Genomic DNA, 143163 nt, shown 5'->3' on the forward strand with positions numbered 1-143163 from the left:
GGCTTATTCCATCCTGAATGCATGTAAAACAAGCAACTCAGAGGCTTGATTTGCAACGATTGGGAAGCGGAAATTAGAAGTCCAGTAAGGCAATTCTGACAATTGATATTAATGGTTTCTACTTGTAATTAATATCGTTATCAACATGCAAACAGGATGTTTAATTGCTTTAACATACAATCACATAACCAATTATATGTTGATTGTAACCATAATAATTATTCTAATATTTCTTAAGGACATGTTCCCCAATAGCAAAATAGAGACAAAATAGGGACACCAGAAGCAGAGACAAAGGAAATACGGGGCTGTGTTGTTCACACAACATGCTTTAATGTGGTTAGGGAAAGGCTGAGTATGTTATTCATGCAACAAACTCAGTTAATTTTAACTTTGCTTAGAGTTTGTTTGTTTTTTTGGTGGGGTTTCACATTACCAATCCAACTTTTGTTAAGTTTATGATTTACTATATTGTGTGAACCTGGAGAATAAATTAATTCAGTAACCTGGTTAAGGGGTTGTTTGGATAAAGTCTCTCTGTTGAATTGAGGACATGTATAGGTAGAGCTTCCCTAACAGTTAAAAAACCAATCAGTCAAGAATCTGCTTGTTTTAATTTATTTCCAAACTCCCACTGATAAAAAGCTACAAATCCAGTTGACATAAAAATGGTCTCTCTTTGCAGAAAATCCCATTTTAAGACTGCTTCTACAGATTGCTTTTTTTAACACCCCAGCATCGTTTGTAGCATTTGCTAAGCTGTTAATGTACATTTGAAATGTTCCCTTTTTTTCTTTTTCTTTTACAGCATGTAAAATATCCTTCCCCGCTATGTGAGGTTGGCTTCATCACTCTTGACTTTCCGAAGGTCCCTCTAAACCTGGCTGTGCCATCAGGCCTGAGAACCCCAGCGGACTGGTGAATTATTAAGGTGGCTACATTATTATTAATGTCTCTTTGCCTAATACTCCTTTTGTAGTTTTATATAGTTTTTAAAATGTTTTTAATAATTATTATAATATTGTTTAGTATTAACTACCTGTTTTAGCTTTGTTGTACTCTGGCCAGAGCCAGCTGTCCTGAGATATGCGGTTATATAAGTTTAATTAATTAATTAAGAAAGAAAGAAAGTCATGCATTTCCTTTTCATAACCCCTACAGTACAGGTCTACATTGTTGATTAAACTAATGCAAGCTCTGTACAGACTATGAAACTGGCTCATCTAAACAACCTTATCAAATGAACCCCCTCCTGCCCCAAACCCCTAGACCAACAAAACTGTGCCAGAGATTATGGAAAGAAATAGCAGAGAAGGCCTCTTGTATTGCATGCGAGGTCAGGAAAGGGCAGAATTAGCAAACATATGCAAAGGATCAAATTCCAGGCTGATTCTTCCTGAGTTAAAAGCCAGCCAGAGAATATAATCTGGCTCTTGAAACTGGATGAAGAGCAGTGATTTGGTTCACACCACATGCTAAGCCAAAACCATGATTTTTCAGAAGGGTGTGATGGCACAAAAGCTGGCAAAAGGTATTGGTCTGCAAAGCAGAAATGGCTGAAGATGGCTCAGATTTGTCCTCCCTCCAATACCCCACTGATTTTTCAATGGAGTGTGGCAAGGGGGGCAGGGGTTTTCACTTCACCACATCCCACTTAGTATTGGCTAGAACAATGTTTTTCAACCTTGACAGTTTTAAGATGTGTGGACTTCAATTCCCAGAATTCCCCAGCCAGCCATGCTGGCTGGGGAATTCTGGGAGTTGAAGTCCATACATCTTAAAACTGCCAAGGTTGAAAAGTACTGGCTAAAGAGTGAAATGGAGCATTGCATTCTTTGCTCCTTCATTTATTTGCTCACCTATATGCAGTTCATTGTCAGCTACGCTAAATTACAAGGCCATAACAGGGCTGTGATATCCAAACCAGAGATCCAACTGATCTCTTTGGAGCAGAGGCAGGAGGTATTAATCCCCACTTGATACAAGGTGATCCATCTCTGAGCCCTAGAGGTCTCATGACTCAGATGGAGCCTCCAAAATAGATATAGACAGAGGCTTGTTACAACACACTTTAAACTTTAAAAAGGACCTAAATATTAGGGCAAAATAAAAACAAGGTTTGACGCAGTAGAGATTCTGCAGAAATGACAAGTTATACATTAAATATGGGTGAGATGGTTTAACTGTAGTCTTACTACACTAGCTTCCCTAATCTGATGCTCCCTGTAAATGTTGAGACTGATCTCCCAGAATCCCCAATCAGCATGCTGAGAATTCTGGGTACTATACTCCCAACCCCATAGAACATACCCATCAGGTTGGGGAAAGCTGAAGGATGCTGTACAATAGGTGAGATTAAACTTTAACCTGAGCTTTAAATGCAAGTTTTGATGTAGACAGCTGGAGTTGCTTTCTAAACACCGTGGGTGTCTGGTTGTGTGGGTCAAAAACGTCAAGATGGTGGTTGTAACTTGCAATCCACACATGTCAAAAAGGGTGGGGCTTCAATTGCACCCACCATCTTGCCTCTTTGGGCCCCTCCCTGCAGATGCTCCTGTTAAAATACGTTTCTCTGAAAATCAAACTTCAGCAATTCTATTCCTTTATACACAAGTATTTCTGAAGATGGAAAATACATGTCTGTATTTCACCAGCAGAGGGAGGTCACCACTGCTGTTCCACTTGAATTGCCTTCTGCAGAAACCAAGGTCCTCATGCAAATTTGCCCCGGCAATCTGTTTTCTGCTGTCTCCCCTCGCTATTAACTTTCCCTCATCTCCACCCTATGAGCGAAAAGGCTTCAGCGACCCTTAGCAGCATTGCTGTTAAATTAGTACTTTCCTTCTTATTCCAACATCATCCAAGGGCAGGCTCAAGGTCTGGAAATAGTGTTATCACCATTATCTTGGAAGGAAGTCAAGTCAGGTGACTGGCAGGAATGGGGAGCAAAGACAGATAGGCAACTGGAATGGCAAATGTCATGATGCTGATATTTGTTTATTCAAAGACTGGGTGGCAGAACACCGACTTGGCAGTGAGGAACAACCTCAAGGTAGACCTTCTCTCTGTGGCCACCTGCTACTGGATTGGGGATGGACAGTTCTGAATTTTCGCTTTATCTGCAATGCAAAATACCTGGCTGTTTGGAGACTCAGGTCATTGCCAGCAGAAGTTACATTACGTTCCTGCTGAGAAGTGAGTTGAATTTAGTTGCTCCTCTTTGACTGAGATGAAGCAATGTCATTGCAGTGAACCTCCAGCATTATCATCACAGAAAGCTCAACCAGATGTTCTAGTCTTGGATTGCACACAACCATTTATTTATTTATTTATTAACTAACCAACCAACCAACCAACCAGTTAATAAATGGTCATTCCATCTACTTGTTCTTCTCAACTAGTCATCTTGATGACAGACTCTGTTTAATCCTTTCTAAAGCCAACTACATTTTGGGGCAGCACATTCCACCTACTAACCCAGACCTTCTGGGGAATCAAGGTTTCACCCTCAACCTTAATTCAAAATTTATTGGGACACACGTGGAAAGGCAGGCCACATAGGCCAGAGGTCCCTTTATTTGATGGGTGTGTGCTTTTCTTACAGAAATGATACAGCTAGAAATACAGATTATACGTATAAGCTACACAGTAAAATTTGTATTCATATAGTTTAGAGCAGTGTTTCTCAACCTTGGCAACTTTAAGACGGGTGGACTTCAACTCCCAGAACTGAATGGCTGGCTGGGGAATTCTGGGAGTTGAAGTCCACCCGTCTTAAAGTTGCCAAGGTTGAGAAACACTGGTTTAGAGGCAGTGTTATGGAAGCTTTGCAAAAGTATTTATCTTGCATTCCTTTCTGTCGTTATCTCTGCAGCTCTGTGCTCTTGACCTCAACCCTTTCCAGCATTAAGTCAGGGTAGGTTTTGCCCAGGCTGCAGATTTGATCGGCAAAAGCCAACTTAACTGTTGGTGCACTCTGTTGAAGCTTCACATAGATCCGTGTGTCAGTGGCTTCCTTTGTGGCTGCAGCTGGGATGTGTGTGGAGCTAAGGACGCCTCCACGTGTGCATCTGCGCCCTCTGGATCAGCTCCAAAGTTACATGCTTCCAATATTGCTTCTCAGCCTTTTGGCTAAGATCAAGTGTGTTTTTATCAGCTGTGCTTCAGCAGGAAACCCAAGCACACCCACGCCAGCTCTGAAGCACCTTTTCTGCTTCGGATCCAAATACCTGCACATCCCTACCTGCAGGAACTCTTGCCTCATCCCGCCTCTCAGGTTCTTCTCCCTCCTTGCAGAAGTTAAACCACATCAGAGTCATGCTAAACTTTCTCTGTTGTTTTAATAAACTGAATGGAGAAATGGCAACTTGGTGGCAGGGCAGCAACCACAGGCCATGGAGGGGGAAGGAGCAGAGCACCAGCTGGGTGCAATTTTTGGACTCATGAAGCTTCTTCTGCATGTTGAGAATGGTGACAGGGACGAGGAGCCTAAACCAGCCTGAAACTGTTTCAAAATCTGGGAATGGAAATGGCAAAGAATGAGACCAGAACAGTAAGTATGGCTGAAGCTGATTCCTGATCACTGTTTTGAACAATTTAGCGTATTTATAAATGATTTATAAGATTACCCCCTACTTCAGTGTTTCTCAATCATGGCAACTTTTAAGATATGTGGACTTCAACTCCCAGAATTCCCCAGCCATGCTGGCTGGGGAATTCTGGGAGTTGAAGACCACGTGTGCTAGCTGGGGAATTTTGGGAGTTGAAGTCCACGTGTGCTAGCTGGGGAATTCTGGGAGTTGAAGTCCACACATCTTAAAGTTGTCAAGGTCGAGAAACATTGCTCTACCTGCTAGATGGTTGGGCCAATGTGTAGAATTCAGATCAAAACAAAACAAATAGTTATAACTATGATTTTCAAACATCCCAGACATTAGACATTTCATCCTAGGAAAAGGGAAAAGCAAAAGCACTGTAAACCATTGCAAGCATGAAAGAACAGGGACTGACTTCAGGGGTGTTTCCAAAGGGGAGGGGTCAATAAAATCAAGATGGTAGACACAACTGTGTGATAAAAGCCCCTGCTTTAATTTTTTTTTTTTTGCACACACCCTCCCCTGTGGATGCAATAAAAGGGTACACAAATTAGAGGCAGACTCACGAGATTCAAACATTTGATTTCAGTGAGGATTTCCAGAGTCCACTGGAGTTGGGTGGCCAATAAATTTAAAATAACAATAACAATAACAACAACAACAACAACAACAACAATAATAATAATAATAATAATAATTATTATTATTATTATTATTATTATTATTTCTATTTGGTGCAAGTGTTCTCAAATGATGAGTTTGCCCTCCGCCCTGCCAGGGTCACAAGCAACCACGGGGGGCAGAGACATTAAAAAAAATAAAATAATAAACCTGGTCACCTTAAGCAGGTAGTGTAGGAATGCTTTCAGAAATTGATCCCAGCTTTGCTCTTTGCCCAGTGGGGAGTTGCAATAAACTTTGACAATCCCTGTAAGATATAGATTAAGAATTATTAAAAATAAGGGGGATAACTACTTCTTGCCCAAACCTAACCCCAATGAGAGCATTGGTTTTGTGGACAAGAGCGATCCGAAAACATGTATTGTTTTATAGGGTCGGGAGGCTGCAAAATTTGCAAACCTGTGGTCAAGTGGATGGTGTGAGTCCAGCCATCATGGGTTGTAAACCGTGGCTTGTGGTATGCAAGGTGAGAATCCAGTCATGCTATGGAAGGAGATGCAAACTGCAAGAATTTGGTGGAGAATTTGAGACCGTGTCACTGTCATGCCCAGAATGTCTCGCTACTGGCCACCATGAACCTCAAAGTTTAGCCCGGTGTTTCTCAATCTCAGCGACTTTAAGATGCGTGGACTTCAACTCCCAGAACTCCCCAGCCAGCATGCTGGCTGGGGAATTCTGGGAGCTGAATTCCAAGCATGCTGGCTGGGGAATTCTGGGAGCTGAATTCCAAGCATGCTGGCTGGGGAATTCTGGGAGCTGAAGTCCAAGCATGCTGGCTGGGGAATTCTGGGAGCTGAATTCCAAGCATGCTGGCTGGGGAATTCTGGGAGCTGAAGTCCAAGCATGCTGGCTGGGGAATTCTGGGAGCTGAAGTCCACCCACCTTAAACTTGCCGAGATTGAGAAACACCGGTTCAGTCACAACCGCAAGTCGCTTCATTCCTGTTAACCTGACTTCGATTTTTGCGAACCCAGCCAACCCAAAGCGACTTGGTTAGTTTCTGGTGCAAAGGCAGAAAAGAGGTTGATTCAGGGCGCGGGCTGGAGCTCGTGGGAACGCACCCCAGCTTAAGGAGAGGCGCCCTCTCCGAGGAGGCTGGCAAGCAGGCTGCGATCCCCACCGCAGCCGATCCGAGACTCGCGCGGCACGTACAACCGGCTCCACCTGGCCTCGCTCGCTCGCTGCGCCCCGGCCCTCGCCTTCGCCCTCCCCGCGCTCCCCCGCGTCTAGACGGACCCCTTCCGCCTTCCCGGCGCTGCCCGCTCTGCCAGCTGCTCCGTGGCATTCCGAGGCGGCGGCACGCGAGTCCTGGGCAGCCCGCGCCGCGCAGGACCCGCGGCAGACGCGAGCGCGCGAGGGCAGGGCAGGGCTGGAGCAGGCGGCGGCGGCGGCGAAGAGGGATCCGGAACATAACATGCGAACGGGGCGGGTTCCTGCTTCCACCCCCCCTTTGGTCCAGCCCTTCCCCGAGAGGCGCTCGCTGCCACAGGAAGCCCCGCCAGCGGCCTCCGAGGGCCCTGCAGGGCGAGCTGGAAGAGCCGGGCGGTCCAGGTGAGCGCTCCCACCCAGGCCGCCCCTTCCCCCCAGCTGGCCGCGCGTCCGCCTGGCAGGCGCAGGCCGTGGGAACGGCCGGGGAGGGAGCTTTGTGTGCCGAGCAGCGGGCGCTTCCTGTTGCGAGGAGGCTCGCCGCCGCCGTCGCGGGTGGGGAGAGGGCGCGAGCCAGGCATTGTCTCTCCCGGGGCTGCACCGGGCTGGCGCCGGGGGAGGGAGGAGGAGAGCGCAGTCCGGGGGCTCCGGGCTGCCCCGTCCCTGCCTCGCCGCCGCCCCGTCCGGCGCGGCCCGGCCCGGCCCGGCCGTGCTCCTGGCCAGGCGGCGTCCGGCCTCGAGCTTGCGCGCGCTTACTCTAGAGCAAGTCTGGCTGGGCTGGCTGGGAGCCGGCGCCCGGGAAAGTGGCTTGGAGTCCCGACTGGATTTGGGTAAGGACGGCGTGGCCGCGCAGCTCTCCCCGCTCCGACTGGGAAGCGCGTTTTGGCGGCGTTCTGCCTCGGCTTGGCTGGAAAGGAGGGAGAGAGGGTATCTGAGCGCGCGCCAAGTGCATTTTCTTGCCTCCTGTCGGCGAAACCCTGATTCCCACTCTCAGAAATCTGGCACTGGGGAAACTGGAGATCCAGATCCCTCCTTCTTTGCGGGTGGGGGGAGGTGGCGCGGGGAGAGAAGGACTGAGAACTGCAACAGCTGCATTCTGTGCATGCTCTGTGTACTCTGTTCCACCAAGGTTGAGCCTTGGCATCAGTTGACCTCAGGATCTAGGGCTAATTTTACAGATTATTTCAAAAAAGTCCGATTCCTTTTGGAGTGGGGGAGCCCATGTGCAGGCCTGGCACTTTAAGCCAAGGGAGGAAAGGACACCACTGAGCTATTTTTTTTTTCATAAACCTCTGGGTAGCAGAGGTTTCCTGGTCTGTTCCTAAGAGACATAATGGCAAGGTGGGTTCTAGGATCTAAAATGACCAAGAACAGGGTGAGAAGATAAAGAACGCCAGGGCAGGGCACAGTCCTGTGCAATATGACATTTGGGGGGGGCAGTAACCAGCTTTATTGTAAAATAATTCCCTGTATTGCTCCAGAGCTTTGAGTAATTATCGAATCTTCAGAGAAATGCAATGCTGATTGCTTTAGAGATGTTTTGCCAGCCTCGGTGGATTGATGAGAGCAGAGCACAAGGCCTTGAGGGCGCCAGTTAGAAGTGTAGAATAAGGTCAGATTGGATTTTCTCTAATCAGGTGGCCTGAACATCATGGATACTCTGCTCTCACTTTTCCAGACTGGAGTTAAGCCATGCCTTGACCAGGATATGCTTGGAAGAGGACATTTCCGATGTCTGGAGCAGACATGCACACGCATGGTTAAACAGCTCTGTAATTTCCCCTGATTCCCCAGGCCTGGGATCAGAGTCAAAACAGTACCTCCCACATGGTTAAAGTTTATCTTTGTGCCTGGTGGTATCCCTTCGCTCAAGCAGTAGCTGTTCATTTATTTATATTTATTGCACCCCGTGTAATCCCCGAGCAAGCCTTCTATCTCAGTCTTTATCCAGCCCATTTCCCAAGACTTGGGCAGGAATTTTTCTGCTTTTAGTTTTCGTGCTGGGAGTTTTATACTGTTTTATATTACAGGATGGGTTGCAAGCCACCCAGTGTTGCTTTAAGATGGGGGACAGCTACACAAACGTTTTAAATGAATAGATGCTAAGGGGGGAAAAATAGATGGCTTGAAGCTGATGCGCCTGGAAGAAGGGCCACTTAAAGCCTCAAAGGCTGTCCTGTTTTGTCCAAAGGTGCATTAGCTGCGCCCCCACCCATCCAGCCCCGCCGCCAGGGCGGGTTCTGCCTCCCGTTTTCTCATCACTCTGGCTGTCCTGGGACAAGCCTTTGTGTGCCAGACATTTTTCCTACCCAGGGAGGCCGAACAAGCCTCTTCAGCCGGTGAGGTCAGTGACAGGGTGCGTGCCAAGAGCCATGTGGTTTGGGGGAAGGGGCTGGGCTGTGCCAAACTTCCAAGAAACCCTCTCCCTATTTTCTGTGTGCCGCTTTCTGCCATGTCCTCTCCTTAATGGAGTGGGGACGGGCCCTATGTTTTGTACAGGCATGCTACAGCCCCCGTTCCCCCCCCCCATTTTATCTCCATCGTTATCCGCAGAGCCCTGTGACTTGTGCTTCTTGGCTACATGACAGGGTGACCAAATTTGCAGAACCAGTTTTCATCTTTTTAACACAGCAGCGTGTTTTGGGTGCTTGGCCCTCTAGAAAGTAGGCAGTTTCCCGGCCCGGGGAGGCTAACTTTTGACAATGGAAGGGAGGTGACAGAAGGAAGAGAGGAAAAGATAGCAAGCTCACCTTATTGTAATAAGTAGGTGGCGTGGCTCCAACAGGAAATTACGCTGGTGTCATTGCTTTGCACCTGATTCTACCTGGATTCAAAACAATAAATGTTTCTTTCTCTTTAAAAAAAAACATTTGCTATAATAGTTCCTGCACCTGAGAGGTGGAAGAAACTGGAAAGCAAGAGGTGATTTTTTTTAAAGTTGCATTTGCATGTTGAGATGATGACAGGAAAAGGTCAATCAAAGTTGCTCTAACATTTTACTGTGTTGTATTGTTTGGGAGCTCTTAAGAAGATTTGAGATGCTTGCCCCCGTAACCTCATCTCTCTGTTATCATAACAGCTGTAATTCCTTCAATTTTTTTTAAATGGAAGGATATGCATATTCTTTATATATTTTATAATAGAGGTTTTAGCTATTGTCTGAAAATGTTCAGTGGTAGACCAACATGCCTGCAATATTTCAGCTAACCAAAGATCTGAAACAGAGTCTCATACATGAAGCCAAGTAGCTGAAGGGAAATATACAAAGAAAAGTGATCCTTCGTTAGCATTATAAGTGGTTGAACTCGCTGCCTTGGGAAAAAGCTCACCATAGCTCTTCCCTCTGCCCTGCTGATTTATCTCTTAAGCCCCACCTCCTCCATTTGATTTAGGGAAAATGAAAGCCAGCTAGAGATGGGAAAATCCTAGAAAAAAATGAGACGGAGGGAAGAAACAAATGGAAAACGTAGGTTAAAAAAAATTAGGGAAAACGAGTTTGTAATTCTGATGATGATAAGGGCCAAGAGAAGTTGGTTAGAGTGGCATTTCCTGTGAGGTTGGTTACGTTCTGCCACTGTTGTGTAAAGGCACTGCAGTGTGTTTCCAACTGTCTTTGCTGGGCCTTGTCTGGGCCAGACAGATAGGGCAGCCGTGCTGACAAGAGGCAATGGGCAAGGCTCTGGTGTCCTCCTCCCCCAGTCTTTAGCATGCACAGAGATTCCACACGTTGGTGGGAATTTGTGTTGGGGTGGCCCTCTCCTCCTCTTTTTCCTCAACTAAATAGCAGGAAGAAGGCTCTTGGGGACGTCCTGAGAAGACCAGAGGAACCGCTGTTCCTGTAATTCCCGTAAGGGTGTGCACCACCATAAGAGACAGAAAGAGGAGGGCTTGGGGAAGGACCTTGCCAAGACGTAAGCAGTTGAAAACAGTGGGGTTACACTGAGATGGAGAGGTGTTGGCAGAAGCCCTGGGGAGGGGGCATCAGCTTTGAGGGCGTCCCTTTGGTGGTGGCGGGGCCACCGGCTGGGTGTAGATGCAAAAACGATGCTTCAAGTAAGAGATCACAGCGGCAAATCCAGAGACGTATCTCTCTTTCAGCTTTTTAATGATCCAGACGGTTCAATTAAGGTCTTTGAAAGGTAGTGTTAAGATGCCATTTAAAGTTGAGAATCTTTCTGGATCTACTGTCCATCACTGAGCCATCTACTAGTAGATCCTAGTATACCTGTTGCCTTCCTTTGATTTACTTATCTGTTTACTATCCAAAGATTTGAAGCCTCCTCTGGCTACGAGAAAACAGGCATATAGTCAGGGCTGGCTACTCAGTGGGAATCTACGTTGAATGCATAGATTGGGTAGACAGCAAGTTCAGCCCTGCCTTGCCAGTCCACATCCTGGCTATGTCCTGTTGGATAGAGCATACGAAATGTTGGTTTAACTCTAACTATGGTTTTATGAAGTTACCGCATCCTGAAATTGCAAAATTTGGCCCTGGTTGTGTGTAGGGAGCTCTTGAGAGTGCCTTTTGCTCTGGAGTTTGTGTGTGTGTGCGCGTACACTTACATCACTTCCTGCTCCAGGAAATTGGTGCGATCTGAAAATATTGTGGGCTGATTCTTTTGTTTAATGGCCCGGGTGAGCCAGAAGCTGGCCTTTTCAGCCAGGAGGAAGGGAAAATCCCAAGGAATGCAGGTGTCCTGCTGTGAGGCTCCTTTGCCTGTTGTTGGGAACAAGCTAAGGAAAACATGGCGAAGGCTGGTGGAGCATCACTTCCTGTCTGGAAGTTTGGTCCTCCATGGGCTTGTACCAGCTCTGGAGGAGATATTGGAAGAAAGGGTTGGTTAAGGCATGTTTCTCAACCTAGGCAACTTGAAGATGTGTGGACTTCAACTCCCAGAATTCCCCAGCCAGCATGCTGGCTGGGGAATTCTGGGAGTTGTCCACGCTTTCGCCAAAGTTGAGAAACACAGGGTTAAGGCATTAGTGTGCACTAACCTTATATCCCCAGAGCTTCACTGATTCCTCCACCTGTTGTCTCCAAGAACATTTTACAAACTCTTATACCTTTTTTTTTAAATTGTTCTCCTTGCAATGCCATTTGTTCTGCTCCTCCCCCTCTTCTCTTGTCTGATATTCTTGCAGCTGATTCTGACTTGTTGTTATTTGCAAAGTTTGCATTTATTTGTTTCCTGTTTACCCCAGCTCTCTAAGGTTAGTTGGTCTGTGACAGGGTGGCATCTTTTGCACGGCCTGCAAGAGATATATTTCCTGGTGAAACAGAGGATGTAGGCTTACCGCATCTATAGCCTGTTGCTTCACTGCGCTATTTTCTGTCGCACTTTTGCTCCGCTCTGTTTTCTTAATGTAGATATTTAATGAGTTAGGTAAGTTTTATGGGAACCTTATTTTCCCACTCAAATAGCATATATAATGTTGGGCTAATACTGTCGGAGCAAGGAAGCGAAGAGATGGGTAGGAAAGCTGACTCACTCAGCATGTGTTTGTCTTCTCCAACCTGATCTCTAGATATGTTAGCACTGTTCCCATCATCCTCTGCTGGCTGGGAATGATAGGAGTTGTTCACAGCACATCTGAAAGGGTAAGAGGTTGTTTCCACACTTAGGTTTTTGGGCTCTAATTTAGGGGTTGTCATCTTTTCTTCTCCACTTAGCCAATCTTGTGACTGTTTAATGGCAGAAATCCAACAATAGGTCAGCTTTTTCCATTGTGTACATAAAAATAGGAGCAATATCTTCAATTTCTGGGTTGGGGGGGGTGACTGTTAAAACAACAACATCTCACAGAATCTCTGTCAAGGGAAATGTATCTTTAGCTGGAAGTTCTGTGATTAAACATTAAATTCAGTTTCAAATTAGTTGAGTCTTGCAAATATATTCATGCCTATTATAAAGCTGCTAGTCCTCAGGAATGTTTACTGACCTGATTCTGCATTTCTCATTCTTGTGGGCTGTCAGTGGGCCCAAATGACAAAAGAAGATCCAGCTTTTGATTTAATCTGTTTTGTGTGGTCTTCTGGAAGTGATTTTTATGTCTACAGGTGGCTAAGCGAGGAATTGCTTATGATGAGCCTGGTGTAAACATGTCCCGAAAGGACTTTGCAGTCTGGTTTCATTTAATTTGTGCAAATTGTATTGTGCCTCTTCCCTCTAGAGAACTTCTAGGTGCCAAAATGGCCTGCTAAAAAGTCCACTGTTTTTCATTAGAAGGCTCCAAGTAGCCAGCTGGTGCCTAATGCCATCTTTCCACTGCTCCGTTACGGAGGAATGCCAAGGTCCCAAGAAGGCAATCTTTCCCTCTTTTCCTCTTGAAGTTGCATATGGGGCGTCGTGGCAAAAAAGCCAAGGCGTGCCAAGAGGGCCCCAAGGGGGCCAGCCAAACCCCAATCGCTGCGTTATTCAGCCTCCTCGGCCTTGAGGGTGGTGGAGCGTTGGTGTTCGGATACAATCCCGCCCTAGAGCTCTCCAAGGTGTTGCAATGGGGTGTTGCTTTTTTTCATAATTGACCCATTTTTTTCCCCCCAAAATGAGCTCCTCCCTGCCTTAGTGCCAGCCAGCCTGTTGGAATGATGCCCTTTATGAGTCAGGCTGCCTGTGGGGTGTGGAGTTTCCCTACTGCCACACGCTTCTCTGAGGCCTCTTTGTAGGTAACAGAGCAGTATTCATTGGCACGCTTACCTCCACCTAATGCAGGAATTTCTGAGTAATGGGGGTTGGGGGTAGCTTGAATACTTTCCTGTGTATGAAATCTCCCCCTTTTCCATACTTCTATTTGCATATATCCCTGGAGATGGGGTGGGGATATTTATATCCTCCTCCCACCCCAAATTAAATGAAGTTGGATCTATTGAGAGAGGTACAATCTTCAAGACCCTATTTAGATCAGTCTTCCCCAACCTGGGTTCCTTCCAGATGCGTCGATTTCAACTCCCAGAATTCTCCACTGTATGGCCATTGCTGAGAATTCTGGGAAGTGGAAGGTTACACATCTGGTGGATGCCCAAGTCGGAGAAGGCTGCTTTAGAGTAAGGGTGGGGGATCTGGTGGTGTCCACATGTTGCTGAATGAACTCTCAGCAGCCTCAACCAATATAGCTAATGGGGAGATAATGGGAGTTGTAGTTCAGCAACATCTGGCAGTTTTCTTGTCTCTGCTGAAGGGCAGCCTTCTCTAAGGGTGCTACCTTCCAGCTGTGTTGGTCTACAGCTCTGGGATCATACCTTGGTGATAGGGGTTGTCCTGTTATTCGGAGAGCATCAAATTGAGGGATGCTCCGTGAAGCAGGTTGCAAAACATATTTGCTTTTTTTCGTTCATCTACCCATTCATCACATCCTTGGCTCTGTATCCAAGGTGCTAATCCTGCACCTGGCCATATCCTTGCAGGATGTGGATGGGAAAGGCCTCATATGTTGAATTCTTGCCAGATGAGAGGTAGAAGATAGCAGAGCTAGCAACCCTTGTCTCTCAGTGGGATTCGATTTTGTTTGGGGGAACATTCTCTTCCCAGTGCCGCTGCCGCCTCCTGCAATTATCCGATCTCAGTAAGAAGCGAGTTTCATTCCAACATCACTTTGAGTGCAGATTCATTCTTCACCAGCTTCTTCATATCCCACAATTATTGCCTCAGGGACCTTGCCTTCCCTTGCTTTTGACTTTACAATTATACCCTTTGGTGGAAAAGGGGATTTGGCCCAAGTACTGTCATTTGAATCTCTGACTTGGAGGCAGCACGTCTTCAGTTTACAGACTCTTCCTCTTAATCCAGCTGGTTGCCCATTCAAGGAATACCAACATCAAGGAATAATTTTGGGGAGAATAGCCATCCAAAGCCATGAGGTAGAACATGTGTACACTTTCTTTGGTTACTGGAAAATAATAATAATAATAATAATAATAATAATAATAATAATAATAATAATAATAGGATTGAGGAAAAGCAATCAGAAAAAACTAGGAAATATCAGGACTTGCAGATCGAAGTTGAACGCTTATGGAAAAAGAAATCTGCTGTTATACCAATCGTGATTGGAACCCTTGGAGTAATACTTAAAGGATTCCCTTGATATTTGGAAATTTTGAATTTATCAGACCTACACCCTAATTTTACTATATCTATCTATCTATCTATCTATCTATCTATCTATCTATCTATCTATCTATCTATCTATCTATCTCCATCCATCCATCCATCCATCCATCCATCCATCCATCCATCCTGCTTGCAACTGCTTATATCCTCAGATGCTACCTGAATAATTCTTGGTTTTAGGTCCTTGGTTAGGACTTGAATGATTAAGTTTCCATCAGTCTTTGTGAATCTAATTGTAGATTACTAATAATTGTAAGAATAATAATAATGATAATAATAATAAATAATATTTCTGTGCCACCAGAAGGTGTATGCTGATCCAGGCTATTTGGACACCCTGACCCAGCTGCTGGGGACCCTCCCTCCCCCCCAAGGGGGCAGAATGGAGTTAGAGGAGGGCTACAATGGAGTAAGTAATTTGCTGGGGGCGAGGGAGGGAAGTGAGGATGCCAGCGTGCTTGCAAATGGGAGTTCTTTTCTATATTGTATGTGTGTGCATGCTCTTTTAAGTCAGTCTTGACTCCTGGCGACTGCATGGACGAGTCTCTGCAGTTTTCTTGGCCACTAGTTTGGAGGTGACTTACTATTGTTTTCTTTCTAAGTTGAGAGAGAGTGACTGGCCCAGGGTCACCCAGCTGGCTTTGTGCTTAAGGCAGGACTAGAAGTCACGATCTCTCAGCTTCTAGTCCAGTGCCTCCTACCACCACCCCAAACTGGCTCTTATTCTGTCCTGCATTGATACTGAATTCTCAGGGTTTGCATTTTCACCGTAATTGAAGGGTGCTGTGTTAGGGAAATTGACTTTAAGAGAAAGTGGTGGGTATTTATAAATTAGTTATACTGATTAATGAGCGGGAGGGGTAATACGATTCTCACCCAAAGCTTTCTGTTTATATTAAAAATTGGGAGGATGGGAAAAGAGAAAGTAATTGTGAACTACTTCAACAAGTGGAATGCTTGGACCCTTTGACTGTGGTGGAAAGAGACCCACAGGTTGTGGTGGGTTTGGTGGGTCTCTTCCCGATCCTGTTGCCTACATCAGTGTTTCTCAACCTCAGCAACTTTAAGATGTGTGGAGGCTGGCTGGGGAGTTCTGGGAGCTGAAGTTGCTGAATTTGGGAAACACTGCCCTAAATGACCCTGGGCCTTTCTGGTGTTTCTTTTTTGCCAGAGCTCAGCCCTAGGAGCTCAAGGAGGTTCGGCCATGGCCATCATTGGTGCAGAAGATGAGGACTTTGAAAATGACATTGAGCCTGTAAGTGGGAGAACTGCAGAACAAATGCAAGAGAGAGCAACTAAGAGGGTTACGGGGATAAAGTGGGCCCCTACAAGGAAAGAGGGGGGATTAGGTTGGGCAAAAGTGTGGAAGAAAGAACATGCTAATACATAGTTTATTGACCCATGTACAGTATGGAAGCGGAGGTGTCTCCCCGCCCCCGTGATCAAGCTCAGAGTCACTTGTTGAAGCTAAATCATACAACTGTAGAATGTGAAGGTTGGAAGGGAGCTTAGAGATTATCTAGTTCAGCCTCCTGCCAAATGCAGGAATCCAGTGCTACAGCATTCCCAGCCCAGTTGGTTATCCAGCTTGTGCTAATGAAGGAAAATTTAGGAGTGAAAAAGGAAGGACTTCTCCATGAAATGTAGAGTTAAATTATGAAGCTCACTGCCATCAAACTGGGGAGACCCACACTTTTAGACACTTTTAAGAGATTGGATGGATTTGCATAGGTCCTGGTGATTTCATGGACATGGGCGGGTCATTTTCTTGATGGAAGTAATTTCCTATTGCCTTTTTCCAGCTTGTTTTTGGGACTTCTCAATCTAGCCTCCCATCCTGGGATTTCCTGGGTGATTCCCTTCCAAATACTAACCAGGTCCAGCCCTTTTAGCTTTTGAGATCACGCAAGGTCAGCTAGATGTTACCACCTGGTTGGGTAGAATCACAAGAAAGCCAGCTTCTGAGCGATGGCAACGGAGGGAAAAAAATATGTTCCAGGGTACACTTGTGCATTTCCTGAATGCATTGAGTTGAATGTGTAGCACAGAGGGCTGGGTCTGAGGAGCTGCTGGCCTGATCCAGCCTGTGGATTCTTCTGAGGTTCTTGTTAGTGATGGATGAGGGGGAAAAACACAGGAGGATCTGAACAGGAGACAGAAGAAACAGGCAGCTGGTATATAGAGGCTGGGTGAGGAAACTCCATTCCCAAGGGTGTTGAAAATGGCATTTCCAGTTTTCCTATTTTGGATTCTCTCCACAGTTCCAGCACCCAGACACTCAAAGCAGCTTGTTCCAGAACCTGGAGATTCTGATGAAGCACCCTGCCTACTTGATGGCCTTTATACAACATGTGGTATTGCAGTTTGATTCGAGCCCTGTGGTGAGCTGACGCATCCGTGCTTGCGTTTTTTCAGTGCAACCGCCTCAACTCTCTTCCTGTTCCACTCCCCCGTAACCTAGATCCACCGCGAAGCATACGCCATCCCCGTTAAAGCTGCTAGAGATGTATCTCCAAAGCTTGAATCTGCATTGTGGCCCAACAGGCACTGAATACACATTCTTCTGTTCATACAGATGCATTAGGCAAAAGAGTGCTTTGGAGTGTGCAGGGATCTGCATGGAGCACTGTTGGCAACTCCTGAAATCCCACTTGTCTTTTCCTGGGATGGTACTGCAGAATCCCAAGACAAGACGCAGCTGCTTTAAGAAGTGATAGATGGCTGGTGCGTTCATGGATGCCGCACTGCCCTTAGAAGAATCACATGATGCGTCTCTTGCATCACTGGATGATTCTAGCATGACAGGAAGGGAAATTGCACGATTCTTGCCGCCCTCTTTAAGTAACATTAATGTGTGACAAAATATGGTGCTAGTCTAACTGGCAACTGGCAACAGAGATTTCTGTCAAGAGCTACAGACATGACATGGTTATAAGTGTGAGGAAAAACTCATTCAAGTAGACGAACAGCCTGAGACCCCACAATAAGTCCAAGATCCCTCCATGAGTTCTCAGTTTATTATTGCTAGTTATTTATTTTAAAGATTGATAGTGTGTATGTAAAAAAGGGGCAGGTCTTCAATATCAGTCAGAACCGCCATCTTTATTTTTTTGACACACGCCCAGTACTTCATTTTTAAGATGGGTGGACTTCAACTCCCAGAGTTTTTGAACCTCAGCAACTTTAAGATAGGTGGACTTCAACTCCCAGAGCTTCTCAATCTCAGCAATTTTAAGATAGGTGGACTTCAACTCCCAGAGTTCCCCAGCCAGCTGGCTGGGGAACTCTGGGAGTTGAAGTCCACCTATCTTAAAGTTGCTGAGGTTGAGAACCACTGCTCTAGACCAAGTTTTCCCATAAAATAATGAACACTAAACAGAGCAGTCAGAATAGTTAAACTCTGTATGTTGCCTATACAGTAAGTTTGAAATAAATATACAAATATATTAAAAGTACAAGAGAATAGCACCTTGCTGTAAAACTCTAAGTAGTTTTTGCTACTAAAGAGTAACTCAGCTGCCCTCTGGAAGAAATATTGTTGCTTTTGTTGTTGTTGTAATAGATATTTACTTTATTCTATCATAGAAGGAAAGGCTGGAGGGCATCTGGATGTTAATTCATCACTCAGTGTGAGGTAGATCTGCTTGTCTTCTAACTTGGCCAGGAAGATTGCTTACTAAGTAATAATCACTTAAGTATGTTGTAGGTGGTGTGCAAAGAATACATTAAGCTGGCTTCTGCCCCAGTAGCTTGCATTCTTTTTTAAAAAAAAAAGAAGGGATGGGGAGAAGAAAAAGGAAGATGTATAATTAAATGTTGACCGTGATTATTCATCAGGGATAAATCATGGAGAAAGGTTCAGAAAACAAGGCAGTGTCGCCCGCAGGCTTGAAATCGACCCAGTGTAAAAGTTGGGAAGGGTACCAGAATAATCTGTGAGCAAAGTGTTATTTTTTACTTTTATTTTGTTACTGTGTATTAGAGATTATAGTGAAATTTTACAGAGATAAGAATGATGCAACAACAGTACTGCAATAAAAATATATACATAACTTTGATTACAGTGAACTAAAAGCAAAAAAGACATTCCATATCGTGCTAATACAATTTTAATCTATAACTAGCCCAGTCTGTTAATGTATTGTAAAATCTAGACCATACAGAAACATACCTCTCTATCTTCTCTCTTTCATAATATAAAGACATTTCAACCTCTAACAAAGAACGTATCTCTTGAATCCATTTTTAACACCTGGCAAGTTATTGTTCCATCTGTGCAGGATAATTCCCTTAGCCAAACCCCAGGCTCACCTGAGCCAGAGTTGTTCCTAAAGTGTCAGTCCCATATTTTTGGAGGTTAATTCAGCAGCACATTTACACACCTTTAACCACTGTGTTGTGGTTTCAAAGCATCATATACACCAGTGCAAACTTGGGGTGCTTATCATATTGACTATGTTTTTGCTCGCCTAAGTCTTTTATTTTTGTTTACATAAATATATCCTGGTCTTTGCTGATCATTTGACTTCAGCATGACTACCTCCACGTTCCCACATGCATGCTTAGCGCCCAACGTGCTTGAACGTAACATGCTTTGATACATGTGGCATAGTAAGTAACTGAACTCCTCCCCAGAGGACGACACAATCTGAAACTTCACACAGGAAGATGCTAAAGCAGGGTGTGATGCCAGGTTTCTGCACTGCAGCCCTCCCCCCACCCACCCCAACTGTATAGGCAACGGATCCTCTTCCAGTGGGAACAGGATCCTGACATCTTCAGTTGAATGCTGAGTTTGTGTTGGTTCTGTTTTCTTGTAGGACATAACTGCTTGATGGCTGATCACAGAGTTGATCAGTGGTGACCAGGAGGTGCAGATAGCATCATGGGAGAACACTATGGGAGGGAGGCCCCATTGGGATGCTAGGAATGGCATGCAGCCCACAAAATGCCCCCTTCTGGGCTAGAGGGACAGGAAAGAAACAGGCAACTCATGTTCAAACTAATCTTTTGTCCTTAGGCCCTATTTGAGTAAGGATGAAGATTCAAAGGATTGTATCAAGGTGCTGCAAATCTTTGCTTGCTTTTCTTTCATTCTTCACAAATTAGACCTCTAGCATTGCTGTGGATTTAGAGAATTGGTCAAATGAGGTAGTCCTACAAGCCTCAACCAGAAGTAACCCAAGTTCTCCTTTCTTCAGTCGCTTCTGTGTGTCTGCTTTAATACCTTCTCTTCCTGCAGCTCTGTTACCTGCACGTGGACCTCATCCTAAACCGCCTTGGGCCCAAGGAAGCAAAGAAGCAGTTTGTGGATTTTTGCCATGCATTCTTAGACAAAACTGGGGTGAGTGAACCCTGGGAAGATCTTTTCAAGAGCTCTTCCACCTCAGATGTTTTGATAACTGCTAGCGAGGGATGGACTGATTCTGTTTGCCATCCCGTTCCCCCTGTTCGCAGGGTGGTAGAGTTCTGCTGAACATAAAGGCTCCAGATAGTTTTCATGATTGATAGTTGCCTTATCTTCAATGATGCCTTTCTCACTGCAGCCTTCTTATCTGCTGCTTTCAATCTCTTATCTCTCTTGCAGCTGCTGAGAGTCCCTGTTCCGAATGCTGTGCAATATGAACTGGGTAAGGGCCAACATTCATGATGCGTATGTTGCATGATCAGGAGCAGAGTTTACAGGTGTACCAGATGCGAGCTGCAAAACTCCAGAGAACCACCAAAGGGCAGAAAAACATAAAGGTTTTCTGGATCTCTTAGCTGCCCTCTCATGGTCATCTGGATTGTCACAGTCCAGATCAGGTAGCCCTAAAGGTTGTGTAGCTTGTGCCATATTGTAGACCAGCCTTCCCCAACCTGGTGTTTGGGTTTTGTTGGCCATATTAGCTGGGGGCCATATTAGCTGCAGTCCCAACACATGTGGAGGGGCACCAGGTTGGAGAAAGCTGATCTAAGCAATTATTTGCATATATCTCTTTTTGGTTCTATGCACACAATTTTTTCCTCTGTAAAACATATTCTGGCAGCTGAGTGAAACAAAGTGTATGGTTATTTTTTTGGCCAGAGTGACTCATATAAGTTCTGATTTAAATCATGAGTTCAGTTGAAAAATGGATCTATTTCAATTTGGACATTTGAATAGAGTTTTTAACTCGGGTCACTTTGATTTGACTTTCCAAATCAGTTTAGCAACATGTATTCTTTGCCTCCAAAAATCACCCACATTGGTTCAGAAGCATTCAGTTCAACTCTTCATATTGAATGGACAGTTCAGTTCAGAAAGCGATTTGGAGTTTTGAACAAATCACCACTAAATCTTTGAATCCAATATTTGCCTGATCTTAGTTTTCCCCAATCCTGAATAATTGTGGAAAAGCTACCAGATTTGGGGTGGTGGTAGTTGAATTTGGGGTTTTGTTGTTACTGTGATGCTATGTTTTGCTGGATTGTTTACATTTAAAGAGCAGAGTTTTAGCTCTTTTGGATGCACGTATTTCAGCCGTCTGAAGCAATGATGGAGAGTTTGGTTCTGCAGTTAACAGGAATTACTGTCAGCCAGGGCTTTGGAGTTTTCAGAAGCTCAAGAACAGGACTAAACTCATTCTGCAATTTTGCTTCGTTTGCATAACCTCGGTGTAGTATTCAGGGGTTTTTTAAAGCTTGGCGCAGTTGTTTTTTGTTTAAATTTTCAGTGTAGAATATAAAAGACTTCCATGCTGCCCAGCAGATAATGGCTGCCACAGGAGGGGATGTGGAAGTTGTCTGCAGAGAGTTTTGCAAATTGGAGGGGGTGGGGGAATTGCAGCCTCTGCTCCTTTCCCCCCCCCCATGCAAAACAGAGCAAGCCAAAAGATATTTTAAGGAAAAGGTAAAAATCCCTTTGCATGCTTGAAAGTCGGGGTTGTTCATCATGGGACTTCCTGCTAGGTGAATATGTATAGCTGAGCGTCCGTAGGAGAGCAGGCGCAGCGTTACCGCCATGGGTCCACACACAATAACTGTGCTGAGTTTCTCCAGTGGCGCAAGACACGTGATCTGTTCCACTGCTGTTCCTATCGTCTGACTTTGATCCAAGCTGCAGGTCCCACCCACTTTCTCAACTTCCCGATCTCTACCAGTCGCTCTCCCCTCCCCACCCCACACACTCTCCTGGTTTTTGCTACAGCTGCTGGGACGGGTGAAACTAAATGAAAGACAGGAAGCCGAAGAGTTTGGAAAACAGTGGGAGAGTGCTGCTTCCCTGCCAATAGATTAGCTCATCTGTAACCCAGTTTTTCCCCTGCCATACTGGGGGAAGGGAGTCTGTTGGTGTGGGTGGACCTTTGGCCCCTTAGACAGCTGGTACTGTAGCCTTGTAGTGTCACCTAGTGGCCGTGCCTGCTGGTTGCAACACGATGGCTGGGCAGCCACACGCTTGCGGTGAGCACACACCCAAACACACACTCTGAATGCTGGCTGTTTCTCTCAAAGGGATCCTGAAATGGCAGGGTGGTTAGGTGGCCAGTTGAAGCTCTGTAGGTAGAGCATAAATCACATGTGCAAGGAGAGGGTGTTTCCGGGGTGTGGAAGATTTTTGAGCTGCGAGGAACACTACCTTCCCCAAAACACTGGGGTGAGGAAGGGCTGAGCTACATCCTGCCCCTGTTTTTTGTAAAGAGAGTGAAACTGGGCCTTTAGCTGTACTGAGAGAAGAGGCCAGAGTGCAGAAGCTTAGCTGAAGTTCCTGATTTAGAAAAGGTTGCAAGAAACACCCATTTTATGTATGCTGGGCATTGCTAAAAGTCATACCCGGTATATAATCCATGCATAAGAAATAACCCAGCATCTTTAGCAAGGGACTGAACTCCAACCTTGGAGTGAGAATCCAGCTTCCCTGGATACCTACATGTACGTCCCCTGCGCCCTTCCATTTTTAAATCAGCAGTTGTAAGGGTAAGAAACTTAAGGGGAAAAGGTATCGGGTTTTCGGCACCTGCCCAAAACTGGAAGTGATTCTTTTCCGAGCAACATCTGCGTGGCTTTCAACCTGGTTTTCCCAGTCCTAGTTAAAACTAACTCAGTGCTTTTCAACCTCAGCAACTTTAAGTTGTGTGGACTTCAGCTCCCAGAATTCCCTAGCCAGCATGGCTGGGGAATTCTGGGAGTTGAAGTCCACACAACTTAAAGTTGCCGAGGTTGACAAACACTGCCATAACTAATAGCTAATATTTTTCCCATTTTCTTTCTGGTCGGCTTTTGATCTGAAGACACCTCCTGTGCCTGACCAGATCACCGTATTCTGCATCTCATGGAGGAGAGCAACTGTCTCAAATCCAGAACCATCTTCTTTCTTTTCCCTCCCCCGTGGGTTGGAGAAGACTATATGTCTGCCTCCCCAGAAATGACTGCGTTGTTATTCCAAGAAGGTTTCTTCTGCTCCAGAGACAACTTCCTTCATGGGAGCAGGCCAGGGACCGTGGCATCTAAGCAGCTGCAAACAATTTGCCTTTGCTTCTGCTGCGTTTGCACAAAATCACAGCGGAGGTCCCTCCCCTTGGAACAGACTCCACGTCCCCCAATGGTTCTCAAGTCGCCACAGCAGGCCAGCCCTCCTATTTATCCTGCAGGCCAGTTGCCAGAGCAGCTGGGAGAGCTTTGGGGAGATTTATTCTAGGTTTATGTCATGTCCTCTCTTTTTGTGCATGTCTTTTCTTTTCTTTTTTTTTTTGTACAAATATAGCACCAAAAATATCCCTCTGGATGGGAAGGCCACTAACCATAAAAGAAAGTCCAGAGTGATGCAATGGTTCGTGGGTGCTCTTGTGGCAGGACAAATTTAGCATTGGAACAAAGCAGGAGGAAATCTCTGCCAGAAAACTTTCTGAATTGTAGCCGTGCAAAATCTGTGTGGGAAACGGATTATTTGAGTGTCAGATTGGCCAGAATTCTGCGAGCTTTTGCTAGGGAACTTGGGGTCACCAGATGCATATGGCCCTTGAGACTCTTTTTTTCTTGCCCCCAAAGCCACCTTTAACCATGACTGCTGAAAATTGGCTGTGAGGTTTCACGCCACCTGAGATCCAGATGTTGTTTAGAAGAGCTGTGAAGACCTGGCTCTTCACCCAGGCCTTCGGCGAGGGAGAGTAAGAATCCTCGCTTCACAGCACTTGCCGTTGTTTATATTTTTTATTGATATTATTGTAATTTCTTTGTTGTGAGCTGCCCAGAGTTGTTGAGAGTCAGGTGGCGTACAAGTTTGATGATGATGATGATGATGATGATGATGATGATGATGATGATGATGATGATGCCATTTATAGGCAAGAAAACTGTAGTATGCAGCCTAAAATAAGGTTACAGAAGGTTAAAAAACAAATCAGCGTTCTAAAACTCATTGAAAACCTGCAAATCTCAGCCATGCTGGTATGGTATCATGCCTCTTCTCCACAAGTCTTCCCTTCCTTAAAAAGGTGAAGTGTCCATCCTTGTGTTAGGAGGAAGGGGTCAGCTTAGCGCAGTGTTTCTCAACCTTGGCCACTTTAAGATGGGTGGACTTCAATTCCCAGAATTCCCCAGCCAGCCATGCTGGCTGGGGAATTCTGGGAGTTGAAGTCCACACATCGTAGAGTGGCCACAGTTGGAAAACACTGGCCTAGTGTAAAGTCTACTGAGTTTGCTGGGAAAATTCTAGCTCACTCACTAAATATGCCTCGAGATCTAAACCAGATTTGTCTCTTGGCTCCTGAAGTCTCTTACAACCGCATGCCTAGTTTTGCAACGTGGCTCAAGTCCCGCTTAGGTGCTCTCTTCCCTTCTGATTGTAGACCGAAACAGGCCTGATCTTATCCCAGAAGACCAGCAGAAAAAATACTTGCAGGATATCCAGTCCTTTCAAGAAATGGAGATTTCCCAGCAGTTGGAGGACTTCAGGTTTGGAATCTGCAACTCCCAAGCCCCAAGAAAGCTCGGGGAGGGGATTAATTTGCAAAGAAGGAGGCTCAGTGTAGAGCAGTGGTTCTTAAACTGGGGGGCGATTACCCCAAGGGAGTCATTTGGGCATATCAAGGGAGCAATTTGTAAGTGCTTATTTGGGAATTGAGGATCCAGTTTGGGACTGCTGCTGCCAAGACACTTGTGTAAAACAACAGAGTCTGGTTTGTTTTTTTGGTAGGGGTGATGACATTATTTGAGACCAGAAAAAGGGGTACAGGTGGTCCTCGCTTTGCGACTACTCGTTCAGCAACTGTTTGAACTTACGACGGTGCTGAATGAGGGGTACTTCTGACTGGTCTTTGAAGTTCTGACCGTCCCAGCATCCCCTAGTCACGGGATCACCATTTGCAACCGTCAGTGCTGCTTCCAGCAATCAAAGTCACAGGCAGGAGGTCACAAATGGTGACCATGTGACATCGCGCTTAACAACCAGAAGTGCTGGAACTGCCTTCGCTAAGCGGCATGGTTGTGTGATGTCATGCTTTATGACCTCATTGCTTAGCGACGGAAATTCCAGTCCCAATTGCCATTGTTAACCAAGGACTACCTGTAATTGGGTCAAACAGTAATCACAGGGGGCGAATTTGCAGAAGGCTTTGGCTAAGGGTGGTCAGGCTTGTGGTGGGGAAGAGGCCTGGAAGCCATCAACTGAGTTGATTGTAGAGATGGGTTGTGCTGTGGATTCAAAGATGAAAAGAGGCTTCAGGGGGGCTATGCCACCTGTTAGTGCTTCCTTAAAGAGGTTTCAGCTTTTCCTAGGGTTGCCTGGCACAGCACGGTCCTAGGAAAATACGTGTGGGAGTTAAGGTGGTACCAGCAAGGTGCAGAGAAGTTTTCACACCACCCTCTCCTTAACACAAATGTGTATTTTCCTGGGGCTGTGTGGCTGCGGTACAATCTCAGGAAAAGGTGTGGCTTCTTTAAGGAGGTGCCAGCAGGTATAGTGAATGCCCCTGGGCCCCCCTCTGAAGCATGTTTTCTGCTTCAGTTCTGAATGGCTCTTTCGTTCACCCATCAACCAAAGTCCTACTGCCATTTCTTTGATCTTGGCTCAGTATGTTACACAAACTCAGCATGTTGTATAAACAATAGTCGATGGCTTAGGATGGGAATGGGCAACTAAGCTAGGAAAAGTATTTGCACAACTTGCTAGGGTTGGTTAGTTTTACATTTAGTTAAGTTTTTCTGTAGCTTAACGTGTTGTGTTCAGGAGTTAGCTGAAGCCGTGTGCCAAGATTAAGCACGCTAGATTAAGCGCATTGCACGGAACATATTCTTGGTTTCCTAAAGTATTTGCAGTGGTAAATAAGTTGGGACAGAAGGTCACCGACTGATGCTGTTTCTCAGCTTAGCTTGTGGTGAGAAAAAAGCTGCACTGCCTGTTCTTTGTTTCCACAGGGAAAAAAAGAAAATGGGAATGACACCAGGAGAGAAGGAGTTGTCTGAACTAGAACGATATCAGACCAAGGACAAAGGCATCCGCGAGGCCAAGGAGAAACAGCTGGCCGAACAGCTGTTGGCCAAATTGGAGGAGATGCAGTGAGTGAAGGTCTCCTGACTTACTGCCATGCATGAATTGTTTGTTAACTTGCCCTTTCATGTTCCTCCTTCACCCTAGCAGAGAAGGCGTTCCTTCTTTGGGGTTCCGCTGTCTATGCCCAAGGCCTGGTGCCCCTGTTCTTCCCCCACTGAGCTCATTCTCCAACCCTGGATGCTTTCGGAGCCAACAGGGTGCCATCTTGACTCCTAGGTGTCACCATGCTTGGGAAGATGGTCTTTCGACCTTTCCCCCTCGCAGCAGGTTAGGAAAGAGTCCTAAACGGGACTCGCCCTACCTTGCCGCAGGCGTCACCCTCCTGTTTGTGGACCCACATGAATGATTACGTCTCCTGTTGGGGGCCTGCAGGGTCCCCTGCAGCTGGGCTGGGCAGAAAATACCCATCACTTTTTGACCTCAGATCCACAGTGACCCAAATGGGAACAACCGTTTAGCTTTGAGTAGCTGTTCCTTCCAGCCTACGTTTGTTGTGATCCAGCCCCTCTTGAACTCCAGCTGCTGATCCCATCCAAGGTTTCTGTTTCAAACAGCCCCCCCGCCCAATTGGGATCTCCCTTGTAGAACAGCCAAGCCCTGTTTTCCCCCACTCTTTTTTCCCATGGACTGGGCTTCTGGTTCCTGGCAGTCATCCCGTTAGCACTGGGATGAGAGTCAGTGGTGTCCCCGTGGCTTCCCGGCCAAGTTCCTACCAGATAATAGGATCCAGCTGGCAGGAGGGGAGGAGAAGGGGATGTTCTCCGCCCATCCCGGGACATTGCTCCTTGTTGCATCATCCTTGCCGGCTGTATAAACTCTCCGGGTGGCCCCTTTCCCCATTCAGTTGCTGTATCTCGCTCGGTCCAGCAGTGGGTTTTCCTCACCAAACAGTCTCAGTAGCTCACCCTGCAGAACATGTTTATTTGCCTTTTGAATGCTGTTCTGCTTCTGCTGAGCAAAGATGGGGCTGTGCTACCGGTGAGTTTTCAAGAAACAAAAATGGAGGGCAGCGTAAGGGGGGGGGGCTTTGAGAGTCAGGTGTCCCAGCGGGAGAAAGAGAGCGGTGCTGTTGTGTGGTGGGGTAGGCAGCCTGTTATCTTTCAGAGGCTTTGGACCCCAACTCCCATCAGCCCCAGCCGGTGGCAAGGGATCATGGGAGTGAACCCCAAACACCTGGCACTGGCTGGTTTGCTTTCCTTTTGTTCTGGAGGGGCAGACTGAGTAGTTAAGCTGGAGAGTGGCAGAGGGTGGTGGGTTCAAGTCCCCACCTTCGTCGCACTGCTTTAGGCCAGCTGCTATCTGGGTATTCTGGGAGGAGGAGATGGACAAACAGCTGGATGCAAACGTAACCCAAATGTGAGATTTGCACTCTGATTCCTTTTTCTCCTCTCCCTTTGCCTTCATTGACTCCAGCCTCACCATTTCTCCCGACGAGGAAAAAAGGTACGCAACCAACAGGTGTAGAGCGGTTCGATTGTGTGTGTGTGTGTATATGTGTGTGTGACTGGAGCGGGGGCGGAAATACACTTTTGCAGTCTCCTAAATGAAACCGGATGTGGCTTGTAGCACATTTAGTTCTGTGGTTCAGGAAGTTGGAGGGGGAGAAGAGAAGATACATTTAACCCTTTGCTCTGACAGAGGTACCAGCTGCTGAAAGGTATCAAAACCAACTTTCACCAGAATCAAACCGTTTGCCCGCACCAGCCAGGAGGGTCTGTCCGGTCGCGTGACCTACCTTGCTGGCCCCGTTGGTGTGTTGGACCACGCTTCCCAAGATCTCATCCAGTGATCGTGGGTAGAAATGATGGGAGGTGTAGTCCTACCCACTGGACCAGCAGTATGTTGAAAGCAGCTGGTCGAAAGAAAATGCTTTGAGAGCGAGCTGAGAATCGGAGTCCTGACTAGCTGCAGGGCAACAGCTGGGGAAGGCTTATATCTGATGCTTAAGAGTCAAACAAGGTTGGGAAAACCTTAAGAGCTTCTGGAAGGCTTTCAGCAGCGGCCGTGTGCTTGCATACGCGTGTACACTGAGCAGCCCGGGATGGGCTGCGTGTGTCACATGACCAGGCAGGGGCTTGACGTGTCACAGACAGCCCCATTTTGAGCCGCTTCCCAGCAGCCTCTTCCCTTGAGGGGCTCTGAGGACTTTTCCTGGCTCTTTTTCCTCTGCAGCTCCCAGCCTGATCTGACCCGTTTTTGAACTTGATCTTCCTTCTGCCGGCTTCTCCCGCCACACCAAACATTCTGTTCTGGTTTTGAAGAGTTATCCTCCTGAGGAGCAAGCGGTCCCCATGCCTTTTCCATCTTCCTTCCATTGGGTGGGACGACGGAAAAGAAATGTGGGCATTTGGCACGTGCAGGGGGCTGAATTATTGCAACACGCTGGCACAGCTGATCCCTTAGTGGAACATGTGTCCCTGGCTGCCATCAGTCCCTACAGCAGTGTTTCTGAACCTTGGCAACTTTAAGATGGGTGGCCTTCAGCTCCCAGAATTCCCCAGCCAGCATGCTTTAAGCTGTGTGGACGTCAACTCCCAGAATTCCCTAGCCAGCTGGGGAATTCTGGGAGTTGATGTCCACACAGCTTAAAGTTGCTAAGGTTGAGAAACACTGTCCTAAACAAAGGAAGTGTGTTTTCCGCAGTTCTAGTTGAGCATCCGCAGCTGTTCGATTCAGTGGGCAGCTGCTGCAAAAGAATTTGGTACATCAGGGTCAGGACCTTTTGGGTGGCCAAGGAGCAGCACTTCGTGGAGTATGGGATGGGGAAGAACCACAGTGGGTGGGTGATGAAGCAGAGCGGGTGGAATCACGTATATAGACAGAACTCTGGTGTTCTGTTCTTCCCCCCTCCTCTTTTCAGAGTTATTCGCTGAACGGCGTTAAGCTCTTTTTTAAGCTTGGGCCAAATCTTTCTTAGATTTTCCACATGCATATTTGGCAGGAAAGTGAAATTTGGCAGGCTTGTTCAGCTCCAGCTGGAAAAAGGAAGTGATGCAAGGGAGGTCAAAGCACGGCTTGTTTGCTCCTACTGTATGTGTATTGCATCTCTGTTAAATTAAGTGACTGTGTCTACACCCCCCCACCGAGTTTCATCGGGCCCTCACCCTGCTGTTCTTGTTTTTAGAAAAACTAAAAACGTGTGTTTTTTTTTTTCAAAGAGGGCAAAGCGAGGCAATTGGTGTCCCTGCTTGGTTAATGATGAGTGGCTGGAAATTTTTTGCTTGGTATGTTTTCTCGACGTGCTAGCATTTCTGCATTTGGTTGAGTTTTTAAGATGTTTTTTAACCGCATACTGCCTGGAGTCTTCTGACCTGGCAGCCTTACAGATCTAATCAATTAATATTACAATCATCATCGTTTTCCTCCTCCCCTGCTCTGTCTTTTTTTAGCTCTGCCATTTTTACCGCCATTGTGACATATATGAAGCACCTGGGGGTTAAGACGAAGGCCGCCGATAACAAGAAGTCAAAAGCGAACTTCTTCCGCAAGAAGGTACGCTTTAAAAATAATCAGTGCATTGGGACAAGGTAAGATTGGGTTCTTAATGCAGAAACTGCAGTTCCAACTTGGCAGAACTGGAATCTGTCTCAGATGAACCCTGTTCCAGTTGATGGTTTGTTCATGAGACTCCATACCCACTTCATCCCAGATGACTCTAAGCCAGTGTTTAGGAATTCTGGGAGTTGAAGTCCACACATCTTCAAGTAGCCAAGGTTGAGAAACACTCCTCTAAGCAGTTGGCAGCCTGGGATTGGGAACAGATGGTAAATTCTCCTCTCTGGCTCCTCCAGATTTCAGGGGCCAAGAAACCCGAGGAAGCTCTCAAACCGAAGAAAGGCTTTAGCATTTTGGACCCAACGCGCTGGAACCGTGGGGATTCCCATTGTAAGTAAGCAACATGAATTCCTTAGCCTGGGCCAGGAACCCACATGCCCTTTACTTAACTCGCTCTCCTAAGCCCCCAGCCGTAAGGTTTCCTTAGGACAGGGGTCAGCAACCATCTGGCCCCATGCCACCCCAACCACTTCTTTGAGGCTCCTGAAGTCCTGCCAAGATTGAACTGCCAAATTACAGCGGTCTGGTTTTTGGGGTTTTTTTTTAATGTTTTAAAACAAATAACAGTAAAACTGAACCTCCAGTAAGCTTAAGAGAAGGCTTTCTCCCTCAGACAGGTAGAATCCCAAGATTCCAGAAATATTTCCATGACCTCCTTTTGCAAAAGCTTTTTTTTTCCCTTCATGTAGCCCCCACTCCCACCCCCTTGGAAAAAATGTTGCCAGCCGGTCCGTGGCTTAAGCCAACCATCATGCCATTCAGGTGTTCCCTTTTGAAGCAGAAGGAAGAAAAGAGCTAAGTGACTTGTTCTTCCAAAAACAGTAAAAATATAAGGTTGCTGGAAGCAAATCTGGGTTTACTCCAATTTCATTGGGTGCCAGTACTAGCTTGGGACCTGTCCCAAAATTGACCTCAAAGGATTCTTCAGAAGCATCCTTTGGAAAATGGCTATTTTCTTCTTTTTCTTCTTCCTGTTTCGAAAGCTTGTGGTTATGGTTGCTAGGCAAATAAGGAATAAATATTTTGCCAGCCCACAAAACAGTGATTCATTTGCATGCATCGGATCAGCTTGGTTGGTGAGTCTGGCGTGCTTCTTGTCCAAAAGCAGTTTTGGGCACTACCTAGGAAGGTGTTAATATGACGTCTCTTTCCCCATCCTTCTCCATTGTTTTTTTCTTTTTTGCTGCATTTTTTGTAGATTCTGATTACAGACAGTCCAAACCTGAGGGTGAAGGTACTAGCCCCCCACTTCCTCCTCCTTTCACCAGCTCCTAGTAACGCATGGCATCCTGTGTATCCATTCATCCCTCTGATGAGGAAGCCACATAGAACTAATCTGCCTCTTATAACATCAGTCGCTAACTTTTTAATTCACTGTCGCACTCTCCCATCCAGTAATATACTAATAAGAATCACACATACACCTATAAAAGTTCATCACACCTGTCATGTTACCAGATAAAATTCTTGGCATGCCACAGCTCGTTGTGTGTCCCTCTGTCTGTCTGTCCCTGGGGGTACTGCGTTGAATTAGCCAAGGTGGGAGTAGATCACAGACTCTATCTTTTTTTTCTACGGCTTATGCACAAATTACGCACTTGCTCAGTTTTACTTCCCACGGTGAATTCACTTGAACTTAGTTACTCTTAGAGATCAGATTTTGGTGGTGGTATGAGAAACCTCTAAGACACCTCCCCTCCCCCAGTTGAGCAGGCCAGGACTTGGCAGGAAACCTTAGTATTTCAACTCTGCACAGTTTTATGGGCTGCTGGATTCTGGCTTAGCTGAACTCTCTCAGTCCTGTTAGTTTCTTTGGCATCTGCCTAAAACTGAATGTTACTGTTTTCCATGCAAGATTGTCCCAGAGTTCTTTGTGGAAGCTTGCAGCTGGCTATTTTCATAAAAGTCTCCAGAACCTTTATCAGTCCAAGAGCTGGCTCTTATGTGCCATGGTGTGGTAATTACAGACTAGAATAAAGGCACACTAGTTGATTTCCTGCTATCAGGGTGAAGGTGTTGAAGCTGAGTGATTCTTCATTGTTGATATACTGATATCTCTGCCTTGAGAATGCTGGCTCTTGAGATATCTCTCACAGTAGCTACCAAATTTAACCAAATAATCCCCCTCTCCCTCTTCTATTAAAACCCACCAAGTACGTTTGGCATCTACCAGAATAATTCTCTCTAAAAAAGATAGCTAAGGCAGTTGAACCCCTGTTAGGGCTGCCTCCCCCCATCCAGTAATTTGAACATATTATCCTCTCCATGTTGAATTGTCTAAACTCAGGGTGTTACTATCTTAATGGTGCTTATGCAATTGTAAATGGGAAACAAGGACATTGATTCAGCCTGCTGACAAAATCAGCTGTAACTTGGTGAACATCTGGAGAAAGGAGATGTTTGAAAACATGGCAGCAGGCATGGGTGAGGGGAAGGTCAGAGATTCTAGCCTTGAACCAGCAACTGCATTGTCCCAAGGCTGAAGTGTGGCCTCGTGAGCCTTCTGGGACTGTGATGCCATCTGAGTGCCAATGTCAAGCACAGATAAGATCAGAGCAATGGTCCATGAACTCTAGAGGATTCATTAGAGGCTCCATAGAGGCTCTAATGAACCCTCTAGAGTAGCCTTTAATGTGGGAATCCTGGCCGTTTCCCTTTGCATGGTCAGCAGTTGTGAAAGATTGTGCAGAGGCTGGGGAAGGAAAGTAAGAAAATTCAGACATAAACAACCAAGAGACAGAGAGAAAATAATTTGGCTTTGCAGCTCATAAAAGGCAACTCAGCTCAGGTGGCAAGAAATCCATGAAGAAGTGTTTCAAAGCACGCAAAGAGACACTGCCTTAATTCGCTCAGTATATGTTAGGCTGGGAAATTCTTCTTACCACTTCCAAGATTCTGTTTTTACCTCCAACCAGCATTAAAGATACCTTACTCCACAGCAAATATCTGTAGTTTTCCTTCTTTGGTCTTACCCAGCTGTTTGAGTCTTGACATCCGTTGGATCTTGGGCCTACTGCTTGGGTTCCAGAGAAGGGTATGAGAGTCCAGCTTCTGGGTATGAGGATTTCAACTTGCAGAATTTGAAGTAATGGACACATGGACTTGGGAATTCTGGGAAGTGGAGTTTACATATTTGGAGGGTATCCAGATTGGTAAGGGATGCCCAGAATTTCCTGTGTCATCTTCAAGGACTCTTACTTGGCTTTTAATTCCAGTGGACCCAACAGGACCTTAGAGAATGCTTGATTTTCACACCTGTCATACACAATACCTGGGTTCGCATAACACACTAAAACCAAAGAAATGTGGCTGTGGCTTAGCATGATATGTCCAGGGTGTTCTTCCAACATAGATTCCCACAGCCATCCCTCATACTTTGCCCTTGCAGTGCTTAAAGGAAATCTTTTTATCTGTATTCAGTTCAAAGCCTTTGTTACCATTCACAGACCCACCGAACATAACATAAATACAACAGAATAAAGTTCAGTAAAATAAGATAAGAACGTGAATAAAGTGGAAAGAATAAACACGGTAAAATGAGAGGAACAATACAGTACAGGTAGTCCTCGCTTAATGACTGTTTAACAACAGTTCAAAGTTATGACAGCCTTGGAAAAATTGCTTTACATCCTATATTTGCACTTAACGACCATCACAAACCATTGCACCATCCCCTGCAGTCATGTGATTGCAATTTGTGACCTTTTTTAACGATGGTCGTTAAGCAAATCACCATGGTTGTTAAGTGAATCACATGATCGTTAAGTGAATCGTGTGGTTGTTAAGCAAGTTCTGGCAAAAAATGTCCACTGGAGAAGCTGGATTTGCTTAACGACCACATGGTTCACTTAACAACTGTCATAAAAATGGTCGTAAAAATCGGGTCCAGTCATGTGACTCATTTAATGACCACCCCACTTAATGACCAGTTTTCTGGTCCCTGTTGTGGTCATTAAGTGAGGATACCTATATTCGGACCACATAATTTGTATTCAATCCCACGTTAATTTCCCATTAGCGTTCTAAGATTACAAATGCAGACTTAGTGACAAGCTCATGTTATTTTAGGGCCCTTGTCTGCTAGCCAGAAGGAAGCTGCTTATATATAAACTCTTATTAAGCTACCATCAACCCTATCTAGTGGGATTTTACATCTCTTCTGAGCTGCATGTTGCATCTCACCCCTCTCCTGGCTTGGAGAAAGTAAGTTACCTGACCATCAAATTTTTATCCACCTGAACATTATGGCCCCAGGAGATGCTTGGTTACCTTGGCCAAGTGGGCAGTTCGCTCACTCCAGACAGGAAGAGAAGGAGCTTCCTTAACTCTTGATGCTGAAACTAGAGTGTCCTAATCTGTGCATAAGCCCACGAGGCAGAGCGTGTTGCGTACGGGGAGGTGGGGAGAGCAATTTGGGGGGAGGTGAATGGCATCTTGGGTGTGTTTAATTTCTCCATATTTTTCTCCTTAAAGCAGGTGAGAAGACACCAGCCTTGGACAAAAAAGCCAAGTTAGCAGAAGGAAGTTCTGGGCGGGGCAAGGGGACCCCTTCAGGGCAGGATCCCTCTGGAGTGTCCGTCACTGTGCATCCCCCACCCGGAGAGGGCAATGATGGAGAGCAGGGTGAGAGATCAGATGAGCTGGAGAAAGGAAGACTTCTTTCGAGGAATGAAAGGAAGAGTTTGCCTCATTTCTTCCCTCCTCCTTCACGCCTTCCTCTGTTTTCCTTAGGGGTGGACAGTCCAGGTCTAGCAGACTCGGGAGATTCACCGGTTACTGAGCAGTCCCTGGCCGGAGAACAGCTCCCGCCGGATGAAGGTGCAGAAAATGAAAGGTGAGAGCAGGTGGGGGGCATTGATGGCCTTGCAAGGGGGTGTGTAGGAATCCTTACAAAAGGATTACCAATCTGGACAGCTTTTCTTTAGGCAGTCAACTAAAAGCAAGTCCCACAAACTCAGTGCGAGTTACATCTGCATAAACATAGATTGTAAGGCTGGCCAGGAGTCTAAAGATCTTGTCAGGAGGCCCTTGGAGAGGAATACATCATCCCTGTTATCCCTTTGGCTACCTCCCCTACTTATTAGGAGCCTGGTTTTCCATCTTCTTGATCCTGGTTCTTCGGAGTTCATCTCACATTTAAACAGCACTTGTCCCGTTCCGAGATTTAGTAGGAGGATTGCCCATCACCACTTGCCCACCCCACCCATTCCCTCTTTTTCTCTTTCTCTCCTGTTAGTATTAACATAATCACCCTTCTATATTCTGTTCTTCCCTTCTAGAAAGCGAAAAAGGTTGGTGGCTTCCTCACCCCCACTCACCCTTTGCATGAATTTCTTCCTCAGGGGAAGACACACAAACTGAGTTAAGTATTACCTTTTGTTCACCAGAGCTGCCTTGTGAAACTCTGCCTCCCTCCCCGAATCGATTGCTGGAGAAAAGGCACCCTTTAACTGGAGGTCCCTTCTGGCTCTGGAGCCCTGCTACTTAAAATGCAGCTCCTCTCGTGGCAGATCTTATTTTGAACATTGGCATGGGGCAGGAGGTGGTGAGGGGGGTGTTGTTAACCCACATAAGAAGCAAGAACTTTTTGGAGGTTGTAGCTAGGGTTGGGACCAACCATGTGGTGGACCCAGCTCGCCAGGAGTGTGTCTGCCTTGCAGCTCCACCCTCCCCTCTTCTGGTGCATGGATATTCAGTGGTTCTTGGGTTCTTACATTTCTCTCTCTTCCTTTCTCTTTCCACCGCTGCATGTGCTCAATTTGTCTTCCTCCTCCCTCCCCTCTTCTTCCATATTGGGTGTTCTCCTGCTCGTGCCACTGCTGGTTGTGATCCCTGCCACCTTCTTGGCACCAAACCTTCTGTGACTCCTGGTCCGTGTTGCTCACGATTGGTCTGTGGCTCTTCCACCTTCCGTGACACTCCTTCCATCTCCCCTTGTGTCCCGTTGGCTTGTCAAACCCAACGTCCCTTGGTCTGCATTTTTCCTTTTAATTTTTGTCTGTGGCCTGGCTCCACCTACCCCCCGTCACCAGGCTGACCGGAAAGTTGGGCCGCTCCGAGAGCCTCCGGGTTTACGAGCGGAAGCGGACTCAGCGGGGCTCAGCTAAGGGCAAACAGCCGCGTTCGCGGAGCGATGTGGACATCGAGGCCGCGGCCCGGGCCAATGAGCTGGAGGAGAAGCCAACCCTAGAGCAGGCTCGGCAGAATCAGGGAAGTCGCAAGTAGGTGAAGAGGCCATCTGAGGTGCCCCAACATGGGCAGAAACGGGACAGTTGTAGAAGGATCGGCAGTCTTGGCAGACGCTCCTGGAGATCTCTGCTAACACTAAATGGGAATGGATGCATTTCCATGGATCATCTCCAAGGGATGGGACCGACGAAGTTCTTATCTGTGTGCAAAAGAAATTAAACAGTTGCTGGGGGTAGTTCCCCCTCTCTTCATTGTCCTTGATGCTAAAAGAGAAGATGCATCTCTCCCTGATTTCCTTCTCTAAAACATGAGAATAGGAAAGAGGCAGCCTTTAAAAGAGCCACTCTGGGCATCTGTTTCTTCTGCCCAGGAGGACTGAAATAGTCCAACCCAACTCTTGAATCAACCAGGCCACTCTTTTAAGTAAACTGCAACTTGTTTATGTGTAAACATAACACTGCTAGAAGATGTCAAAGTATAGCTTCTGGGGTTTAAACTAAATTCAGCTACCTATTTTTTCATTCCAGCAGCTACGACGGAGAGAGACGCTTCTATTTAACTGGGAGCTATTCCTTGACAAATTTGTGGAAATCTGTCTTAAACGCTTAAAAAACAAAAAACAAGCAGTATCTCACACATTATCTTAAATTTGTCCCATTGTAAAATCCCAGGGAGAAAATGCTTGTGTGATGAGTTGAAAATATTATGGTACACGTTAACACCATTTTCTTAGATTATCTGCTGAGAGGATATGCCGTAGCAGTGCTTTTAGCATTTGGAATTGATCTATGTTGCAAATCTAGAACTGGATCGCCCTGGCTGAATGTGGTGGATTAGCCCTGGAAACCAGGAGAATTCTTGTTTTGTGAGGATTCCAGATTCCAGAGCTGTTGGGGCAGGTGGAAAGGGGCACGATTCCTTTGAATTGAGCTAATCTCCTGGTGACTTCATGAACATATCTGTGTAGCTTTTTTTGGCCAGAGTTTGGAAGTGGTTTGCCATTGTCTTCTCCTGGGATTCTTCTATCCCAGTCTAGCCTACAGAATCCTGGGATTTCTGTGTGGTCTCCCATCCACTTCCAACCCTCCTCAGGTTTTCTTAGATCACCCATGGTTGGCCAGATGCTGCTACTGCAGTGGGACTTGGGGCAGGGCAATCATGATCAGCAGAATCAGTCAGGTTGGGGTGGTGTATACATGATGGATGGATGGATGGATGGATGGATGGATGGATGGATGGATGGATGGATGTAGGACTGTCTTCACTGTATCTTTCGTCTGTCGCTTTGACTTCTACAGTTTGGAGCCAGGAGGGGCAGGGGGAGGGGAGCCTCCGCCGTCCTTTCTGCTTCCCCAGTCTGAGGAGTTTGAGCCGCGTGTTTCGGAACTGGAGCTGGACCCGCCAAACTGGCGGGAGCTTGTCCCCTCCGACACCCTCCTCAGGCTGAAGAAAAGTGAAGTGAAGCGGCAAGAAGTCATCAATGGTATGTGGGGGTTTTCCCTGTCAGCCCTGCTAGGTAGACCAGACTAAAAAAACAGTGCCATATAAGTCAGAATGGCTTTTATTGTAGTATCTTGAACGTCTATTGTAGCATCTGGATTAGTGTTTCTCAACCTTAGCAACTTTAAGGTGTGTGGACTTCAACTCCCAGAATTCCCCAGCCAGCAAGTCCACACACCTTAAAGTTGCTGAAGTTTTTATTAGACTGGAGTCTGTTTATGGATTGTATTACAAAAGTGGAAGAATAGCTTGATGATAAAGGGTTTTATAGATTAAATAAGGGGAGAGAATGAAAAATTTAAAAAGTGATTATAACAGTATAAAAGAATAAGAAATGTTTAATGGATTCATGAGGAAAGTGAGGGGACTATATTTTTTTTAAGTTAGATGTTTAGTTTTGGACTGGCAGGTTTATGTTTCTGTGTATGTTTCTGTATTGTGAGTTTTTATTTTATTTTATGTGGAGCATTTCAATAAAGCTTATATAAAAAAGAAACAAATAGTTGCCAAGGTTGAGAAACACTGATCTAGAGTAACAGAATCTTGCAAGTCTGAATGTGCTCCCCCCACAATTATCTGGACATGAACTAGGGAGGGGCTTGTCTGAGACCTTTTTCAGGTTACTTTCTTGGCCCGGGCTCAAGCCCCTCTTATCTGACCATTGCCTTGGTAGCAGCTTTTTCTCCTGTCCTTCAAGGCCATCCCCTCTGCCCTCTACAGCCCTATACCCTAGACTTCCTTTTGAATCCCCTTCAGAAGAACATGGAGATCTGTTGAGACCCAACTATGTTTCCCAAGGGTAAGCAAGAGATGGAAACTGAGGGAAGTCCCTCCTTGAGTACGGGGTCTGGTGGACAGGGAGGATACTCAATTTCCTCTTCTACACCTTCCCACACATTGGTTAAGAGCTGCAGTCTCATAGACCTTACCAGTTTACAGGTACAGGGAGGAGTTGTAATTTCTCACTTGCCCCCACATCCCTTCATACCCCAAATGTAAATAATTGTCCAGAGCATGTTTATACCTCTACCCTGGACATAAATTTGGGGGGGGGGGGGGAACCTTCAGAATTCAGATAGTTAGTAAATGATAGGAGAGTCTTCTCCCTCCCTTCCCCTCCTCTTGCTAGTTGCTTCTCTCTAAATATAAATATTCAAATTACATAGATTTTCTTTATTGTTAATTTTTTATTGGTGACATATAACAAACTATAACAATAATGAAATGTACTACAGGTAGTCTTTGCTAAACAATGGTAATTGGACCATCAACTCCATCACTAAGCGACATGGTCGTAAAGTGTGACGTCATGTGACCGCATCACGTAACAACAGCACTTCTCATTGCTGTTGTTAAGTGAATCCCGCACCATTGTTAAGTGTGATGTCACGTAAGTGCCATTTGCGACCTCCTGCCAGCTTCCCCATTGACTTTGCTTGTCGGAAACTGCCGGGGAAAGTCACAAATGGTGATCATGTGACCATAGGACGCTGCAACATCATAATTGCGAACTGGTTGCCAAACACCCAAATTGCTATCACGTGACACGGGGACGCCGCAACAACCATAACTATGAGGAACTGTCATAAGTCTCACTCATTCAGTGCTGTCGTAACTTTGAACGGTCACTGAATGAGTGGTCATTAAGAGAGGACTACCTGTATTCAAATTGCATAGATTTCCTTTATTTTATTGTTATTTTTTATTGATATACAATAAACTATAACAATAACAAAATGTGCTAGTGATTATACCCTGTAAAAACCTTTTACAAACCAACAAGACAAAGAAATGAGAAAAAAGGATAAATGACTAAAACATAAATGGATAAGCAAGGAATTTGCAAATGTCATGGGGAAGTTTTAGATTTCCAATTCATTTTTTGAAATTGCATAGATTTCCTAAAGGCTGATCTTCCTGGCTCTTCCCTTCACTTTTCCCCCTGCAGAGCTGTTTATCACAGAGCATGCCCACCTGCGAATGCTCCGAGTGTTGCTGGAGGTTTTCTACCAACCTTTGTTGACCGAGGGATACTTTACAGACAGTGAACTGGTGAACATTTTCCCCGGTCTGGAGGACTTGATCGACGAACACAGTGAGAGCACGGGCGCAGATGGGGGGAAAGTGGGATGGAGCGGAAGCAGGGCAGTGGATCAAAAGCTCACATGCTAGATTTATTTAGCAGGAATAATGGCAGTGTTTTAATTCTGTTTACAATCAATAGCATCCTTAACAGATTTAAAAAGCAAAGTAGTCCTTCAACTCCCTGGAATTTCCAGAAAGCGTTACAAGTGAGAACATGCGTAAATACGATGGCAGTTCGTGGAGCAGCCTTTCGAGCAAACACAAAGTAATATGACCACCCATAAAAACAAGATTAGGAAATTTAAGAGAATAGAATGATATCAACCTGGTGTTTATAGATGATGCTCTTTAATAGGTAATCCTCTTACCTACCTCTATATAGGTCACCCTCTTTTGGGAGGGGAGTTCTCCTTTTGGGACACCCTCTCCCCCTGAAGATTCCTAATCTTAATAGTCATTTGCCTAAGATTAAGGGGTTGTCCACCTATTTCTTGAAGTCTTGAGAGTCTGACCTTGGAGAATTGCCATTTGTGGCATCCAGGAAAGGAAAGCAAAGGGCAGAAACACATCTGTCTCCATGGATGATGGAGGAGCAACTCCAACTTGGAGTTTGGAATGGCCCCCTTTCTGCATGTGCCTGGTTCTTCTGAACAGGCTGTGGTTAAGACTGTGGCTTTTCTGGCTTGGAGTCGTCAGAAACAAGGCCAGCGCTTTGCTGGTGGTTTATCCAACTTTGGTGTGAAAGAGAGGAGGGTTTTTGCAGCTTGGGGTTTGGGTGCTGGCATCACCAAGGTGTGGTGCTGGTGTAGTTGTTCACTTATTTGTGAGATGGCTATTTAGGAGCTCAAGGGTGGTTAGGCTGAGAGAGAGTGATTGAGCCAAGGTCACTCAGTGGCTTCCATGGCCATGGATGGGCCCAACACCATCATGCCAGTAAATGGGAGTTGCTGTGATGGAATGGGCTATTTTCATGGTATTTTTGCTTCTCTGTATCATGGTTTTTCTCCGTGTTATCTTTTCTCAGAAGTGTTTCTGGAGAACTTGAAGAAACTGAGGGAGGAAAACAATTTGATTGTCTCTGAGATTGGAAGCACTCTGCTGGCTCGAGTAAGAGCAGGGGGTTAATCTGGGTTTAGCATGTTGTATGAAACCAGCTGGAAGGGCTGAAGCTGGTAAGGCAGGTACTAACAATGCTCCTGCCAGACAGAACCATTGCACAACCATTGACTCAAAATCAACAAAAGATCAGAAGAATGTCCACCGACCCCAAACGGTGCGAGGAAAAGATTTGAGATTAATACCCTTGGGGCTGGCAAAAATAAGGGCAAGGAAGAGGTTATTTTTGAGGTCGGGACAGAACAGACGTTTCCATAGGTGACCTTCTTGTTAACTTTTCCTAGTTTGATGGGCCTGAAGGAAACTGGTTTCAGAAGATCTCCTCCCGGTTTTGTAGCCGCCAGTCTTTTGCGTTAGAACAGCTGAAGGCTAAGCAGAAGAAAGAAGCCCGTTTCAACCAGTTCATCCAGGTAAGTGCTGGGAGGAGAGAGGAATTCACCATTCCTGAGACAGGACTGTTCGAATCCTGCTGGTCGCAGGGTTTTGTATTGGCTGCAAAATTCAACACTTTTGTTTAAAAAACAAAACCATAAATAGTAAGATGAAGTTCTTAATTGGAGAGTGGTGCAAAACAGAAGCAGAACGAATTCTCTGAAACATGTGAAATGAACTTTGGCTTATGCAATTATTTTAGGAAACTTTTATTTCATGTGACTGTTTCATGGAGCAGAATCAGAGAGAGAAGGAAGGAGAGAACAAATATTCATGGAGTGCAGAATGAATATTATTCTTTTTTTTTACCCATCATGGTTGAGAGACTCTTAGCAGGTTACAATTTCCATGATAAAATGTCCTCAGTATAAATAATTTTATGTAACAGTATGTAATAATTGAAACATGGATAAAATTATAACCAGTCAAAAAGCAATAGAAATAGAAGGTGACATTTCTAACTCAAAGGCCTTCTTCAGAAGTTTTGTCTTTAATAATTTCCAGAAGTCTAACAAGGTAACAGCTGATGAGATTTCAGGGGGCAGGGAGTTCCATAGAATTGGCACTATTACAAGAAAATGTTTGCCTCTTGATGTCCCAGAAAAGGGGAGGGGGATACTCATAGAAGTTCCCAGGAACTCAGTACCCCAGGGAGTCATCCATCCATCCATCCATCCATCCATCCATCCATCCATCCATCCATCCATCCATCCATCCATTTTAGAGTAATTTATCTCTGGCCTTGAGAAGGAAGAGGGGAAACAGTTGCTCAGCCCTGGAATGGTAGAAAACGTGAGATAGAGGCTCAGACCAGCCTCCCCCCCACCGCCTTTTTGTCCTTCAAAAAGAGCAGGGAAGGTTTTGGACTCTCTTATTCTACCTTACTACAATGAAGAACATTCCTGGAATCTCTGCGGTATCTGTTTTTTGACCTGGCCTTCCTCAAATGACTAACGTTCATCCATTCAGTTGTGCTGATGTTTGAGTTGTCAATTGTTTTCTCCCAGTTCCTATTCCCCCATTTTCAGGTCAGGTAAATAATATTTGTTTGGTGAAAGGGACGCACATAGGTTGTTTTGAGAGCATCTTCTACATGGGAGAGACCAGCTACATAGATCTGAAAGGCAACCCCGGATAGGACCTTTCCATAATACCTTTTCCAGGCACCAAACTGGTTGGTGAATGGTTTTCCTCTTTTTTTCCCACAGGAGGCAGAAAGTAAACCTCGATGCCGGCGATTACAGCTGAAGGACATCATTCCTATTGAGATGCAGAGACTAACCAAGTATCCATTGCTGCTGCACTCCATCGCCAAATGCACTGGTGAGCAGAGAGGGGCATTAGGACTGGCACAAAAATCATTTGGGCGGCCATATACATCCACTAAATAAATAAATAAAGTATTTGCAGGTTGTATCTATTTTGCAGGTGATCGTGCTGAAGTACTGCAGTGATGTGCAAAGTTAAATCCTCTCCGAAAATGCATATTTAAATATGCACTTTGTCTTCAAGCGTGCATTTTTATGGACATTTTACCCCCCAAACACACATTTTAATAGGAATACAACCTAAATTGCTCATTTTTGTAGGCATTTTACTCTAAAATACACACATTTGGATCTATCTCACAATAAAGGGCATGGCAAAATTCAGACAAATGCACAGTGCAAAAGGCAATAAATCACTGGGAATGTTTGCGGTTGCCAAATGTATCATTGCATACTGTTTTTAATTGCTAGTAATAGGGTCCCCTGTCTATGTGAGAAATTGTCACTTGTCTATAGAATTTTGTCGTGGAAGGAGGAAAAAGGGAACTTTCTCTTAGTCAGTTTCATGGAAAATAGATCTAGCTAAATTCCAGTGGGGAGATAAGCTTCAAGGGGTGTGTCTTCACAAAATGTCCATTTTTCTTGGTCCCTGGCGCAGAGGAGGTTGAGGAACGTCAGAAAGTGGAGAAGGCAGCTGAATGCTGTCGGCAGATCCTCAACCATGTCAACCAAGCAGTGCGTGTTATGGAGAATTTACTGGTAAGTGTCCTTCTTGGAGCTATTCTTTCTTCTTTGAAAGAGCCCTACTCTCTTTCTTCACAACTTCAATGTTGGTAAAAAATGGGCATTCACAATATTTTTCAGAAACTCAAAGACTATCAGCGGCGCTTGGACCTCTCCAACTTGAAACAAACTACTGATCCTCTGCTGAGTGAATTTCGGGTGAGTTCCAATAGAGTATTCACCTTATTAGGCAGGGGAACCCAGAACTAAATGAAGTATCCTTAAATCTCTGTGACTTTGTCAGGGCAAGCTTCTGTGACTGTCTTTTCTGCATCATTAGCTCCATAGTAGACAACATTTCAACAGCTTTAACATTACATACTTGCCATGCTTGGGTTGTCCCTGTTGAATTTTGGCCTGCCATGCTGTTGTTGGAGGCTTAAAACCCATCAGGAGAAAAGGGAGCTTGTTTTTCAAAATGTGGACATCAGAGTGCAGCAACCTGTTTGTGGAGGTGTTTGTCAGAAATGGAAAATGTATGCTAAAGCACAGAGTCTAACCAGCTCTTTTCCACAGAACATGGATATCACCAAGCGAAATCTTGTGTACGAGGGACCCCTGACATGGCGTGTAACCAAGGATAAATCAGTAGGTTAGTGGAAATATCTGTAGAGAGAGGTGGGAAGTAACTATCAAACTAGGGTTTAGGGTTTTTGATACCTGGTCAGGGATGTCCATGCAGGGGTCAGAAATGTCAAGATGGTGTCCCTATGCACATAAAAAGAAGAGGGCTTTGGCTGGGTGGTCATGCCTGCCATCCTGACTTTTTTGACCCCTCTGCAGACATCATCTTGACTTCTTTGATGCCTCTGTGGTAGCTCCATACCTAAGCCTCTGTTGAGGCAGCCAAAACAAGAGAGGAAGCTACTTTTGAGCATGTCCTGAGGGTGCTTTCCTTCAGCTGAATTCTCATAGCTGTCACCTCCTTCCTTCACCATTCCTCTGCCTGAGTTCTAGTTAGTTTCACTTCCCAAGTCTTGAGGTGTATCTGCCATTACCTATTTTCTCAGAAGCTTCTCCTCATTAATACCAGGAAAGTAAGGAGGGGTGCAGTTCAGAAACATGGGCTTGATCCTGACTCCAGTGAGCCCTGATTTTCTGCCTGTCCTGCTCAACACTGTTGCCTTCATTACTGAATAGGATTTCTGGATTAGAGGATAGATTATCTCATCTAAACCAACCTGCCCCCAAATTATAGGAATTGGAGCATAGTGCATCTGGCTAGCTAAGAAAGACTATCTTGGCAGAGCTGGGGGTCCCAGCCAGACTTGGAGACCTGTATTAGGGCTCCTCTTCCCTCTTCCACCCCCACTTCCTCCTCCCCAGCAGCTTTTGTTTTATACTTCTCATGCTTACATTCTCCCTGATCCTTTCCAGATGTTCATGTCCTCTTGCTGGATGATATCTTGGTGCTTCTGCAGAAGCAGGAAGAGCGCCTGGTGGTCAAGTGTCACAGCCGCAATATCACCCCAACCCCCGATGGGAAACAAATGCTGTCCCCCATCATCAAGCTCAATTCTGCCATGACCCGTGAAGTGGCCACAGGTGGGTGCAGGGGATGGTCATGGGAGCTGAAAGTGGATGCAGAGGACTTTTGCCTTGAATATTTGTTGGTCTGGACCACTGCCCAAATTCTGATTCAAGGTTGGATGTGGTTCAAAGGTTTTCTTTTAGCATGGAGTTCAAGGAGAATTCACCGTCTCTCCTTTCTCATAGACATCAAGGCCTTCTACGTGATCTTCAGCTGGGAGAATGGAGCTCAGATCTACGAACTGGTGGCTCAGACAGTGTCAGAAAGGAAGAAGTAAGGAATTGGGGTGGGAAAGGGTTTACTTGCCCATTGAGCAACCAGACTACTGTTTGGGGTGAAAGATTGGTTGGCACCTTAGTTGGAGGAAGGAGCATTTCCCAGAAAATTGGGGTGGTTGAGAGAAGCCTTCTCTCTTTTTTTAAAGCACCCTTCACTGAGCCATGTTCATGTAAAGTTGTGCAGAAAAGTGCTGCTGAGGTTGTGCCAAATCTCATCACAACAGAAAGGCTTTATTTGTGTTTGGTGGGGAATTCTTGGCGGGGGGAGGTCGCAGTCCCAACATCTCTGGTGGATGCTGGGTTAGGGGAAGATAGTCCACCTGATTCCCTCCCTTTTTTTTCATCCTAGCTGGTGCAATATTATTAGCGACACTGCTGGTTCTCTGAAGCTGCCCGCTTCTTCCAATTCCAAACAACGGCTTTCCGTACCAAACCGAACGTCACCACATAGTCCTAGCTAGTAAGTGTGCTGTAAGGAGGAAGGGGAGGAGAGGGGAAATGTGTAACGGAGACTATAATGCAGGAATTGAAAGTTGTGTCTCCGCCTTTCCTTCAGATGAAGAGATCCATGTAAATCTGAGTCCTTTTCTAAACTCCCATGAGGTTAAAAACAGCTAGATAAAATTTCACCATAAGGGATGCTGAAAGAATACAATGTACAGTCTAGATCTGAGATTCTTAATGTGGGATCCACAGATAAATCCCTCGAGGTCCATAGGTAGATTTCAGGAAGTCCATGATCTCGAATGGGAAAAAATTACAACTCTATTTTCATTGGCTAACTGCAGTTTAGTTTTCCACATACTGATAAGGTATATAGGCAACAAAATAATGTATGGCTTAGGGACTCCAAAAATGGTCGTTAACCTCAATAAATCTCACTATCTAAAATTATTATATCCTAAACGGATATTGCCTTGTTATTGATGTCATGGATTAGTGAAGAAGCCCGTATATTGCTATATTACATGTTTGTTATTTAATATTTTGGTAACTGTATTGGAGCATAATCGGTTTCCTTTGTTTATTTATCACTCTGTGTTTTATTTTTTGCATTTAAATTATATTGTTCTGAGAAGGAGTCTGTAGATTTCACCCGACTCTCAAAGGGATCCATGGCCCAAAAAGGTGGTGATCTAGATGAAAGGAAGCGCATCAGGTAGCAGCAAGCGATAGGAATGGTTCTTGCCTTCTGTCTGTGGATCAATAAAATATACAAACCTCGGATCCCTAACAAAATGTCATTTGGGGCCAGCACTGCTGTTGGAGAACCACAAATCCCTCGTAGGCCAAGAAAAGTGAGATGGGCGGGGACCAAATTTGAAATATAAATAAATAAAAATGAAAGAAAGCCGGAAACTCGCTCTCCAGGTGGGAAGATGCCAGAGATCAGGTCAGGAACTAGCCCCATGTGTAGCCAAGACTGATCTCATCCACTTTTTTCTTGGCAGCTACTCAGAGGCCCTTCTGGGGGGAGCAGAAAATGGCAGCACCCTTAAGGAGGCACTGCAGTCAGAGGGTAAGTTTAGAGGAAGAGATTTGGAAAAATCCAGGTTGGAGGGGAGGGAATAAGAAAAAGATCCTGTGTTCTTACCCCATCAGTGAAAACCATTCCTTCGGGATTATCCTTCCAGAAAATCAGTGTGATGTGATTTAAACATTCAGATTTAAATTCAGGGCAGGTAGATTTGAGCCAGGTTTCTGAATCAGTTCTGGAAAAGGTATTTCTGAGGATGCCCAGGAGCGTTTGAGTTATCCAAATCAATTTGGAATCATCCAGTTTAATGATTTTGAGTTTCCAGTTTGATCTGGAGGTTCTGTGGCATCGTCTTTGAATCAAACCTCTAAATATTTTGGAGACACGGAAATGTTTATGCAGCTTTAACTCTTATTGCCCTCTGAGTTTTGGAGACATCACAGTAGGAATCTGAGTGGGTTTTTTTCCTTTTGCTATCCCAACTCAGAACAAGAAAAAGATGGAATTCTGGAAGGCACAGAATTTGAGGAACGGAACCCTGTTGGTGGACCAAAGTTAGATAAGACAGTGGAGGCATTTGTGGCTGACCTACAGACCTTCTGCAGAACTCAGCCTCCTGGGCAGGTCCCTCTAGCATCTGCTGCACAGGACCGAGGTACCTGATTCATACCTTTTCTCTTCTTCTTGGTTGAGCTCCTCTCTGTTGCCTACAAAGGATGTGAAGGGGACAATCTTGTGTCCTTCCAGTCTCGGCCCTGAAGAGGCTGCTTCAGATACCAGAGGAAGGGGAGGCCATCTTTCCCGCAGAACCTACAGACCTTTCCCCAGAGAATGGAGCCCCCCAGGAAGGGGAAGAGGAATGGGATGGGAATTTCAGGATTGAAGCAGACAGCAGCAGGAGGCTTCCAGGTGAGGATGGTGGCATGCCTGGAAAGTTAAGACTTGGAAGGAGGGTGGTTTGCTGTGAGTCCACTGTTTTGGGACGGAGAAAATTAGGTAACGTTTTGCAGGGAAGGGATTCTGGCCCTGTCCAAGTGAAGCATAAAAAAGACTGGGGTCTGTGGTTAATGGGCAGAAGGTTTAGTGTATATTTGTACCTGAAGTTAAAAAGATAGATATTAAAAAGTAAGTGTCAAGCATAATGCTATAAAAGCACTTGTCTCCAACAGGAGGCTCTTCAAATGGCCCTCAAGATCCAGAGTGGGGCTCTGAACATCTGGATAAGGAAGGTCCCCGTTTCTCCATCATTCTGTCCCTCCAACAATCTGACGGGGTGAAGCATCACTTAAGGCTTCTAGAAGATGCAATTCAGGGTCTGAAGGTGAGAATGGATTGTCCCCTAGCTCCATCCCACCCCTTTCCCTGAGCCATCACATGTCCAAGATGGATGGTGGAACATTTTCCTTAATTTTAAGGGATTTGCCTTTTCCAGACATTAAAATATTTGGGAAATACTGGGCGGAGGCAGCAGAAGATGGAAGCAGGCTTGGGAATTTTACCTAAGAAAGGCATAGAGTGGGAGTGCTGGGTAACTGTTTTCTTCTTGCAATCCTCATCCATGGTTCTCTTTGAGTTTTGAAGCTTTTCGTTGAAAAGGAAAAGCAAATCAATACTTCCCTGAAGACTAAAACTTTATACAGACTGAGAAGGATAAGAGGCCATATTCCTTGCAGATTTTCCTCAGTGTGACTATCTATCTGTCCTACTAGGATATAGAAACAGATTATTGGAGGCTTCAGCAGCTGATGAACAAGTTCACATCATCTCAACAACCTAGTTCCACATGAGGCTTGGCCAAGCAAGGTAGGACATGGAGAAAATCAGGCAAGTGTTGAGATGCCAACCATTTGGTTCTAGGCCTTTGATCCCGTTCCATAGTCCCATAACAATCAAGGATGGTAGATGGCTGGCTGGTCATGACTGGCAGATGTTAGACTGTTTGGCTGAGCGGATGTTTAAAATAAACACCTTTGCAGAGGAAGAGTAAAGTGTGCCCCCAGTTTTAGTCCAGGGGAACTAGGGCCTTGTGAAGTCTCACAGAACCTGCTCTGTATGTCTTTTCCTCAACCCCTCAGGGAATGTACTGATTTCTTGGTTTGCTTGTTTGTTTTAAGATGCTGTGGTTCCATGGCATCTGATATCCTTCATAATAGCAGTCTTGTTCTGCTTTCCACTTGACCAAAGGCCTCCTAGACATCACAGGAGTTAAGGATGCGCAGAAGGGACATAGCCATAATTTTTCCCCAAGAAATAGCTGGCCACATTTCTCCAGAGTCAGTTTGGAATGGATATAAGAAAATTCCAGGCTTAGTTCAGACTGAGCCTCATTTTTGCTCTTGTTACGCTTGAGGTTATTATAAATCAGGCCTAGGCTAACTCACAACTCCCAGGTTTCTCTTTCCCCACTTTTCCTACCTGAGTTAATTTAGCAGTGGTTAAAAGCTAAACAGGCCCTCCATTTTGGTCTTAGAAATATCCCAGAATGACTTCAAACCAGTGAAAGAATCACAGGAACTGTAACTCCAGAAATTCCTTTCAGTTCTGGAAGAGAGTGGAGTTTAATCCATGGGAGGTCTTGATTTGCAGGATAGGAAAAAGGAAATGAAAGAGAGAACTGTAGATAATAGCATCCAGGAAGATTGATAATCTGGGCTTATTATGACCAGGGCCTGAGATTACATGACATGAAGAGTGTGCAGTGGAGTAGTTAATGTTGGACCACAGAGAGTCTGGTTCAGGCTTCCACTCCGCCATGCTTATCTGACATTTATTTGAAGAGAAGACATGGGAGTGGGGGATAGGTTTAAATAGAAAGGGAGCTATAAAAAGGAAGGATTGAAATTGGGTTTAGTAGATATAGTTTGCAGTAGCTGTGTTGTTATTTCTGATAACCCTTAATGGACTTTCGCTGATTAATATGGAGAGATGAGGTTGTGGAGATTGATTTATAGAGAATGAGGTGAGATATGGGATGAAGAGATGTTTGGTTTTACTTTAAGAGATAGTGATAACCTAACGTTGATTTTCCTTACTGGGGATGAAAGGTGAGGTTTCTTTTTTTCTCCTCTCCTTTTTCTTTCTCTGCATTCTTTATAAAACGTTTTTTCTCTTCTTTTCTTTTTTCTTCTTTTCTATATTTTATACTATTTAGATTGTATTAGTTTTATCGGTGTAACATAATCTTCAATAAAATTATTTTAAAAAATAACGCTCACTGGCTAACTTAAAACCAGTCTCTCCTTTTCTGCCAAGCCTTTCTCATAATATAGTACCTAGGAGAGACACCTTTAACCTATCTTAGGTTATCAGAAAAAAAACAAGATGCGCGTGTAATAAATTATAACAATAAGTTCCAAGGCGTTGCTTATAAGAGGCTTTAGAGAGACAAGTTAGAGGAGCTGTTGAGGGAAGAGGGCTAATGGCGGCTGTAGACAGGAGTTTTCTGCGTCTTGGTTTTATTTTTTTCTTAAAACCTAGGTTTTATCCTGGAGGTTCGGTGTAGAAAGCATGGCTGAAAGGGGACTGGAATCCGCTCAGGCCAGCATTTTTCAAACTTGGCAATGATAAGATGTGTGGACTTCAACTCCCAGAATTCCCCAGCCAGCCCTGCTGGCTGGGGAATTCTGGGAGTTGAAGTCCACACATCTTAATGTTGCCAAGTTTGAAAAACACTGCCCCAGGCTGCCAATTTGGATCTAACGTCAAGCAACCTGGTGAGGCAGAAGAAGGTACGCTGACCAGCCCTGGACTGTATTGAACTTTCCTTCCCCCTTTCTCTTTTTCTATACTAATGATTGACCCCTTTATCTTTCTAGGTAGCCATGGATTTCATATCTCACTGGTTCTTCTTTCTCCAGGCCTGCCTGAACAAGAAGGAAGAGGACCATGGGCTAACCCCCTTCTCCGGCCAGGCGGCTCTCTCCCAGCATGAGCAACCAAACGGGGATCTACACTGCTGCTTGTTTTGTATAGGGAGAGACCCTGTGGATTTTGTACATATCATTTTCTGCCTAGACCACACTATAAGGGGAAGTATTTAGAGGTTGAAGCGTTGCATTTAGGAAAAGTCCTTCAAATGTCTGGGGGTGTGGGGGGAAGCTCTTCATTAGGTCAGAAAGGTGCTTCGGGATGGGGAAGCTTCACTTTTAGCGATGGGAATAGTTTACAATGCTGGTTCTCAGGGGTGACAGATTACAAAACTGGGATCTGATGACAGCTCTCCGTTGGCCAAAATAGGTGGTGGGCTAACAAAGAACACACGTGTCTGAGATCAGAGCAGGCGCCCGTAATTTGATGGCCTGTGTACTACTAGGCTCTCAGATAACTCAGGGGGTATGCAAGTAGGACATGATGTAGTAGCTATCCTGCCTTCCCAGATTAATCCTCAGCTCCCAGGGGTGTAACTCACCCGTTAGTGTATTATCTTCCACACATGTATCAGTTTTCTTTTTAGAAAAATGCAATTGCAGCAGAGTTTCCATAGGAAGAAGAAACAAACTCACTTCTAAGCTCTCATTTTTATCTTCTTGAATTAATACTTTGTCCTCGCATAGATATATTTTCCCCTGCAAACTTCCCTACTTTTCTACATGTCCCTGTCTTGTACCTATCTGAACTCATTTAATGATGCCAAAATTTCCTCCCAGTTCTTCCTTTCCCATCTCACTTTTCCTCCAGCCTGCCAGTCTAACTCTACCATCACCACCAGCAAGGTGAAATTCTTTTTGTCTTAGGCTCCCATAGAAATTGAATGAGACAGGTGAAAAAAACGGAGTTGGTACTTTCTCTACCACACACACACACACGTGCACACAGACACACACACACACTTCAGAGTATGGTCCTGAACTTCTCCAGCCTTCCCAGTCTCAGTACCTTGCAGAAATGTTGGGTCTACAGTTTCCTAAATTACCAGCCAAAAGCCATGTTGACTGGGGACTTCTGGAAATTGTAATCTCAGCTTATCTTGAGGGCTTCCCAGGTTAGGGAAGGGTTAGGGTTATCAATTATGGACCCATGGACTACAGTTCTAAATAATACAAAGTCCAAATATCAAGGGAAGTAGAGGAAGAGATAAGTTGTAGGTCCTATCTTTAAGGTTGGGTGAAAGGTTGGCGTGATTCTGGAATTGAAGGCAGTGCCTTTCCAACTTACTTAGAAGTCTCTCAGAACTTCTCCAGTGGGAGGAAGATTAACCAGCACGTTTCCCAGGAGCTTAGTTTGCTTCATGCTGCCAGTCTTCCCTTGTGTGCAAATAGGGATGATGATGTTAAGGGCATGCTAAACTGCACACTCAATGCTATGCATTCCTGAATCTTTGGCTGTATGCAAGGGATCTCATAACCTCAAGCTTTTTGCTGGAGTGCTGAACAAGGAAAGGGTTCCTCCCTCCAAAAGACAGCCATTCTTGAAACTTAATTCCCATTAGACCCCTCCTGTCCCATCCCCCCCCCCATCCCTTTTCCATCTTTTCGCTAGGCAGAGCCTGAGAAAATCATCCCTTTTTGGAGTTAGAGTCCAAATAGTGTGAATAGTTTGTGAAATCTGAATCGTGGATCTGACCATGGGCCCATGGTAGAAATAGGCACCTAACCTTCATTCCGTTTGACCTTGGACTACCCCTGCTCCTTCTTGCCTACCGATAGTGCCGTGAGTTATTTTCAGTCATGAGCTACACACAAGCAGCACATTTTTGGGGTGCAGAAATAGACCTCTTGCATAATGCAATGTACAGTTACCTCACTGCCCTTGGTGATCTGCTATTCTGCACTGTATTCAGCAGGTGGTGCCATAGCTGTGTGTATGTATATGTATATATACACATATGTGTATGTGTGCATAGCAGATGGTGCTACTTCTCTGGGCTTTTTAAAGGGTTGAGATTATTGGTCATTAAAATCCTGGAGACATTTCTCATCCTCTTCTCTCAATCCCTCTGCGGTATGTAAGTTGCTTTTAGACTTGGTTGGTCCCCTGGAGCTGGACCACGGAGCAGGACAGTTTTGAATGTTCAGGGAGGATTTGGTCTTGCTGAATCCATGCTGCATCAAATCCTTCATTTCACTCCTCCACCTCCAATTAGTTGGTCCTTTGGTTCAATCAGGATTGGGGATTAGCCATTGCTAAGCAACCACAGTGTGCTGTCTTCCTCCCCTGGGGGGGGGGGAAACCCCTCCTGGTGACAGAATGGAAAATGATGGGCTAATTGGGGGACGCTGGGAAGGTTCTAGAAAAGAAGCTGGATCCAGCCCAGTGGAGAGAAGAAAAGTTTGGTTGGGGGGGGGGAAGAAAAGTGATGGTGTCTGCCCCACAGAGGGAGCCTAGAGCAAGGGGTGGAGATGAGGGGCCAAACCACCAGCGTCTTCAGAGACTGAACTCTATTCAGTTGCTTCCAAGTGTCTTTATAGTGTGTTAATAATGTGCTTGTATTTTAAGAAAACTTGTATTTTGCTGGGAAACAGTCACCAATGTAAAGGAACGGTCAGAAATCCAGGGCTGTTTTATGTAGAGTGAGATCATGTTTAGTTGTGTCTATTTTTTTTTAATCTATTACTGTACAAAGAGTGTAAACCAATATATTCAGTGAGACTTTTCCCTTTTCTTTGATCTCCCAGTATTATGATGTATAAAATGTTAAAGGGGTGAAGCAAAGGATGGTTGGGCCTGAAGACCTGTTTTCACAGTTGAGGTCTTTTGCAGTGTTAATTTAAGAAATATTCTCAAGATTGGCCATAGACCCCTCTTTCCTATAGACATATAATTGCCAGCTATGTTTCTGGCCTCCTTTTTTAGGGCAGAAGGCAAAGGAGGATATATTTTTCCTTTTCTATTTCCATCAACAGGCTGTATCCTGCTCTGTGTTTCTTGCATAGTTGCACTGTAGAAGAAAATGTAGGGTGATCAGAACATCACATTACATTTTAAGCCTTAAAACAGACATGAGGAGCAATTTCCTGGTTTTGATCAATGTGGAGAAAAATGTTGGCCCAGACTCTGGATTTTTGGCAGGGCAGTTTTGGTGCATAGCTCCACCTTTCTTATTTTCTGTTCACCTGGTGACCAGGTCATCATCCCTGACTCCAAATTCCAGGTGACAGCTAAAAATCTTGGGAAATTAGAAGCTGAACCAGTTATGGGAAATCATCTGTCTGCCAAGTTCAGTATTCTTAACTGAAGCGTATGGCTTGGTGATAAATATACATTATATTAATGAAGATCCTTATTATAGGATGGGCTGCTTTGTAGTCTTCGCTATAGACTTGCTGCACCAAGTGTTAGCTCTTAACTTCCCCGAGAGTCTTCGTGGAGGTGAGATATTTTAACCAGCTTCAACAGTTTGCCATGGCTTTATCTTGTTCTACACACACCCCAAAATGACAGGAAATCTTAAATTGTACATACTATGTGGGACAAAGAATACTTAGAGTACTTTTCCAAGCTGAGTCAGGCAGCATAAAGATTCTAAAATATTTGTACCCATTCTCTCAAATCTACACCATTCTCTTGTCCAGCATTTGAGATTTTCTGACTTGGGAGTATCGTGTCTCTAAATGGACACACCTTTTTTGCTCTTTAAGCCCATCTTGGACACATGCCACAAAGTAGAGTTTCCAGTATCCTTCACCTCTTCCCTTTCCCTGGGATTTTATGGCAAATAATCTTGAGAATGTTTCCATAATGGCACCATGGTAGGTTATGCCTCGGTAGAATGTTTGATTCTGGATTTCAGTTTACATGTGAAGCAGAACGTAGGCCTCCTTCCTATAGCAACGTTGCTGATGGAAAGGATCATGAGAATAACAGAAAGGGGAAGGCCTCTTCCCTAAAAAGCGAGGCCCAAGCATTTTTCTGATCCATTTAGTGATTGGATGGAAAGGAAGAGTAGATCTCAGGAGATATTATAGCATTTCATGTCCCTCCTTATGGGCACAGCGGTTGAGACTCCTGCGTTCCTCCATCCCGGCCTTTTCATCAGCATCCTTGGTCTGATACTCTAAATCTGCTGGAGTATTACTCCCAGGATTCCTCACTAGCAAGATGTTTAGGAATTCTGGAGGTTATACCCCACAGCTGGAGGTGTCCAAGGTAGGGAAGGTTGCCTGATGTTAGAAGAAGAGGTTGAAAGTCTTATGTATGTTGCAGAGGAGATAAAGACACAAGAAAGTGAGCAGAGCGCAAACCAAAGATAATCTTGTAAAAGATGACTCATATATATATATATATATATATATATATATATATATATATATATATATGAATGATGATAAATAAACCTTATCTTTCCATTTCCTTTGTCCTTCTCATGTATTTGGTTATTTATTTCTCGCCTTTTGATTGCTTTTGGTTGCCCTATCGTACCTCCTTGGAGCTGTGATGATAGGGTGGCCATGAGTCTCTGCCTCTTGTGCTCTCTGGCATGAACTGGCATTTATTTTGAAAAGCTAAGCACCACCGTTGTCCTGAGACCCTTGTGGGGTGGCTCCATCTCTTAACAGGTTGGGTGGGAGAGTGTATGGATAGGGGTGCCTGTTAATGTATGGGTTTTAAACAGATACCTTGCATTGCCATAATTGCTCTCCAGGGGAAGAAGAAGGGAAAACAAAGGGCCCTTGTTCCTGTATGTCTGGTGGCGTAGTGGCCTCTGCTCGTGGTCCTTAATAGACTTTTCAACACCTCCTGTAACTACATTTCCCAGGATTCTTTGGGTAAAGTGAAATTAAACTGTATCCGGGGGCTCAGAATACTATTCCAGGAAAAGCAGGATGGATGGGGTGGCTAGAATCATGCTGTCCTTTGGCAAGGCTAAGATTCCCCATGTTCCTTTCATAATGTTAAAACTTCAGTGATTATTCTGCTAATTAGCAGCTTGACCCAAGGTCAATTCCAATGCAAGGATGCTGAACTTCTGGGACAGGCTGGGGTCTTTCAAATGCTCTTGCTGTCCTCCTCACAAAGGAAAATAAGCACCATTGAACTGAATGGGACTTCAGTTCTGATGCTTAATATTGTCATTGTTTTTATTTGCTCTTTGGAAGAGAAATACTTGCTGTTTACTCCTCTGAGAGACCTCCTCCTCCTCCCCCCCATCTCCTATCCTACCTTTACTGCATTTTACCTGTGAGCAGAGATGCAGTGAATAGATATTTTATTGCTTTCAAGGCCAGCAAGACCCGCTGGTGTAAAATTTTCCATCTCTTTTTTTTTTTTTTTTACACTCCATAAATTAATGCAATATTTACCAAAAAAAAAAAAGAGGAATGGGACTTCAACAAGTTCTTCATATCCACCACACAAGTACAGTTTTGTTTCTCTTCTTTAAAACACGGAGTCACAAGCACAGCGATGGGGTGAAACGTGTGTTTGTTCGCTTTGGAGAAGGGGGGAGTATGCTTACAGAAAAGATCACACCAGAGCAGACAAGACAATATTGCACTTTGAAAAGTCAAGGACGGGGGCGTGGAATAAAGCAGTCAACTAGCACTCTCTTCCCCAAGTTCCAGCCTCCTAATCTTGGAGGGCAGCTTCGTTAGCCAGCTGCTCCTAGCCACAACCAAGCTGATGGCTTTGATCAGGGCCATGCTGGATATTCTGCGGACGTAAACGCCAACCGGTCAGTAGATGCATTTCCTAAAGAGACCTCGCTGCCATGCGACAACATAGTGGCGCTCCGAAAAATGGTAAACGTTAAGAACAATTATACCCAGCAACAGTTGGTCTCGGGGAGCCCGTATTTGGATCCTGGTTTGTACAAGCTTGATATATATTCTAGCTGGCCTTCTGGGTGACCTCTCTGCAGGAGGCACCCATTTGAGTCCTTGAAGCCTGATGGGGCCAAGGAGACAGCAGCCTTTATTAAATGGTTTCTCAACCTTGGTCCCTTTAAGAGGGGTGGACTTCAACTCCCAGAATTCCCCAACCAGCCATGCTGGCTGGGGAATTCTAGGAGTTGAAGTCCACCCCTCTTAAAGGGACCAAGGTTGAGAAACATTGCTTTAAGGGCACCCATAAGGGAGGAAAACGGGGGCATAAGCAATCCCAGCTTCTACTTTTGCCAGCAAATTCTGCACATCTGTTCCACAAGGTTGCACAGGACAGTTTTCAGTGAACTGGGTAGGAGGAGAGCCGGGTTCAGTCTACGGGGCCCCTAAGGCCTAGCCTTCTAATAAAATTTGTTAGTCGGACAAGGCGCTACAAGATTCCTGATTTTCGGCCAGTGGACTGAGCTGTCTGAAACTAGTTTGGGGAAGCAGGTAGAGAGGGAGACTTTTGGAGGTTCTCTCTCAGCCACCAGAATCAAGCAAGCTGGTCCTCTCCGCCTCTCTCCCTGGACGAGGCCCTTATTTAAAAAGAAGCTATTGCACGTTTCAGCCTTGTGATGGGCATGTTCCCAAATCAGAAAATTTCTTAAGATGTTGGGGAACTGGCCAGTCCATGAACTTGGAGGTTGATGGTGGAGAAGAGCTGGGGCAGACCATGGTGGCAAGAGGGCTTTGAATTGGTAGCAGGCTCCTGGGGAAAATAAATTTGAGGGGAGGGAGGTGTGTGACCAGGAGACTCAGATCTGTCAGCCCTGCAGGTTGGATCTGGGTGCCTTGTCTCCCACCCTGCCCCCCCCCCCCGCCCCGGTCTCCAGTGGACAGTCTTTTATGTCTTTTCGGCACAAGAACCTCCACTGATCCTTTTCAGCTGGAGGGTATTCCAGTCTCATCCGAAGGACTGGAGAAGGGGTGAGGGTATGCAAGGGAGAGGGGATGGGGGGGGCGATTAGACTCAGTATATTCATTGAATAGAACTTTCCTATAAAAATAGACATCACATGAACAGAGAAGGGCGGTTTTCGTTTCCTTTAACCTTGTTTCGAATCAGGTGACCGAGAGAGGAGGACGGGCAGCTGAGCTCAGCCGTGCTTGGGTTCAACTGCTCGCAAGAGTCTTCCCCTGCTTGATAAGGTCCAGGCTAACTCCCACCTCCCCATCTGGCTGGCTGGGCCTCGCTCTGGCCGTCCGCTCACCCTCCAGCCGCTTGTAATTTTGCACCTGTCTCTCTAAGGTTTCCAGGCTGTCGGGGCTGAAATCGCAGCCTTCGTTTTCCGAACTGCATTCACTCAAATCCGTGATTTCCAACTCGGAATCAGATGCTGGGTCCTCTTTGGCCCCTCGGCCCCCGGAAGGACTCGGGGGCCTGGCGCCCAGTAATTCCTTATTGCGAGTGCTTGTTCCAAGGACCTCCCCACGGAGGGGCAGAGTTGTGCTATGGGGAGGGAGGCAGAGACGGGGCACAGAGCTACTCCCCAGGGTTGTAGTTCTCTCGGGGCTTTCGGTTGGCAGAAGTGAGATGGGCGTGGGGAGCTGGGCCAGGGACCCAGACAAGGGGTTGGGGTAGAAATGAGGGGAATACAGGGAGGTGGGGAGCTTGGAGCTGTTCACGGGGAAAGTGCTGGATAGGTAAGGGTTGAAATTCCAGGGGTATTCGGGGAAGGAGGTATTTCTGCCATACGGAGTCAGCAAGCTGGGAGGCTTTGTGTACCCAGCCATACCTGTGGGGAGAAGGAAATAGAGATGAGCAGACACTCCATGCTGGGACCAGGGATTGGAGAAAGTGTTTGAGACAGCGCAATTTCCACTATAATATCAATATCCTTTGGAAATACATTACAGCAATCTGGGAAGCAATGGGGCGGGGAGAAATCCTTTTCATATACACCTTGGCTAAAAAGAGGATCTCTCGCTCCCCACCCCAAACCCACCCAGACCCACACTCACCTGATCCCAAGAATGGGAAGGCTGTATCCAGCCTCAGTTTCTCTGGTTCTGGCTGACGTTCAAAGAGTGGGGCGCGGCTGGAGGGATCCCCCAAGCGAGGGCTCGAGAAGAGGCTTTGTAAGGTCTGCAGGAAGCAAATCCAGCAGGTGAGTGATCTCCGCAAAGTGGGGAGGACAGGACTGGAGACAATTGGGAATCCTTGCACTCCTGTGGGTCACCTCCTCCCTAGGGCTAGGCGGGTCTATTCCACTTGAAATAAGAGCTTTTAAAAAGCCTCCCCCTCTCACCTTGTGAAATCAGACCTTGCATTCCAGCACCGAATTCTGGCATCAGGATGTGCTGGGCTGGGGTCTGACCTGAACACCAGCTTCTTGGAGAAGCAGCTATGGATCTAAGGATCTGTTCTCGCCTTTGCTTGTCATACCTCAGGGGTCAGTGGGGTGCAGTCAGCCCCATGGTTGCTCCCGTTGAAAGGGTTCTGAGTCAGGAGAAATGGGGAGTTGGCAGCCATGTCCAGGAGTGGGTAATTAACCAAGACCACTTTGCTGAAGTTGAACTTGTAGGTGAACCGTTTCCCTTTGGTCTTATGAAGGATCCGCTTGTTGTAATAATATCTGCAGAAAGAAGTGAACGGAGAAGCTGAGCTAGCGGCTGGTGGACTGAATATAAATTCCTAGCTGCAAAAGTAATCGCAGAAAATGCTGTACATCAAGGAGGCATCGGACGGAAGCCGCTCCCTCAGAACAGATCAATTCTGTGGTTAAAACAAAATGCCCGAATAAGTCAGTGGGCTTCCATTTATTTTGCATCCTGCATTTAATTAGGAGTGCAAGAGGAGAACACAAGTCCTCAGAACACAGCCACACCCAAAACATTTAACTTCTTCTTGGCCATCACCATCTCTATTTTTACCAAAAAAAAACAGCTTGAAAAAGAAGAAATCTTAATCGTTTTGGGAAACCGCATTCTGTGTTGTCTTCAAACTACGTGAGGCAACTGAGGGAGTGAGGTCTGGGGTCTGACAATCACTTCTAAAACTGCTTCAGTATCCCATTTTGTGAAGCGCTGGGAGATTAATATTCACTTCCCTCTCCTCCATCCTCTGATAAATATCATTCAAGCCTGACTCGGGCTAAGGCATAATCCAAAAGATAAAAACATTTTATAATGTCAATTACCAAAGCGCTGCGTGGATTTAAAATGATCCTATCTGTATTTGTATATGTGTAACAGCCGTGGACAAGCTGCCTTTTAAAAACTCACCTATCTAAATTCTGTAGAGATGATAGCTAAATAATTTCGCAGAGATTATAGCTAAATAAACGATAGAACCTTAGATACTTTTTTTTTCCTGCAAAGATTTAGCCCAGTGGGGAAAAATGGCAACTAAGTAGAACGGTTTGGCATTCGTTTGGAAATTAGATTAAATCACACACTTTCTTCCTTGCAGCGCAATGCCCCCTAATGGTGTATTTGGAGAAATCAGCACGATTTCAAATAAAGCGCCACCTAGCAGGTCATAGCATATTGCCACCAAGTCCCCTTTATTCCGTGCTAGCAAGACATCTCTGAATTTCTCCTGTGGGGTTACAAGGGCGTCTTCAGAATTTATTTACTGGGCAAAGCGATGCTGAATTCCCAGGCTGAGTTAATAGGAAGTGTCAATAGCGCTTAGCTCCTCATAAATATTAATTAGGGAAGTGGAATCTCAAGTGACCAGAGAGATGCAGTTAATTAATAAGCAATAACAAATATTGCTGTCGATCAATTACGGAGAAGGTAACGGTGAAGCTCTCGTGAGTTTTATCATGCACTCTGAAGAGGGAGAAGAAAGCGCAGCTTCTTTTGACACCTGGAAAGGCATGAGCCGTTCGTGGCATGACAGGATGACAAACTGGTATTACAGGTAACAGTAATATTTAGTACGGTTGTTGCTAGATCACGGAAATTTTACTGATTAATCATAAGAGTTTTAGTAGACCACTTAATTAATCAAAAGTAATGATAAATACGCCAACCGTTCTCAGAAGAAAAAAAAACGCCATGGCTTCTTTTGAGTGAGATGATGAATGAGTGTTTTGCAAACACCTTAAAAATGCAAGAGATCATCCTTCAGGACAGGGAGAATTCCTCCTTTGAAGATGGTAGTCACCATCTATACTTACTTTGAGCCCTTATGCTGGAAAATTAATTACTGTCCCATTAGTCAAGGTACTTTTCAAAGCTTTTCTTTATTTTTTTTTTTAAATAATTGGTTAAACATTCAAGTACTGAAACTTGGCATGAATATAGTACATGTTCAGGTGCTCAAAGCAATGCAGCTACATTTTTCTAATTTCTTTGATTGTTGTGAGTCATTGAGAATCAGGTACCATACAAGTTTAATACATTATTATTATTATTATTAATGTTATTATTATTCCAACCTTTCTTACTAACCTTGTTTTATAGATGGAAATTTGAGACCAGGAAGACTTAAATCAATCACTTTCCAGTTGCCCTTGTTAGCTGGCATTTTATCCCAAAAAGAGAATCTCATACCATGTAATAATTATATTTTTCATGCCTGAAAGCACTACATTAAAAACGTTGAATCCAGTTTAAATAAGTCTGAGTTTGCTCATACATATCCTGAAACACCACACATCTGCCACAAGTGTTTCCTTTGGGAATGGTGTACACGTTGAGATAAATTAAATAATTCTGTTATTCTTCCCCCAGTCATCTGGTTAATACTGTGTGAACGGCAGCCCTGCGCGATCAAAAAGTCTGATCCCAAACAAGTCCATAACACCCAGTATAATCATGGAAGGAAACGAGTGTAAGAGATCCCAGCAGACAACTAACCATTTATGTGATCTTGCATTTGCCTTCAGACTTGCCTTCAGACTTTTCAGAACAGCTAGGATTACAGCTGGTTTTAATACCACGTGATTATGGGCCATCAAGTTGATCTCAGCTCATAGCCACCACATGGATTTTCTCCATGACGATCTATCCCTAGCCTGGTCTTTCAGTCTTATACCATGTACATCCACTGAAATCTGATCAAAAGACTAGGTGGGTTCCAAACCTTCTAGAACCCTGATTCCAAACATCAATGAGAACTGGCTCCAATGTTGTAATGCAGGCTACAGGGGCACCCTGAAGACCTGACATCAAGCTTTAGTACCCCTCCTCACCCAAGGTACTGTCCCTCAGCCCCACGTGCTGAAATGAGCCAAGATCGGTGTCTTCTCCATGTCTCACCTTAGAGCCCGGCTCAGCTTGTCATAGTTCATATGGGGCTTGCATTTACGAATACCCCATAGTCGGGCCACTTCATCAGGGTCCTTAATGACAAACTCGCCATAGTCCCCTTGCCAGGCGATGACATTCTGGTATTCTTCCTTCTGCAGCAGCTCCAGGATAAAATGCCAGAGTTGGATCTGACGGGAGCCAGGACTAGACTCGGGCTTGTAGGCCCAGTCAGGGAAAGCAAAACCTGCCGGTGAAAAAAATAATTAACCGATTGCTAGTCTCAACTAGCAATCTAGCTAGTCTTACTTCTTTTATCTTAACAAAATTAAACTATTATTCAAGATAGAAAGACATTTTTATATTTTAAGATCACCTGCTTGATTTAATCTGCACAATACTCTTGTAGAATGTAAGTTTTTAAAAAATGTAGATACAGAAGAGGAAAATTAGGATTTGAAAACGTTTCAGAGTAAGAAGCATATAAAGGACGGAAGGAATTTGGGAAGAAAGAATAAGTGGAATTGTGAATGAAGTCTTATGCAGAGCTAGCCTACAGACTTCATCCACTCACTTTGTTGGCTACAGTTTTACAAACAATTATTTGGAACTTAAATCCCATAGAACTCTGTGGGATTTATTTCTGAAAAAATATGGATAGGATCAGACAGCCAGCTTCAGGCAAAGCAATCAGAGCTGAGAGATGCTGAGTGAAGCAGCGCAAAGCCCTATACTGGCCAAGTCACAACAGTGTGTGTGTGTGAGAGAGAGACTACACATGCACAATCTTTGTTCTAACAGGCCTTGGTTTCAACAGGAGAATTAATTGATCTACAAGCTCTAGTTCCACATAGTTCAGAGGTTCAGTCTTAAGGGCTCACAAAGTGAAACAGAATTCTCTTTTTTGAGTTGTGGAATTTTCTACCCTTTTAGAAAAGATCTGCCTCGTCCTCCAGTGCTCTGTTCTCTGCTGGTAGAACCTTGCTTCATCCAAAGCTTTCTATTGAGTAGGAGTGCCTGTAAGCCTTCAGCACTAGTGGCTATGTATTTTTGGTAAGAAGGCAAAAAGTTGTTCTGGTTTTAAATGGAAAATGAAAGTCACCAGGTTTTGCCATGGGGGTGGGGGTAGGGACAATGTACATTCCAACCTTTAAAACTAGATGTCATCTGAGAAGATTTCCCACTTTACAATGCAATGTCTTCTTCCTTGGGAGCAAGCGAAGCTGATTTCTGAGTAGATTGTATAGGATCAGGCTGAAACAATAAATCTTGCTCAGGACCATGCAGGCCCGCAGGCAGGAATTCTTCTAAGACCACCTCTCCTAGTGCTTTGAAAATGCTGTCTGGGTCCTTTGAGATTTTCCCCTGAAGTTGAGATGTTCCACTCCTTGTCGTTACAGTATTTCCACTTTCAGATCTTAATTCTGCAGCGGGCTTTAATAACAGCCTGACACAGTGTTTAAAGGAAGGCATCTCTAAGGAGCTGGGATAGCCAATTCGGTCACCTCCACCCCACCTAATTAATCACAGCTAAAAGCTGAGCTCTCGCTACAGCTCAGGAGAGGACAAGCAGAAGGTACCGTGGGAGATACTCTGGTCTCTCTTGTGCAGGTGAGGTCAAGCTGGCCTCCTCAGATCTGTGCCTCTATCTATGAATCTATCATTAACAGGCCTAATGAACTGCTGATCAATGCCTTGATTTTTCAGTTACACAGAGCACCTTTGGCACCCGTGCAGTAAATTACATTCACCTTCCCAAAGGCCTCTCTATACATCACTTGAATGCCATGGCTCTCAAAGAGTGAGATTGGCCTCTCTCCAGAGAGGCACCTTGCTAGTTGGAAAGTCCCAAATTCTGCTTGGGTTTTATGCCTACCTCAGGCATTTGAGGCTCCCTGGCCAGGATAAAAATAAAGAATGATGCCATGTGAAAAGAATGGAAGGCATGCGTGCACACACACACACCCCAGAACGTACAGAAATGTTTAAAAAGCCTTGATGGGTCTAAGTCTGAAGCTCCTTTGAGATTGAGGTCCAGGCCAACAACCATCTCTCCCTCTTTCTCTCTCTCTCTCTCTCTCTCTCTCTCTCACACACACACACACACACCATTGGCCTGTCCAGTACTGAGAGCAACATACACGCTTCTCTTCTTGCTCTCTCACTAAAGCAACAAGGATTTTTCCAACAAGAGCGAAATTCCTAGGGGGTGCCAGTAGTAGGTGGGGTTAAAACAAGCAATGAGTAGGAGAACTTATAAAGAAATCTCCTGTGATCTTTCATTTTGATTCACATGCTTGTTCTCATTCTGACATACATCCCTTTCTTTTCTTTTTCTATTTTTCTTATCAAGCATCAAAGGGCAGGTGGGTGGGTGAGAACTGAGACTCCTTACTGAAAATCTGAACTGAAGGCTCACAGACCCTTTTTGAAATTAGGCACAGAGGCCCATCGTTTGGGCCATACATTGCTTTTCTCTGGATTAAAGACCCAAAGCTGCAGCATCATTGACATCTTGCAATATCATCGAATTTCTGTGGCAGTAATTTTAAAATCTCCAGGATGATCACCTGAACATAGGGGAACTGAAGCCTTAGGATATGCTGAATGGAATGAAAAGTCAAAAGTAACCAGCCGAATCTTAAATTCAAATAAATGTTAGGAATCAAAGCCCATCGATTATTTAAAGCATTATTTTAGAAAATTAAAAATTTAACAAATAATGAAGGGAAATCTATCCACTAAGTCATTTTGATTAGCCAACATGCTGAAAAGCAGACATAGCTATCATAATCCTGCAGCCATCATTTCTTCACATTTAAAAAATGGTCTAGGCCCAGTTTTATTTTTAAATGAAAGCTGGCATTTAATGGAAAGGCCAGAAAACAAATCTTCAATAAAGAGCAAGACTCAATGCTTCACCTTAACACACACACACACACAAGAAACTACAATAACATGAAGGATTTTTTTTTTTGTACAGATGAAGAAAGATTTAATGTTCACAAACAACATAAAAACTGATTAGATCTTATATACCATAACAAAAAGGGGCCAACTGCATTTTGACTTCAGAACCTTCTTATGGGGAATGTTTGCAATATAACAGCAAATGTTAGTTTTCCAATAAAACGTTATGTGGAGAGACATAAAGTTCCAAAAAATGCTGTTGCTACCTGCCCTGTAGATCACCGTACAATAAGTTGCCCCAGACACTATTGCTATATGTATCAGCCATCAATTCTCTGCTTCATCTATATATTTGCATCACCTCAAGCTCAATAGGAACGCGCGCACCCTCCATTTCTGGCCATGAATATCAGGGGTGTCCACAAATTATGGTCAAATCATTCAAGATGGAGGCCACAACTTGGCCTTAAACTGAGAGCAACTTTGGAGGACCAGCGGTCCACCATAGTACGGAAAGGGCTATGATATGAAGTAGGTGGCACTGAGATTTTGAGAAGGAGCAGTTTCCTGTTTTCAAATGCTTTGAAGCTTTTTTTCTCTTCCTTTCTTCATTTGGCTTTCCTCATTTTTAATTAAAGGAGGCTCTGAGAAAGGTTAAAAACTTTGAGGAATGCAGATTTCCAACCTATAGTCTAGGACTTCACGCGACCAGCCAAAGTCGCTGGGCAGCATATAAATTTAATCAATTATTATGGTTGGTCGCACAGTCAGCCAGATGTTTAGACTGGATTTAGCATTTTTGTCCACCTATCAAGTCCTTCCCAAGGACCTGGGATAGGCAGATGTTGTTGTCTGATGAGGTTATAGGTATCGTCACAGGATGGAAGCTGTTCCAAATAAAACTGTCTTTTGCAATGGACTGACAGTGATTTTGTCAATGCCGATGGTCTTCAAGTGGTGCTCCAGACGTTTTGGGATCGCACCCAAGACGCCCATTACTATTGGTACTACCTTTGCTTCCTTTTGCCATAGTCGCTCTACTTCTCTTTGCAGGTCTTTATATTTTGTGATTTCCTCCAGTTCCTTCTCTCCTATTCTGCTGTCTCCAGGTATTGCAATGTCCGCTATCCAGACTTTTTTGCCTTTTTTATCAACAGTTGCTGAGTCTGGGCTGTTGTGTGGCAGGTGCTTGTCTGTCTGAATTCTAAAGTCCCAGAGCACTTGAGCGTCTTCATTTTCTCTTGCTTTGTCTGTTTTGGGGTCCCGCCAGTTCCTGCTTGCAGGCAAATGGTATTTCTTGCAGATCTTCCAATGCACCATTGTTGTTGCTATGTTGTGCTGTTGTTTATAGTCAGCCTGTGCGATCTTCTCGCAACTAACTCGGTGGTCCACTGTTTCTTCAGCTTCTTTGCAGAGGCGGTATTTTCTGTCTGTCTGTTGTTGTTATTGCCAGTGTTTTTCTAACTTGGCAACTTTAAGATGTGTGGACTTCAACTCCCAGAATCCCCCCACCAGTTGAAGTCCACCCATGCTGGCTGGAGAATTCTGGGAGCTGAAGTGCAAACCTCAACTTTTTAGGATGCTAAATCTTTTGCAAACCACAAGGCGACTGCAATACTGCCTCATCAGATGAGTTTCTCATATGTTATAGTTAGGAGGGTGAGAAGTCACCCTTAAGCAAAAGTCAGGGCAGATGATTACATTTTTAAAACTATTCTAATATCTTCATGCTGCTGCTATTTTATTGTTGTTATTATCACTTGTAGTACTAATAAATTTGGAGAAGTGGAATCTTGCTTTTCCAGACAAGCAGGACATCTGGGAAGCTGCAACAATGGATTATGATACAGGAACCACTCAAAAACTTTGCCCTTTAAAAGACTGCAGTGTCTCCTTGGATTGTATTGACCTTCTGGAATTCCCTGAGTGGAAGCCTAGCACACACAAAGGGAAGCCACACAGACCTGGCTACAGTCATCCTCTTATCAGGGCCGATGCCGTCCTGACACACACACTCACACTCCACACAAAAGAACCAGGACTCTGACCCAGAACTGCCAGCGTTGGGCACACATGGACCGCACTTCCTTTGCAGGAAGCAAAGGAGAACTTCCCCCAGCAAACACGTTCATACTGAAAGAGTTTCTTGAAGGCATAAAAACCTCTGACAACAATCAGCAGGTTAATCCCGTATAAAGCCTTATGTCACTTTTTTCAGAACGCAAGAAAAATGCTAAGGAATGTCTTGCCCAATGCAGAATCTGATTTCCCACCATGGTCAACCAGGTACCAGTGGCAATCCTGCAAGCAGGACATGAAGGCAAGACATGTTCTTATATTATATTATTAGAAAGAAAACATTCTTACCCATTTCCACCCAGAAGGCATATATTCTACGTATCTGAGGTCTGCCTGCTCCCCCATTCCTCTGTTCTATGAGCTACAGGGCTCCAAATATTACAACTTTTCATTGTGCAACTGACCTATGTCCCCACACATTTTGGTTACCCTTTTTTATACTTTTTTAAACCCTAACCCAACCTACTTGAAGTCCAGTGAACAGATTTGTACCAATATTCCAATTCTGGTTATAGTCTTGTATAAAAACATGACGATATCAGCTGTTTTATTTGGGCTTCTTTGCTAATGATGCCTAAGGGGGAATCCACTTTTTCTTCAGCTGCTGCACGATGTGTAAATGGTTTAATTAAGCTCTCCAGCATGATTCTGAGTTGTTCTCACTCCCATTTCCCATCACTGCATTTCTGAAATTTGGATTTTTGCCTCAGCACAAATCAAGTCTACTCCAATGGAGCCCAACCTTGGAAACTCTATCAATATGTCCATTAGTTTTTTTGGCAACTGCATTGTAAATGATTCGCCCACTATTTTCTCCTGGGATTTCTTTTTAACTTCCCAGTCCGGTCTATAGCCCTAAGACTTCCTGGTGGTTTCCCACCCAAGTCCTAACCAAGGACAGCTTTACATCCTTGTTTGTATTTTAATGTCTATTTACCCAATCTCTGGAAACCATAACCTTCTAAATCTTCAGTATAAGCTGAATGACGTTTCTGAGTGGTTAATAGAAGATGCTCTGAAATGCTCAGAGGCTATCTTGTTTTATACTTTAGTTACATGTTGCAAGAGACTATCTCCTATTAACCTCTACCCTATTCATCACACTTGATTTCATTTAGTAAGTTTTGTCTTAATTAACCATAAATACCTAGATTTCCATAGGCTGTAACAAGAACTAATTTGCTCTGTTCAGACATTTAAAAAACGCACCGCCTGTTTGCGTTAGTTAAACCCAAAGGAGCCTTGATTTAAACTTTATGTCAAGTAATCCACTTTTGTAAATCAAGCAGCAAGCAGAACAAATATGCATCATGGAATAGCAGAGCAGACACTTCAAGGAAGCACAGCAAGTGTGTGAGAGCACTAATGCACCTACATCATTGAGACTTCCAATTTGCAAAGGGGAACCAGTAATACAGTGGCTTTAGCATAGGGGCCACATACTGTTTTCTTCATGATTCTCATTGGGTGACCCCAGGCCAGATGCTAGTCTCTCTCTCAACAATTCTTTCACTGATAATTGTTTTATAATTAAAACATATATAACATGTTACTTATAATTACTCCCATTAATTATTTAACAGGAGAATTTGCCTCTTCCAGCATTAAGCAGGAGGTTGGATTCCACAGCCTAGGAGGATTTTCCAAAGGTCCCCTTTTCTGGGCCGCAAGTATCTAGAAGACCACTAGGAGGCCACCAAGAGAGCTTTTAGCATCTCTCGGCTGCCATCCGGGGGTCATCCTAATCTTTCACAGTCCAGAGGCAACAGCTCTAGCAGAGACCTCTAGCAGTTCCCTTTAAAGCAAATCACTCCTCCTTCCAGCTTACAGTGGCCTTAAAAGCTCTCTTTCATTCCGGACGTTTAGCATTTTTACAGGGCCATCATGCTGATTTTATCTAGTGGTTAATCTTTATTTATTAGTATCGTAAACCACCCAGAGTTCCTAGGAAGTGGATGAACAGCCCAGACATGGGGAAATTTCCTTTCCTTCCAATTCTAGGATGCTAAATATGGCGCCAAGGGCTGTCCATGGGGGTGAGGTCAAAAAAGTCAAGATGGCAGCCAAAACCGTGATCAGAGCCCTGCCCTTTTTACATGGGGGGGACAGGGCTTCGATGCCACGGTTGTGGCTGCCATCTTGACTATTTTGACCCCCTCTCAGCGGACCCCCCCCCCCAGCCAAAGGAAACAAAATGAACCTGGTCTTCCTTTTTCCTTCAACAGACAATGAAGATTTTTATTTTGACTACCCTGCCATTATTTCAGTCTTTTGGAAAAAAAATAAAAAGGTGGAGGCAGCTGGCTAATGAAACATGTACGATTCTCTCCTCAGAGGCCAACAGGGGAAAGGCAGCCCTGAGGTCAAAAACAGCTCCTTTGATTGTCACGATTGCCCCCAGCCTTCAGCTTGGAGCTATAAACTTCACAGCTATCTAGACTCCTGGGGGAATTGCTGCTTTGAGGGAAAGGGTGCAATTAATAGCTGTCTGAAACGAGTGGGTGGAAAATGTTTGTTTATTGCTAACTGGCAGAAGGCAATAGCGGAGTCTGCAAGGGGACGGTGGCACTTTCGGCCAGCGGGTTGGCTCTGATTTGATCGGCCTTTTCTTCTCAGTCAACGCCAGGACGTCCTGCACTTGCTCGGTTTTTTTGCATCTGGAAGTTTTGCCAAAGAGCCATTAGATAGTTGATGCATGCATTTGACTGAGAAATGAAGCATGGCAGAGAAATATTTTACATAAATAACTTTCAGGAGCAGACATCCGTTCAGCAGCTAGCTGGTCACCAAAATGCCATCTTTGCCCCTTCACCCCAATCAACGGTTGAAACATCACCTCTGCTGGGTTTCCTCCAGCGCTGGAGAGATTGTCCTACCCATATTATGCCATGTTCTCCCCTGGCAAACCCACCTAGCCTCTTCTTTATTTCTTCTACGGTTACTTAAGTCGTAATATTTTAGATAATTTGGGGAAAGAGGTGGCTTTATTTTGCTGCATCAAAAAAGGAAGGAGTCCTTTTTTGGTGTGTCTGCTGACTTTTTCTTATTCATTGTATTGATTTTATTGCCCTGGAAAATGCTTTAATTTTGCTAAAGAGGCCTGTCTTTTAAGTAAATAAATCAGTAAGTAAAAAGTGCAGGATTGGATCCAGGTTTAGTTATACGTAAGTTGATCATTGAAAACAATAGGACTGAATTTACCTATAATATTTTATATTTGCTGTTTTAAAAAAATTGACAAAGAGAGGGCCCTTTGATAGCTGGCATGCAATGGCACGAAGGGTTTGGGTTTCTTGGGGAAAATTGATAGCTGGCTTGGTTTCATATTTCATCCCTGACAATATTAAACCATTCAGAAATACCAACAGTTCAAAAGCATTCATATACTGTATGTGTGTGTGTGTGTGTATAAATATATATTCTTTTCATATAATAATGAAATATATATTATATTCATATAATAATTCCTTTTCAACATTCAGATTTGAAATCTCAAAACCCCATTTTGCATGCTCAGTTACACGGTGACAATTCAGAAAAACATGGCAGGTATGTGTGAATGTTCCTTTCAGCTGTATTGTCATTCATAGTCTGATTTAGCGTTACCCTAGGTGGGCTATGTACCAGACCTTGTAGTAACTTTTCTGGGTCTGTGGATGAGTTCAGGCAATAGGGTAACCAGATCAGTTAAAATTCTAGCTGCTGCAACAGCTAGATTTGGTTAGCTTGAAAGCTGGAGTTTTGGATTCTTTGGGGAGGGGAGTAGCTTAGCATGGTGTATGAATTCAGCCTGTGTCATTCACATATGACCCAGGGCGTTGTGAAAACCTAGAAAGGGAGTTAATTCAGCTGAACGTGTTGTCTGAACCCAACCAGTATACAACGCAATGCAAGCTCAAAAAAGAGGGTAAATTGAGTAAACCATGATTAAATTAACCATGGGTTCATTGAGTGAACCCAGGCAGAGAGAGAGGGCCCATGGTGTCCACATCGGAAAAACCCTTCGTTTTCTGCCTGGAAGACATTCTCCCTGTGCCAGAACTGACTGCAAGAAAAGTGCCTTCCACATGCTGGGAAATGCTTGCAAATCTGTCTTTCAGTACTGAAAGCCTGCCATCTAAAGCTGCTAAAAGTAGTAGAGGCTCGCTCTGCTTACCTACTCCAGGTTCACACATACACTGCAGCACACCCTGCAGTTTGCAACTTAGGGCTTATGATGCAGCATACTGGGGAAACCAAGCCAAACCAAATTTCACAATTAAGCAAACTATGACTCAATGGCACAAACCCAATCACAGAGCACTTGCAGGTGAGAATAGGATGGGGGCAAATCATGGCCAAACAGGTTCCACCAGTTTTTGATGCACACAGATGTTCTGCCTGGCCTCACTTCACATGCTTAACCAAATTGAGCTGCATTTGCCAAACCTTCTAACTGGGGTTACTTGGAACCCTGTTAGCTTTTAAGGGAGGCGGATTAGCAGATTGTAGGCACCCAGGCCGTTTGGTTACTGGCTGAGAGTATTGTGCAGGCCCAGATAGGGAGTTTATTCAATAAACAGGTTAAGCGTGTCGTGTGAAGGCAGCAGACACGGTGCGCTGGAAGCCCAGCCGTCAGGAGGAGAAGCAGTGGCCGGGCCGGGCCGGGCCGGGCCGAGGCCGAGCGGCTGGAACGCGCAGGTGATCCCGCGCCCAGGTTTCCACTTCCCGCCGCTGCGTCCTTCGCTCGCGGGTTAACCCACCGCGCAGGCCCGGGGGGCTTCAGCCGAGTCTCCAGCCCGAAGGTCCGGGTTACCTGGCGTCCAGAGAGCCGGCACGGGAGAGGTGAGGAGCAGATCCGAGACGCAGTTACAGTCCATAGCGAGGGAAGCTTCTGCCTGCAGGGAGGGGAAGGCGCGGGGGGCGAGATGGGGCAGGAGGGGGAGGGAGGGAGGGAGAGAGAGAGAGAGAGAACGCGCATTGAGCAGAGGTCTCGGGCTGCAGCGCAAAGACGCGGCGGCGCGATTTTACGCAGGGGGGAAAGAAGAGGAGAGAAAAAGCGGTCCGGATCCCCCGACCTGCTTGAGGGCGCGAAAGAGAAGCCGCTGCAGCTTTCCCGGCGGGTCCAGTGTCTCTTCCCCGCCGGCAGGGAAGGAAAGCTCGGGAGAGGCTGAGTTGGCGGGGGGAGGCCCCCAACTGGAGCTTCAGGCCTGGCCCGGCGGAGTCGCACCTGCGGCCGCGCAAAGGGTCCTGCGCGCGCGTCTGGAACAGGCAACTCCAGGCCTTCAGCGGCGGGGGAGGCGCGTGCATCCGCGCCCGCCTTCACGGAAAGCATCTGCGCGGCTTCTTCCTCGCTTTTTGTCTCTTGCTGCTGTTGGGGCGGGGGGGCTGCGTGCCGGCCCCACTCCCTGGGCCGGGTAAAACCCCCCAGGATGGGCTCCGCCAAGCGTAGCTCGTCTTGGGAGTTACTCTCCCCTACAGTTAACCTTCGCCAGCCTCCACCTACCTAGGAATGTGAGAAATGCGGCGCTTTCGCCCCGCGTTTGCGCTCGCCAGGACGGAGGACCAGCGCGAATCTCAGCCTGCGCTCTTGAAGGCGCCTTTCCAGCCACGAACCGGTTCCCAAATAAACTCGGTCGGTTTTTTCCAATGGGGCCGGGTTAGCTGCGGTTTGGGTCTCTAGTTAAAGGGAAGCCCGTATCTGTCGCGTGTGTACATTAGGGAAGTCCGTGTGGGTGTAGATGGGCGAACACAGTGCCAGTAAGTGTAATAAAAGACGTGCGTGCACGCTTAAGCCAGTGCGATTTCCAGTGTGTGTACTTCAGTGTAACCCACTTGCTTTAGCTGTTTCTTCACTAGTGATTTCCAGCGTCATCCAGTCACTGCCGTGTCAAAAAAAACAACAACAAACCGTGATGAAGGCAGGCTTTATTCCGCCATAACGTGACTGAGTGTTGGTAGAAGGCCCTGTAAATCACTAGTGAAGAATTGATCTCAAGCACTTAAAATATTCAGGCCATAACTGTCTTCTAGCAACACCCAGCCATCAATTGTCCTGACTATCTAAAGCCGCCTTCATTACTGATATATCGGCACAGCGATGGTTGGATGGCGCTATAATTCACAGGTGTGGAAATCGCGGGATTATAATCAGCCTCCACAAAGCCCACGACGGCAAAGGTGGTTTTATTTTGCTGAAGCTCGTTTCGAAAGGAAATGCCATTTTTATAACGGCCAGCTCCTGCTTTGCTCATCTCTCCCAGGAAAAACCTTTGGAAAAATATACCGGAAGAGTAATGGTGAGGTCCCAGGACACGTGCCCCAACCCCTTAGGGTACCTATTAGACTTGGAGGGTGAGGGTGCGCGCTGGGGAGGGAGAAGCAGAGCTGCAATCCCACGAAATCGGCCAGTGTAACACCCCCCAGGTGTGTGGCGCTGGCTGTGGATAATGGGCCTTTACTGCAGATAAGTCCCATCAAGCTGGCAAAAATGAGGCTGATGCGACTTACTTGCATAGAGACGCAGCGGGGCCCTACACAACCCTTCCCCCCCTTCGCCCCCGGACTTCCAGAGCTCTCTGCTCCGGAATACGCGCCTCTCTAGGAGTTAGAGAAGATGGATAACCCAGGACGGGGGCCCGGGGCGGGGGAGGCATCCTCGGTGGCGGCCCCAGCAGCTCTCCACCATGCCTCCCTCCCAAAGCAAAAGTTTTTCTATCCGAAGGTATCTACTTCAGGATACCTTTGGACACACTCCCTTACCCGATAAGCTAAGAAGAAAAACCCAAAGGACCTGAAAATGGACAGGTCTCGGTCCCCCAGGGCTGACAGCCTGCGCTTAAATAAAAGAGCGAAGGAAACCAGAGAGAAAGGTGGTATTGCCCGTCCTCCCCCCCCCCCCATATCTTTATTTTCTCTCTCCGTTCAGGGAAGCCGCATCACGTTATTCTATTTGCGACTTTATTCCCTCATTCTCCTTTTAGGCCCTTTCACCTTTTCCCGGCCCCCTCTTGTTTTTCCTTGGCTTCTTCCCTGGATTCGTCCCCGAGTTTTCGCCTGGCAATAATCTCGAGCCCCGCCGCTCCTCCCACCCACGGACGCCTTCCCGCTGTGGGAATCACTTTGACGCCAAAGACCGACGGGGCTGGAGGTTGCGACTTCCTGCCAGCTTCGCCCCTCAAAGTCCCCTCCCGTCGGCCTGCTCCCCTTAAAGCCCCCCCCCCCGGGCCGGGCTGGACGGAACCGGAGCTCCAGGCGAGAGAGACGCGCTTCTTGTCTAGATTCGCCTCCCGAACGACGCTTGCGGCTCTTCCGTTCCTGTCTTCCTCGGCCGCCTCCGCCTTCCCTGGCTGCTCCGGTTTCCGCAGGAGCCTGTGCCCCTCCTCGGAAGAGCCCATCATTCTGGTTCCTGCTTCTTCACTGCACTTGCTGCCCCCTCCCCCCTGCCCCCGCTCTCCCTGCCCCCGCTCTCCCTGCATTTCTCCTTCAGTGGCCCTGGAACTGAAAGGCCCTCATTCCTCTTCCCTCCGTCCAAATCCCTCCAGCTCGTTCTTTCCTTCTCCCTCCTGGTCCCTCACTCCTCTCCTGCTTTGCCTCTTTCACTTTCCTTCCCCCCGCCATCCTCCTCTGGCCTCTTTGGCGCCAGTCTCAAGCATTTTTCTTCCTCTTCCCCTATCACTTCTACCTATTCACACGCTTGCTCTTACCCCACTTCCCCCACCTTCCCCTGAATCTCTCCCTCTCCTCCACCCTTCGCCTCTGCGCGCCAGCTTCCCCAGCTCTTCCAGGCATGCTAGAAACCGTGGGACAAGGGAAGTGGTGGAGAAGGGAGAAGCGTCCGAGCTCCAGACGCTTCCCGCCGAGCGATTCCTGGCGGCGGGAGCAGCTTAAAAGGAGTGGTGGGTGGACTGGAAGCTTGGCTCCCCCCCTTTGTCTTCATTAAGGGAGGGCGTTTGCCTGAAACTACTTTCCCGCCGCCGCGAGCGTTGGTTGTGGAGTGGGGAGAGGGAGAGTTTCGCTCCCGGCAATGCGAATCAAGAGAGCAGCCCAAACCGGCGCGGAAGGAGAGCTAGCGCTGATCCGGTTTCAGTCAAGGAAGCTTGCTCCTCAGCTCCGGCTGCAGCTGGCAGATTTCCCCCTCCTGCCCCGTGAAGTGCCAGTAAAGCAGAAGGTTATCGTTACAGGTGTGAGGGGGTCACAAGGCTGCCTGCCGCCGTTTCTTTTCAGGGAGGCAAGTGAATAAGTCTTCTTGGCTCCTCCACCCTTTAAAAACTGGAAACGTGAGGAGGAGGGAGGAGGGGGCAGTGGCTGGAGGGGGCAAGGATAAAATCTCTCAGTCTCCCCGCAAAGTGAGAAGTTCAGAGTTGAATGAAAGACTTCCCCCGAGGGGAGGGAATAAAGTTGTTGCCGGCGTCCCCAAACCTTGATCCAAACCATCAAAGAACTGGGCACCAAATGGTAAATCTGATCCTTGGAAACCTCATCAGCTAAAATGGGGGAATCTAGACTTGGATGGTGCGGGGGGGGGGGGGAGGGGGGTGCAAGGAGAGTCCTTATTTTTTGATCATTTAAATATTCTTCAAAAACCCCTCCTGTCTATCCCCTATATAGGGGATTCTGTGGACGCGTTCATACAACACGCCTTCCCAGGTCAAGGAAAGACTCGGCGCTGCGTTTGCTCAGTAGGCTAAGTTTGATGAGTGTTCAGCTTGTTTGCCTATATTTGTTGTGCTGTGTGAACGTAGGCCAGGGGGCATAACAAAACCAAACACCCCCATCCCCAAGGGAGTGGAATGGGTCGCAGACAGGAACAGCAGAAACAAAACGAGGATAAAAAGCTTGGTTTTGTGTATTTAGACGTGAAATTTGGAAGCGAGGTAATTTAGAAAACCAGACCCGAAGGCCCTGGTTTAACTAGGTAGATTAGTCTTTGGAAACGCGTAGCCCAAAATCCCCAAATATCAATACAATCCTGGCTGGTCCCCTCCACGGCCGGTGCGGATTTCAGCACCAAGGACGGCTCCAACTGCGCCTTCTGGCGCCCTTAGCCCCACGCTACACCCGTTTTTCTGTTCACGGGCACCCCCCTTTTCCCTTTCCCGCAAAGTCTCCTATTCTGCCGCCCCCCCGGCCCCATGCGTGCTGCTAGATGTCCCCCAAGCCCCAGCCCTCCCCTCCCCTCCCGCCAGTTCTCAGCCTCCCGTCCTTGGTTTCAGTAATTTTCCGTTTGATTTGGGAGGTAATGCATTTTTTACAAATCAGAGGAAGCCAGCAGATTCCCCCTCCAGGCCCCCAGGAGCTGGGGCCCAGATGAGAGGCGCAGATCATTTCCTTGTTAGTTTTGATTTCGGTTACCGAGACTTTCAACTTCCCTCCAACCTCCTGGAGAAATGTTATAACAAGTAGCCGAGGGAATTTTCTTTCTTTGCTTCCCCCCGCCTTCCCTCTCCCCCTCTCCCCCTCCCCTCTTTCGCTTTCTCGCCTCTTCTCATCTCTGCATATTCCTAAAGCCGAAAGGAGAGAGAGTAACCCCCAGAACCCCAATCTGAAAAGAGAGAGGCCCAGAAAAGGGACAAGGCACTCCTTGTCCACCCCACCCCACCCCACCCCACGCGCCGGCTCTTATCACCCTGCGTGTTTCGTCTCCCACATTTTCCACGACCTCGATAGGCGAGACCATGTTCTTTGAACCTCTCCTTAAATAAAAACCTACAATCAAGACATCAACTTTATTTGGGGGAGAAGTGGGGTGGGAGACCACATATCCTTCCCTGTCGGAACGACAAATTGCTCTACCGGTAGGTTATTCTGCTTCAGCTGTGCCGCATTTCCAGCCTTACCTTAAACCTGCTTCCTGGGAAGTGGGATGCGAGCCTGATTTAGCATTCCATTACCTTAAGCTAAAAAGCTGCACGAACTACGTTTCTCGGTGGAGAAAGCTAAGTAGATAATTCACACGTTCACGTGCACATTCTGCTTCTGTCCAAGGCTGCAAGATACCTAACTTTAAAGGCCGTATTTTGTAGAATACAAAATAGGGTGAAAGTTGACCCCAAAGAGGGGGAAATGGATAAAAGAAACTAGAATGGTATGGGAGCAAGTATGCTGATTAAATAATTTCTGGCTAACACTTATCTGCCTTTTATCCCATGAAACTAAAAATATATTTACTCAATCAACATTCTGAAAGGAGTGTCTTGGTACTGAAGAAGAAGTGACCAAGAAACTAAAAGCTGCCACTTAATCCTCATTTTCCCCCTTAATGATGCCAGAAGCAACAGGCTAAAAATTAAACAGAGGCTGCTCTTCACTTGCACCCACAGATTCGCAATTCTATCTGCCGAATCATCAAAGCATCCGTTGATTAATCCACCCCTGTCTGGGTGGTGAAAGTTGATGCCTTAATGGGTTTCTTCGTCTGTAAGAATTCCCATCGAGTCTTACAAGTCTTTATTGGGCAAGAACAGGGTTGGTATGCCAAGCTACAACCCTCTCCTGAAATCTGTACAAACGTCTTCAGAGGAAAAACAAGCAAACAGAAATACTCATATCTTTACTTTTGGTAAAAAATGCTAATCGCATCTAACATTTCCCCGTGCAAAAATCAGGGAAGTTCCCCCTTGATTTGGGGAACTGGCGGGGGTGGGATGGAGTGTTTGTACAATTTCCCTTTTCCCTCCTAAATCTTGAAGGGTATGTTTGCCAACATCTCCCCTTTTTTGGGGGGGGGAAATCAATGCCGTAAATTATTCATTGTCATTAGTTATCGATTTGGATATCTAGCGGCGGCGTTTGGAGGATGAAAAGGTTTCTTCCTTCTCTCCTCATTGTTCTATAACCTCCGGCGAAAAAAAGCCAGAGGTGGAAGGCCCCCCTCCCCGCCTTCTCCCTCCCATTCCACAAGGCTGTTCTAAGCAGCCCCGATACACACGTTAGGGCAAACTCCGCACGATCAATGGGGGATCAATGCCGAGGCATGAAACTAATAGCCAGCGAAGCCCCTTTGATCTGAAATCTCAGCTCAGAACTCAAATACCTGCTTCTAACAAGGCAGAGAAGGGAGTCGTGGGGGAGGAGGAGGGCGAGGAAAGACGGGCAGGGGGCGAGCTTTAATGCCAGACAAATATTTCAACATCCAGGTCGAGGAATGAAGGATTTCCTCTGAGTTTCGTGCAGAAGAAGAAACCGGTGGGGGGGGGGGAACTGACTCCTTAAATAGCTAGGATTAATATATTCGGAGGGGCACGATGTTGTACATGTATGTGAGAGGCAGGAGGGCAAATCTTCAAGGCAAACACCTTGGGATTGTGGCAAGTTTGGATTCTAGGATAAGCGATTTTAAGGGAGAAGGAGCAGGAAGGATGGACGCTGAACCCGAAGCTGGAGAGAATCACAAGGGCAGGATACGACCCACGGAGAAGGCTACTATTTATACACCATCCACGTTTCTGCATTCCTAGGCAGCAGCTCGCCAGAAAAGCGAGCGAGCAATTTATTAAGTAAAGTAATTAATAATTATTTTTAACAGCCTAATAGAGGCTTCACCCCCTTCTCCCACCTTCCGCTGCCTCATCTCATTATTGTTAATCTGGTTCGAAGCCCACCAAACGGTTCGTTGTTTGTTTATTCATTTTTATGTCCGGCATATTAGAGACTTTAGCTGTGCTCAACCCCCCTCCGGTGCCCCCCCTCCAATATCCAATAGAAAACAGTCGGTGACCTGGACGAACCAAAGCTGCTGCTTTCTCTTTAGATCCCCATCACCTCAGTCTAAATCTAATCACCTACTGTACATCACTCCTCCTTTTGAAAATTTCCCACCAGGAAATGACCAAGCCAAAGGGAAAGTAGGAGAACATAAATTCTAGGACTAAGGTGGGAATCCTGCTCGTATCCCTAACGTTACTTTAATGGCTTGGTAGTTGCAGACTTCCAAACATCGGCCTTGTAAAGTTCTGGGACACCTGTTTTTTGTTTACTGATGTTACTCAGGTACCTACAATACAGTACTGTATAAAATTAATAATATAACAACATATCCTTTCTGCCAGACCCAGTTTATTACCTTTTCTGGAATGATTTGCATGTTTTATAAGAGAGGCCAGCCCCTCTACAACTTGCTACCAATCCATAATTTCCTGACAGCATTTCCCGACAGGAAGCAGCATCCTTGGAGGCATCCTGAATTCCTGCAGCTGCATCCATAAAGGACTTTTGGCAGTTGTAGAGAAGTGATTTGGTATTGTCTTTTGGAATCTGCCCCCCCCCCCCAGCTTCCCAATGTAGGCTACAGCCCTGGGATTTCCTGGTGGTGTCCCATCCCTGGATTGACCCTCCTTAGCTTTTGAGATCAGCCAAGGTTGGCTGGGGGCTGACCAGCTTAGGTCTGGCTCTGCTGGTCCATACATCCTACCATTGTATGACGTGCTTTATTGTCAACAGGCAACCGTGGGACCACGGAATATGTAATTGTATGGATATACAGCAATTTTGATGGCCTACATGATTTTAGTAGCCATTTATTCATGGATATATTCGCTCAGTTGAGAGCCCACTCTTCTCTCCACAGGGAAATTCAAGGGGACAAACAAGAGAGCTTGGGTAAAAATCCTCGAACTGCATGAAGACTGCAGTTTATATCTTCTCCTGTGTGTTTTCTTGCTGTAAACACTGCCAGAGAAAGGAAACAGCTCGGGTGGAGTTCAAAGGAACGGAACAGAGGAAAGAAAAAAATCCATGGATTTCCAAGACATGAGCTCAACCTGGGACTTCTTCAACCGACCTCTCTGCTCCGGGGGAACTTCCGAAAATCTCACATCTAAAGCTTTGAGTGTGTTTGGAGAGACTCATTTAAAAAAAAAAACACTTTACAGCCCTGCTTATTCGAGACTGAGGCCTTTTGAACTTGGTAAGGCAGATTGCTGAGCAGAAAGCATAGAAAGGTACTCGTGGTGATGAAGAATGTGCCATACCTGTGGGAGGTACTAGAAGTAGCAGGAGCAGTAGTAAGGGAAGAGCAGTGGTACTGCAACAGGGAGCAACAATCAGAACAATCAATATAGCCATGAAGAGTCTCAGGTCAGCCCAGCCTTCCTTGCGAGGAGGAGAGAGAACTGCTTCGTGCTTGCTGAAAAGGACCCAACCCCTGACTATTTAAGGAAGGAAATGCATAGAGGGAGAAAGGCAACTTCTTAAGGCTTCTAGATCTGGGCTGCAGAAAGCCAAACGGCCACTAGATGGCAGCCCTCCTCCTTTCGGAGAGTCCCATTCGAGCACGATAAGGACCGATTCAGAGGGAGAGGAGAATTCTCCCAAACCAGGCGATCGACAGAAAGCAGGGTCTGCTGCCGAATATGGCTTGGCTTGCTTTCTTGAGTCAGCTGTAGTGGTGCAGGTGCTACTACTGGGAATGGCTCAGGGGCAGAACCCCTACTTTGCCCATAAGCAGCCCCAGCTTCAACCCTTGGCAACTCCCAGTGGGACCGGGAAAGTCCCTATCTGGATCTGTAGCCAGCAGCCTTAGTCTCTGTCTCTCCCCCACCTCGTGCCCTGGAACCAAGATAAACGCCTCTGCCCCGGAGCTCTTACAGTAGAAGGTAGAGGCTGGGCTCTCCCACCTTGCTAAGGCTGAAGGTGCTTTGTTCGGTTTGGACGGGGAGAGAAAAGGAAGTTGGAATGAAACGTTGGTGGACTGAAGATGCGAAGCGGACTTCAAGACAGCAGCATCTTAAACAGCCACGTTCCCAGTTCTAAACGGGCAAGGAAAATGAGGCTTATTTTTGAGCAACGGGGCCAAGCAAGTGTCAGTTGAGCAGCAAGATGGGGTGGGGGGGGAGGGGGGAGAGAGAGAGAGAGAGAGAGAGAGAGAACGCCTTTTCTGAACAATGGAGAGGGGAAAGAAGCAGGGCGGAAGACTGGAAGCTCAAGAGAGCCAGCCTCATCTAGCTGCCCGGTTAACACCATCTTCTAAACTGAAATTAAAATTGATTTTTTTTCTCTTTAAAAAAAAATCATATTTTTCCCTGATCTTTCCAAAAGCGAGCCAGTTGAAATAAGAGGACCCAAACCCACGTCTCTTGGTCCTTGGCTGGGAAAGAGAAGTGGCACGTCCTTTGAACAACGGCCCTGAAACTTTTCATTCATTTCCAGAAATCTGGAGCGATTTGCTCGTCAAAGTGGAAGATTCGGGACAGAACCAAAAAAGCAAAAAAGAACAACAAAAAAGGATCGTGGGTCGCTGAGGAGCGACTTGGCAGGGCTGAAACCGCCTCAGCTTTGCAAAAAGGAATTGTAGAAGGCTGGGAATCTCTGGATTGGCTTCCTCAGACTTCACCGCTGCAATTTTGCTGTTTTGCACTCTGCTTTTCCTCTGTACCACCCTAAAGTAGGCTAAAGCACGCTTTTTTAAAAAAAAGCTGATCATAATTTAGTTTCAACTCTTTTAAACGTTGCCCCTCCCGATCAGTGTATTACTTCGCAGTTCATCTTAGGCAGGCACCTTTTCACTTCGATCCCCTTTTAACAACCTCCGTCCTCTTTATTTAATTGTGAATTATTCGAGTTCCCTTCAGTTTTCTTGGAGAAAAGGACAAGGAAAGAGCCCCTTCGGAACAACGCGAGAAAAGAGGGGAGTTACTGAGGTGGCTCCTTCTTCTGCAAACCTTACAGAAAGAGGAGCGGAAGGAAGGAGGTGGAATAGAATAAAAAGAAAAAAGGAAATTAGTTTCTCCTGGGAGGAAAGGTAGCGGTGGTGCCGCAAAGACGACCAAGAAAGGCGAGATAGGAGTAGACCCGGAGTCGGGGGATTAAGAAACAGTGCACGTGTGTGCCCGGCCACGCGCACAATCAAGAAAACAGGAATTCAAGGGAAGAAAAGGAAAAGGTGCTTAGAGTGGCTGGCTTTTAATGCGTTAAAAAGAAACCAGGAAACCATCAGCGCTGAAATGCTGATAAAGTTCAACATCCCCCCGCCCCGCTTCACCTAGCCCCCTTTCTCCAACCTTGCTTTGGAGCCTCAAAAAAATCCCTTCCGGCTACTTGCTTTCCTTTGAAATCTCCGTGTTAACGAACATTTCCCAGAACAGCGGAATGGTGGGCGCACCGCCCGCCCACGCCGGGTCCGCGGAAACGAAGGCGCTCGCCTCCCCGGCGCTTTCTCCCTCCTCTCTGCCAGGGTCGCTCCGGCCGCCCGCTCGCCTGCAGACCGCGCGAAACTTCGCAGGTCGGGCCCAGCTGGCTTCGCAGGGAGCCACAACAGAGGAGCGAGTGGCGGGCAGGGGGTAGAAGGGGGACCCTCCGCGCCCCTTAGCGCCCAGCGCAGCTAAGAAGCGGCTGCAGCGCTAGAGGGCGCCAGAGAGCAGCGCCGCTTCCACCCTTGGCGCCTTTGGGTGGGCAGAGCGCTCCGCCCGCTCGTAAGATGCTCCTTGCCTGCGTGGCCTGAAGGTAAGCCACCATTTCTCCATCTTCAACCCCAACCCTCCTTACGGGGGGGGAGTATAATAATGGCCGATCTCAGGCCTGTGCATATCTGGGTTTGCGAGACGACTTTATCTCTGCAAAAGCGCTATATAAGCCCCCAGTCCCTGCTCCCGCTATTCTTTTCTTATTTTACTCCTTCCCAAGGCAGTGGCATATTTCACCCTCTTAGGCCTCCGCTCTCCAGTAATTTCTTTCCCTGCCTGATACTTCAACCCGCGCGCCTATTGCGCAGCGTCAGACAGCTGCCGAATTATCCTGGCCCGGAGCGGGTTACCTCGGGGTTCAGATGGGGCATCTGAAATGAAGTGCCTCTGGGTATATTCAGAGGGCTTTCCGCCTGGTTCAGAAGTGCAAGCCCAACAGTCTAGGATTGGAGGCCCTTGCAGAAACGTTCCGACGGAGCAGAACAACAGCAACGCCTCGATCCAAGGAGAAAGCTCCAGTCTCCGAAAAAATACATTTTGTAAGCAACATCCACCTCTTTTCTGTCTGTTCATTTATCTATTCATTTATTATCTACCTATTTTTCTATTATTTAAGCTACTGTATATAAACTGTATCTAATAGGAATTATATACTGTGAATAAACTCCCTCGCACTGATGATGTGAGCTAGTTGGGTAATGAAACGTTTGCTAGCAAACAACCAAGCTCAGAGAGCACCAAGAACCCCGCATTTATCTGTCCATCCCTGGATAAAAGTTCTCCTCCCTTTCTTCTCCATGGCACAAGGGAGGGAGGACGCCTGCCCCCCTTCCCCCCCACGGGCCATCCCATCCTCTCCTCCCCGGCCCAGCTTCTCCCTTTCTCTTCCCTGCCTACGAAAAAGCAACCCCCCCCCCTCACCTCACTCCAAGGGTGGCCTGGCACAAAAGGCGACCAGCCAAGCTGAAGCCTCCCCCCCACCCGTGATGCGGTTGCAGAGCGGCTGAGACGAATGTGGGGGTGGGGGGTGCGGAGGCCCCCGCAGTGCCAAGCGTTCTGCCCACCAAGGAGTCCCGGGTCCTGAGGACAGAGTGGGGAGGTGTGCGCGTTGTGGGGGCAGCACTGCCTCAACCCAGGAGGTGAAGCGAGAGGGAAGGCCGGACGTGGCAGTCCCTGAAGCTTTCGAGCAACCAGCAGACAAGACAGTAGGGAATGGGGGTGGGGGGTAGAGGGCCCAGGAAGAGGCGAGGGGGGCTCTTCAACTCCCTGTTCCCTCCTCTGGCAGGCCGGCTATTGCCCCATGCACGCGCTTGCCGCTCAGTCACAGGCAGCTTGAACGTGTGAACTGCTGCCAGTCACGAAAAATCCTGGAACTAAGGGGAGGTCAGGGGACAACAAAGCTTCCTCCTTCAGTCTGACGTCACTCAGACCGCCTGGGTCGGGCATCGAATGCTGAGCTAGCTACACGTGTGAATCCACGAACACTTAATAGGAACCGGTGAAATTACTTAGCTAGCGGTCAGTGGAAGATACGGACGGAAGTTTTCAGATTCCCTTTATCCACGGGAGTCTGTTTCTGGCAGAGTTGATTCTCCCCTAGCTCTTTCTTTCTTTTTTTTTAAATATTGGTAATGAAGTCAGCGGGGGTGCTCCTTATTAATTATGTTTAGGATAGTACAGTATTTGCAAATGTACTTTGAAGTCATTGCTATTGAGTTCCGTGGAGTTTATTTCCAGGGAGACCGATACAAGATCACACCCAGAAGGTGCTCTGTTTTGCCCAGATAGTTTAGAGCAGGGTTTCTCAACCTCAGCGATTTGAAGATATGTGGACTTCAACTTCCAGAATTCCCCACCCAGCATGGCTGGCTGGGGAATTCTGGGAGTTGAAGTCCACACACCTTAAAGTTGCTAAGGTTGAGAAACCCTGGTTTAGAGACCCTTAACAATTCGAATTGAAAAAGGAAGGCGCTTCCAGTCCTGCGGGCAGGTCGCTTCGGTTTCAAACTCCTTTCGCTTGAAATACTTCAACCAAAGCCCTGGATGGAAGGGTCCCAAAACTTGTTCTCGGAAAACTGGGGGCTGGGGCTGGGGGGGGCACTGTAAAAGATGAGGCAGCCTTCCCTTCAGGGAGACAATTCCAGGACTGGAATGTGGATGTCTGTGAGGGGATAGGGAGATAAGAGTCCCCCAACTTCACCAGCCAGGAGAAGCTGGGCAAGGAGGAACGGCATCTAATGGGGAGAGGGGAGGAGCCCCCCCCCCCGAGGTTTGCAAACCACATTGATTTGCAATTATCTAATATGCATCAGATTGTGGCAAGGATGCTCTAATATGCATCAGATTGTGGCAAGAATGTGAATGGGGGCCAAAGAGTGGGGAGGGGGAACTGGGAAACTTCACTACATCAAAGTTACGAGCCCCTCCTCGCCTCTGACCCCAACCTAGCGCCCCCCCAAGAGAATCCCTAAAGCAAATCTCACTGGTCATCTGGCTCCGATTCTCCCCTGACCTGACTTGAAGCCTCTCTCCTTCCCCCAATTCGAGAATGAAACTCCCCCCCTTTCACCCCCTGAACCTTCTGTCTGCCCAAATGAAAACTCTCCCCTTAACGAACCAAATTCTCCCCCCCCCCCCGTTCTTTTAAACAACCCATCTTCCCCCCTCGCAGCCCTGATCCTGGTTGATTTCTCCTCCTCCCCCCTTTTCATGCGCAGCCAAGCGGCTGCGGGTTGTTTGCGCTGGTGCAGATCCCAAAGGAAGCTTGCAGATGCTGGAGATGCGTTTGGGGAAAGGAGGGGGTGGATTGGCCTGAAGCTGGAGGAGGAGGAAGAGGGTTAGAAAAAAGCAGGTCCCCAGATGCAGCAGAGCATCGATACCAAACAGAGAACTGGCACCAATCAAGGTTGTCAGCAACAAGCCCCATGGTTTGGGGAAATCTGTTTCACGCCTATTTCCGCAACATAAGTTTGTTCAGGAAACATTAACCCATTTTCTGGGTTGGTCCCAAACAGTGACCCCCAACTTAACCAAACAGGCTGGGTTCATGCAACAGACTACTCCTCAGAAAGTCGAACCAAGTTTAACACTAACTGAGCTTAGCAGGTTGTGCGAATGCAGCTGCTAGATCTTTATAGACTTGGCTCTGTAGGTTGTATGGAGGCAAAGACTCAGCACCTGTGAAAGGCTGAGGGATAAAATGGAGTCACTTGGTTTACTGGCCAATTGGTGTCTACTTTTCTTTTTTTTAGGGTACAACATGATCGAAGTTTCTAGAACCTAGAAAATGACCACTTCATTCCATCTCCCTCATCTCCAAGATTAGAAGGACCTCCTTTATCTTCAGTCCAAGTGTGCCATCCCAAGGAAGAACAGCCAACCCAGCAGCTTCATGAATTCAACAGCAGGACAACCTGATCTTGAATGTGCCATTACTATCACCGTGCAGTTTCTTCTGTAGGAAGTCATGTAAAAATGGAAGAGACCCAATTCCTTTAGGAGGCCACTTCAACCAAGTTCCACTGAAGGAGTGCCCACAGAGTATGGTCAAAAAAGTCAAGATGGTAGCCATGATGGTGTGATCAAAGCTCCACCTGGTTTTTATGTGTGTGACATTTGCAATGCACCCAGACCCATGATGGACATACACACCAAGTGGACTTCAATCTCACTGTTGACTTGACCATGCCTTGAAGACAGTCCTGGCTCCAAAGCTCCAGATTTGTTCTTGACTTCTAATAAGCAGCCAAGTAAGTGGAGCCTCTAGGTTTATGCAACTCCTTTTCCACATCTGGATTTAGAAGGAAGCAATTCCTATTAATTCTTCCTGCTGGCCCCAGAAGACTTGGCTTCTCCATTGGAAAATTGACCTTGGACAACCATCACAAACTGCAATCCATTTCCCTGGCCTTTGGCTTGCACTTCCGACCCTTAGGATCCCAAGGTACAAGTTTAAGAAGGCAAGAGGCTCAGACCACAAGGACAGTTGTCACCAGTTGTCCATACCAGCTCACTTCCATGGGGGTCACGCAAGCACATTTCGCATTAGTGGTCCAGCTTCATGGTTACCCTTTTGGTACTCTGCACCGGTGTTTATTCACTTGGTTCAAGGCAGTGGCTTGGAGACCTCATCCAGTGTATCTGCATGAGTGGCCAAGAAAATGCCCCATTTAACTCAAGGGTGGTTCACACAACACAGGAAACCATCATCGGGTTTCTTCAGTAATATGAGCCAGCCATTGCAGCTTTGTAAGTCCTATGTTATGGCTCAATTTATAGCTTTTGTGTAAATCCAGCCAATAACAAACTGGGCCTTAGGCTGGCAATTAGGGCCAGCAGATCTGCAAACGCAACGCTAGATGGCAGTAAATAGTCAGATTTCTCTGGGTTTATTTGCTGCCCCTGGTGATCATATCTGGTTGCTCGAATCTCCCTTGCAGGTCAGTGTTCTCAAAAAAAAAAACCCAACCACCTCAGAACTGGAGGTTAAAAGGAAATCACAGAAAAAAAAGGATGAAGCAAGATTGCTGCAGACCTGCCCACACAATTCATCATTTGCAGAAGGAAGGAAAAAGAGAGACAAGTCATGTGGGAAGGGGGAACGCCCAAAGAGCTGTAGAGAAAAAGCAGAACACCAATTCTGCTTAGGCCCAGGACCCCCCTGTCCCCCCTGCCCATTTGACTAACCCAAGTGGATCCCCACCAGCTTTCAGGACTGGGGAACTTCAGGGATGATAATTTGTTAATTTATCAAAGTGACGGCTGTTTGATCTCAATCTCTCATAATGCTGGGGCATTAATTAAACTTGTAAGGTCACTTACACCGATGGCTTGCTCAGTGTGTTTGCTAATTGAACTTTGGGTTCTCGACTGCACACCCAATTTGTCAGGGGCACCTCTGGCAGGAACCAGGAGATGCACAAGAAGGAGGTTTGCAGTGGGCTTGTGCAGGGAGGAGGAGGGTGGGGGAGAAATGCCAGCAAGACAGAGAGAAAAGGGTTTGAAATGCCAGCCAGGGGTTCAAGACAGACATCAGTGAAGCCAGCGAAGGACTGGACTTACTGCCTCAATTTCTCCAAAGGCTTTTTTTATTAAGGAGCCAGGTCCCTTTTGTCCTCGCTGGTGACGTCTACCATCTCGCAGGCCTCTTCCAGGGTCATCCAATCATCACTTCAGGGATGGGAAGCCTGTCTTCATTACACCAGCATAATGGAGCTGGGTGGCGCTACGAGATGCCGTGGCCGATTCTTCACTGGTGACCACTAGCCTCTTCTAGAACCATACAGCCTCTGCTGTGCCAAGAGATCAGCGATGGACTTTATATCACCAGAATGATGGTTGGAAAGATGCGGGAGGAAATGGGCTAAGGATGTTATCAGGATTGTGGGAAGTCCACATCCCGCCTGTGGTTAAAATGATCTCTGAGATGGATGCAAAAAGATTCAACCATCTGACCGCCCAGGTTCAGGGAGAGGCATGTTAGCAAATGGATAACCATTCAGCTTTGTATCTGCAAAACACCCGATGTGGGACATTTAAGAGGTCACAGCAACAAAAGAAGGAATGAATGAATGGCTGGTTCACACATGCAAGCGTTTCACCAGGAAGGTGGCACGCATGGAGGTGTCATTGCAATTCAATCTTGCAGTTGCTCGTTGTCTGAAACACCCTTTCATGGAACCAGTTCATTCATTCAGCTGCTGCATTCTGCAGCAGGCACAAGTGAATGGAGTCAGGTTAGTACCCCATAATTAATAAGCAATTAAAAAAAAGAAGAGTGCCCCAGAGAACTCTTAGCTGCCAATCGCTATGGATGGCTTTTTAAGTACCCTTCGTTTTCTAGTAATGTGAAGAACCTCGCATGTCATTTGTGGTGGTTTGTTCACACACAGAGTTCACCTCTCACAGCAAGCGTGCGCACATGAGACTTCCAGGGATGTCTGCAGGGAGGGGGTCAAAAAAGTCAAGATGGCAGCAATTGGTGACTGTGGTGAAGTGGTGACTTGCACATAGAATGGGGCCTACCCTGACCAGTCTATCACTGCGAGCAGAACTTGTATTCCAATTCCTCGGCTTTTTGGGGGTCACTTAGCTGCAATTCAAAGTTGTGGTGATCAGAGACCTACAAAACTTTTAAAGCATCCGTGATGTGAAAGAAAACCAGGATTCTAGGTGTTTTGCTAAGGATCCAAATGATGTCCATAAATATACAAACCAGGATAAAGCATATACGGTACATACGATATCCCTACACCAGAAGAACATCATTGATACATGTATGCAAATAGGCAACCACTTTGGAACAAAGGTATAAATCCTTTAAATAAATACATAAATGACAGGAATCCATCAAAAAGAAAGAAAGAAAGAAAGAAAGAAAGAAAGAAAGAAAGAAAGAAAGAAAGAAAGAAAGAAAGAAAGAAAGAAAGAAAGAAAGAAAGGAGGGGGAGAGAGAGGGAGGGAGGGAGGGAGGGAGGAAGGAAGGAAGGAAGGAAGAGAAAAGAAAAGAAAAGAAAAGAAAAGAAAAGAAAAGAAAAGAAAAGAAAAGAAAAGAAAAAAGAAACACCCATACGGGAAGCAGAAAAATTATGGCAGATAATGTACTTTAAAAGTCAACCACATTTACTCAAGACTATATAGCAGGGTTTCTCAACCTTGGCGACTTGAAGATGTGCAGACTTCAACTCCCAGAATTCCTCAGCCAGCCATGCTGGCTGGGGAATTCTGGGAGTTGAAGTCCACACATCTTCAAGTTGCCAAGGTTAAGAAACCCTGCTATAGAGATATAAAACTCTAACTAACCTAATTCTATTTACACTCCTAAGAGAGATCAAGCCACGATGGATACGAAAAGCCACAGCAGAAAGTTGTCTTAATTTTTGTAATAAAAAATAAAGGCGGGGATGTGGTAGAGTTTGTCAGAGGAGCAACTAACCATTAAATCCACCCCCTATAAAATAAAACAGACAACTGGCACTCTGGCAATGCAAGTTCAGGGCTGGGTTCCTTTGGTAACTGGACAATTCTGTAGCAGAAATGGAGAAGTAACTTCAACAGAGCAGATCGCTGGCCTGTAGCAAGCATACCTTTTCACTTTGGATCAAAAAAACCCTGATTTCAAAACTTGTCCCTTATAACCAGCACAATTGGGGTGACAACTTGAAGCAAAATCCAGAATTAAAAGTACACATTCAACGTTTCCGAGCAGGGTCAATTCTCAGACCTTCCCCCAAATATGATACGTTGCTGCTCTCAAGGATTTTACACTAATTGTATCAATGGGCTATTTTAAATTCTTTTAAACCCACTTCTCCTGCCCCCCCCTTCCCAACTCCCTCTAAACTAAATGGCATTCAGCTCTGAAATATTGAACATTGAATTGACGTATTGGCTTGACTTTTCGGAGTTCATTTGAACTAGCAGATTTTCTTTAAATGCCCCATGGTCTCTCCAATTATTTTTGCTTGGTCCTGGGAAGCTGACTATACCCAGAGTTCAGCTTATCAAACGCAGCAGCTGTGTTGTGTAACACACAAGTTTCTTTCTCTTCTCTTCTCAAGAATGACTTCCAAATTGGTTGGCCTGCAGGTCCAGATTCGGGCATGGCTGTATCCTGTTTCATTCCTCCTCCATTTTTTTTCCTGGAGAATCTAAGCTATAAACACCCCCAAACTGGGCCTGCATCTTTGCTAAATTTGACTTGTCAGTTTGAATTCTCCATTGCTCCTGATATGTCCTTGTCTTTATCTCATTCTTCAAAGCTCACCTCCTGTCCTCTGTGCTTTCTTTAACTTTTCATATTTTAAATGTGAAGACAGCAAAGGTGTGCTTTCATGCTATGTTCATCTCAGAGATAACGCTTAGCAAGGAGATGTTATCTGTCATGTGGACGCAGGTGAGCCCAGGTTTGTTGTTGTATAAATGGATGAAGTAACCCCTTTATCCTGTAGGTAGCCATATCTTTGTGTGTATGCGCGCGCCTTTGAGTCGGTGTTGACTCCTGGAGACTGCCTGAGCTAGTCCCTGCAGTTTTCTTGGCAAGATTTCAGAAGTGGTGTGCCATTGCCTGCTTCCTAGGGCTGAGAGAGAGTGACTGGAACCCACCAAGGTCATCTAACTGGCTTTGAGCCTAAGGCAGGACTAAAACTCATGGTCTCCTGGTTTCCAGCCGGTGCCTTAACCATAACACCAAAGTAGCTCTCAGCTATGTCTCACAGATCTTATATATCTATGGCCTGATACAACAAACCTATACAGTGATGCCTCGGGTTACGAACTTAATCCGTTCCGTGACTCTGATCGCATCTCGAATTGGTTGCAACCCAAGGTAAATTTTTGGGGCCGGAGCTGATCGTAACGTAAAAATTCATTAACAGGGGCGTTCGTAACCCGAGGTACCACTGTATCTGATAATGTGATAATTCATAGCCATGGGAACCTATGGGGGGGGCAGCGGGGACAAGTGACATTACACGCATCATATCATCATGTGTGGTATCATTATGGCTTGTTCCAGATGTCTTTCTCCATAACATGGGAGTATAATTGCTTAGAGTGATCCATGAATTCAGCCATTCTGATGGGTAAGCTCTGATTTATAGCTTAGCATTGGTGGGAATACAGATCATGATGACTTGGTCAACAAATTATGGTTAAAATAACCTCATATCTTAATATGATGGGTGAACTAGCTGCTTTGTGGTAGAAACCCATTTGGGGATAGATAGCCCTAACACCTGGCACGGCCCAGATTCCAAGCAACCTGTAACTGAGATTTGCTATAGATTGACTGCCTGGTGCAGAATCAGATTCTGGGTCTCAAACAGCTGTTTCTGGTGGGGAATATTGGAACTGCTTTCTCTACCCAAACATCTGACATACTGTACAGGTTTCAGTTCCTAGCAACCTTTTCCATTCTGCAAGACCAGACTTTAGCAGATATTCTACAACCCACCACTGATAAATAGAAGAACTTCCTTAGATCTGTTTCCCCTGCTTAAACTGACATTAATTAATATACGCTATTCAGTTTAACAGACTGCAAGAGCTAGTTATGCTGCGCAGCTGAAATAGGCTGTCCCATTGCGGGTAGGTACGCCTGTAGCAGTTTAGTTTGTTAACGAATGCATTAATATTATAGCACTTGGTTTATTACTAAAGGCATGAATATGCTCATTAAAAGGTTAGTGTGCTTTTAAAGTTTGCAGTGTTTGCAAAGGGTGGCTCGGTCAGTTAATCACAGCTGAAATCAGTGTGCTTAAAACCACTTTCCCACACAAGGCTTCAGCTACACAGGATGCTATACAAACTAAAACCTTAGTTGTTTTAATACATAAATCTGGGGCGGTGCATGTAGATAATCTTAGACCCTAAACTGAATTGTGTTATATGGGGTGGGGGGGGGCTTTAAACATTCTTCATTTGGAAACAAACAGCTAACATGGGAATAGGCATATTTGGCTGCAAGAAGGGTAATATATTTCAACTAAATGAATGGATTGAACATCTGCAACCCTGTACTTGTCTTGCCCCTGTGTTTGTAATATTTTAGCAGTTAGAACATAACAAATAACTTTACTTATATCCTAACAATAATCGTAGAAGGTAGACGAGCCTCATCCCGTATTAGCTTTACAGAATTATATTGATACTCTATTTGAGCCTGGAAACTGGAGAATTTATGACTTGCTACAAGCACCTGCTAGGTTTGTGATGGAATTAGTGTAGGTCCAAGTAATTTACACAATCTACTGTCCTACATATTAATTAGTTGTAAGAGTTCCATTATGCCAAAGAATCAATGTCCCTCTCACAAAGAGCAGCGATTTGTTCCAGAAGTAGAGGAGTCATGGTGGTGGAGCAAAACCTTCCCTTTCAGTCCTGCTGACTCTTTTTCCTCACTCTCCTTCTTCCTCAACTTTGTAGGCTCCTGGATTGTCTTAGGACCAAATTAAATCATGACCAAGCACCAGTGATATATCTCTTCCTGGATTGTACCACATCGGACCACAGAGGGAAAGTCAAATGTTTGCAAGCCGGATGGATCGTGGGAGGCTGGGAAAGGAAGGGAAGGGAGAGGGTTGCAAATGATCAAGGGACAGAAGGTTGAGTTCCAGATGGGAGGAAATGCAGGAGCAGTTTTTTGGATCATTCAGAGAGAGCCCCCCCCCTTTAATGAGCTCACTATAAGTGAGGGTTGGGAATTCCACTTATAGCAGTGTTGTCCAAACTTGGCCACTTTAAGATGAGTGGACTTCAACTCCCAGAATTCCCCAGGCATGGCTGGCTGGGGAATTCTGGGAGTTGAAGTCCACTCATCTTAAAGTGGCCAAGTTTGGACAACATTGACTTATGGTTTCCAAGATTCTGTATTGTCTCCAGACTAGTGCTAAAGATAACTTAGTGATATCTCTGCAGGAATCTTTGTCAACAAGCAGGTGGCCCTAAAAATTTACTTGATAATCTCAATTATGTTTGCCAGAAATTACACAGCAGGGGTGTCTGCAGGGTGTGGTCAAAAAAGTCAAGATGGCAGTCACACATGACAGCCATCTTGACTCTTTTGACCTTATCCTATGGCTACCCCTGAGACAGGATCTCTAAAACTCTTCTGTCATTGTTTTAGCTCCATGTTTTTCAAACTTGGCAACTTTAAGATGTGTGAACTTCAACTCCCAGAATGAAGTCCACACATATTAAAGTTGCCAAGTTTGAAAAACACTGGTTTAATTCTTCTCTCAAATCCTTTTCCCTTCTGAATTCTTCACGTGGAGGAGTCTTTTTGCATAAGAGATCTTTTGACCACACTATCCCTTTTCGAGTCCTGGCTGAAGTGATACACGCCAGCAAAAAACAAGCTTTGAACAGCCAAACTGGGAGTATGTAACATTTTCAGTCAATTTCTTCCAAGAATACCTCAAAAGGTTCCTTTTACAAGCATGTCAGTTAAAACCTGTTAGAATCCAAAGACCATTTCAGCATACATTGCCAGAATGAGAGAACAGGATTTTTTAACGAAGAAATGTATTTAAATTTATAGCTTTCTCTCTCCCAAAGACTCTGAGGAGGTAATAAACAAATAGAAATATCCTGTTAAAAATTAATTAAAACACAGTAGAAGGTTAACAGATCTTAAATTCTTCTGGTTTTTCACTGGCTTAATGCTCACCTTCATAAACCAAGGCAAATTGGAAAAACTAACAATGATGTGGGAGTGATTTGTGTGTGTGTGCGCGTGTGCAGGTGTGTTTTCTCTGGCTTTTATGTGGAAAAACGAAGGTAAGTTCCCAGTTCTTGTGGATGAAGAAAAAATGTGTGCAATACAAACACCCACGTTCTAGCAACCTTGTTGAGAATGAGGGTGTTCTAGCCAGCAAAACATGTGTGGACTCATTCTAAACAGGGAAATGATTTTGGTTTATTTTGGTACGGGGTTCAAGTCAGGAGACTTACAATCTGTACCCCATTTATTCTGTGCATCAGAAGGACAACAATTCTCAAAAATGCAAAATGGCCCTTTGGGCAGTGACCCAAACAGTTTAGAGGGAAACAGCAAGATAAACAGATAGCTCTAAAGTTATACTGCATAGAGTCCTCTCGTATAATCACAGATCCTTGTTTATTTAATTGCTACAACTGAAATGCCACTCCGTTTCATGAGTGGCTTACAGGATTAGTATCAGAACATTAATACAAACCAACAGGTAAATACAATTATAACCAACCAGTCTGGTGTGCCGCCATTCAGTGTGAAACAAACATACTCGCCCTCAAATGCCCTTCTGAACAGCCATGGTTTTACAGCTTTCTGAAAATGTGGTATGGACGGGGTGCTCTGGCTACATGGGAGTAAGCTGAGGCAAAGGAGGGGAGCCATAATTAGAAAGGTCCAAGCTTCATATTCTTGGTTGTGGGACCCTCAACAAGCCTCTTTCCCCAGATCTTATGGAAGGGCAGATTCAACTTGGAGAAGACTGTCATTATACATCAGTGTTTCTCAACCTCGGCAACTTTAAGATGGGTGGACTTCAACTCCCAGAATTCCCCAGCCAGCATGGCTGGCTGGGGAATTCTGGGAGTTGAAGTCCATCCATCTTAAAGTCGCCGAGGTTGAGAAACACTCATAAATACTCAGTAGGTTACAATAATTCAAGGACAGCAAATTATTAAATTGGATTGATCAGCTTTCTCATTTTTGAGTCGTCTTAGATCTTAAAACTTTTTTTGGAAGATCTTTAGGAGCTTCACAGATCCTGAATACTGTGTCTGTTCTGCCCAATGGCCTGTAAATGTCTACCAGGCAGTACAGTCCACCTATATGTTTATGGATTGCAGAATTAGCTGCATAAGATTTCCAATGGTCTTCTATTCATGCATCAAGCCGATTCAGAAGGAGCTTGCTAGGGGGTCCATAAAGGGTATCTAGGGCTGTTCCTAATTTTGTCCATATTCAGTGTCCCTAAGTGCAGTGAATATGGACAAAAATATGGATGAGTAACAAGAATCTTGGCTTACTCATTTCTGCAATCTGGTACTATCCAGATGTGCATGGACTACAGTGCTCATAACTCCCAGCGTGATTTTTGCCACTGGACAAAGCACATATGATCCTTTATAGAATTCCAGGCCTGCAGTTTATTTCATCCTAAAATGGGGTTGGTGACTTGCAGCCCTAAGGCCAAATAAGGCCCTTGGCCAGTTTCATGCATACCTCATTATTTTAAGTTCTAGCATCAGTCAGAACTCCTGACAGAACGTGGGTAGTTTGTATCTCCTTCCTATCCTTTTGAAGAGTACATTTAACCTCCAAGAACACTGAATAACATGGTAAAACTGTTTTAAGATCATATCACTTCCAAAGACAGTGGTCAAGTTCCTGATTTAGTTCCATCGTTCTTTAAAAAGTTTGTGCATGTGGAAAATTAGGTATCAGAGAAAAATATTCAAGAATAATATATCACGCATCTTTTCTCTGTGTAAAGCTTCCACTCCTATTCATTTACATTTTGCACTAATATTGACACCTTTATGGTGTGAAATTATTGCCTACCTAGATCAACTGTTTGGGGCAAATATTCCATTTATCCTGTGAATGGGCAGGATCTGAATTCAAAATCGCTTCCTCAACTGAGTTTTTTATTAATGAATCAACCAAAATATACACTTCTGGGTCTCGAATTCCCAGAACAATTTTCAGCAATAACTCAAGACTCACATTAATTTTACTGCAAGTGGAAATTATCTTCCAGGATAATCTGAGAAACAAATTATTGGATGTCTTAAAACCTCTGGCCAACTCAAGGTCCTTCACAATTTTTTGCTGAGGGCGTAGGGCCTGGAAAGATACATGGAAGTACAGTAAATCCTAGTCACTTGAAGGCCCTGTCAAATAGCTGCCTGGCTGAAACTATCTTAGAGGAAATGAGACTTCAGAGCAATATGTCTAAAAATAGTCCCTACCTATTAAAGACAGGCCCAGATCATATTATGGACAGACAGGGAGATATATAATATCCCTTTGGCCTGCAAGATAGAAAACAGGCTTGAAACGCGCAAAGGGGCAGCGTGTGCGTGTGCGTGTGTGTGTGTGCACGCACACATACATACCCTGGTGTGTGCCTGTGGAGCAAGGATGCATGGTGAAGAGGTGAAGACTTTCCAGACTCAATATTTAGCAAACTAAACTCTTTTAAGAGAGAGACACCTTTCCTTCAAACCCTGCTTGTCTGCTGCATACGATGTCTGGCTCTTTTCTCGGCTGAATTCCCACGGAGTCCAGCATCACCCTCGCTTGTCTTTTAAAGGCCATCACCCTCCAGTTTCAAGGAAACCGAGGCCGGTCTGGTGGCTCTTTGGAAGGCTGGGTCTTCCCAGGCTGCCCCCAAAGTCCAAATCTTGCCCCCCTTCCGATTTTTCCTATGTTCCTCCAACTCTTCCTAAAAGTTGCTTCTCTGCCTTAGACTGCGCGCGTCTCCCCAAAGTCCTCTCCTCCCACCCGGTTTGCTCTGGAAGGCCTTTTCCACTTTACCCCGCCCCCCCAGTAATGCCACTTGCAAGCTCCTGTCCTCCCCCTCCATCAACCCTCCTCCTCCTCCCCCCTCAGGACCTCGCCTCTCCGAGGCGCCCCTCCTTCCTCCTGCTCGGGACGCCGCTCCACCCCCCCCCCCGCGGAAAGCACCGCGCGCCCCGGCGCCCCCGCCCCGCCCTGCCCCGCCCAGCCCACTCCCCAGACCCGCCGCCTCCCCCGCAGCCCAGCCCAGCCCAGCGCTTGCCCGTGTCCGAATCAATTAGAATTGAGATTGGAGGAGCAGCGCGGAGGGTAAATATTAAAGCCGGGCGCTTCGCTAATTCAAACCATCGATCAGGCGGGGATGAGAGCAATAAATTATTGTGACAAGATGCAATCCTCGCGCCCGGCGCCTCTGCCGCCATCGATCCAGGCGCCCGGCCCGGCTCCCGCAGCCCCCGCTGTCCAGCAGCCCTCTGGGCGGCGCCCTGCCACCGCGCTTTCCCGCCCGGCCGGCCAGCAGGCCCTTCGCTCGGGGCCTCCCGCTCCCTCGCCCCTCCCCGGCCGGGCGCCCAGGGAGGCGGCGGGTAGCCGGCGGGCTTCCGCCCGGCCCTCGCTGGGGAGGTGCCGGGGCAGCCAGGCTGGCCTCGCCCGGCCCTCGCTGGGGAGGTGCCGGGGCAGCCAGGCTGGCCTCGCCCCCCTCTGGGGCTCCCCTCACGCAGGCGCCCCCTTTTCTGCTCGGGCTCCGCACCCACTTTCTCTTCTCAAGAGCCCAGCTGCCGAAGTCTCCCCCGCTGAGGGGAGTTCCCTTCTCCCTTTTGGACCCGCCTCCCTGCCGGTCAAGGCCCCCCACTTTTCTTCTCCAAATGCCCCCCTTGGTGCCTGGTTCCCACTGCAATGGCTGGACGTCGCACGGACTTGGGCATCACCTGGCATGGCAGTGCCCCCTGAGCTGCTCATGCTAGGCCCTGTTGCCCTCTTCTTGGTGGGATCTTTGCAACTCTGGCTTTGAAGTCTCTGCTCTGGAAAAACGCCCACTCTCCCTTCCCTCACTCTGCCCCTTCCCCGGCTGCCTTTTCTGGGCACACGGCCTTCGGTCCTTCTCTAGAAGAGGCTGCCAAGGGATGACAACCCGTGATTGGTGATAATCAGAAGTTATATGTAGAGGATGGCCAGAGCCAAACCTACAAAGGCAAAAAGAGTCCCCCCCCCCCCCGCAAAAAGTAGGAATTGGATTTTTGTGTGTGTGTGTCTGTCCATTGTAGACTATATTGGCAGATACAATCAGTTTGAGATGGGGGGAGCAAGAAGGAAAGGTTGGCAGAATTATTGTCTTCCCCACTAATATAATCCTGCAAGCCATAATGTAGTTTAATCTGGTTTAGGCTAGTATTCTGCATGAAATCAGATGTTCTAGTTGGTAAACTACGACCTATTTACAGCATGGATTGGTTCACAAATCACACTGCTGTGGTTTCCTCAATCATGGTTTATCAAATAAACCACTATTGGCTAGGCTCACCCAACACCCCGCACCGTAAGAAATGCTGACAAGCCCAACTTGACACGCTAAATCAAAACCAGACTAAGTGCTTTATGGCTTAATGTGATGTGTTCACTAACTCCTGTCTTCTCCACCACCCACAGTTAAGCAACTAGGCATAAACCTTGCCAGCATAGTTCCTCAGGCTTTTGAAAAGAAGAATTTTCCAGACCTACCTGGAAACATCAGGGATTAAATCAAGTTATTTCAGCATGCAAAGAATGTGTGCTACAGCTGAATCTGTACTTCTTCAGATTTTTATGACGACTTCCTCAATTCATTTATTTTCCAGGCACAAGGACTTTTTTTTCATCTGCACGGCTACCATGTGAAAAGGAAGAGACAGTAATTTAAGTGCTCAGTCATAGGCTAGGTATGGATTTGTATGTTAATGGGAATCTGGAGAGGATGGCATGCGAATCTCTGCATGCCCCATAAAATGTGAATTCTGCAGGCATGGTCTCTCCCCTACTAACATCTGGAGCATAGAGATTCCAGCACAGAAAAGATCTAAGCCCTTCTATTTAACCATGATTTTGACTGCTTCTCCTACAACATTTCCCTTCTCCACTGTGGGGTGATTATGCCAATGCAAGAGGATTTTCCCCTTCTTCCATAACACCAGTGTTTTCCCAAACTTCGTTTGCACGTTATACTAAAACTAGTATAAATCTGGATGATTTAGCCAGATCTGGTAGCCATCAATCAGAATGTGGTTTGCTTGGTTTTAGCTTAAAGTTATATAAACCTTGCCGCTGTTGTTTATAAACCATGGTTTATGATGCAGAATGAGATGTGATCCCAACCAGCCAATGTGTATTATTCAATGAATCACAGTTGGCAAACTCTGATCTAGCCTGAAAGATGAACATAATCAGTCTTACAGATGTGGCCAACAGAACCATTCCAAAGAGTCTGGTTTAACCTGGACATTCTTACATTTTATTGTAGGGGAGGACATAAGATTAGAGCGGCGTTGCAAGTGATGGTTCTGATATAGACGGAACTGCCAGTGCACGCCACCATCTTCCCCAGCCTGGTTCTTTCCAGGTAAGTTGGGCAGCCATTTCCAGAACTCTCAGCCAGCCTGACCAAAGGAATTCTGGGAACTGCAGTTTTTAACAGATCTTGATACCGCTAGGTCGGGCATCTTGGACTACTGTAATATCCTGCTCTCTGTTTGCTTCTTTTTTGTTTTCTTTTGTTTTTTGGCCCCTTCGAGTCAGTCTTGACTCCTGGCAACTGCCTGGACAAGTCCCTGCAGTTTTCTTGGCATGATTTCAGAAGTGGCTTGCCATTGTCCTCTCCCTAGGGCTGAGAGAGAATGACTGGCCCAAGGTCCCCCAGCTGGCTTTGTGCCTAAGGCGAGACTAGAACTCACAGTCTCCCAGATTCTAGCCCAGTGCTTTAACCACTACACCAAACTGCTCTCTGTACCCGTGGTAAAATAAAACACGCCCAGCAAACTTTACGTGTGATACTCAGGTTCCCTCCTGCCTCTGCTGAAATAGGTCTTCATTTGGGTTCACACAACAATCTTACATTGGTTATGGAATTAATCCATGGGGGGGGTGTTGGACAATACATAGAATTGTAAGCTAAGTGAACAATATGTGTGCGAGTGTGCGTGTGTACCTTCAAGTCATTGTTGACTCCTGGTCACTACATGGACTAGTCCCTGAAGTTTTCTTGGCAAGATTTCAGAACTGATTTTCCATTTCCTCCTCCTTCCTAGGGCTGAGAGAGAGGGACTGGCCCAGGGTCCCCCAGCTGGCTTCGTGCCTAAGAAGGAACTAGAACTTGCAGTCTCCCTGTTTCTAGCCTGGTACCTTAACCACTACACCCAACTGGCTCTCAAGTGGACAATATGCTAACCCTGAAAAAAAGACTGACCAAGGTTAAAAACTAACCTGGTGTACCATTTTCTGCAAATGCAACTGCTTAAATGAGTCATTTAAGCATCTTGTGCTAACATAGCAAATGTCAGGGAAAACGGGATAATCAAGGATTTTCTAAAGTAGAAGGTGAACAAGTAATTTATGATTTGGGGATCTCACCATTTAAAGTAGGAGTTACGTCTCCTTGGAGTTGAATTGTGACATTGTTGTAGATACATGTATGTAGTTTTCTTAGCAGCAATATAGAAGTGGTTTGCTATTGTTTTCTTACTTCCCAGTCTAATCTATAACCTTGAGAGTTTTTGGTAGTCACCCATCCAGGAACTGCCCACATCTAACCCTACTTAGCTTCTAAGCCCAGATAGTCACAAATAATCTTTTTGAAACATCTGCAGCTACTCTAGTTAATTAACAAGGGCTTTGATGGAGAACCAGCTCACCGCTTCCACATTTAATTCAGACTTTTTTTTTTTTTATCTCATATGGGTTGGAGAATCTTCACAGAAGGCTGAGTGGCTGCTTGATTCTCCGCAGATCTTTTTCTAGACTTCATGGAGAGATGGGTTTAAACAAGGTGCGGCTATGACTTCTGAGACCAGAAAAAGGTTGGATAACGGTTCCTTACTTTTTCCCTTGGTTCTTAACATGTTACAAAACATTCAAATTTGGAATTTTAAGCCTCTGATTTAGAAACGAGGCCTACCTACTTTCTCTGCTCTATAAACTTCTAAACAGATCTCTTCTTAGTTGCCTTAATTTTAAAGCAAAAAGCCTCAGCGTATAAAATTTTTGTTGGAGTATTGCTCCAGTTCTCTGATCAGTTTTGCAGACATTTTCTATATCTTGACAAGGTTTAGTAGCTTTCGGGGGACATATGCCTTATAAATAGACTATCAAAAAACAACAGCAAACCATGTCTTTTTTGCAGCAATACATTTTGCAGGGGGGTAATTTAAAATGATTTAGCCTGTATACTCCCCTGCCAATTTTTTGTTAACCTATTTGTCCCACCTTATTCAGCATAGCACAGTTTAATAGCTATTGGACAATGATAAAACTTTTGACAGATGACGATGTTTCTGTTCCTGCGTTAGAAAGTTTGCAATGACATCCAGAAAATTTCTGTCTGGGGTTTCAGGTATTTGGATAATGGTTGTACATTCTAAAACCATGTTTCTTTGGTTTTAGTAATTACATGAAGATGTCTGTATATTTCCATGTATCTTTTATTGTCTATATTTGTGCAAAATTGCAGAGTCCTTGGGCTAAAAACAAATGCAGTTGTTACAAGCTTAAATCCTTCCATGTTGTAGACTTAATATGAAGAGTCCCTGAATTGACCAATTAATTTCTGCACGAAAAGTGAAGTTGAGGGACAGAGTAGCCTGCTTCATAGATTATGCCAGATTGTACTTTGCTTACCCATTGTTTCTTGACAGAGTTTGCTTGGTCTTCAGACTGCACTAAGCCACTGTGTGGCCTGTATGTTGTGTGAATCCAGCCATTGACTTAAAGCGATTCAATAAGTTCTTTCTACATTGTCCACTATCCCTAATTTCAGAATCCAGGCTGAGCCTCAAAACCTGATGCATGTTGATTTCCTATATAACCACCAACAGGTTCTAAAAGGAGCTACGGAAGAGCAGTTTATGCCCCATCGCTAATATGGAAGCAAATATGTTGGCTGAAATCCCTGCTCTGTTCTGAAATGTATTAGGTAACCTAGGGCTGACCATTGGCAGGGTCCACACTTTGTCCTAAACCATCATATGGCTTCCTTGCTTTGGGCTTACCCTACTGGAAGAACCATGCCATTATCATGTATAAGCTATTGCTTATAGGTTAGCATGTGGGGTGATCCTAACCTTTCAGTTTATAAACAAATACGTCAGATCTTCAGGTATGTCCTTCCTGCTTGTCTGTGTCACTTTGATGGATCTACAGCAGTGTTTCTCAACCTTGGCACCTTTAAGACGTGTGGACGTCAACTCCCAGAATTCCCCAGCCAGCCATGCTGGCTGGGGAATTCTGGGAGTTGAAGTCCACACGTCTTAAAGGTGCCAAGGTTGAGAAACACTGGTCTACAGGATGCTGCCAGACCATTAGGGCCATAAGAAGGAAAATTCCTCTAGAGTAAAGCATCACTTTTTTTCCTTGCCCTTTTGACACAGTCTGGTTCTGCGCAGGGCAGGGGGAAGAAACCACGGAAAAAGAAATGCAAAAGGCATGAATCACAACGGCAGGGAGGTTTCAGCTGCAGAGAGAGAAACAGACGGGTAGGAATGCACACAAAGGCGAAGAATTGGAGGGGTCCAAGCTGAACCAGCTTCCTTCTTCCTGCCTGCCCCTCTCCATACCTGCTTGAGTCAGCAGCAATGAAAGCTGTAAAGAAGAGGGATGGAACTTGTCAAAGAGGAGATTGGTTCTCAAGTACAACATCCTGGCCTATTTCATTTGTACAGCCCACAGCTCCCCTTCCTGTTTATTTGCAGCCCGCGCCGTGGCCCTCCCTTCCTGACCTTTCTGGAGAGAAGGTGAAAGAGGCAACGGCGGTGTGGCTAGAGAAAGGAGAAAGATGCCGGACAAACAATCGGTTAGGTTCAGGTTCGCTGCTGCTGAAGCAAGGGTAGCAAGCTTTTGAATCAGACAGAGCTATGCATTTCAATGTCTTTTCCCCCAGGCTAAGCTTTGGGGCCAGCTGAAGGTGCTGCTGTAAAAGAGACCTCCTTTCTTTTGGCTTAATGGGAGGATTCTTGTATCAAGCTGGCTTCGCTGGTGATGCGAATGGAGATCTTGTGGTTTGTAAAACATGGTTTATTAAGGAGGGGTGCGAACTCAGCGTTGTAAGTCAGATGGAGGCCAGGCGGCTGGTCAAGGCTGTCCGGAGTTGTTCCAGAGGATAGGCCTAGAAATAACGGGTTTAAATTACAAGGAAGGTGGTTTGGGTCAGACGTCAGCAAGAAGTTCTTAGCATAAGAGCTGGTCAACAGTGGAACAGATTGTTTGGAGTGGTGGTGGCTCTTCTTCATGGGAGGCTTAGGTTTGATGGCCATCCACTGGGGGTGTTGTAGTAATAGATTCCTGTGCTGGGAAGGGGATTGGACTAGATCACTGTTTTTCCAACTTGGCAACTTGAAGATGCGTGGACTTCAACTCCCAGAATTCCCCACCCAGCATGGCTGGCTGGGGAATTCTGGGAGTTGAAGTCCACGCATCTTCAAGTCCACGCCATGCTGGGTGGGGAATTCTGGGAGTTGAAGTCCACGCATCTTCAAGTTGCCAAGTTGGAAAAACACTGGACTAGATTATCTCCAAGGTCTCTTTCAACCCTTACATTCTATGATTCTGTGGTCATAGAAATTCTCAGTTCAACCTTTTTTACTTGTGCAGTTTATCAGTGATGGAGGAAAGTACAGGTAGTCCCCAGTTTACGAACAAATTCGGTTCCCAAGGTCTGTCCTTAAGTCAGATTTGTACGTAAGCCAGAACAGTATTATTGTATAATACTGCATAAGTAATATTGTGTAATTAACTTGAACCATTGTGTATTTAATTTGAATCATTGTGTATTTAACTTGAATTTTGCTACAGTGGGCTCTGTTTTTAATTATGGGTCGTCTGTAAACCAGGCATTCTTAACCCAGGGACTACCTGTACACTACAAAATGTTTATACTCTCTCCTTTTCTTAGGTTAATCTAAGCTATAATATGATTTGTACAGTTTGGTTTAGCATATTGTTTGAACTCAGCCCCCACCGTTTATAAACATCATTTATGGTTTAGTGCAATATCTGAACCCACTCAGTGGTAGCTGTTGTTAAAATAATCCATGGATTATCAGGTACAGAATCTTTCAGACTAAATTCCAAAAATTGCTATAGGGATAAAGCTGGAGGAAAGATAGGATGTCATGGTAATACAGGTAGTCCTCGACTTACAACCATTCATTTAATGACCATTCAAAGTTTCAGCAGTGCCGAAAGAAGTGACCTATGACTGGTCCTTGCACTTATGACCATCGCAGCATCTGCATGGTCCTGTGATCAAAATTTGGGCGCTTGGCAACTGGCATCTATTTACAATTGGTTGCAGCATCCCAGAGTCATGTGATTGTCATTTATGACCTTTCCAGGGGGCTTCTGCAAGCAAAGCCAATGGGGGAAGCCAGATTTGCTTAACGACTGCAGCAAAAAAATCATAAAATCGGGCACGACTCACTTAATGACTGCATCACTTAGTGACAGAAGTTCCAGTCCCAATTGTGGTCATAAGTTGAGGACTACCTGTGCATATTAATTTATTGGATTTATATCTTGTTTTTCTATTAAAAAGTGGTAGAATACATTCATGAAGAAATCTAAACTGGCTGAAGTCAATGTCCCAAAGAACTTTGCTTAAAGAATGGCTGTGAATGGAATCCTTTCCTTTATGCGCACCCTTTACTGTAACATTTTGTTCTGCAATTGTCTCATCCTTTGATCATTACAAATCCAAGGGATGGGGGTGCCTTTCCTCTTTTGGTTAAAGATCTAATTGCGGGGTGGGAGAAGATGCAGTGTGTTATCAACATTTTAAAATATATTTCAGTGGGTGACACAACAGTTCATGCACTGCAGAGGAACTGAATGTACACGCACAATTAGATTTACATAGCTGAGCACCGCAGACAGTAAACCTGGAGGTTTAATATCTATGGAAGTCCACAGGGGGAAAGAAAACTCCTAGTAAGGAGCCACAACTCATAGTAAGAACATTTTTAAAATCTAGTTTAACAAGCAGTGCAACCCACAGGCTGGACTGTTGGGTAGACAAGTGGACTTCCATTCTGGAAGAAGATCCCTGCCAACAGCAAGAATGTCATGCTGGGTTTTGTAGTAAGCAGCTACAAAAGACTTAAGGCTTCGGATTTAGTCTAAAGAGGCCTTCCTCAGAGGGACCTTCCTCAGTTAACAAGAGGCTAAAAACAGGAATTGTGCTTTACCCGGAATCTATAAAAAAAGAACCATCTGGGCCTGGAGGATGATGGAAGTTGTAGTCCAACCCTTCTGGAGAATGCCCAGTTAGGGAAGCCTAGTCCAGAGATAAGCTGGGATTATTGGAGTGTAAAATTATTAGAACGTTTTACAAAATATAGGTAACGTTTCTTCTTCTTGTTCAGGGAGAAGTAAATGAAGCTTTGCTTTGTTCTGATCAACAAAGACCAAGTTATACGGAGGACTGTCAAACTGTTGGCCGTCTAAAAAGCTATTAAAATGGAAATCTGTTTATTTTTTAAAACATTTAAATACATTTACGTCTGTCAGCATTTCTGTTATTTCTGTGTAGCTTTTGCCCCTCTTACACTGTTAGAGAGCATGGCTCGGAATCCCCAGGAATCCCCAGGAAACTGGAATATTGTTCCAGTTTCTGACATAGTCCCTGAGAAAACAATACTGAGAATCAAGATACCTCTCTTTGATGGTGCCTTGGATATGAGTTCCCCTCTGCTTTGAGAAATTTGCTGAAATGCAGAGGAAAAGTCCTCCTGCGCTCTTCTGATTTTCTTGATCTTCTTGATTTTAAAGTCCTTCATTGTTTTCTTCTCTTTCATTCGTACTGCTCAGGTTCCCTACTCTGCTCACATCCTGGGACTTTTGTTCCTTTGACTTTATCACCCTCCACTGTTTCAAGGACTCCATTCATGTGGTCCATTATAGCTAAAATCTTTTTCCAGAACAACCCCACGATGTCACCACTTTCCTTTCCTCCTGCAGGATGCAATTCTAACCACTAAGCAATGGTTTGCTTAATCATGGTTTGCCACCTAAAGTGTAACTGGCTGGGTCTGCAGCATAAGCTCCACCCCCCCAATGTTTTAGTATCTATGACTTTGTCAGTGAACTTTCCCTTGGTTTGTTCACATTCAGCAAACCAATTTCCGTTAGCCTAGTCGTTTTTCCCAGGGAATATTTTATTTAGTTAGTTAGTTATTTCACAATTTTTGTAACCCACCCCAATCGGTAGATTCTGGGCTGGACTTTGTTCTCATTGCCTTCCTCTGCTTTTGCCCAAATTCTCCCTGATTCTATTTTGTTTCTCATTTCCTAATTCCTGATCTTTCCCACTGCTATGATCTTTTCCAGTAGCTGAAATAGTTGTTGCAGTAAGAGTTTTCAGAATGAATTCTTACCTCACAGGAATGCAACAGGTATCTCATAATAAATTAGTGTACACAGGCAAGAGTTGCCTGTGATGTATACTTACTGTACAAATAGATAAAAAATGATTTGGTGAGGTCTGAGCAAAAGCAGATCTCCCCAAACTCTCCATTCTATTCTTGGATGCTAAGATTGAGGAAGGGGTGGTTGTCAATATGGGGAAGGAGCAGAACCATTCAGCAGGTAGAAGATTAAATTTCTCTTCCAAGGAATTCTCATTGGACAGTGAATGAAAATCTATTGCTGATGTGCAAAGAAACCAAAGGATTAAGAAAGAAGTAGGAATCAGGGCCATTGTTTTCTTCAACAGTATTAAAATATGAAACACAGTGTTAAAGCTGGATCCCTATTGCCATCCTGAGATTCCCTATTTTGTTACTTGGAAACATGTTGTCAAATATTGTCTGTGAGGACGCAGGGCTCCAGCAATTCTGGAGAAGAAAGAAAATTCTCAGAAAATGTATCCAAAAATGCATGAGAAATTTCACCTCACTATTTGGAAGGCTGTTTTTTATTGTTAAACTGCTGTGGTTAGCAAAAAAAAAGGGGGGGGCATGTACAGTAAGTGATAATGATCGACAGGCCTATTCGTGAGCAAGCCGCACTGGGTTTGGTGGGACTTATCCCTAGAAAGTGTACGTGGAATTATAATCTCTTTTTCAGAATGGTCCTTTGAGCAAATGCATTTGATTTTTAGTTTAATATGTATATCACTCCAGGATATCAGTGTCTGGATTCACACATCATGTCAACGTTGGGTTAAAAACGCTGTGCTTTTTACACAAGTTATGCTCAGAGAAATGAACCTCTTCTGGCCTAATGTCATGACCCTACCCAGGTTCGTACAACCTGTTGAAACAATGGGCTTATCCTCACAATGCACTGAACCACAAAATATCTAATTACATGTAGTCTAGTCTAATAGCTTGTGTGAAACCCAACCAATAGGTAAAACACAAGGCCAGGGCTTAGAGTTACTGTAGTACAACTCCCAGCTTTCCCTGCCAACATCTAGGGAGGACCCAAGGTAGAGGTCTCTGGTACAAGCCACAATGGTATCACGTACAGAATGCCATCAGATTACATAATTTGCATCATGTGTGCAATGTCATCATGATATGCATGATGTCACTTGCCCCCCCCCCCCATGAATGATCATAATCACAAGCTTCCCCACCTTTGGATTGTTTTACATTTTCCACAGCCATGCATTCCCTCCTCGGTCCTGAGAACTTTGCAGGCAAAGACACACAGGCCTGACATGGAGGTCCCAAAGGGGTTGACTAAGATTCAGTTCCCAGTCTGTTCATGAATGTGATAAGGGGAAATGGCCAGAGATTAGCTGGAGGAGGGTGTCCATGCAGCAATATACTATTCTCTAATAGGTCATCCTGTATTACTGTTCAGAAGATAGTGGCTAAATAAGGTTGACAAAGAGCCAGAATTCACACCTCACACAGGAAGCAAAAAGATCTGTTCAGGCTTTGCATGGTATGTGAAACCTGACAACTGTGGCTCATTCAGTAAGCCATTAATAATAATAATAATAATAATATAATAATAATAATAATGCTGCTGCTGCTGCTGCTGCTGAATTTCAGAGTGAATGACATCTTTTCCCTTATCACATTTATATCATCCCCAGCAAGGGAAGTTACCGCCAGGGCCAGGGCGAGCTGCCTGAGACCACAAGGGAAGAGCTCGTGGCTCAGCTGGCATCTGAACACAGAAAAAGCAGGAGTGAGTTTCAAACCCCATTGAAAATGCAGAGGCAAAGCCCTGGTTCTGGAGCAGGTAGGGCAATAAAATATGGGGGGTTCCAAGCACCCTCCCCTCACAATTAGCCACAGCGATGTCACCCTTCATCCTTTGCCCCCAGAAGCCGTTTTAAATGCAAAAAAGGAGAGGGAGTCTTGCATAAGTTTGATATGAAAGCTAAGACCTGATCTATGGGGGGGGGTGTTGATGTTAAAATCCTCCACCTATAGAAGGTGAGTGAAGGTGGTTTACTCTTTGCATGCTCTTTTATTTTAGCCACATTCACTGCAAGTAGAAAGCTAGCACTGAGCCAAGGCGCTGGGGCTAGAATTTTCCCTGCTGGTGCTGCCTGGGGTATGTACCTTCTTTACTCGGGGAAGGGCTGTTTTTAGCGTGGAAGCTTTGCTGTGGCCTGAATTGGTCCTCCCTGCTCTTTCATATGCCTGTTCCCTTGCACCGGTGGAGCTCGGGGGGAAGAGAAGTCCAGTGCTGAGGGGAGGTCAGGGGATGTTGCATCTTGCCTGAGCTGCCCCCCATCTTTCTATTTTAGAGATTCAGACTGTAGGTTTTCTCCCTTGGATGCAACAACTCTTGCAGGCTGTACTAAATACATCAGGTACCTGGACTTGGGCATCTGGACCTTCATTTAAAAAAACCGTCATACAATAAGACCAGATCCTTCCCCGCCCCGGAGATCTGTAACCTCCTTCCGTAAATTGCTCCTATAATTCTGCCCGGAGAACGATGTGCAATCTGCACGGCAATTTGAGAGGAGCTCCATTCAGATCTACTTCTCTGCTCTGGAGTAACCGGACAGGACCCTGCCACCAGCCTTTCGGGGGAAAAGGGCTTCTTGCTTTACCACCAGCCCCGCGTGTGAACAGAAACCACAAACCCCGGCAGCAAAACGTCAGCATCCCTGATCAACTCGGCGGCGCCAAACTTCAGACAACCATCGCTTTAGCCAGGAATGAAAGCGGTCCCGGAGGACGCTTTGCGGGGATTTAAGCCGTGTCGTGTGTGTGTGTGTGTGTGTGTGTGTATGTATGTATATATGTATATGCATGCGTATACCCCCGTGTGTGTGTGTGTAGAAAGAGGGAGGAAAAGAGGCGTGCGGCGAGCTTAACCTGGGTTTGCAAAACCCGAGTCCCGCGCTCTGCTGATCCAGCTGACAATTAAACTGCGCCAGTGAGGGCGATTTAGCTTCTGTCACTTAGGGAAGCACTAAGTGAATCCCCGTCCTTTTGGCCTAAGCGGCTAATAAAAGAGCGCGCCCGAGAGACAGACAGCGCAAGGTCTGAATATCCCCGTGCTCTACTGTGGGGTTGAATTTGAGGGTCTCCTTCCTTCCAGTTCCCATCCCCGAGGTCAAAAGCTCAGGAGAAGCCGGGTTTCTCGCCGATTCCGAGTGCGTGGGCGAGGCATGGCATTGCAAATCGACGCGGTGTGCTTCGCTTAACCATGGTTTGTTAAGGACACAGCAACGACCCGGAATCGGGGCACGAGCTAAGCCGGGAAAGCCGAATCTAGCAACTGCAGACGCAGGAGGGTTCGCATAACCCGCTGAAACCCAGGGAAACCAACCGGGGTTTGGGCGTCGCGTGTTGTGTAAAGCTTTTGAAGCTGGTACTTACTCACCGTCCCTCCCGCCCTCCTGTTGCACCGTGTCAGTATCTGGTGTAGCAGTAGGAATAATTACGCGGCCATCCATCCGGCGAGATTCAACGTCTGCTAGAGATTTGCCTTCACCTTCCGAGACGTTTCAACCCCCTTTCTCTATCTCGCAGCCGACCTCCAGCCTCTCCTTCCTGCGCTGCGTCCTTTCCCCGTCTTTCAAACGGGTCGCGATCCTGCTGCAGCGGTGAGTTAAAGCCGCTGCAACTCCCCGCCACTGGAAATACGCTTCCTGTTAGCCGCGCTCTCATTGCCAGACGGAAAGGCTCGTGGCTTAAGTTCCACGAAGGAACGTGGTCCTCCCGGAGGCGTTGCAAGAGGGAAGACCGGTGGCTTATTGAGAGGGGAGGGGACGAGAACTCGACGGGGCTCTGGAAATTGAGGCGCGCTCCCCGCTGCATTTCCTTCGGCCCCCCAAAATCCCTCCACCGCCAGCTTCTGTTCTCCAAACGGCGGGGACAAACGCGGGCTGAAGATGCTGTTTTAAGCCCATAAACACTGGGGTGGGGGGGGGTGGGGGGGGGTCTGGCTTTTTCACCAACTTCTCCCTCCCCCATCACCTCCAGACGGAAAAACTTTAGCGAAGTTCAGAGCGCGTTCCCCGCACGTGCAAAGCTTGCTAATGTTGTACGTGTGTACGGAAGGGGTTGGGGTGTGTGTGTGACAATCTTTCAGTTAGAAAACGGAGGGTATAATTCACCTGCAGGTTCGGGCAAGCCTGTCTCCCCTTCCCTTTCCTATTTAAAACCTCCTTGGGGGGTCCCCGTTTAAGGTAGGATGGAAAGATTCAGGGACCGGGGAGGGGGGCTTCGAACCAGTTGTGGCGTGGCTTGAAGATGAAGGATTATATCCCGGATCTCCGCGTGTTCCCGTGGAGTCCCTGCCCCGCTTTCTCGCCTCCGGCCTCCCGGGGCTTTGAACACGCCACTCTTCCCGCTGCCCGAGTCCTTCGTGGGCTCCTTCCGCCCCTGCCAGTATCTTATCACCCCGCCAGCCCATTATACAACCTGCAGGTGGCTCGCACTCCCCGTAGGCGTTCTGGGATCCAGAAGGAAAGACGGGGCCAGCCTAATGTTGCTCTCCTCAGAGCAGCAACTGGAGATCTTTCCACGCGACTTAAATCTGACTTTCCTCAGAAGCCGGTCGCAACCCTCCTAGCTTCGACGGGGTGTTGTTGTGGGGGAATAAAGTTGGACTCAACACCCACGGATCCCAGACATCCTCCCCCCGCAAACAACAGGATATAAATGCAATAAACAGACCAGCTCTTCCATCTTTGCCCCCCACTTCTAAGAATCCTGTTCCCCACAATAACGCTCCGTTCTTTAAGTCCCCGCACACATTACTCCCAATACTTTATGAGTAAAAAAAAAAAGGGGGGGGACAGCCCAAGCCCCATATGCGTTTACTCAGAAGTAAGTCCCACTTTGTAGTATTCCGGAATAATTGCACATCTCATTGGGCTGCAACGCCATGCACACTTCCGTGGCCGTAAATCTCAATGGGACTTTCTTCAATGAGGCGGGATTGGGGCTGCCCTAGGAGACTGTTTAAAGCCTCTCTTCCCAAACCTGGGCTCTCCAGATGCATGGGACAGTGTGGCCCCACCGACTGTGGATTCTGGAAGTTGTAATCCAGCAGTTTTAGAGAGCACCAGGTTGGGGAAGGCACTATTTCCACAACCCTTATAACCACTAGGGTCTCACGTACTACATTTGAGGGAAAAGACACTAATCCAGCTACGAGATCTGAACCCGGGACCCCCTAGTCTAGGCTTAATAGGCCTTGAGAAGGCAGGGAAGGTGAAGCGGGGTCGCTGGGGGCATTTTCCCCGCACCCGCCCCTTCCCCAGGATTTCCTGCTCGCGGAGGCAAGCCTCGGACCCGGCTCCCTTGGATCAGCTGCTCCCCGCGGGCTCGCCCTTGGCAAGGGGTCGCCCGGCCTGCCCCCCGGGTCCTTCGGCCCCCCGCGCTCGCCCAGCTGCCCCGTGGCTCCCGCTCCTGCCCTCCAGGAGGGGCGCCGCCGCGTTTGCCATGCCAGGCGCGTCCGCAGCCCGTCCGCCTCGCAGGCGCAGGGAGGCAGTTTAGCGCTGATGGATACACACACTTGTCTCTTAATCTCCGGAGCCTCTGATCAATACGCTATTTCCCTTTGTTGCCAGAAATTTCGATCCCCTGCCCTGGAATTAGGTTCCCTGCCTTAATCTAAACGGAAACCGGCTTCCAGTTAGCTGGGGAGGGGGGGAGGGGAGGGTGAGTGAGCGAGCAGGGAATGGGAAAAGACAGGGGAAGAAGCGAGCCAGCAGCCAGCAGAGAAAAGGATGGGAGACCGAGAGAGAGGGAAAGAGGGAAAGAGAGAGGGGAGGACGAGGGAGGGGGAAAGGGACGGGGAAGAGAGAGGGCAGAGGAGGGGGCCAGGGAGGGGCAGAGGAGAAGAGGCAAGAAAGAGGCAGGGTCGAAGCAAGCGAAGTGGTAGAAAGAGGAAAAGAAACTGGAGGGAGGGAAGGGATAGATAGGACACCCCCCCCCCCAATACACACACACTTTCCCCCTAGCTTGCCACACTATGGAAACCTAACAGCACCGCTTTCCCTCCCCGCCTGGAAAGGAGAGAAGCCGCCCCCATTAAATCCAGTGGCTCAACTTTTCACCCCCCCAACCCCCCGGGCAACCCACTTCGAGAAACTTTCCCAAGTCTGTTACTCACCGTTTGCGCCTTTCACCATCCAGGCTGTGTCCAGGCTGGAGTTTTGGAGGAGGTCTGGGCGGGGGAAATGGGGAGGGGGCGTCTTCAGAGATTGAGGTGGGGGCAATCTTGACAATGAAACTTGAATAGCTTCCACCACCACCCCTTTTTAAAGGGGTAAACGGAAGGAAGGAAGGATGCTATCTATGTTGCGTAAGGACAGGGAAAGGCAAGAAGATCGGCCGCAGGGCGAGGGAATCAGGCAGGCAGGCAGGCAGGCAGGCGGAGGAGCGAGGCGGAAAACTCGGAGTAAAGAAACGGTTGTTGGAGGAGGCGAAGGGACCGGCGGGGAAGGCGGGGAAGAGTGCGCGTGTCTGCCAAGGGGAAAAGCCCCAGAATGAATCAGAAAGAGAGGAGGGGTGTTGGGAGGAAGGGATAAATGGAGGGTGGCAGAGGAAGGCGACAAGGGGGCAGGCGGGCAGGGAAGAAGTCTGGGTGTGCGGCCGAGAGAATTACGGAGTGTCTCGTTGGCGGTGTGTCTCTCGCAAACGCGTCTTTCCCGTCGATCGCGGGAGGGAGAGGGAGAGAGGCAAGGCAGGAGGGGGGGGCGGATATATGTAGGCTACGCCAGTGCTTCGGATCGATGGAATATAATTTTCCTCAAACTCGGAAAATAAAGTTCATAGCTGATCAAATTTGAAAACAGATGTCGAATCGCGACTCTAAATAAGATTCGATCCTTCTGAATGGACTGTGGATAATATTTGGCTGGGCACTTGATGAAAATGACTGATTTCATTTAGACAGAGAGAGGGGCTGTGAGCCACCAACCTGTTTGCAGAAAATGGGATTTGTGGGTATGCGTGCAGGCGTGAGTGTGTGTGTGTGTGTGGTCACCCCCCTTTTCCAATTCTGACACCCCCTCCCTCTCTTCCCTTTCCCTCAAATTTTGATGGATGGCTTGAGGTACCTGAGCACCAACACGCACCAATTTTTATTGCCTTTGGTGAGTTTGAAATCGTAGATGTAGCTCTCAAAATTCCTCCCCCCCCCCAATTTTGGGACAGGGCAGGATGGGGTCCCACATTTACTACCAAGTGATATGAGCGGGGAGTTCACCCACTTGCACACCCAGTTTCAGCATAAGGTTGTCTGAAGGAAAAGTAGAGGGAGGACTTCTCCAAAATCACATCACATGTCAGCTGGACTCCTCCAGAGTTTGATCTTGGATCTTGCCTTTTCAAGAAGGAAAGTGCTGTTTCTGAGCATGGACAGAGTGCCTTGCTCCTCACCACCCAAAAACTAGACTCAGCCTCCAAACAGGATCAGGCCTACATCACATCACTGCCAAACAGATCTAAGCCCCAAATCTCTCAGTTTCTCTTTCTAGCTCTTTCAATAAAGTACCACCAAATCTCCCATTTTGAACCATCTTGTCCAGTGCTCAGCTGGATTCCCTGGAAACTGAGTTGGTAGAAGTGAAATGAAAATGCACGGGATGGTGGAGGACATCCTGAGTTAGAGATTTTGGAGCAACCCTTTGTGACCCTCAGCCCAGCTCCTCCATTTGTGTTGTGATATATACTGGAGTATTATCTGAGCATCATAACCATGAAGGCTCCAACACTGGTTCTTCTGGGAAGGTAGAAATCATATTAATTTAGACTGCAAGAGTGTGCCCATTTACAGAAGAGCAAGGCTTACTGAGTCTTGAGGTACACGGTCATTTAACTTCCTTCTTTTAAGCTAGGTGGGTTATTTCAGGAAGCCAGGGCCTGTGTGGGTGTACAAGCTGTGGCACGCGAGTCCCACCTTTGCACCAACAAACAGCAACGCACACATACAAATGGTCCACAGGAGGTTGTGTGCGTCTCTCTCTCCCTGCACTCCCTGCTTGCAATAACAATTAAATATCGACCGCATTCTCACTCCAGAGGGTGCTGGAGAAACTGCCAACTGCACCCAAGGTATTTTCTCTTGCACTGTGTGCCTTTGCATGCATGCACATCTGTGTGTGCGCGCGCCCCTGTGTATACACACCCACACCCACCTCTCTTTTAAAAAAAAGATCTGGGTTTGGTTCAGTTGGTGGGAATCCAAGAGAAAAGAGGAAATATATTTGCAGGCTCTTTTGAGATCAAAGCAGCAAAGGATAATATAAGGGTATAGGAGAGGATAAATCCTTTCGAGAGGGTGAAGGCGGGGATAGGGTGTGAGTGTGTGTGTATGCGTGCGCGTGCATAGAGGAACAAAGGCAAAACCAATCCTGAGACCAGAGCCTTTTGGTGAAAAAGTGTCAGGGGAAGCAAGAAGGGGAAGAAAACAAAGAAGAGGAAGTCCAAAGTCTTGTTAAGCTTGAGCCCTTCTCAACAGATGGAGGGGCTGAGTCAGGAGATGCAGAAAGGGTGCAGGAAAGTCCATTTTGAAGACAGGCGCCTTCCAGATAGGGTGGCTGAATGGCAGTACCCATCATCTGTGGGCTGCCCGGCCAGCAGCTGTGCTGGTGGGAAATGTAGGCCCTGTCATCCAACACCTTTGGAGGAGCACCAGGTTGGAGGAAGCCCTTCTGAGGGGAAAATGAATGTGCAGAATTGTTAGCGTAAGGGGCCTGTGTGGCTACAAAAGAGGGAAATAGTGTCTGTGTCTAGGAGAGTAGTGTGTGTGTGTGTATCAAGAAAACACATGTCAAGGGAAAAGGTCAGGATGTAAAGATGATGTGAGTGAGGTGGTGTTTTTATGAGGCATATATGTGCAGAAAGAAGTGTGTATGAGAGAGAATCTGCTGGGGCGTACTAAAGAGATGTATGTCAGAAAAATACCTTCCTGAGAAGGTGTAAATGTGAGTAGGAAAGGTAAACTTCAGCTTGAGAGAGGTGTGTTGGGGAAGATCTTGTGTGCAAGAGCTGAGCAAGTGTGTAAAGAGTGTCCATGGTGGTCTCTGTGAGCAGAAAGGTGTCTGTAAGGAGTTTCTTAGAGATCTTATCTGCCTAAAATTGTGTAAGGAAAAGAGTGCAGTTGTGTAAATATAAGCAAGATCGGTCTTATATTTGGGAAGAGAATACATTAGTGGAAATACTGAATATATTGTGTGAGGGGAAACCCTATGTGTAAGTGTGTTGGGCATGTAACATGACAGCATGTTGGGAGCAGAGAAAAAGCACAAGTTATAAATCTTCATGAGTGTCACTGAGCCTGTGTGTGCCTAGGGTGATGAGTGTGAAGTATCGTGTGAGGGAATCAGTGGAGTTGAGTGTATGAATAACAGCAAGTAGCCCACATGATTGTGCATGTGCTGGTTATCTCTCTGCACACTTGTTGTGTTTCAGTGCCTCTACCTCACACACACATTCTGTTTCATAGTTTTCCTTTACCAAACCACAAAACCATTATCACAAACAAAACAGTCCCATCCTTCTCTCTCTTGCACCCACACACAAACACACACACGCACATTCAAATAACAGCTGATCTAGGAAAGTAGAAGATGTGAGGGAGAAAAATGTTACACACACCCACACAACCCCATTCAATTGCAATAGGGGAATTGCGACTGAAATTCTCTGATTTGAGTGTGCAAGGAATGGTTTGTGTATTTCAAGAAAGATCCTTCCTTTTGCAGGGCAGTCTGTTTGGGTGGGGGCTCAGGAAGATATCTCCCCCCTCCTTTCCACGTGGGGAGACTGCAGAAGGTGGTGGAGAGCAGAGTCAGTGTGTGTGTGTGTGTGTTTTTGTATCTGTCTGGTCTCCTGGAATTATGAAAAATACCCACCATCGACACTGGACTTCAACTTCGATTAAGGCAGATAGGACATGACAGGCTCCGATCAATAGCAGGCCCGTCCTATAAAGTGTCAAGTAATGAATCAATTTCGACTAAATTTTCCATTTTTCAGGGGCCGTTCCGAGAGAGAAGAATATCCTCTTTTGTAAAGATATTATTATCGATTTCGGCGGCAATTTGACATCAGGGGTAGTTAATTCCACTCAGAATAAAATTGAAAACACTTGAGAGAGAAAAGAGAGAGAGAGAGAGACAAAGGAAGAGAAGGAGGGAGGGGTGGGGAGAAAGGCTAGAAGGAGGAAGGGAAAGAGAAAGGGGAGAGATGGATGGGGGACGAAAGGAAAAAAAAGAAAAAGAAAGAAAGAAAGAAAGAAGGAAGGAAGGAAGGAAGGAAGGAAGGAAGGAAGGAAGGAAGGAAGGAAGGAAGGAAGGAAGGAAGGAAGGAAGGAAGGAAGGAAGGAAGGAAGGAAGAGTCTGAACTGACCAACTTGGAGGATATGTGATATGGGTAAATATTAGAATACAAAAAGAAAGACGGGCTGTGGTGTACTGGAAAATAGTGTATAGTGGTCAATATTTATGACTTAGGAAGACAGTAGACATGAAGACATGAAGGGGTAGACACTTTTTGATGGGAACATTGGATGAATAAAAGGATGGCATGTCCTGGAAGAAATAGGAAAAAGGAAGAGATGTAGAAAAGGAAGTAAGGAAAAATGAAGTCCTTTGGCAGCTAAAAAGATAAGGGGGAAAATATGAAAGGATAAGGCAATACCCAGGACAGCAGGAAGGGTTCTGTCAGAGGCAATTCTGTGCTATTGCCAAGATCTTCCACCAACTCAGAGGAAAACTCTGATAAACCCTTCAGGATTTATCTCCAGAGCCCACACCACAACATCTGGCAAGGCTGTGCCCTTGTTTCTTTCTTCACAGAAGGTGAATCCCAGGAATATCGTCCACGCTGGACCAAACAAGTCAATGGCATAGCATGGGGGGATGTCTAATCTCACCTTTGTTCCAGGAACATCTGTAGTGCCCCTTCCTCCATTCTTTTTCCAGAACAAATACTCTATGAAGTAGGCTGGGCTAAGAAAGAGCGAATGCCCCAAAGTCAGCCAGTGAGATTCCACAGTTGAGGATGAGTTGAACCCCAGACCTCTCCAGTCTTAGCACCTTGACTACTACACCATACTAGCTCTAGGAGTGGGTGGCATTTTTGAAGACTACTTTCACCAAGGTGGACCAGGGTTCAAGGCTGTGTTTGAAGATATATTTGGAGACAAGTTTATGGCTGGGTTTGTACATCATAAAAAGCCATAATGTGATTTCTTGGAGTTCAGCTTAGTGTGTTGTCTGAATGTAGTTATTATGACTTGTAGATTGGGTGTAATGGCATAGCACGATGTGAGAACCCAGCCAACGCAAAATCCAGCAGAAGATCACAAGGTCTTTTGGGTTGGCCACAGGTAGCCTTTTTCTAAATAGTACTCAAGAAAATGCCCTGAACTAACATGAGAGAAACAAAGATAATGTAGACATTATAGGAGGAGAGCCACGTAAACCTCTGGTGGCAAGGAATCAGCTTATTAAAACACATGCCTTTTAATAAAATTGATTAATCAGAAAAGGTGCTACTTGACTCCAGAGATAATGTAGGATGGGAAATTACCACAGGAGTTCCTGAGCCTTGATGGGAGAATGTGTTTAATTTGGCACTAAGTAAGTAAGTAGATGTGTGTGTAGCAATAGATAAGAATAAAATCTGCAGGGTATTGATACTCCAGAATAGTCACCCTGTTCTATCCCATCAGGGGGTGTGGGGCATTTCAGTTGTAAAAGGATCCAGTAAACAGCATTTATCATGATGTCCTTCTGTCTGTTAAAGTGATTTGACTATTGAGTAAGATAGATAGACAAATGTGAGGAAAAAAAAGAGCAACTCAGTGACATTTACACTGAGCATTTTCTATACACAAAAGTAGGAACTAGAATACTAAGCATTCCTATAGAAAGTATGCAGCGGGCATGAAGACCTGTATATGAGACCATGCAGAAGAAAACATACACTGAGGAATATATGCTCACTGATTGTGCAGGAGTCTCCATGCACGAGTGTGGGGAGATTGATGGGAATGTGTACACCTGGTGTGAACATATGTGCTGTGGATTCTCTCTCCCACTGTGTACACGCAGACACACATGTGCACTGGTTAATCTTATGCCAACGAGGGATTCCTTGTGGTGGAAGAAGGTGGTGGTGGAGAAGGGGATCTCAAGAAAGTGGTGTTGTCTATATATTCATGAATGACATCTGTTATTATTTGCAGCTACATGAGAGGCTGGTATACAGGGAGGGTGTGCATAGGATGTGCCTAGTGACATGATAGGAGATAGTGAGTGTGTATCCACAGGGATTGTTGTAAGAAGCTTCTGCAGATGTAAGGGCCAGCTACAGCTAGCCAGGCGTACAACATGAAACCTAGTCATTTATCACAGGGACAGGTCATCCTGGATAACCTTTCTCCAGCCCCAGTGTGGGAGGAAAGCTATTTAACCCCACTGGGTGGATGGGAGGGGGGGATTAGGATGCACCCTGTCCATCTTATCTTTTTAAACAAATTAACAATGGGGCATATCTATCTATCTATCTATCTATCTATCTATCTATCTATCTATCTATCTATCTATCTATCTATCTATCTTTCCATCTTTCCATCTTTCCATCTTTCCATCTTTCCATCTTTCCATCTTTCCATCTTTCCATCCATCCATCCATCCATCCATCCATCCATCCATCCATCCATCCATCCATCCATCCATCCATCCAGATTTTGGTGTCCAGAAGCAGAAATGCCTAACTGCCTCCAGACTGCTGCCTAGACAGCAATGAGATTTGGTAACGGTTCGAGGTCATATGCATCTAAGGAATATGCATCTCAGGATTATGATCGTGTGCAAAAAACATGCTGCTGTTGGCTTACATTTGAAAGCATATTTGCCATAGATATCTCCATGCCCCCACCCTGCCCCTCAACAGATTTCAAGAGCAATTGAGCTGACGTGGCAATCTTTTCAGACTTAGGGCCCATCTTGAAATCCCAGTGTGCAATTTCTAACCACCCTGGGGACTTTGCACCAGATCTTCCTCTTTCTCTAATTGCGGTGCTAGTGATGAGGAAATTTAAGCAGGTCCGGCCTACCATTCCGAGGACAGGACTCAGCACCGGCTTTATAAGGATTCACTTAATCCAACATCTGCCCTAACCCGCCAGATAGTTCCAAAGATCCAACAGCTGTTTGTCACTGTGGCTTCCCTGCAACTGCCCTCCAGTGGTATACTGCCATTGCACAAGGAGGTTCCATAAAACCTTTATGACTAATTCCTACTGATGGGTCTGCTCTTCAGGGAGAGCTCTATCCTCCAGTCTAAGGGCTTTGAAATGAGAAAGGTGGCAATTGTCTGGAAGAATGCTTTTGGAACTTCCGAAGTGGATGGTGCCACCGTATCAATCTAGTCCGATCAAGAATGGGATGGTTAAACTCAGAGGCACTTCTCCCATGGCTAGAGAGCTATGGTGCAACTCTGCTCTGCAACTGGGAGATAAGCGTTTGAGAGTCTGCACGTTATTTGGGAATCTGTTTGATAGGACATCCCTCAGATGTTTAGGAGAGAAAGAAACCCAATACAAGAACCCAGATGAGTTGCTCAAGTAAGCTAGTTTCTTTAAATGCCTTAAAAGATTCCTTTTCCAGAACGGTTCCCTGGGATTACGTTATGTCCTGTCCTCTCATCCCCAGCCCTCAGCAAAGGCAGCTTAAAGCTGACTTTAGGGGTTCCAGTTTTAAAGTAGTCTTTTCCCTCCTCTCCTGATCCAAATTTTGCTCCGGACATGATCTTCGATGCTTCCCTGATGCTGCTGTTAGGGCTGGCATCTGCCAGCATCTGTGAGCGCACACTGCTCCCCTCTGGTCACTGGACACGGCTCTTTTGCTCGGGCTGCAGGAAAGACCAGACCCCGGCCTTGCAGAGGCGGTTGCTCATAACGTGCCCGACAGGATCTCCAGGAAGTGCCAGTCGGGCATTATGCGGGCTCTGTACAGTTGTGGGTTTAGTGCTTGTTTGGAACAGCACTAAATCAGTGCTGGACCTGCATTTTTTTTAAAAGCAGCTCTAGCCATCTCTGGAGGGAATGCCAGTCTTGTGATAGCCAGACCATTTCTGGTGAGTCCACAGGGTAGCACGTGGGGTATAGTTTTATATGCCAAACAGGGAGGTAAAATGGAGCTTTTTGTTGGAAAACCTTGGCATGCCAAACAGAGCCTAAAGTTTGAGGGACTTGCTTTTTTCTGTTGATGTCTGCGTAGAAGGATGTTGAGGATAGGCCAGGCTGGGCATGACTGCCTCTTTTCTCAATGTCTCTTTTTTGGGCAAGCTCCCCTCCTCCCTACACTTTCACTCATTATCCACTCATCATGCTGTAGTGGAAGAATTAGATTGTGTAGGCCAAAGGTTTGAATCTGCAGAGGGTTTATGAATTTATAATTCCAAGAATTATAGCATATCCATCCTTGCCCTATAGCAGTGTTTCCCAACCTTGGAAACATTAAGATGTATGGACTTCAACTCCCAGAATTCCCCCAGCCAGGGTGCTGGCTGGGGGAATTCTGGGAGTTGAAGTCCACACATTTTCAAGTTGCCAAGGCTGAGAAACACCGTTCTATGACAATTCTGTCATAATTCTGCATTGCTCCCTATCAGACCACACAGGCTATAAGGTGTACTCACCTAGTCTAACTCCTTCAAGATCTACCTGTCCATGAGAAGGCAACCTTACTTACTGTTTTGGGAGCTGCAGAAAGAGGCCTTCATGAGCTTCAGGAAGGTGGATGGAAGGATTTTTAGGATGAAGCAGGAGATTCTTGACCTCCAGCTGTTCAAGGCTCTGCCGGTTCTGTCAAATGTTGAACTCCTGCTAAAGAGAGTCTAGCTGGGCCAATGATTGGGTGAAGGTGCCCCAAATGCTACAGACAAGACCAGATAGTTCTCCCATTAGAGTTAATTCTCTTTCCCAGTGTCTGTCTGGCACCCCAAATAATCCTAAGAAAGAATGGCTAGCTGAGAAAGAAACATGATGGCTGCCAATATTTTACAGGCTCTTGAGTCAAACCTCCCTGGATTCCATTTCTGGCTTAATGAAGGAAAGGAAGGGAGAGAAAGTGGATTGGAATCTGGATAAGAAAAGTGGGGAGGGGGTCCTTCTACATTAGGTTTAAGCTGAAATTGGGCTTTACAGTATTTGACCAAAGAAGTTCATTCCCCTCCTCCATTATGACTATTTGGAGAAAGAAGTTTGGGGAACAGGTAAAGAGGTTTTTCTGGGGTTGGCACCTGAAATTTTAGCAGTGAAGGTTGCAGCCCTATTGACATGTCCTGGAAGAAGGGTGGGAGTTAGTTCTGAGTAAATGAACATAGGACTCCATAAACAGCTTGAAGATTTTCATTCCCATCTAAACCAACCTTTCTCAAGCTAATGCTTTCTAGAGGCGTTGGATTACAACTCCCATCATCCCCAATCTTCTGGTCTAGCAGATGCCAGGTTGGAGAAACACTAGCTGAAATGACTTCTGGGCAAAAACGTCTTCCTCCTCCTAAATCAGAGTTCCTCCTTAGTTGTGGGAGCACCATTCTAGCTTTCAGCAGGGAAAGTGCAAGCAAAATATTGGAGATGAATGAAGGAAAATATACAGCAGATTTCAATTAAATTACAGACAAGTGAAAACGTTTTATAGCTCTTTGTTATGTTCAGGCATGTCCACCCAGTGCAGTGCACATAAACTTTGATTCCAATAGAGTTTCCACATCGAGCCCATCACCTGGCAGCAGAATTCTTTGCATATTCAGGTCAGACAGAACCACAATGCCTTAGAGTAACAACACACTGGAGAGACTTTGATTGGCTTCACACAACATGCTTAGCTTGGTTACTAAATCAATCAGTTTTCTGGGTTCTTTCAATGCGCTAATCAAAACAGGTCAGGTTGGCTCAACGTGCAAATTCACAAAAGAACTAGCCAAGAGGACAGGAGACAAGCTTAACATGATGTTGCTGGTTCTCTACAGATATCAGTTCCCAGAGTCGCTTTGTGTGAGATGGGCCGCTATATAAATGTGACAAATAAATAAATGAATAAATAAGCAAATGTAGCAGGTTTTTAATTGACCTGGTTAAGCCTAATGGGCACCTCACAGATTAGGTTGCCAAGCACAGCAGTCTCAAGGCACTACGGTGATGTTAGAGGATGATCTAAGAGGTCTCCCTCGCATTGTACTCTAGAATAAACTCAATCAGGCTGATTTTTGCATTTTGGTCCTAAGACAAGAGTCAACATGGTTGACTTCTTCCATCACACAATCCAACCTGTGATGGAAGGTAGCTTCCTCCCCCAAAATTTAGGAAGTTCAAGAGAACCCCCAACAGGTGACCATGAAGACTTGTGGCTTCAACTGAAATAGTTTAGGGGGACATTCTGACATCCTGTTTCTCATGCCCAGCAACCACCTTGGTTTATAAGCAGGTAAAGAAATAGCACTGCTGGTACTGATCTCTGAATGTGTGCAAATTGGCTTGAGGAAAGGCAATTCTTCAAGTGACCTGGAACAAACCATGAAAGGTCAACCCCAGGTCTTAAAGTCAGGCTTGGAGATGCACAACAGCTAGGATAATGGATATATTTGAGGGGACCCTGGACATCACTAGAAGAGCATGGAGAACTGAAGTAACATCCATCAGACAGGGGTGCCATTGAAGTACTGGTGTGGAGTTTGGAGGACTAGCAAAGTGCATCCTGCGCACAGCATCAGTCTTCCAAGCCACGTTCCTCTGCCTTTTCTATACTATGCTTAGAATTGTTCATCCTCATCCAGAGTCACCTAGCACTCAACACCCATGAGCTGTGAGCAACTAAAAGTGAGCCCACATATTTCCTTAAATGACCCTCTTGGTTTGTTGCACATGTCAAGCACATGGTTTACATGTGCAAGTGGTGCAAAGCAGTGCCTCTTTGCTAATCAAGGTAGTGTCACCCTTGCAGAGTGCGAGGGAAGGCCCATGGGGAAGACTTCTCCCAGCCCTACTGGCTCTATCAGCGTGCTGAGACTTCGGTCACTCCCAAGGGTGAGAGAGTGTTGGGGAAGCTGGAAGCAAGGACCCACCACCACCCCCTCTCTAACTGGTTATGTTGAGAGGTCAGAGGACCCTGTAATATCTCAGACTGCAATCACTTCGCTATTTGCCTGTCACCGTAGCCATCAAGCGCAGCTATCAACACAGCAATTGCCTTTCTCTGTCTCTGTTTCTATATCGCTCTATTCCCCTCTCTTTTTTTTTTCTTTTCAGATTCTCCTCCTCAATCCTTCTTTCCTTCAATCTGTCTCCTGGGTGCCATAATTCTAGCCACCAACATGTCTCTTTCTCTCCTTTCAATTGGGCATTTCAAGTGCCCGAGGTGCAAGGAAACATAAATGTTCATCCCGGACAAGCAAACAGGCTCCACGAAGGGAAAGAAAAGACAATAGAGTGGCTAGTTTTTTTTCTATGCAGGTCTGACACCAAGAATCAAGCAGGGATGTAAACCTGTGGGCCATATGTGGCCTTCCAGCAATAAATATATGTGTATGTACATGTATATGTATATGTATATAACATGCTCTCCAGATGGATGAGACCAAATATTTCGGTCCTTTTGGGGGGGGGGGTTGTATGATTGGGGAAGGCGAAAGAGCAAAATGGGTGCCCCTTAAAACTCCCGAATCTCGCTAAGACCCCAACTTCACCCATTTTTGGCGTACAACCCTTGTGGTCCTTAGAAAGCTGGGTGTAGCCCATCAGCCAACCCAAGTGTCAAACCCTGAATTTTCTATTCCAGCCCCCTAACTAAGAAGGATGGGGCAGATTGTTTCAGATGGTTAGCTAAGGATCCTATTTTTATGATGGTTTAGGATGGGGTAACTATTACTGCATGGACGTTTTGCCCCAAGAATCTATATGTTTAGGATCATTTCTGGAATGGCTCCTGAAGGATCTGTCTGGGTATCCTGTCTATTTGCTCCCGACTGGGTACGTGCTTGCAGCTCACATCTCCCTTTTGCACATCGCTTCGACCATCTCCTCCCGCATCAGACTTGTTCAGTGGCACAAGGAGCTGAACCCAATAAGGGTACAGTTGCGATGCTCAGGCAGTGCTTAAAAGGGGCCTTCCATGGCTTACCCATGTACCTGGACACTATTTGATTTTCTGTGTATCATACATTATTTATTCTAGGAAAGAAGAAGTAACAAATAGGTGAGAATCTACCAGGATTCCTGCTATTTGTTTCTGGAGAGAGACCATAGTGGAATATAGCACATAGAGAGACCACAGTAAAGGGTAGAGCAGTGTTTCTCAACCTCGGCAACTTTAAGATGAGTGGACTTCAACTCCCAGAATAGACTGAACTTTTCAAAAGATGTGTATGACGTTGTGCAAAGAGGCCAGCAACCTCACAGCCACATAGCCCAGAGCTTATCCATCACCTTATATTTTTACATTAGATGTAAAAGCAGAAGGCAGGAACATCTTTCCTTCTCGCTTCTGCATGTTCCCTTAGATCTGTTAAACCAGCTTCCTGCCCTCATCTCTTTTCAGGAGATTCCTTGTCTGGGCAGAGCGCATTCTTCTTACATTCATAAATTACAGCAAATGCCTCAATAAGAGCCCTTACAAAGAGATGATCCGTTGCAATCTGTGAGTTTAATTCCTGCTCTACACTCAGAGTTTATGATTGGGAAGGTTCCAAATGTGGATTCACACTAATGCTAGTTTATCATTGAGTATATAAGTGATGGAGCAACTAGCTGATCTTGGCTAAGATCAGAAACTAATCAAGGCCAGGCCTAGTTAGAACTTGCATGGGAAACCACCAGTCCAAGGGCCGTAGAGTAGCCTGAGATGGCCCCCCCAAAATTCCTGCAGAAAGGCAGCATCAAATCACCCATATATTGCTGCCAAGAAAACAAATGAAAACATCCATGATGTCACCAGGAACTGACCTTGACTGGGAAAAAATGCTAGGTTTTTATAAAAGTTAAGACGGTTGCCGTTACTACTTCTGCTAGATATATACTTCATCACCCCAGCCTACCTGGATGTTGGGTTGCAACCTGAGTCATTTCACCCAACCTTTTTCAGATTTAGACATTCGCTACTTGACGCTTCTGTGCCATCCTCGCTTTCAAAGTTCCTCTGGATCCTATTTTTAAAAAATCTTTACCCTCGTCCTGAATGAGAAATCCTCTTAAGATAGCCACTTTCTGTAGGTTTTCTCTACTGCCATCTAGTGGTGTGAACAGGATTAGGAAATCAGTTTCAGATCCCCCTGCAGAAAAACTTAGAGCTTTATTCGCACGACCCTCTTAACCCAGTCACCCGATGCATTTTCCTAACGTGCTGAAACCTGGATCAGCGTAGTAACCCTAGCTGTTGTATTTCTGTAACTTAACATGTTGTGAAAATGATGCTTCATTTATGTGTGTGCGGCTGGAAAATGGGGTAATTCATTAATCAAATTGCTGTAATCCCATTGTTGGGGTGCAGACACCGTCTGACTTCTAGTGAGGACTGGTTCTGAATCTGCATGGGAACCTCAAGACAGAATTCTCAATCTTCCATGTTGGCAACTGGGAAGTAATCATGACTAGTTGCTCAGACTGAGATAACTTCCCCTTTCCCCCCCAATTAGTACTAGTAAAGAAGGCTGCACTAAGAATGAATTACTGGCCAGATCTGGAATTCATTTTTCTGCCCAAGAGGGAGCCACAAAGAAATACCACTCATCTACTCAAATCTCAGCGAACTCAGTTTGGTATATGAGACAAAACTATTTCTCCTTTTCCCTGGCCAAAAAAGACACACTTATCACTAAGAACGTGATTCCCCTTGGCTGACAGTAGCCACAGCTCCCCTCCGCCAATGGCTGGGCTGGCCCTTGATTATTCCTCAACTCCTAAATTGCTCCCGGTGCTTTCTCTGAGTTGAGCAACGCTGCAGCTCAGCTTCCCTTCAACCAAAGCAGGGATAGGCAAGGATTCTTCGTCCCTTTGGCCATGAGTCACTCTCCTTGGCTGTAAATCAATGTTCTTTCAAGCTTCCGAGCACCATGGAACTTTTTTTTATAGGAACATACTTGTTAGGCAGCATTAACGTATCTATTACAGAATCCTGACATTCATCTATCCATGTCATTCTCTTCTTTCCTACACGATGGGACTGGTCTGTGAGTAATACCTTGAACCTAGTAAGGATGCATGCATGAAGGACGAGGTTCCATATAATATAGAATAGTTCCAATAGAAGAGCATATCTGTAGCTCAGGATTGAACTGTGGAGTCTTTGGTGCTCTCTGAGCTTGGCTGTTGCTTGCAGATGTTTCATGACCTGACTAGGTAACATCCTCAGTGCACTGATGAGGTTACCTAGTTACCTAGCACTGAGGATGTTACCTAGCCAAGTCATGAAACGTCTGCAAGCAAACCACCAAGCTCAGAGAGCATCAAAGACTCCACAATATAGAATAGATCCATGCCGTTTTATGCGGTCAGATGAGGAGTCTGCCAACGGTTGATGGGTATTCCACTCTTCTGGCACCACCAAATTGGGGAAGGCTACTTAAAGTACTTCCTAATATGGTGACAGGCTTTGTGTTAAATCAGTGCTGGTGGAGAGAGGCAAATGCAGAGAGGACCCAGTGCCTGGGATTTTCCATTTTTTCCTTGGAAAGTTTTGAAAGATCAAAACAAAAGAAAACAGTGCTAAGCCTGTTTTCCAGCTCACTCTGTGGTGTTCTGAGTTACCTGGTATTTGACAACCATAACAATGGGTCTGGGAGCTGCAAAAGGGAGATTGCAGATGAACCACCCGCAGGCAGTCATGGATGTCCCATCCCCAGACTTGGTGAGCCAAGTCTGCAAGATATCTCCACCAAGCTCTTGATCCATATCTGCTCTCTGTAGGGCGACCAGACTAAGGCTGTCAAAATCCAGATGACCGCCAGAGGGAAGCAAGGGTAGACCTAGCTGGTATCCTGTCTTTCCACCAAGCAAATGCCAGTGCACTGCCCGAGTCTCCTGGGGTAGGAAAGTAAGGGGCCGCTTCTGTCCCACAGCATATCATTTAACAAAGGAGCTGGTGGATCAATGCTGACTCCTCACCTAAATGTGGCCTGCTCGGGTGTCGCTGTGCGTTGCCCTCCAGCCGACAGCTTGAGTGATGGTACACATTAAACAGTTAATCCGCCTGATTGAATGTTTGCTTCCTCCAAATTGAAACATTAAACAACAACGGAGGGAGAAGAGGCGGCGACAAATCAGTCATGAAAGATTCATTTTCTCCCGAATAATGTATCTCATGAGCTTGGAATATACAAATAGGTTGGCGCAATTGGCGGAAACTCCACCTTCCCCCCCCCCCACCTGCCAAGTCGGGCACAGGCCACCCAGGTTCCTTTGCACAGCCAGTCTGGCACCCTTGGAAGTGCAACTGGCACATGGGGAGAAGGTCCTACTTTGTAATCTGGAGCCACCCAATGCCTTTTCACACCATGCATTGAAGGAACCGGGTGCTTGTCCATCAGGAGAATGGAGAGGGAGAAGGAATGGAAGCTCGCAAGTGGTTGTTCCATGTTTCAAAGGAGGGAGGCCAGCTAAATTAGGAGAGAGCATGCTAGAACACTAAACTTTCAACTGTGTAAAGGTCTCAGAAGTCAAAGACAGTGTCCCTGTACATTTACAGGCTGCTGTGGCACATTTCTACTTCAGAACTCAGCATCCAAACCAAATGCTTCGGGGCCAATATGAGGGTTTTTCCCTTTAAACCCAGCTTCGCTTTTATTATAAAGTGGGAAGAAACATTGGTAAGGAGAAAAGTCCTTTCTCTTTGCTCTGTACCTGTTGATACATAAACTCCCCAGCTCAGCTCTTTTCTCTCGCTTGCATTTATCTCCAGCCTTGGAAGAAGGACCGGAATAGATTCAACATTTCCTGCCAACGTTTGCAGAGAGGAATCAAAGGAGGAGAGAAGGGTTAAGCGCTCTTTCTTAGGAGGCAGGTCTTCCTTGCAAGTGGCAGATAATGGAGGAAACATCACTGACATCCTAGGCTGAAATTGGCGTGTGGGATCTATCAAGGCTGATGCACAGAGCACTTGGATTCTTCCTTTTTATTTTCATAATCAGAAGGTAGCCAGCTGGACATGCAAAGAACCCTTCTTCATTTCTACTTGGAAAAGATGGAATGATTTTTTTCAACAGCAAAATATGTTTATTCCCAAGTAAGACACATGACTGTTTCTGGTCATGCCTTCTGTGGAACTCTAAGTTCAGAGACTAAAATTACTTATTTTATTTTATTTTATTTTAATCACATTTGTATAGCTGTCCATCTCACATAGTGACTCTGGATGGCGACATAGTGACTCCGTAGTTGCTACCACTGCCTTATGGTAGCTAACTCACCTTGCCCAATGGTGGGGCCAGCACAAGGTATAATACAGCTGAGTTTCCTGTGATTTTATTTGTATTTATTTATCTTTCAAATTTGACACTGCCCATCTCACTGCACAGTGACTCTGGGCTGTTACATTGACTGTACATCTACATTCTTCCAATATTTGCTGTTCCTTTACTTCAAACTAACTCCTGAGCATTTCCTGAAATGACTCTATGGCAATTTTTGATTCCAGTTAGTCTGCGAAATTTGCCTCTTCCCATTCTAGACAGGCTGATATTCCGAGGACAACTTTCCCCAGACGTTGGAAGAGGAACAGTGAGAGAAAATCCCACTTTCTGATTTGTTCTCCCTACAGCACGGCTGGTCAATAGGCCAACTTTTGGTCTATTTCTGGTATTTGCCCACAGAGTCAGAAAGAGATGTGTAGGAAGAGAAGAAGGCTGAAAAAGATGGGGAGAATGGTGAGGGAGTGGCTGTTGATGGACCATTGTTTTCTCTCTCCTCATTCTCTGTGCAGTTTTGGGGAGAAGGTTGGGTATGATGCAGAGGGAAGCAGCAGTAATAAATGAAGGGCTTAGTTGCGTTTAAAGTTACAGACAAGTCCTAATGATGCGTCAGCTAAGAAAGGAGCTATGCGCATGTGTATTGTACTAGTAGTAAATACCAGGAAGGATTTGAGTGATGGTCCCCGTTTTGTTTATCCTCATTAAATTTAGCACTACAATTTGCTAGCTTTGCCGCGACAGCTGATTTACATGGGTACTTAATGAGATGGGGGGTGGGAGGTGGAAAAGGGGGAGAGATTGATCATGGTGTACACATGCACAGTAGGAGAAGATGGGTCTATCCAAGCTCATTTGTAGCAAGGCCTGAAAGGGGTAGAAGGAAATGTGTTCCAGCCTTTTTCAGCCAGACCCCTCCTTGAAGGTTCTGTCCCTCCGTAGAAAAAAGATCAACCATCTTAGGCTCTCCTCCGGAGGAAATCTCAAGAACGGGGTGGGTTCTTTCGTCTCTGTCTGCCGCACATCCACTTGTTGTCTTCGGGACAAATAGCTCATAATCACAGCACAGTGGAATCCCAATGTAATTATTGCTGATTGATTGTTTAGCTTTATTTCCTGCCCTGTCTCAAGGGCACAAGTTGGCTATAATATATCCTAATCTCATTTCATATCTTACAACTGCCTGGTGCCCAAGGAGGTTGCCCATGGATGGAGAGTGCTTCACAGAGCAGCCCCAATGGAAAGCCCGACAGCCTGGGGTTGACTGGGCAAAGCCCAAAGTGGTTGAGAAACCATTTCATGGACCCATATCAGGAGGTTGGCACGAATGGGCACCTGATGAAAACCATGCTCCTAAACTAGGTCTGCCATCATGAGTTTGCTGGCCTTACAAGAAGACCTGGTTGCTCAGCTGTTTCTTCCTCTGGGCCACTGAATGAATAATGCCAAGGAAAATAAAGAAGAGCTGGGCCTATATTTAGGGATTCCATCAATTATTTGCTCTTTTGCTGGCAAGCAAGTGGGAATTGGTAAGTGGGAAAAGAAGCCACTGGGAAAAGAAGCCACTGAGGGTACATTACTATAGTCCTTTCTCCCTGCAAAAAGTAAAAATAAATACATGAATTTGACTATGATCATAAGATGCTGGGATTTTTGTGATATATATATACCAGCACAAGTTTATGGTATGCTGTTATACCAGTGCAGAAAATCAATTCAGAATGCTGCAGATATATTCACAACTAATCTGCGTGTGACAATTTTGGAACGATACCATTCAAAACACAAATAGGCAAATCCAGGATCAAATCCTATGTTGCCTGTGAAATTTTGCATTTCAAATATGCTTGGAAGATCTATTGGCCTTTTGTGTTTGGATTTTGGCAGGCAGCAGAAAAGAAATCAAATAACTCATCACCATCAAATATATAAATAGAATCAAATATGGAAAAAAAAAACTATGCTGAAAAAGAATACCTTAGCATCAAAGATGACTTCAAAAAATATTTAGTGAATTGATTGATTTTTTGTGCCATCAAGTTGGTGTTGACTCTTGGTGAGTGACCACATAGATGGATTTTTTCTTTGTCCCCAACCTGGTCCTTCAGGTCTTCTGATGGTGCCCACCTCGCTGCTGGTCATCCTCTTCTCTTTCCTTCTGCCTTTCCCAGCATTATGGCCTTCTCCAGAGAGCTAGGTCTTTGCATAATGTCTTTGCATAGTTTGATGAATATCAAGATAATATTAACTGGAATTTCATTTTTTTTAAATGAACATTTCTTCTTTATAATCATCATTTCACACATTCCCAGGGTGCTCTCTGAGTCTGGAAACAGTACCACAAATGAACTTTGATTTGTTTTGTTAAAAAGAATGAGTTGGGATCCCACTTATTTTTTGAAAGGGAGCCAGGTCAACAAGTTACCAAGATTCAAACCCCTTTTAAAAACCCAAACCATAAATATTTGAACCTGCCCTTAAAAACAAACAACCCTTACACCCTGCCTTCTGAGTGGCCAAAATCAGGAGCCCAATGGTCATTTCATAGGAACATCTGGAGAGATCATAATCTCATCTAATTCAGGACAGAGGATACAGGGACTTTGAAAGGTTTGAGACATTCTTTCTTCTCAGTCCTCTTGGGCTAACATCTGGCACAAAAAACATCTGGCTAGACCCTTTTTCTGCTTGAAGCAAAAGGTGCATTCTTGCATTTCTTACAGAAATGCACTCCACTACACTATTTGGACACAGTGCCTTGACTGCTTAGCACTGGAGGTGACTCAGTATCTTCTTTGGAGTTTAATTAAGCAGCTTCTCCAATATCTTGCAGATGCTTCCGAGCTTCTAGTTCAACGGCTTTATTCAGCCCCCAAAACAGTAGGGCTTGTCTTGTAAAGCACGAGCCATCTCAGAAGCTTGGATTCACAACTCAAGGGTGAATCACAAGATCTGTTTTATTTTGGGGGTAAGAAGGACAGAACTAGGCTTTAAATGAGTCAAGTCCATAAGACAGTGTTTCTTAACCTTAGCAACTGTAAGATGCATGGACTTCAACTCCCAGAATTCCCCAGCCAGCATGGCTGGCTGGGGAATTCTGGAAGTTGAAGTCCACGCATCTTAAAGTTGCCAAGGTTGAGAAACCCTGCTCTAAGATGACCCAGGAACTGAAAGTATTTCCCTGCAGAGAAAGTAAAAACTGAGAATCTTTAATTTAAGCCAGGGTTAGATAACCAAATTTAGATAATAGACTGCTTCTTCATGGCAGATCCTTCAAAGTCCATGTAGTGGTATGGGTGGGACCAAAGGGGGGTAAAAAAAAAAAAGAGGAAGGACAAAAGTCAAAAGGGATGTGGCCACTCATTTTCTCTCTCATATACACACACTTATATTTATCGATATCTAAACAGACACACATCTCTCTATAATAACCACACTGAATGGTTGAGTTTACATTTCATATTAATCTATAATGTGGTTTGTTTGGTCTTGGCATGAGCAGCCAAAATAGCATGTTTGGAGAAGAAATTCTCTCTCACAATATTAGAATTTGCAATGCCCCTACGGAAGCCAAGGAATAGTAGGTGTAGGACACAGAAATAACCCTTTTTAGCTTAGGAAATGGCCATTCAAACAGGTGGTGCAAGCTCCAAGCTGGGCTACCTTCAAAAAAAAAAAAAAAAAAGAATTGGACAAATTGATGCAAGATAAATCTATCAGTAGCTATTAGACATGGTGGGAAAATAGATCCTCTGTGTTCAGAAATTGCAGACTACCTACTCCTAGCTACCTGGGGGCAAACAGGAGATGACCACTCTTGGAAACCGATCCAGCAGCTGATGGACTTTGGCAGACTCATTATTGTATCCTTACATGCACTAAAGTCACAGGGTGGCTCATTCTTTCCATTCCATCAACAAGTGTGTGGCTGTGTGTCTCTCCCCAGAAAATAATTCCAAGAATTCAGGGGACTTCTGTAGCTCCTGGTGAAACTTTCTTGCATGAACATCTCCTCTGTCCCTAGGTCTCAGGTGAATTTCCAGCATGTTCTGCTGTTCCCTGTTGGAAGCAGAATGCTGGACTAATGGATCCTAGGTTCCATCCAATCAGAGTGTCCTTATATTTTTAACAGTCTGACTTCTTTCCATCAGAACAAAGATTGCCAGCTCCCACGCAAAGAAGTGCAAGCGGGCTGGCTGAAGATGGCATGCTGGCGAGCCATCTGCGCTCCTCAGAAAGCAATCAAAGGATGGCACTGCTTCGAATTCAGCCCTCTCCATGAGCCTTGTCTGGGTCAATCACTGCAACATTTCTGATTGTGACAAATATACTTGCAACAGCCCACACTCTGAAAATGTTCTGAGAGTCCCGAATCGGTAAAAGAGGCAGGAGCAGGCAAAACCAATTCAAGGATTTCCATGTCCCAGTTTTGAGCAGGTCTTCCATGGAAGACTCTGGCTGATGTGTTTTGCCTGGTTTCATTTCCATCAGGTCGGCTTGATCGCCATCATCAAAAGCACCACCAGATGTTCTCCCCGTGCTTGGCTGACAGCTGGTTGCCCTGCATTGGTCTTCTAGTTTTAGATGATGTTCAAAGGCAGTTTTCCTGAACGTGGTATATCCACACATCACAACACCCAGAAGTATCAACCCCTTGGAAGACATCAAGTTGGAGGAGTCTGTTCTGATGGAAAGAAATGAAATCTTTGGTTCCAGCCCCTGGATCTTTTCATGAACGTTTGTAACTGCAGTGGCATGAGAAGCAGCAGCTATGAGCGTGGGCATCTAGCAGAAGGCCCCATGACATTGCAAGCATCATGACATCATTGCCCAAAAGGCACCAATTATGTATTTCAGGTGATGATATCATGATATCACTTCCCCCATTTGCCCATCCCTGTGGACACCTGTGGTCATGAGCAAAAGAGCAGTTGGCTGCGTGTAAATCTCCTCCGTGGTCTTCTTTAACATGCTGTGACTTTAGGCTGGAGTCACATAGCATGCTGTAAATCATGGCTTAAAAACCCTATGGGACAAGCCAAAACAACAAACCACCTTATGCCTTAATGTGTTCTGTAATCCAGACCAACATGTGAACTCATCGTTGTTTGTTTTGGCTTCACATTTAAAATGAATATAGCAAGTTGGCTTGTTCACCATGATTGATGGACTAGTGGGTCATATGAAAACTGCCTAAATATTACAGTCACGGTGAATGGAGTAAAAAAAGTTGAATTCCCTCGATCGCTTCCACCACAATCACGGCATCCTTTGCGTGCACACAATATGATGTTGGGCAGAGTAGAGTGCAACTGAACCAAGGAAGAAGAAGCAGGAAGACAGATCTGGTGCTGTTTTTAATGAACTTTTTTTCTTGGATTTTTTTAATCCCGCCTTTGTTATTTTTATAAACAACTCAAGGCGGCGAACACTCCTAATGCTCCTTCCTCCTCCTATTTTCTGCACAACAACAACCTGTGAGGTGGGCTGGGCTAAGAGAGGGGCTGGCCCAAAGTCACCCAACTGGTTTTCATGCCTAAGGCAGGACTAGAACTCACCGTCTCCTGGTTTCCAGCCTGGTGCCTTAACTTTGTTGTTTGAATGTGATTGCTTCTTGTGATTTTTATGCAAGTTGCCTAAAGTGTGTAGAATTAGGCAGGATATAAATGCTGTAAATGAATAATCAGACACTACCCCCAGCGATGTCACCTCTCTCTCATCCAGGTCACACCTTTATAGAAGCATGTTTCTTGAATAAACCACCATTGGTTGGAGTCATGCATGGCACTAGGAGGTGGACAGATCACAGAGGTTTAGTTCATGCAATATAAACATAATTGCATTTGAACTTAATGGGACAAGTTTAACACCGGTTGCAGGGAGCTTTCAGCCACCTTTAAAATTACGCACAGAGCAGAGGAGTCTGAAAGAAAGGGGAGAGTTGAGTCAGTGTTCTGCAAAATAACATTGACTAAAAAAGAAAATTAGAAATTAAGAACCTCAGAGATGCATGCTATATACTTGCACTTATGACTGAATTGGGCCAACCTGTGCAAACCTCTGGGATTTGGGATCAGGGCTTCTGAGCATAGGCAGAGTGTCCCTTCCTTCCCAGTGAACATGGACAGCCCTACGTGACACGTACATATACATACATCTGAGATTTACTGAGCACAGGCAGTGTAGGATATGCAAAGGAACCCTTCGAAAAAAAAGGGAGGTGAATAATGCAAGGACGGCTCCGAACTCCGTCCAAAGGCAGCTTGTGAGCGTGGCCCTTTGGGCTGCGTGCGCCAGCCCACTGCAGGACGGAGGCCTCTGTCCCCTTCCAGGCCAGGCCGGGACAGGTTGCCTGATGCGCCAGATGCTTTTCACTTCCCAGTCGAAGGCTGAAAGCGAGGCACTGCGGGGCCCAAAGTCACCCCGGCGGCTTCTGCGCCTGGGGAGGACTCCAACCCGGTTCTTCCCCTCCCCAGTCCAGCGCCTTAACTACTACACCATCCTGCCCCTCCTTTATACCTATATCTACACATAGGCAGGAACACCCCCCCACACACAACTGATAGACAGACAGACAACCGCCTTCGGCCAGGCAGAGGAGAAAGAACCCCTCCCCCGTTGGAGCCAAGGAAGACCCCCAATGCAGGGCTGGAGATTTGGGATGGGGTCCCCGTCCCTGGGCAGCCGTGGCGGCCAGCCCTTGGGCGGGGAGGGGCAGACAGGGGGCTGGGGGGAGCGAGCTGTGAGCCCCTGCTCGGGCAGCGAAGTGGAGCCGACTCTGAAGTTGATCAATATTCGATTTAGGTGCTAATTCGCCGCTTTTCTGCTGCTGTCAGCGGGTGATATATGGGGGAGGCGGCGGGGGTCGCCGGGAACCAGAGCCTTCTCCGCAACTTAACAATAGAGCCGCTTGAATATTATTTATGGGCTCGGACTTTGGGCTGGGGGGGCGAAGGAGGATCGGAGATCTGGCAAGGTGGAGGGGGGGCGGGGGATGAAGTGAAGAGTTGTCTATTTGTGATGTTTCTTTGGCCCGTGAATGACAACAACTCACTGGCTAATTTAACAAACACTACAGAGGAGAGACAAACAAGGCGTGGGGGGGGGGGAGGAAGAAAGGGGGAGGTCGCCAGGCTGATCTCTCCTGCCCCCCCCCAACCACCGGCACCAACTGACAACTTAATCCCCTTTTCAGGGCTCTGAGAGAAACACCCACTAAGGGCTGGGGGCTGGGGGCAGTTGAGAGAGAGTTGATAAAATAAAATCAGGAAATGGGGGGGCAGAAACGGAAAAATGGGATATGCTGGAAGTGAGCAGCAAGATCTGGAGAGCAAGGTCGTGGGGGTCAAGACTGGGTGCAACATCCTCTCCATATAACCTACAAATGCTTGTCAGATTTGGCCCAACATTAAGGTTCATCAGATGATAAAGGTGATGATTTTCCATCCCAAATTTGGCCAGTATTGGGCGCCTTGACAAAGAGAGAAAGATGAGTCGAAACAAGGGGGAAAGTGCTCTGAAAGGATACAGGGGATCAGCAGGCCAAACTGCTCTCCCCCAATTTCTTAGCCTCAAAGGGGCCGAACTGAGAAAGGGGATCTCCTCCGCTCAGCAGGGTTACTCCTGTCCATTTGGGATCTCACTTAACTCTAGATCAGCTCTTTGTATCTGTCTTGACCAGCCAAGAAGGTCACCAGAACCATGTACCCCATTTTACTTGCACCTCCCGAAAAAAGGGGGTATGGCTTCAATTGCATGATTGTGGCTTGCCATCTTGACTTTTTTGATGCCCCCCCAGCAGATGGTCTTGCTTGATGCAAATTGCATCCAACTGGGGAGGGGGAACCCGAGTCATTTTGAATCCTCTCCGATGTCCCTTTCTGATCCCAGCTGGGTGGTTCCACCCATTTATTATTTCCCACCATTTTTATCCCAACTTAATTGAGGTGTTTTTCTTCCCCTTTTGCTCTGTTTTGTAAATTCACAACAGACTCCTCACTTGATTATGATCCCTGCGAAAAGCATTCTTCCCTCCAGAGTCATCTCTTCCCCAACCCCTATGAAGAATATCTGGATTTCAAATTCAACTTATACATATTCCCCTTAATTTAATTCCTAAAATGTGAGTAGAGGAGCAGGGGGATGAGACAAGGTCTGTTGCAGAAAAGTCTGGGACAGACATGGGAAAGCAGTTAAGCTCTCATAGGAGCAGAGACGCTAAAAGGGAAGAAGGAATAAGGAAGAAAGGATTTTCCCCCACATATAAATCTCCCCCCCCTCAAAAATAAATAGACAGTTTCCAATCAGAGCCACTGAAGGGGAGCAGCTTTAAAGAACAAAAAGAGAAGGGGGGGGGGAGAGGAGGAGAGAAATTTACATAGTAGCATATGATCTTGCCAGTAATTTGTTTTAATTACTATTAAAATCTGCTCTAATCATACAAGTGGGGTTTTTTTAGCCTTGCGAGAGGCAAGCAAAGGGAAAACTGCCAGCCTGGCACCTTTGGTGCCCAATTTGCCAAGGCAAACAACTTCCCGAGGGCATAAGTGGAGAAGGGCCGGGCCCCAGTCTTTGGCCCCAAATGCCAACCCTTAACTGGAAGTGCAACCACAGAGCTTTAGGGAAGAATGTTGTTCTTATTTTTATACGTAAGGATAAAACTAACATGGAATGGCCTTTTTCTTGCCTTAACGAGGGTGAGATTTTCACCCAGCAGCCCAGATCAAGGACTATCCAGACTTCAGTTCTGCCAAATCATTTTCTCTTGATGGCCAAAGTAAGCAGAAACATTTAGACATACCCTGTTAGGGGCACAAGAGCACACCTGTAATTTGCCATCTTAAATATTTCAAAACCTGGGGAGGACGGGGAGGACAGAAAGCCATTAGAGGAGGTGACAGACAAAGTTGCAGAGAGAACTCTGCCCATGCTCAGAAACACTCCAATAACTTTGTATTTGTTTCTTTAAAGGAAGAAACTGGTGCAAACAAAATGGGCAAAACTGAAGCGATAGTGGAGCAATGACAGAGCCTTGTTTTTTCTCTCCTTCCCTACCCCATTGTTCTTGCCTTCCCCCTGCCTTCCTTCCCCAAAGGCAATTGCTTTCTCCCAGACATGTGAGATTAAGAAAGGCTCTTCTGGGTTAAAGGTGGCACATTTCAAAGGGCAAAATCATCTTGTCCACCTTTGTCAGTCCCAAACCTGCCTGGAACCTGTTCCTCCTCCTTCTCTTAAGCAGAAATGTGTGATAAAGATATCTCAAATGGTGGTGAACGTTGAAGAAGAGTTCACTTCAGTTCCATCGGGGAGATGACCAGCTGAGCATATGTCTTGCGTACATAACACAGTGAAAGAATACACATGGATAATGTAATACACATGGATAATGGTAATAAAGCATGATGGAAAAGCTTATAGCTAGTATATCCCAAAACGGGAGGGAGGGAGGGAGGGAGGGAGGGAGGGAGGAAGGAAGGAAGGAAGGAAGGAAGGAAGGAAGGAAGGAAGGAAGGAAGGAAGGAAGGAAGGAAGGGACATCTGAAGATGCCTAGCTAATACAGGACAGATGACCCCTAGACCAAACACTCATTCTGCTAATTGTACCTCTCTTCATGCTCACTGCACAGTAAGTATTGAGTGGTTCATGTACCCACTCCTTGTGGCACAGAGCATCAAATGGGGATCTTCATGTCTACTGGAGAAAAGCTGGTAGCTCAGAGAGTAGAATATATGCTGAGAAATCAGGGAAGGAATCTGAAAAGTTAGATACTTTGGGCTAGAATAGAGTAGACCCAATTATTGAGCTAGATAGTCCAATGTGATGACTCCGTGGAAGTGGATTTCCTAGGCTATTTATCCATGATAGACAATTCATCTCAGACAGAAGTATTGTATCACCCATTAGCTGCGTTCACACAATCCTTGATCTGATTGGTGAATTAGCCCATTTTCTGGGTGTGCACAGTGCATTAAACCATAAGCTAATCAAATGTTCTTGGTTCGTGCTACATGCTAAACTTCAAAAAGCTAACTCAGAGTACACTAATCAAGCTTTGTCATTTGTGTGAATGCTGGGTCTTTACTTGACCTGCTTAACCATGTTGTACAATCACAGTGATTATTGTCTGAAACTTATTAATGCTTTCCCCAGATAAGTGAGAATGGGTGGATAAAGGCATGTAGCTTTCTTGTATTTATTTAGTTATCCTGACTTTAATGAAAAAAATCATTGTGAATACCCTTTTTGGCTGTGAAGCAGGATGGAAATGTAGTAGCTCATGGAACTGTTGGGTTGGAAGTGACCTCAACAGTGATCTAGTCCAGCCTCTTGCTTGGCGCAGGATCTGCTGAAGCATTTCAGACAGAGGGCTCTATAGGCTCTGTTTGATGACCTTCAGGGAAGTGGAACTCAACCATTATGAGGAGGCATGTTCCACTGGTTGACAGCTCTGACCATCAGGAAGTTCCTCTGAATATATTAAAAAAACCCAGCTCTTGAAGGTTGCAATAGACACAGAACTAAGCAACCTCTGAAGTCCTTGCCAGAGTGACCAAAAACCAGGTTTTCTGGAAACGGTAGTCAAAAACATCTGCAGAACATTGGGTTACCTCCCTCTTTAGTAGACTATGGCAAACAGAAATATCCGATCTGAGAACTTAAGAGCCACCCTGGAGCAAACTAACAATCATATATATTGCAGAAATTACTGAAGAAGTCACAGTGAACTCTCCTTGTCAGTAAACCTACATCCCTAGATTCCCCCTTTCTTCAATCCTTGTTTGGCTTCATAGCGCCTTCTCAACCATACTAGTCATGTCATTCCTCCTGGATTGACAGAAATGTCATATGATGTGCAAATAAGCAATTAGTCATCAGGAATGAAATGCTCATCCACCCTTGCCAAAATCAAGGGTAATACTTTCCAGCGGAGAACAATGTGCACATTTGTTTAAGGATTAATTATTCCTAATCAAAGGATAACAGCTAAAGGATGCACACGTATATTTGAACCAGAACAATCCAATCAGTTATTGGATCCTTATAGTTTATGCCCTAATGGACATAAACTTCTGCCAGCTCAGCAGTGAATAAGAAAGGAGTTATGCCAACATTTAAGGCTTGTCCACATGTGAAATAAACTCATGCATTCAGATTTTAACAAAGAAAGAAGCTGGAAGATTATTCCAGTTATTATTTCTTTATCAGTACACCTCACCCACCTTCTCCGCACAGTGATTTTTGGAATTAAACTCACCCCGCTTCTGAGAGAGTGGCAGAGATAGGAAAGAAAAGGCACTTTTGATCTGCTTAGAGTGCGTCTACACAGGGGGCTTAACACAGATTAACAAAACCACATTAAATTCACCCCTTTGATACAGGTTAATTAACTTGCTTACAAACCTCACATGCACCAGGCCTCGATCAATTGAAGCTCCAGTATGGTTGTTTTCCTCGGTTAAATTTAATGACAAGTTTGCTCACATGAACCAAACACCAGATTCAAAACACTTTCACCTGGGAAATGTAACTGATGCTCCAGTTGGGGATGAATCTTTATGTCCATCAGTTGAGCAGAATTGGGAATCCATCAATCCATCCATCAGTCGATCGCCCTATGTAGAAGAGAACCGGTGTGGCGTAGTGATGAATATTCTGGGCCGGAGTGGGGAGATCCAGGTTCCATAGGCATGGGCGGAAAGAAAGTCAAGAAAATCTATCTGTGCATTATGGTCTGTTCATGCCAGTTTTAGTTTGGGGCAGGAATATTTTAATATTTCAAAACCACCAGAAAAGCATTTTAGCCCTATCTAATAGAAAAATTTACAGAATGCTGAAACAGTACTTACCTGTTGAACTGGGACAGATTCTGATGCCCCATCCATCAATGTCCATGCAGAAACTTATCCTACTGTTTAAAAATGTATACACCTACATACACACATACGTATATATATATACACAGAGAGAGACACACACACTCTTCCATGCAACTCAGGGTTTTGTTTTTTAAGTTCTGGAACAGAAAAAATGCAGGATGTCCATGGACTCATTCCAGACACTGTCCTATTCACAGCCAGAAGTTATCAACAGATGGATTGATTATGTGACATCAAGTTGTTTTTGACTCCTAGTGATCACATAGATTTAGTATCAGCAGGGAGGGGTTAAGAAAGTCAACATGGTGGGCACACCCATGAGATCAAAGCCTCACTCTTAAGCAACGCATGTAAAAAAGGGGCAGGGCTTTGGTCACATGGCTTTAACCACCCTCTTGACTTTTTTGACCCTTTGCGGATCCTTGTGCTGACAGCAGACCTGTTGAAACAAATGAGACTAGTTAGTCCTGAATGGCTGATATGTCTGAATGCACAAAAAATAGCAAATCTACCCTAAAAAATTAAGATACTTCCAAACAAGTTCTCTCTGTTGCACGATTGTTCTGCCTCATTCACAATCCTTTACACCCTCTTTCATTTCTACCTGCCATGTCTTTTCCCTGCTGCTTCCACCCAACTTTCCCCCCCAGGAAATCCATTAAGGAGAAAAAGATGGAATAAAGGGCACAATGTATTTGGGCTGGTTCTGCCAGAAATTCTTGGTCTGGAGACTTCTGTTGTAGTATAGAAGCATCCAGCGAAGACATTTCCTTTTAACCGAACTGCTAAAATGGTCAGGGCTAAGCAAAAACAACCACACACACACACACACACACACACACCCACGGGGGGTGGGGGAGAGAGAGAGAGAGAGAGAGAGAGAGAGAGAGAGAGCGAGCTGGGACCTCAACTTGGAAGTGGTGATATGAAGGGAGCAAAAGTACCTTCTCTCTTTCCTTCCTTAACCAGTCCTCTTTTCCCTTCCAGCGCTGCTCTTTTAATTAAGTATCTTTCTGTGTTAATTGATCATTTCTTCTATTAAATGTCCAGCTCTTCCAGTAGCAAGTTTAATTGCATCCAGAAAGGAACGTCCTTTTACCTCTGGGCTCTATCAAGATTTGCCTCCATCCTTAACTCTCTCCTTGGGCTTTGCTTCAGTGACAGTCCTCTCACCATTATCTCACCTTCATTTATCACAATTTCCACTGTGCTTCCACGGTTTCTCATGAGAAGAGAGCAGCAAGCACACTCAAATAGATGTTTAACCAAAAGACCGTCGTGCTTGGCTTGTGGGTTTTTTTTTTTGTTTTCCTGAGGTCAGGGTGCATAGGTTTAAAAAGTCATCATAATTGTGCTGCATCCAATTTAACCCAAAGTGTAGCCAAAATGGCACTGAAGAAATGTGTGCAAACTTTCAGGTTCTCAAAAACTTCACCAGGAATATGGCAGCGTCACCCACGGCAGCAGGGACTAAACAACTTTTGTTTTTTCACAGTAGGAGAAAACAACTGTTTTCCTTTGTTCCTCAACGTTGGGGTATAACTACTACTAATTAATGTATTTAGTCTATGATTTTCATCTTGAGAATGGCTGCAGACTGCAAACTTCGGGGCTGAAATTGGCTTGTTTCAGGCTTCCTGCTTTCTTCCATGTCCCCTGCTTTTCGTAATATCTTGCCCTATGAAGACTGCTGAAGACCTTGGAGACTTGCCCATTCTTCTGTGCTATTCTGGTTAATCCTAATCAAAGTGTCACCCACTTATATGTTTTTGATTAACCTGCTTACAAGTAACATCACATAATGGTTGAGTCTGCATATTGCACTAAGCCACACAGCAGTTAATGGGTGGATTACGACATTGTGTGAACCATGTTTTTGGGCTTAGCATGTTGTCTGCATGAATCCAAGTAGGCTTTATGTAACCAACCATGGTTATGCAAATCTTGATCTTTTCACCAACTTTCACCCAAGGCTACCATCTCCAGACCTTTGCAAACCGAACCATTTCTAACTTTCACCCAAGGCTACCATCTCCAGGCCTTTGCAAAGCAAACCATTTATGCCAGCGTTCCTCAACCTTTGGAACTTTAAGATATGTGGACTTCAACTCCCAGAATTCCCCAGCCAGCTGGGGAATTCTGGGAGTTGAAGTCCACATACCTTAAAGTTCCAAAGGTTGAGGAACGCTGATTAATGCCATGCCCAAAGGCGGCCAAGTTGACTATGGAATCCACAGAAGTATTCATTCTAAAAGGGCCTTTAAGGCTAACCGCATTTTGAAGAGGCCACTGGATTTTCCCAAGGATACTGTTCCTTGAGATAATCAAAGAGGACTTGAAAATGGGAATTTATCCTTGATAATATTCTTCCCTTTACTTTTCACTCAAATCCCCAAATCTTTCCTTAAACCTTTATGTTCCTTTTCCCCAGTGTGACCTTCTCCAGCCCTGAATCTTACTTTTTCTCTGTCCTGGGGGCCTTCTTCGTTCTCTCCCCCACATCTCCACTTTTCTCCTCTCCCTTCCCTCCACCCATCCATCCCTGTTGCTTCTCGACAGCTGAAAGTCCCAATCAATCAATGAGCCAAGGATGTTATCAATAACCCAGAAGATGGATAAAGCCGCACGTCTTGATTACAATCCCTGTCTGCTGCACTTTAATTAACACTTTAGTTAATTAGTTCGGGACCATTTACGAGTAAAATGTTTTTATTAGGGAATTTGCATGATGGTGCCATTTGATGAATTGATGTGTTACCCAAACTATCCGACTGTTCTTAATAGATAATAAACAGGAATCAATCAGGCAGTGCCGACCGAGCCTCCCACAATGGCACACTGTCTCCACTCATTAAGACAGGGCGACTAAGAAACTTTCGTTTCTACCCGGCCTGTGGCAAAACATCAAGAAGCAGATCTGGATGTGAAGAAGAGAACAGCCTGTTCGGTGAAAGGTTCGTCTTGCTCAGAGCAACCCAGATCCACCACATGCATCACATTGATAGTTTGGAGGGCCAACTGTGCCTTTGAATTAAGGATTTGGAGCATTTGGAAAAGCAGCTTAGGGAAGAATTGGTAGGCTTTGCAATAGTGCACCTGTACACGGTGAAACTCCAGGGATTGTTGGTATAGACCAGTGTTTCTCAACCTTGGCAAGTTGAAGACGTGTGGACTTCAACCCTCAGAATTCCCCAGCCAGCCATGCTGGCTGGGGAATTCTGGGAGTTGAAGTCCACACGTCTTCAAGTTGCCAAGGTTGAGAAACACTGGTACAGATAGGTTGATGCTTCACACTCTCAGTCCTGTGGTATGATCTCATGGTGTCTCCTTCCCATACCCAACTCTCTCAAGGCTTTGCACAAACCGAGTTGTGTTATTGCACTTTGCTACCACTGACACAGTATCCTGAAAGTGATAGAAAGTCCTATGATCCTCTTTGGCTTGGCTTGGCTGGTTCGGAGCCTCCTGAGCAATTTTGCCCAGGAAATAACAGGGCAAAGGTAGCAAGAAGCCATTCATCTAACCAGCTCACCAGCAGCTCCTCCGGGGAGCTCTCCAAGGTGCTGGTCTTGCCCC

General features: G+C 45.7%; 2 protein-coding genes and 1 long non-coding RNA gene across 9 annotated transcripts; 1 reads left to right on the forward strand and 2 right to left on the reverse strand.

Moving 5' to 3' along the window:
• Positions 1-3816: 3816 nt before the first annotated feature.
• LOC148216107 (uncharacterized) lies at positions 3817-6500 on the reverse strand. Its single transcript, XR_015795979.1, has 3 exons — positions 5676-6500; positions 5435-5523; positions 3817-4516 (listed from the first exon to the last, which is right to left on the reverse strand). It is a non-coding gene; the product is annotated as an uncharacterized LOC148216107 (long non-coding RNA).
• A 157-nt stretch (positions 6501-6657) lies between these two features.
• Positions 6658-54407, forward strand: ARHGEF1 (Rho guanine nucleotide exchange factor 1). Of its 7 annotated transcripts, none has more exons than XM_088139890.1 (32): positions 6658-6827; positions 14835-14939; positions 15702-15785; positions 16792-16911; positions 19773-19874; positions 20118-20160; positions 24337-24442; positions 25904-26044; positions 27453-27482; positions 29429-29531; positions 29831-29924; positions 30793-30828; positions 34068-34217; positions 34326-34428; positions 35627-35815; positions 37082-37266; positions 39232-39378; positions 40393-40475; positions 40769-40894; positions 42125-42239; positions 42843-42943; positions 43049-43126; positions 43484-43559; positions 44345-44512; positions 44684-44771; positions 45126-45236; positions 46228-46295; positions 46741-46908; positions 47001-47162; positions 47423-47574; positions 47963-48056; positions 50111-54407. In XM_088139890.1, the coding sequence occupies exons 2-31, from the start codon at positions 14913-14915 to the stop codon at positions 48038-48040; spliced, it is 3234 nt and encodes a 1077-aa protein (XP_087996016.1). In that variant the 5' UTR covers positions 6658-6827; positions 14835-14912; the 3' UTR covers positions 48041-48056; positions 50111-54407. The 7 variants fall into 7 exon arrangements, with proteins under 7 accessions (XP_087996016.1, XP_087996017.1, XP_087996013.1 ...); XM_088139891.1 differs by lacking the exon at positions 6658-6827 and adding an exon at positions 6948-7252; XM_088139887.1 differs by lacking the exon at positions 6658-6827 and having other exon boundaries at positions 50069-54407.
• A 2759-nt stretch (positions 54408-57166) lies between these two features.
• On the reverse strand, positions 57167-71100 carry ERFL (ETS repressor factor like). The gene is made up of 5 exons (XM_088140206.1): positions 71037-71100; positions 61265-61499; positions 58440-58629; positions 58016-58139; positions 57167-57789 (listed from the first exon to the last, which is right to left on the reverse strand). The coding sequence occupies exons 1-5, from the start codon at positions 71098-71100 to the stop codon at positions 57167-57169; spliced, it is 1236 nt and encodes a 411-aa protein (XP_087996332.1).
• Positions 71101-143163: the final 72063 nt, after the last annotated feature.

Source organism: Python bivittatus, unplaced genomic scaffold (assembly GCF_059951505.1).
Source record: "Python bivittatus isolate LINGU-HERP-01145 unplaced genomic scaffold, Pbiv_v1 ctg000310_np1212, whole genome shotgun sequence".
NCBI lineage: Eukaryota > Metazoa > Chordata > Lepidosauria > Squamata > Pythonidae > Python > Python bivittatus.

What these genes read in the sequence shown, in the direction of transcription:
- ERFL (XM_088140206.1), bottom strand. Translation starts at nt 71,100, where the DNA reads ATGGACTGTAACTGCGTCTCGGATCTGCTCCTCACCTCTCCCGTGCCG. An exon ending in GCCGGCTCTCTGGACGCCAG is followed by an intron (nt 61,500 to 71,036) that starts GTAACCCGGACC and finishes TTTCACCGGCAG; the next exon opens with GTTTTGCTTTCCCTGACTGG. An exon ending in AAGCTGAGCCGGGCTCTAAG is followed by an intron (nt 58,630 to 61,264) that starts GTGAGACATGGA and finishes TTCTTTCTGCAG; the next exon opens with ATATTATTACAACAAGCGGA.
- ARHGEF1 (XM_088139890.1), top strand. Translation starts at nt 14,913, where the DNA reads ATGGAGTTAGAGGAGGGCTACAATGGA. An exon ending in GTCCAAACCTGAGGGTGAAG is followed by an intron (nt 30,829 to 34,067) that starts GTACTAGCCCCC and finishes TTCTCCTTAAAG; the next exon opens with CAGGTGAGAAGACACCAGCC. An exon ending in GGACTTGATCGACGAACACA is followed by an intron (nt 39,379 to 40,392) that starts GTGAGAGCACGG and finishes ATCTTTTCTCAG; the next exon opens with AAGTGTTTCTGGAGAACTTG.